Here is a 144179-nt window from a genome sequence, read left to right as displayed (position 1 = left end):
GTTCACATGCATTTCAAATGCATCCGATTAAATTTGGGGAGGGGGGGGGGCTGGGGAAATACCCGCTTCACCCAAGATAATCTATGTGGGGGTGGTTTCCAAGTTTTTCCAAAAGATTCATATTCTCCGCTGTGTGAATAACCAATGCAAATAGACAGGAGATAAACTAGTATAAAACTCTGCATGCCTTGAACATGTTTCGATTACATTTGCATCATCATCCATCTTTTTTCAAGTGCTGACATGTGTGAGCAACCAAACTCACAGAGATGCGGTTCCATAGTGTGAACAGCAAACCTGGAATGTGTGCGAATGAGATTATTTGCATAGTCATGCTAAAAACAACAACATGTGAATGATCCCTTGAAAGACTTAGTGTGGTCCATGGCTTGTAATGAAGCTCTTGTTTTTTCTGTCATCCTTGGGATTCTGGTAACTTGCAGAACTATAGGGCATCTTTGGCACTCTAGGATATTTTAGGTGTGGGATTCTTTTAATATACAGAAAAGGTCTGTTCTACAAATATAAATAAAATCTGTTGTATCTAGTGCTGTTATGACAAGCTCCAAAGTCCAAAGGATGGATTTTTTAGACATCTCCACATGTGCTTGTAAAGACAAGCTCAAAGCTTAGAAATGTTATCATCAATGCCGATACATTAATGTTAAATCTTTGAAGAAAGCCGATTTGCTAATATTAAAATGTTCACAAGAAAATAAAGTGTGGTTAAATGTTTTCAAGCCATGGATGGTGGAATTCGTGAATGAAGAAACTGTGGATATTGGGGGCAACTGTATTTAAACTAGCAATACCAAATTGGACTAACAAGAAAGATAAACCATCACTCAAAATTTTTTAAAAATCACTGGCACCAAATAATTAAAACGATGAACTGAAAAACTGTTGCTGAACTTTTTGAAAACATTAAGCAAAACAGATAAAATGTTTGGTGCATTTGTCAGACCCTTTCCATACTTTCTTTGCAGTCTGAGCAAACCATAGATGCTCATTCAATTGACTGGCTTTTTTGCACTATTATTCTCATGGTCTTGCCATCATGGTGGCTAATCTATTCTCATGTGGTTTGTGTTTTTTTAATAAAATAAATATGTATTACATATAATATATCCCAGAACAAGGAAAGAAGGGGGGGGGGAGATGCAGCACCCACACCAGTAAAAACTAGACGACATGCACCAATGTCAACCTATTAAATTCCTCTGATGGACCTGTTCCTTGATTCTGTCACCCAGCAAAAATCCTGCTGAAGTCAATTGCAGTTTTGTCTCAAACTGCAGAAATGGAATCATATCCTTTTATAATGTTTATGCCAGAAGGCTAATATAAACACCCCTTAAACAGAATGTCCTTCATGAACAGTTTTTCATGCATCTCCAACGGCAACAGGAGTAGAAGCCAGGTGCCTGGCTTCTCTACCTGAACAGGAAAAAAATGAACAAGACAAACTCCGACAGGCCAAAATCTTCATACCTGGACATTTAAGGTGAAAGTGAGGGAGCTTAATTTTACTGTAAAACCTGATAAAACAGGAGCAACATAGGTAGGAGTGGTACAAAAATAGGATTATGAGCATTATTCTTTGAGACACTCATGTGCTCATTACATTCATAAGGTCAGTTTATATGGCACAGAAAACAGAGGAAGTCAATGATTATTACTGATTCCTGGCCTGCCTAGAAATCTGGGGTTCAAAAAGTAGTGTAGTACATCAGATTGCAAAAGGAATGTGAAGTTAAAAACTTTCATGGCCGGCATCCATATATTTTGGCCACATAGCCCCAAAAAACACCCCAAAAATCTGTGAAAATAATATTACAAAAACAAACAACCAAGTACAGCTATAGTCTTGCTTCCACAAAACCTAACAAGACCACCATTAGCTGTAGCAGGACAGTAAAAATGCAGTTTGTAGCACAAAAGGAAATGAACCCATCATCATTCAAAAAGAATAGCTTGCTGGGTTTTGTATAGGCTTATACAAGTTCCATGGCCTTCTGGTCCTTTGTATCTCAATGCAAATTTTGCAGTTGGTAAGGAGATTATAGGCTCAGGTTCAGTGTTGGTTAATCTACCTGTACAGTTTTCAAGAGAACCCTTCTTGAATTCCAATCTGCACTATATGGGATCCACTTTTAGTTTTGCTTTTAACTGTATCCATCATCTGTGTTCTTTTCCACAGGCCAGCATCAGCTGATACCCCCATGTCAATGGGAACTGTAAATCTAGTCCAGCTCTATGTTTGAACTTTAAAAGAGCTTGGATCAAACACTGACAAGAACAGTGACTGCAACGAAGAAACAAGACTAGGAATGGAAAAGGCACCCATGGAAGAACTAGACAAGATCTTGAAATAAAGATATTCAGTGGAGCACTAAAGTCAGAATCTTCCAAGCCATTATAGTCCCCATTACTATGTATGGGTGTGAGAGCTGGACAGTGAAGAAAGCTAACAAAAAGAAAACCAATTCATTTGAGATGTGGTGCTGGAGAAGAGTGCTGATGATATCATGGACAGCCAGAAGGACAAACAAATGTCTCCTTCATCAGATCAAGCATGAAATCTCTCTGGAAGCCAAGATGATTAAACTGAAGCTGTCATACTTTGGCCACATCATGAGAAGGTAAGACATAATTTGCATCCATTACTTTGGGTTTTATCACACACATGTCGTGTAACGTTATGTGGTTTGAACGAGGACAGAACGGAACAGATTTCATCACAAAGCTTCGTTTACATAACATTCTTCTACTGGGCTCTTCTACTGGGCTTGTCCACATAATTAAAATACTCCTCATTCCAGTCAATTAGAATACAATCTGGGCACATGCAATTCACAAGAGTTTCAGCCTTATGTGTGTATGGAAAACCCCAGAGAAAAAGGCTTTGCAATTTTTATCAGAGTATCTGGGCATATCCACAAGGATTATAGTACATGTGGCCATCTGTCTGCTTCTCGTGAATTCAGATGACTGCACATTTTCAGCAAAGAGAGGGAGAATGGATGTGAATATGTCTAGAAAAGTGGCGGCCATCAAACATCAATGCAAAGATGTAAAAATCCACAGCAATTTCCATAATATGCTTAGATTCAGACTAGCCTTCAGTCTTCTCTTGTTCAAGCTAAGTATATCCAGCTCCCAAAATTGTTCCTCATAAAGTTTGGTTACCTGGGAATTTGTTTCTGTTGTTAACTGCCCTCGAGTTATCCCCAGTTCATGGCAACCCTGTTGAGGAAACCTCTCCAAGATCTCTCCTGCAGTGCTCTGCTTAGCTCTTCTAGATTCAGGCCTGTGTTCTCCCTGATTGAGTCCCCAACCATCTGGCATATAATCTTCCTCTCTTTCTACATTCCTTCACCTTTCCTAGCATTATTGTCTATTTAAATGAGCTGTGCCTTCTCATGATGGGACCAAAGTGCACTAGTATCAATATGACCATCATGGCCTTCAGTGAGATTTCACACTTGATCTGTTCAAGGATCCATTTGTTTGTCTTTTAGGCTATCCATGGTATCCTCAGTCCATGGTATCCTTGGTAGCCAGAGAGAGTTCAATCTTGATTTGTTCTATGGCCCACTTGTTTGCCTTCTTGTCCATCTATGAAATCCTTAGCACTCTTCTCCAGATCACATCTCAAATGACTTGATCTTCCACTTATCCACTTTGTTCACTGTCCAGCTCTTACATCTGTACATGGTGATGGGGAATATGATGGCTCGGATGATTCAAACGATTTTTACTCTTTAGGATCTTGTCTACTTGTTTCATAGCTGTCCTTCTCATACATAGATTTTGTATTTCTTGACTGTAGTCTTTGTTCTGATCAATGTTTTATCCAAGGTCTGGAAGCTCTTTAACTTTTGATTTTGATTTCCTCTTTATCTAAGTTGAATTTACGTAGATCCTCCATGGTCATTAGTTATAGGCCCAAGCAAATCCAATAGGGCTTATTTTTGAATAGAAAAAGACAGATATAGGATAGCATTGTTGATGAAATTATGAAGTAATAATGAATAATGAGGCTGATTGAGCTACTTTTACTTGTGAATTGTGGAAATGTGCAGGTGGTACTTCTTCCACTGTTTAGTAAGAAAACTTGTTACCAACTATTGAGTGCAAACTACAGGTATAACAGATAAGCACTGAGCACTTGTTTTTAAATTTCACAAAATGAATGCCAAAATTAATTTCAGAAAACTAAACTATGCCTTATTAATATCACAGCAGGGCTCTGGGTGGAGTAGCTGTTTCACAACCATTTCCTTTCACTCAACACCCAATACTTAGAATTATTCAGCCAATACTACAAAAATACATGTACTGAACTGTAAAAAGGTAAAGGTAAAGGTAGTCCCTTGACATGAATGTCTAGTCCTAACTGACTGTAGGGGGTGGTACTCACCTCCGTTACTAAGCCAAAGAGCCAGCATTGTCAGAAGACTTCTCTGGTGGTGATGTGGACAGCATGACTGCACAGAATGATGTTACCTTCCCACTGAAGTGGTACCTATCTATCTACTTGCATTTTTATGCTTTTGAACTGCTAGGTTGGCAGAAGCTGCGACTAGTGACAGGAGCTCACCCCATCATGCAGCACTTGGGCCTCGTACTGCCAATCATCCAATCTTCCGATCATAAAAACTGGCATCTTAACCACTAAGCCACCACATCCCTGAATTGTACCAGGACAGAAGAAAATACTGCATCCAGCTAGAAAAATAGATTAGAATAGAATAAAAAGGTAACTGATACCAGGAAATACATCTGAACAAAAGAAACCTTGTTTGGGTCTTCAAATTAAACATAATGCATACAGCAATGAAAGGTGCCATATCCTGACACATTTAGCTGGGCTGAGCTCACTGTTATCAGACATATCTGCCTGGGTGAGTATATTTCATAAGACAGATGCCACAACCACAAAAGCCTTCTCTCTGATCACCACCACAGGTATAAATTAAGCTTTTCTTGGACTGCCACCTTGACTACCTGCCTGTCTTTTGTTCTTACAGCTCTGCAAGTCTATTCTTGTAACATCATCATAACTCTCTACAATTACTGAAAGGCTGCCTTTGGCCTCTCAAAGCAATACCAGAGTGTCATGTGAATGCAGCTCTGTCTGCAGCTAAACAGACAGAGCTGGTTGCTAATTTTTCACTTCAGACTAAGCAGAAGGACCATGGGGTCTTAAGACTGTTCAGGTTCATTAGTCTTAGTCTAAGCTGCCTGCAAGACAAGACATTGCACCATCCAGAAGGAGCAGACACAGAAAACTACACAACCCTCCATGTGTACATTCACCTTCAAAGGAAAAAGGATGTAGTATTGTCATGAGTTGACAAACCAAATCTTGAAAAAGAATTGGTGTGTTGTCAAAACAACAGTCTCATGAAAATTAAAAAGAGAAGTATGAAATGAAGATTCTTTCTGTAATATATTGGCAAATCTAACTACTAGTAGCACATGCCTACTAAGTGTTGGGGCAGAGGGCAGAGATAAGAGATCTCCAGTACACAACCAAGTAGATGTAATTTTCTATGTCTAATTATCCTCCGGAGACCCAGTATAGAGTAAAGGTTTTAGTGTTGGACTAGACTCTGGGAAGCTAAAGTTTGAATCCCTATTCAGCCATAGAAACTCACTGGGTGACCTTGTGCAAGTCACATGCTCTCAGCCTCCGGGGAAGGCAATGGCAACCCCCCTGTGAACATATCTTGCCAAGAAAATTCCATGATAGGGTCACCTTAGGGTTGTCATAAGTTGGAAAGGGCTTGAAAACACACAACAGTAACAGTTCAATACATTTTGTAGTATTTGTGCAGTATTGGCTGGGTAATCCTAAAACCTGGGTGTGGAGTGTTATTGTTATTGTTTTTTGTATTCTGTTTTAATAAGAAAGAAAGAAAGAAAGAAAGAAAGAAAGAAAGAAAGAAATTGTAAGAAACAGATTTGCACTATTAAGCCCAGCAGACCAAGAACTGGAAGAACTAGAGACAAAAACACAGTCAAAGTGTAATACATAAAGATGATAGCTGTGGCCAAAAAGAAGGAGAAGAAGCAATGGATGACAGACGAAAAACTTCAAGCAGTTAAAGGGAGATGAGAAGGAAAAGCAAGAGGAGACAGGAACAAAATCACAACCATGAATAATTAGTGTGCAAGGATAAAGAGAATTACATCAATCAATGCAGAGAAATAGAAGACAACAACAAGAAAGGAAGAACAAGAGACCTCCGAATTCTGGGGAATTCAGAGAGAAATTTTAACCAAGTGTGGGGTGCTCTATGATCAGAAGAGGAACATAATACACAACCATGATGAAATTAAAAAAAGATGGAAACAATACACAGAAGAGCTATATAAATAATGTGAAGGGATGAATGACATATGGGGAAAAGAAGCTTACAGAGATCAACCCGAAATTTTAGAAAGTGAAGTGAAAGGCATGCTGAAAGCAATTGGGAAGAATAAATTACCAGGAACAAATGACATACCAATAGAACCACTACAGTCCAAGAGGCAGAATCAATTCAGTTCTAACCAAAATCTGCCAACAAATATGGAAAACAAATCAAGGGCCCACAGATTGGAAGCAATCGACATACATTCCTATCCACACAAAAAAGGAGAACCAAAAGGCTGCAGTAACTATATTGCACTGATTTTCCATGCAAGCAAAATCATGCTCAAAATTCTCTTTATTGATTACAGCAGAACCTTTGACTGCATAAGTCATGAAAAGCTATGGCTTGCGCTAAGAGGAATGGGAGTGCAACAACACCTGATTGTCCTGATGCGTAACCTACTGTATACTCAGGACAAGACACTGCTGTCAGAACTGAATACAGAGAAACAGAATGGCTCCCAATTGGCAAAGGGGTTAGGCAAGGCTGCATACCACCACCCTATTTATTCAGCCTGTGTGCAGAAAATATTGTACACAGAGCAGGCTTAAACTCAGAGGCAGGAGGTATGAAGATTGGAGGAAGCAACATTAACAACCTAAGATATGCAGATGACACAATATTACTAGCAGAAACCAATAAAGACATGGAGCAATAATTGAAGAGGATGAAGGAGGAAAGTGCCAAGGTAGACTTAATGTCAAACATCAAGAAAACAAAAATAATGATAATAGAAGATCAACAAGAATTCATCCTAGATAATAAAAAAAATTGAAATAGTCAAAGAGTTCTCATATTTGGGATCAAATATTGATCAGAATAGTGACTGTAGTCGAGAAATTAGAAGACTAGGATTGGGAAGGGCAGCTATGAAAGAACTGGACAAAATCCTAAAGTGTAAATATATAACTCTGAACATCAAAGTAAAGATCATCCAAGCCATCGTATTCCCCATCACCATGTACAGATGTGAGAGCTGGACAGTGAAGAAAGCAGATAGAAAGAAAATAAACTCACTTGAGAGGTGGTGCTGGAGAAGAGTGCTGAGAATACCATAGACCACCAAGAAGACAAATGGATCCTAGAACACATCAAGCCCTAATTCTGACTGGAGGCCAGGATGACTAAACTGAGGCTGTTGTACTTTGGCCACATCATGAGAAGGCATGAATCATTGGAAAAGGCAACAATGCTCGAAAAGCACTTTCAAAGCATCCTCCAGAACAATTTTGAGTATGGCAGGAATAGCACAATAAAAATCCACTCATGCAATATTATATCTCATTCATGGAGTCATTCAGATTATGGCAGATGGAGGAAGAGAAGATGACAAGGCTAAAGACTGAATGTGTGTAAGAAGCCATTTCTCTTGAAACATCACAAAATCCGTAGGCATGGAGAGACCAGACACCTGGGTCACTAACTGACAACCCTAAAAAGTGCAATAACATTTTGGAAAAGCTGAAGACTAATGAGGTGGTCATATTTTGTTGCTCCCAAGTATCAAGAGAGAAGAAGTGTGTGACAGTTTTAATTTCTTCAGTCAATCAACACTCCCCTGAAATCCAGTTGAATGGAAAGACAGATGGATGAGCCCAAAGGTTTGATCTTCACAGCACCTTAGTTCCTTTGAGTTGGCCATAGTCTATATTCTGGAGCAGGTTTTCATTTTACACCTCAAATTGCTTTTCCACCCAGTTGCTATTGGTACTGGAAAGGATTTTGTTTAATAGATCAGCTTGTGTTTGTGGAGCCATTTGCAGATGGAAATATAGGAAACTGTGTCCTTATTAATTTATTTAACTTAGGAAGCAAAAACAAACATCAAATAGTTGTGATTAATGCCTCCTTACAAGGCAGGATCCCAACATGCCTGAAGGAGGATGTGGTAAGACCTCTTCTGGAAGGATTCTACTATACTAGATAAACTATAGGCCAGTCTCCAGCCTTCCATTTTTGGACAAGATACTAGTGCATGTTGTGGCTTCTCAATCCCCAGGGCTCTTGGATGAGATAAATATACAAAGAATGATGAAATAAAGATGCAAACCTTGTCAAGAGACAATGTAATACCTTTAATGATTACATTTGTGGTCATTGAATTGCAATGATTCTTCAGCTTTGCTCATTTTCTAGGGGCATCTCTGTAGTCAAAGATTTGGCCCTTCCCCCTCCGGATGACCTAGTCTTATACTTCTGCTTGACCAATATTAACTCTATATTTCCTTCCCTTTGCAGTCCCTTCTCCTTTACTTTTTGCCATAGGTTGGGACAATTCTTTGTTCCAGTCCTCCTCTTCCTCAGCCTTCCAAGCCTATGCCTCTAATTTCTTTGGTAGGTTTCCTTCACTTGGCTGCTACTTGATATACCTCTATATAAAGATATCTGGGACATTGTGGAGCACCCATATATATCAGTGTAATGTTGCACATGGATGTTTCACAGTGGCCTAAATCCAGTTGTTAGCTCCACATGGAGCAGACTTCTTCAGCCAGATGTTCTACAAGAAAGGCCCACATGCTGAGAACTTTCCTTCTTAAATTACAAGTTTAGAGAAAGAGATGTCCACCATACCCTCCAAATGAGCCCAGGTTGGGAGGAACAGTCCCAAATAATTCTTTGTTGTCCCACTTTTTTCAATTGCTTGAAAGAGTTTCCAGATTCTTTTTCCTCCTTCCACTTTCCCTCTTTGCCTTCTGCTTATTTAACTGCTGCAGACTGAGTCCCAAGTGCAAAATGAGTTTGCACTCATTTAATTCAGGGAGGAGACAAGCAGAGGGGCAGAATCTTGCCCTTCCCAATAATCTCAAACAAAAGCAAACTGCTGCAACCTTTTCTCACTTTTACATTCTTCCAAAATATTTTTTTACCATCTTGACCACACTTAGATGTTGCTTGGCCACACATGTCCTGGTTTTCATTGTGAAATGTTGCCAGGGGAGGGGGGCATGATGTTCATGCTAGGGATGGTAACATGAGGGCACATCGGTCTATGTGCCTTCCCTACCAAAGAATTATGGGTCATCTCTGGCTGCAAGGAATCTGAGTGCCACACATGGATTCATTCAAAGAACAGCCACAAACTCCTGTTTCCTCCGCTGATGGGTTTGCACGATCACACCATGGAAAGCATAAATATACAGTTTGTTTTTAAATCCTGAGTATATTTTCTTTAGAATCTCCTAATTATTTTGACTGAAAATAACAGGTGGTGTGAAATGCCTTCTTTTGGCACCACGGAAGTCTCACCTGGCTTCTTTCACTGTCAGAGGCAGAAGTCTGGAGACCATTGTCCAAGGTTCCATCACCAATGTGGTGGCAAGATAATTTGTCCATTTCATCCTCTGTCCCAGTGAATGTTAACAACTCACAACCCACTTGGCCTCCTAAGCTATAATTCACAAGCTGTCTGGGCCTTGCCCCTCTAGAGAATGCCGCCTTTGTGTTCTTGAAGGAAGGTGGGGTTGTGTGGGTTTGTTAACTCAGCTATAGATTCCAAAATAGACAGTTGAGAAAAGCAGCCTCCTGTGGGAAGGGTGTGGGATAGGTGGGTGAGGTAAAGATTTTTAGTTGCAGAAAAATAAGCACCTGAAATTCCGGGTTCTTGTTTATTTCTTTGTTTGCATTGTGATGGTTCTGTGGGCCCTTTATGGCACTTTATTTAAAACTCCAGCAATACATGTGTGTTCGTTCTTGCACCTCCCCCCCCCCCCCCCAATCTCTTGCAGTCCCCAACATTTTGGTTTTGGATGTTGTGTACATAGGCAACTCCTTATACGCTTTCCACAAAAGTGTTGCAATATAAATCCTTCAGATCAGAGTGTTTTCTATAATTTAAAAAGTTTTGCCTGGAAAATACCTATGCATGAATCCCACTTATATTTTTCTGACTCTGTTAATGCACTGAGCACTGAGCAATTTCTGTCATCCCATGATGGTCTATTTAGCTTATATATTATCTTTGCTAGGCACATATTTAAGAAGTTACATGTATACCTGCACTTCAAGCAGTGAAGGGCAACTTGTGGACCTTTAGATATTGTTTGATTGTAGTTCCCATCAGCCACAGCCAATATGGATAATGATCAAAGATTATAGTAGTCTAACAACAGCTATAGGCCCACAAGTTGCCTGCCTCTGATGCAAGGCATGGCCATGACAAAATGTTCAAAACTGTTCACCAGCATATTTGCCCAATTTCTAATGGACTACTCTTTTCTAAATGCCTGAGAGATGGGTAGTAATATAGATTGTGTGACCACCCATGGTTTTACATTTGCATCTTAGTTTGATTGAATCATAGAAAAATTTAAAGTGGGAACCATACAAGGAATACAAAGGTACTTCTAAAGGAAGATTTCATTCGGCACTGAACTTTCCCCGCTCACACATTCTCCCAGGGTGTCTAGACAACATAATCTTGTACTTGTGACCTTCAAGAGAAAAGTCAAATGCCCACACAATGTTTTTGATTTGATGCCTAATGGATTTGGTGCCTTAGGAGATATCTGTCTAGAAATACCTTGAGTCTCTCCCACCTCACCACAACAAGCAGAGGACTAAAAGGTGAGTTCTCTCCATTCAGAGATGGAACAAATCACATTTCTTAGGCTTTCATGTTGATATACCTACTAAACAATTGAGGTGGCCAATTTTAATTGTCCAATTCTGTCCTTGTGGTAAGGAAAGAATTGGAAGAGATCTCCAGCAGGTCAAGTAGATCAACCTCAATCTTATTACACCTCTTTTATTATTTTCCTTATGAAGCTTCTTCCTGATTTCTTTTATCAGCTGCTGAAACTGTTTCTCTTTCACCCCCATTATTTTAATATGCACCAGCATTTTTTGGAGTTACCACAACAAGATTCTGCATATAAGTACAGTTGTGGATGTAACTTGCGAAATAATGGCTAGAATCCTCTTCTGGCTTTTAGCTAGTGTAACCAGGGGTTTCACTACTCATTTAAGGAGGCACTGGATACCTCTTTACCCAACCTTGAAAACTACATTTTTCCAGCACTGAGTAAGGAGATATCCAGTAATGCAATGGCTGCACAGCGGCATGAGTCCATCCTGTGATCCAAGCAGCCCTTGCATGGCTGTGGTTGTCTGCTGGGAGCTCCCATATGCTACAACCCAGCTGTCCACCTTCAATGTGAAGTTGAAGGCTTTCACAGCCAGCGTCCATAGTTTATTGTGGGTTTTTTGGGCTATGTGGCCATGTTCTAGAAGAGTTTATTCCTGACGTTTCACCAGCATCAGTGGCTGGCATCTTCAGAGAATGCTGGCATGGAAGAGAGTGGGGTATATATACTGTTGTTTGAGAGGAAGTGATTTATATGTTAATCTGTGTATTGTTCTGTTGTTGAATGGCAAGGTCTCAGGGGGTCTATTTAATGATCCATTGTCTGCTGGGAAACCTCTTCATCCCGGGTGGTTTTCATTACATTTGCTGGGTCTTGATTTTGGTATTTTTCAGAACTGGTAGCCAAAGTTTGTTTGCTTTAAGAGTTCCTTCTTTCCTATTGAAGTAGTCCAGGTTTTTCTTGTCCACCTTCATCCTCCCTCCCTGGACGTCCTCATAAATATCCTGGTGGAACTTGACTGTTAGGCAGCTTCAGATGGGATCTCAATTATTACTCCAAGTCCTAGGAGTTATGCAGACACACCAGTTGACATTATGCCCTAGCTGAACATTGAGGGATCCTGAAATTCCTATGACTGGGCTAGACTTTATGATCCTGTCTGCAGTAGTGCAGGGCAGCCCAGAGTATCCTGGCCTAAGAGCTGCCCTGACCTTCCCCTATTGCAAAAACCCACCTGGTAAGGTGGCTGAAAGCATGGGCATCTCACTCAGCTGCCCAGCACATCCACTACATATTCCAAGAAGATCCAGAGCAACTAGGAACTTTATTGAATCTATGGTAACAAGAGTATACCCTGGTTCTGGTGCTGACCAGGCCAGCATTCATCCAATCTGTGTGCAGCAGAACTGGGGTTTGGGCTGTGCATCACTCAGTACTTCTGCCAAGAGGAGAAAGAAAGGCCATTTTATTTGGCCCGTGCAGAAAGGGTCTGAGTCTTATATGTCTTTCTTTAGATTGCTGTTCAAAGGGGCTATTTTCTGCCTCTTGTACCTCATCCAAAACCTCACCACTAGACAGCTACCAAACCCTGTGAAGCTGCTGATGCTGTAGAAGTGGAGAGGCAAGGGATGGAGGCAACTGGTCATCCAGAACAGCTTTTCATTCCACTGTAGTTTACTGGCTAGAGAGAGGCACACCAATGACATTGTTCCTCTGCCTGTTTCTGTATGACACTGAAGGAGAATGGAGAAGGAATCCCAGCTGACCAGTCACCTCCCTCCATTCCCATCCACAGAAGCCCTCATGGGGCTTGGTTATTACCTGGGAAAGGGGTAGGGGAGCTACACCAGTAGTGACCCTGCCTGGGGTATAACCTGGTGCAGGGGGCAAGGCTTAAAGGGTGCCCCTCATCACACTGCCCTACCCTGCTCTACCCGTGAGTAGATTGCATGTGGCAGGGAGGTGGGGGCACTCTGCCATCTCTCTGGCTGCCCGGCTCCACTCTACTCATGAGAAGACAGTACATAGCAGGGAAGTGTGGGAGCACAGAGCCAGGTATCACCCCTCTTCGGGGGTGTCACTCAGTGCAGGCCACCCCCCTGCACCCCCCTTGTGATGCTATTGAGCTACACTTGGAGTGCAATTTTGCTCCATACATCTCATGCAAGATCTTAACCCTTGTCTTGGATGTTTTTTTTATCTTTTACAGTGGACCCTTGTTATACGCTGGGTTTGGTTCCAAGATCCCCCATGGATAACAAAATGTGTGGATGCTCAAATCTCATTAAATATAATGACATAGCAAAATGGTGTCCCTTATAAAACATGGAAATCAAGGTTTGATATATGAAATTTATATGAAACATGAATTTCATGTTTAGACTTGAATCCCATCTCCAAGATATCTCATTATTTATATGCAAATATTCCAGAATCTGAAAAAATCCAACATTCAAAACACTTGGTCTCAAGCATTTCGAATAAGAGAGACTCAACCTGTATAAGCTAACTAAAGCTAACTAATGCAGTATATTAAAATAACAAACAACTATTAAAAACATTTTGTTAGTTAATTTTTTAAAAAACATTTTAAAAATATATCTCTCACTTTATCCCAGGCATTCCCAAACATAATCTAATGAAGCTCCACCTAACAAATCACAAAGATGCTCCAGATAGACATAGGAAATGCAGCGTGGTCTTTGGTCTGCAAGCACATCCACATGCCCTTGCTTGGGTAGGTTATTTCTGCCCTTCTTTAATTGGCTAAGAGCTATATATATCTCTAGGGTCTTGTTGAGGAGTCACAGACACCCAATAGGGGCCAAAAGTCTTACCATTCCTCAAAAGAGGAGGAAATTAACAAAGTTGTCATGAGGCATGGAGGATCAATGCATTTGCATTCCATACTATCTACTCTTCTGAAGAATCTTTTGGAGCCATGTATCAGGATATAAAGTTTATAAAACCAACAAAAAAGGGGGGATCAATAAGGCAGAACAGCCTAAATCTAAGTCAGAGTTAGGGATGTTTAAACCCATACGCTTCAGTTTTTCCACAAATGAAAACTGGGTCACTTGTGTGAGCAAGCAATATCTAAATATGAACAAGATGCCAGAAGTTATTAATGAGGTAGAACATACTCGGTAGGAGAGGCTGCAAAAGTTTGCTTTTGCCTGAGCCTCCTGGGAAGGGCAGGATTCCACCCCTCCTCTTCCTTCCTCCATGCTGAGTTGAGTGCAAACTACTTTTGCATTTTAACCCAGTATGTAGCAATTGAAGTAAGCTGGTGAAAAGGTGGGGAAATGGGAGGAGAAAAAGAAAAACTGAGCCGTTTTAAAAGTAGCTGAAAAAGTGGGAAGACAGAGGGACTGTCCCTGCCAAATTGGGGCAGTTGGAGAAGATGTAAACCCACTGTAATCAATAGGTTTAATAACTCTGCATTAGATTTAGGACCCTATTAGCTTTCTAGTAATAGTAGCCTATGCATCACAATTAACAAAATGATACATCTTCCAAGCAACACCGAAACTTGTCCTTACTCTGAGTCAGTCCTGGTCACGAAACAAAGGTTTGTTGGGTTTAATAACATTAGTATTAAAATATGTGGTATACAAGATTTATTGGCTGCGGCAAATATTTGAAAAGTACTTTTAAATTGTACAGTAATTTACTATCTTTACTTCTTACAGTATTGAAAAAGTAACCTGTTGCTATTGCTTGTTCCAATGTTGAAAAGATAACTTTTTGTTACCTTTATTTATTCCTTTATTATTATTATTTTTGTTCTGCTGCTAGTTGCCTTTCTGATACATTTTTTAAAATAATAACTCTTAGGATTGACAAAGAATAGTTATAAAATTTTTCATGTGGAAATGCCTCTGAAAATGTCCTAAAACATAATTTTTCAAAAATTACAAGAAATAGTTATTTGTTACACACTTGCATGCTACATTTTTTAAATGTACAAGTGTTATTTAGAGCTTCGTAGTGCCAAGATATGGGGGTGGAGATGATTTTTAAAAATCACTGTGATAGATGAGGGTGGCTTATGAACTGAGTCACCCCAGATTAATAATGGGAAGCATCTCCCCTCTAACCTAAGTCCATCATTTTCCTACGATGATCGGGATCTTTTCCTGAGATGGAGTTAGACAGTTGGCAGTTCAAGGGAGTGAAGTATCTTGGAACAAATGGAAGTTGAAACTTGAGAGGGAAAGGATAAATCTTTGTCTAACCTGGTTTGATCATAATTTGTAAAAATGATAACCATTATTACTGTTATTTAAAGGGGAAATAAACACATCTGTTCATTGTGGATAAGATGACATCAATTCCCTCTTGAGAAGAGCAGATGGCTTGCACAAAAGCAACCAAGTTGTCTTGCTGTATTAGAGGTGATCTAGGGTGACTGAAAAATATTTCTCAGGTAATGTGAACAGGTTGGTCATACCAGGCAAGAGGCATCTCACCTCAATAGCATGCCATAAGGCATTGCAGTCCTTGCCACATTCTAGCCTTCAGCTTTGTGGCAGACCTTCTAAAACAGTAGCTAGAGCACAACCACCAATTTTCCTGGTTTGGCAAAACAGTCCCAATTAATCAATGTCCCAAGTTTCTCTCATCTTCTCCCTTTTTCCTTGGCTTACTTTCATTGCTGCGAACCGAGTTCAATGTGCAAAGGAAGTTAACTCAGCAGCAGGGAAGGGAAAGGAGAAGGCGAAATATTGCCCTTCCCAGGACGCTCAAGCAAAAGCATATGGCTATAGCCTCTCTTAGCTTGTCTGTTCTTTCTCATTAACAATGTTTGCCATTTTGATCATATTCTGATGCTGCTTGGCCACATGTGTCCCAGGTTTCCCCTGTGAAATGTTGAGACTACAGAGAGCAGCAGACAAAGAGGGCTAGTGTGGTCTCCACCATTCCACAAAACTTCCCACCTTTGCCATATAAGATTCATTTCCCCTGCAGCAGAGGCTAGAAATCTACAGCCCTAAAATCCAACTAGCATTGATATGATAATGGAAATTTTGCACGTGCAGGACATTTCTGGGATGGAGGCCCAGGACGATGAAATTTCCTCCCCTACGCAGAGATCAAGGAGCAGTGCAAAGACGGGAGGTTGGTTACCTATGTGTGGTTTCCCTCATTCATACATTTGGCTTTATTTAGCATCATGGGTTGGATTTGGGTCTCACTTGTGCCAGCATTACACTGCTGTAACTCCATTTCTTTCCTTTCACGCTGGGGTGCACACTGGTGACAGCAAAATCCTGCAGCATATATTGGTATCAAAGGCAATGCTAGCAGACAAGGAAACCCTGTGTCTGCAAGGAAATATAAATAGAAAACATTTTGCTCTGCTTTCTGCGGGGGGATGAAGCAAAGCCACGTCGAAGGTTAAATAAATGACTGGGCTGGTAACAGTGAATCTATTCATGTCTATGTGTTAATGCCATAGAGGTGTAATGTCATGAATGGAGAGTTTGGAAAGCAGGGCTTTGGGCCTAAAGAAAAAGCTACCATCAAGTTATCTATCATAAACCCAGGGATTCACATGTGCAAAACTACACTTAGTTCTGATGTGTGGCACCCCAAATCCCACCATACAGAAAGTGAAAGAGATTTTTTTTTTTTTTTTTTTTTGCTGGCGTTGTGTCTTTAAGCACACACAGTTGTGTTTTATATGTTTCTTTAGGAATGGAAATGTGGGCATACAACAACTTTGGATATATGTTTGTCAACTGGGTGAGAGGTACCAGTCCAGAAGCTAGTGGGAGAGCTATACTTCACATAGAAACACAGAATCATAGAGTCATAAATTAAAAGAGGCCACAAGAGCCATCCAGTTCAATATCCTGCCCTGAAGAAATATGCCATCAAAGCATCCCTGACAGATAGCCATCCAGCCTCTGTTTAAAAACCTTCAAAGAAGGAGATACTACCATAGTCCTGAGGCAGCATATTCCAGTGTCGAAGAACTGTTACCATCAGGAAGTTCTTCCTAATGTTTAGGTGGAATCTCTTTTCCTGTTGTTTGAATCCACTGTTCCGACCGTGTTTTAGTCCCTGGAGCAGCAGAAAACAAGGCTGCTCCATCCTTATTATGACTCCCCTTCAAATTTTTAAACATGGCTATCATATCAGCTTTTAATGTTTTCTTCCCCAGCTCCCTAAACCATCTTCACAGAGCACGGTTTCCAGACCATTCCAGATTTTGGTAGTCCTTTGGATACGCTCCAGCTTGTCATTAACCCTCTTGAATTGTGGTGCCCAGAACTGGATGCTGTATTCCAGGTGAAGTCTGGCCAAAGCAAAATAGAGTGACAAATGTTCCGGAGGTCTCTATTTTCTTTTGTCTCTCCCTGGAATCTGGTAGCTTTCCCAGGTAAATTGCTATAGCTACTTCATACCTCCTTTTGCCTTTCAAGACTTCAGTGACTTGGGAGATCTGACCCATAGTCATTTCATGCTAAAAGGAGTAAGCACATGTGTACCGTAGAGAAGTATCCTACAATCCACCTAGCAAGAATATAATTAACTTCTTGTGTACTTTTATTAGCATTTCAGTGCTAAACATTTTGCGCTTAAATAAATTGATTAATTTGTGAATATTTGACTGCATTGTGTGTTTTTGCCTCTGTGCAACTGAACTGTGAATGAATGTATGGCTACTGTAATTGGCCTAAACCAGGCAATACAGTGTCCCAAAGAGTAATCCTTAGAATGAAAACATGAGAATTTCCAACATGGAAGATATGAAATCCACAATTTCTTCCATGATGCTGGCCTACAATTGTAGGATTTGGAGCTTCCACTCCAGATGTTCAAGACTATATGCTGCTGTGACATTAACCTGGTGAACATTTTAGCCACTGCTATTCTGATTACGTTTGTATTGTTGTACAACTGGGGTTTGGTAACAGAGAGGTTTAAATGGGTTTATCCTGATAGTTATGCACATTGCCACCTAGTGACTAAATTAAGTAATGACACTATCCACATACTTGGTTCTTTGTTGTTGTGTGCCTTCAAGTTGTTTTTGGCTTATGGCAACTTTAAGATGGACTTTAGGGTTTTCATGGCAAAATTTGTTTAGAGGGGGTTTACCTTGCCTTCCTCTGAGGCTGAGAGAGTGTGACTTACTCCAAGTCACCCAGTAGTTTCCATGGCTGAACAGGGTTTCAAACTCTGGTCTTCAGAGACATAGTCCAATGCTCAAACCAATACATCACACAGACTATCTAGTTCTGAGCTGAACCAAAAAGATCAGTTTGTAGTTCTGTTGTAACTATGTGTTCTTCCTCTGAAAATTTTATATCAACAGTGCCTTCTACCTGCTGCAAGAAAACACTGAAGCACCTAGCCTGGGACTGGTCTCCTAACTTGCTCCATAAAAGAAGCTAATGGCATCACAGCCCCTAAAAGGAGGCCTAAAAATCTGTTTGCTGTCTGTCACATCCTTTGCTATCAAGGGCAAAACATATTAGTCCCTAGAGATGAAGGTAAACACACAGAATCTGTCGTTGGAAACCTGTGAAAGGATTCATCTGATTTCTTCCCCTGCTGCACAGAGAAGGACACACAGCACAAACAGAGTCTGGTGAATTACTGTTAATATTATAGGGACCATAAATAGCAAACGAAGAGAGAAAGCTACTGGTTATACCACAGAGTGGCAGGAAGCTCAAACAAAATAATATTGAGAAAAGCAGCCCCACCTCATTAATGAGGGAAGGCTTCCAGTATGCTTGGCATGCCTGCCTAGTCCAATATGTAAACCATTGGGGTGTGTGATGCTGGGAAATCAGTTCAGCTTGGCATAGGGGCAGGGCATGCAGGACTGCCAGCTTAACCCCAGTGGTCATAGAAGTGACAATTTGAAGTGAATTTGGCACTGATAGCCAATACCTAAGAGAAAAAGGAGATACTCTGGTCTTTCATGTTCCCCAGACATTGAGACACCTGGGATATATCTCTTTAACAGTGCCTACCAGTGTCCTAAACATCAATTTCCCCAGTTTTGCAGGGCTCAGGGACACATTCCAGGCAAGAGGAGCATTTCTCAGATTCTCCTGCAACTATAGGTGCATCAGAGAATGGCAGTCCATCCTCTCTAATAAACATTCAGCAGTAGTCATTTTGGCCATATAGCAAATCCGGTAACATCAAAAACCCACCAATGATACATTTATTGGGACGACCAAAATACAAAATATACATGTCACAAGCTTTCAAAGCTCCACTGGCTTCTTCATTTGGCAAGATGCTACAAATCATACAGGAGGAAAAAAATTGAAGATGTTAGTCATAAGCCTGCATTTGGCTGTTTTTGTTCTTAGTTCAGATGGTATGGAGGGGTATCTCTTGCAAGCTGGCATCTCCTCCTTCTGACCATGTGGCAACTGGGAGATTCTCAAAGTCCAGGAAATTTAACATCCATTTGCAACACAAAAAATCACTTCCTTTGCAATCCAGTATGTCTCCATCCTTTGTGAGGTTGTGGCCCTTTTGTTAGGCAAAGGACACTGAATTTCTCAAGAAGTCTTTATGCTTTTGCATAAGGAAAATGTTAGGTGGTATTGAGGTAAAACATGCCAATGCAGCCCCAATTATAAGGCAAAAATGTTTTACCTTTGTTGGACACAGAAACCTCAGACAGGAAGGCCCCAGCCCACTGGCTCTTTAGGATTCCCCTCTAATTGCATGGTTAAGAATAATGAAATCTATCAAGTCATTTTACTCTTGTTGAGGTCCAGTGTTTGTCCTTCATTCTTGTTCTGTCCCATTTAACTGACATAGAAATAGGCAATCTTTATTGGGCCAGGGATGCACTTTAGCACAGGCCATGTGCACACACACACTACTGCTGTGCCACTGAACTCTAATATTAAGGCTGGTCCTAGTTGGGCCAAGCCTTCACTATGCCTTCTTTTGTCTGTTATCCTCTTACCCTTTTCCAAGCCCCCTGGAAGGACTGGGAAAAGTAGGCACAGGAGGGCTTCCTTCTATATAGGCTCTTTTTAATTTAGGATTACTGTATCCTGTATGATGGAATATACTAAAAAAATCAGGACTGTAGGTAGCTTAATACTGTATTTACTGTGCAAATCTGTGTGGTTTGGGTTAGGTGTTTCTGTTTTTATTGCAGATGAAGGCTTTGAAGCTGTAAAGAATCCATATGCCGTAGGCTAACAGTTAAATGAATAAAATGAACACGTTGTGAACATAACTAGTAGAAACTATGAAGAAACCATAATATTGCTTGATACTGCAGTGGTCTTTTTCCTTTTTAAGATCTTAGAAATGTCAACATATTTGAAATCATGCTGAGGTATACATGTGTCTTGTATAGATCTATTTATATAAAGCATTTTGCAAATTTAAATCTTTAAAAGTAAACCTATTTTCTAACATTACTTTTACTGTAAGTTAATTATTGTTGTTGTTATGAGCCTTCAAGTTATTGCAGCTTATGGTGAGCCTAAGGCAAACCTATAATGAAGTTTTCTTGTTAAGATTTCTTCAGAGGAGGTTTGCCACTGCCTTCCTCTGAGGCTGAGAGTATGAGACTTGCCCAGAGCCACCCATTGGGTTTCTATGGCTAAGTGGGGATTCAGACCCTGGTTTTTCAGAATCTTAGTCTGCTGGTCTATGACCATAATAAAGAAGAACTGAACTGAACAGAATCTTAGTCCAACACCCAAACCACTACATCACACTGGCTCTCAATTCATAGAAGCTAGAAAAAGCTTGTACTATGAACTGATGTGGTTTGTGCTTTAAAAACCATAATGAAAATATTTAAAGCTACTACTTGTGATAAATTTTGTATGTCCTGGTATTTATCTCCCTGAAGAAAAGTTGTATAGGATTTACCTATTCATATTTAGTGGTTTCATTGCTGAACTACAACTGTGGAGAGCAGGGTTCAATTCCCAGCTCAGCCATGAACCCAAGTGGGTGACCTTAGGCAAGCTGCATGCTCTCAGCCTCAGAGAAAGGCAATGGCAAACCTCCTCTGAACAAACCATCCCTAGAAAACCCCATGATAGGTTCGCCTTAGGGTTGCCGTAAGTTGGAAATGACTTGAAGGCACACAACACACACACACACGGACTTGAAGGTACATAGCACACACATGTATATATTGTACAGTTGACACCCAAAATATATGCTCTTTTAGGACTGCTATGTTTTTTGCTTTAAAATTTAATAATACAAATATTTAAACAACAATGACGAAGAAGAAGAAAAAGAAGAAGAGAGATACTGTTTCTTTTGGTACATTTGGTAAGACCTGGTACTTGGCAATCTGAAGGATTGTCTAGATTTAAACATTTCAGTGGTGCCTGGGCTAACTGGAAAGGTTATTATATTCCCAGTGTTAGAAATATATTATTATTAGTAGTAGTAGTAGTACAGTCTGCCTGCCCATATGCAGGCTTGCCATATGCTGACTTGAGTTCACGTGGACAGCAAGCCCGGGGGACAAAATTGCTTGTGTGCCTGTAGCATATGTATGGCAGTATGCATGGTAGTGTGTCACCATTGAAATCAACAGGACTTGCAGTTCTGCAGTTTTTCCCATACGTGGGGGGTCCAGAACGGATCCCCCACATATACAAAGGGCCCACTGTAGTATCCCGCTCTTTCCCCAGAACTGGGACCCAGAGCAGCTCACAGTATTAAAAGAACAGTACAATAAAAACATAGAAAAGTGATACATTAAACTACATCTTTTGGTACATTTTGTAAGTTCTGGTACTTGGGTTTCTGGAGAAGGGTTGTCTAGAATTTAAACATTTATTTTTTTTAAAAAAATTGTACAATTACCTACAAGATAAACTCTTAATTAGTCTAACTACTATGCTAGCAAGCTAATCCCTGGCTTCAGCTTAGATTCCAAGCCCTTTGAAAGAGTGGCATTCCCAAAGGAAAGATGTTTACAGTGGAAAAGGTCCAGATAGCTGGCAGCTGGAACGGCTCCCAACCCTCTGGCTGGGATGCCCTGAATAGAGACTTCCTTGCAGGCCTAGCAAGTGACCTCACACAAAGCCTCCTTCTATCTTGACCCAGCAGGCTGAAGAATGCTGAGAAATGCAAGCTAGCCAGGGCTGCGGGAGGCAGGTCTGAGGAGCCAGCTCATGTTCACAGAGGGTCCCGTGGCTTCAACGGTGACTGGGCTGACTGGAAACAACTAAGTGAGGTTGGATGACACAACATGATTCCAGCCTGGGCAAGAAGGGAAGATGGCAGGAGGGAGAAGGGGAGCAGGATGTGTTCTTTGGCACCCAGGTAAATCTGGAATGTGCTTTACTGCCTCAGGTAGCATAAGGTCTTCTGACTCAAGCAAGACAGAGTGTGTTCAGTTGCTTTCTGTGTGTCCAAGGGAGTTAAGAGCCGGGTGGACAGCCAGGGTGATTTTCTAGGGGGCTGGTGGTTCCAAGGCTTGTACTCATGAGCCGCTTTTCAGGGGTTTCATTGATGATCGTGCAAAGCGTCTGACAGGATTCAGTGTTAGACAGAAGGAGGCCTGGCTGACTTATATCCCAAGGCAACTCATCACCTCTGTTTTGTCTGCCTTGCTTCTCTCAGGTACAGAGAGTGAATGGAAGCCTTTCACTCAATGTATTATACATACACATGCGCGCACATGTGCGTGCGCACACACACACCCTCCTGCTGCCACTAAAATTCAGTCTGAAACTGAATTTATATTCATTTTCTTTAGGGTCCCTTTTTAATATAAAAAGAGGGTAACTAAGAGAGAGGATAGTTCAGCATAAGAAGAGACAGGGAAAGGGTGGAAGAAGACTGTGAGCTACAGCTTTTTTGCTCACCCCCCCCCCCTTTAATAACATCCATGGGTCCCAGGAGCAGTTTAAACAATTAAGTACCAAGTCTCAGTAATGTTGAATACTAAGTCAGTGGTTGGGAAATTGGCTTTGGGAACTATAGCTCCCAGAATCCCCCAGCCAGCATGCCCCCTACCCTGCTGGTTAGCTGGGCAATAAGTGAAGTTGTAGGGTAAAGACATACAACTGAGGACTAAAGTTAGAACCATTTAGTATATTCCCCATCACCATATATAGATGTGAGGGAGAGGGGAAAAGTGGATAAGAAGAAAATCAACTCATTTGAGATGTGGTGCTAGAGAAGAATGTTAAGGATTTTGTGCATGGTCAAGAAGACAAACAGTTGGGTCCTAGAACAAATCAAGCAAACAGTTGGGTCCTAGAACAAATCAAGCAAACAGTTGGGTCCTAGAACAAATCAAGCTTGAATTCTCTCTGGAAACCAAGATGACCACTTTGAGGCTATCAGACTTTGGCCACACCATGAGATGGCACGGCTCACTAGGAAAGACAGTAATGCTAGGAAAAGTAGAAGGTAGTAGAAAGAGAGGAAGATCACATGCCAGATGGATAGATTCAATCCATCATGGGCCCAAATCTAAAAGACCTGAGCAGAGCAGTGGATGCCAGGAGGTCTTGGAGATGTTTCATGCACAGGGTTGCCTTGAGCTGGGGCCAACTCAAGGGCAGTTAACAACAACAACAACAACAACGGGTTCCAAAAAACTAAAATGGTGCTACCTAATGCTACCAGTCAAAAGGTTGTGTATGCAACTAGCCCTCAACAGATTGTTTTCTGTTTTTTTTATAAAACAGAAATACTAGGGAAGTATGAGTTAGAAATGGAAAATGACAACATCTGGATTCTGGGCTGCCTTGGCATTCACTCTGTGAGGCAGAGTTAATGCATGATAGAAGCACTCTAGCTTTGCACCTGAGCAAACAAATAAAACACACACTGGAGGCAGATGTGTTTGACTGTCAGGAGACACAAGCAAGGAACTGTCAGACGGTAGCCCACTGAGGTGAGCTAGAGAACGACAGGCCATAATAGACTGATTCAACCCACCCAGGCCAGCCACTGGTTTCTTGTGTGCAGAAAGGAATATAAAGGAAAGTAAAGAGGATTTCTTGATCCAGTCTCGTTCCCACCAAGAAGCAGTCCCAATTAATCCTCTGACAGTCCCACTTTTTCAACTGCTTTTATAATGTCCTGGTTTCTCTCTCTCCTCCCTTTGTCCTCAGCTTACTTAAATTGCTGCAAAGTAAGCCCAAAGTGCAAAAGTAGTTTCTATTCAGTTAACTTAGCAGGCCATCCGTTCACCTGGAAATTGAGTAGCCATGGGCCTGGTGGGAGCTCCAAAGTCAGCAGAGAAGGCAGGCAGCCTGTGGGCTACATATAAAGGCAATTCATTTACAAAACACTATGCTACTATCTTGACTTATGTTTTGCCTATTATTATGACAATGTGGGCTGTAGGCTTTACATGGATTTCCCTGGCATCTCGTCTGCTTGTAGAATCTCAGCACAGTCCAGGGAGCATTTGACTGTAATTATTCTTAATTATTTTCCTCTTGGCTTTCTCCTTATATTTCATAACCTTCTAATCTCAGCCGCAGTCTTCTTCTCAAGCAGCTGGGCACTGAAGCCCTTGCCTCTGCCAAAGGCCCAGAGCTCTGCAAAAACCGTAGGACTGCCCAGAGGGGCTTAGTGGGAACTTGTGCCAAAAAGCCCACTTCACAGACGCAATGTGGGTCGGTGCTAATTAGGTAACGCTGTAACTATGGGAATTCCTTAGGATCTGAACATTTTGAACTCCCCCTGCCTCTCCAACAAACCACTGAAGCAGGAAAGTATCCTTTCTTCTATCACAGAGAAGAACCAAGTTGGAAATTGAAATAATGAAGTTCTAGTAGCAGTACACATTCCAGGAAAGAAGCCATCTTAGGCTAATCAGTACAGGAGGCAACTAGGGCTCCAGCTTGTCTAGATATCTTGCTCTTACCATCTGCATGCTGCAGTTACTCAGCAAGAATAGCCAGCAGCATTGCACTCTGCATATGTTCAGATAGCCCTTATGGCCCCATGCTTATTAGGCTCAATCTAAAGCAGTGGCCCCCAAACTGTACTATTTAAGGGATTTTGGACTTCAGGTCCCAAAATCCCAGCAATTGGCCAACATGGCAGAGGAGTCTGGGAGCTGAAGTCCAAAATCTCTTAAAGGGCACAGTTTGCAGACCACTGATCTAAATCATGCCCTCCAACACTTCACAGATGGAAATGGGGACATGTGTGGCCAGGCAATGTTAGAATGTGAATAAGTTGGCAGAAATTATCAATGGGGAAGAAAACATAAATGAAGAGAGGCAGCAGCAGTTTGCTTTTGCCTGAGTCTACTGAGAAGAGTAAGATTCCTCCCCTTCCTCTCCTCTCCCCCCACTGAGAACTGAGTTAATAATATAAATAAATTCCTTGTAATTAACTAAAACAACACTCCTTAACATACCTACTAAATAGTTTTAAATCTTTAAATAGTTAGAGATAGAATGGTGTGTTTCTGCTTGCGTCATTCAGGTCACATTCTTTTTCTGTTAATCCACAAGATTTAATATATCCTTTAAGAGGCTGGAATAAAATATATTATTTTTCTAAAAGTTTGAAATAGATACTGTACTATTGTTTCCTAACTGTTTAATTTTCCAGGTTCCTACCTGCTGCTGATGGTGTGTGAAACCAGTGGCAATACACATTATTTTGGGATATTAGGAATCACCATTAAAACTGGAGAGGCTACTTAAAGTTATGCCTGAAATAGCAACTCATTCTTCAGCGAATCTGTGCTTAGCTAAATACCATTTTATAGGGAGCTTTTCCTGCTACATGACATATATTGCAAAACTAAGATCATTTTTAATCTTTGTTGTCTTGCATTCTCAACTTGTATCCTTACAGAGAGAGAGAGAGAGAGAGAGAGAGTCTTTGCTGTCTGAAATCCTGAACCTTTTCTCCCATATGTTAACACCTTTCTAGAGATTAAAATGGATGCAAAGTTCCATCGGTAGCAACATAACCAGTGTGGAGGAGACCAAGCTTTCCCTCATCCAGTCTTTATCTCAAAAGGAACTATAATAAAGTAACATGACCATCAATCTGTGGATTGATTTTGGTCACCCTTCAGAAAAAGTAAATTCCCAAGAACCAAAGCACCGAATGAGTTATCTGTAGAGGGAAGACAATAGAGCAAATAGAGAGGAATCCCAAAAGAACAAGCCCAAATCCTGACCCTGTAGCAGACAGTTTTAGAGCTTCCAACTGCTGCTCTATGCTGCATTCTCAAATGGCTGGCTTGGTATTACGTACTTGGAAGGCAAGACTATGCTAGGCAGATGCATGTGCAAGAAACATGGCAGACTCAGGCAGCATCTACACTCCAGAATTAATGCAGTTTCACACCACTTTAATTGTCATGGCTCCATCCTATGGAATTCTGGGATCTGTAGTTTTGTGAGACATTTTACCTTCTCTGTCAGAGAGCTCTGGTGCCACAACAAACTGCAAATCCCAGGATTGCCTGGAGGCGTAGCCATGGCAGTGAAAGCGGTGTCAAACTGCATTAATGCTGTAGTGTGGCAGGAGCCTTTGTGGCCCCTGACGCAAAGGGAATTGTACAATACTATTCATGAGTGAGGATGTGGCAAGTTATTGAGACCAAACTGATTTCCATTTTTCCTAGATGGGAGAGAGTTTAGGAAAGCTGAAGAATAAGAGGCCCTTCACAATTTATGAATGCAGCATTTTGATGGTCTGTGGGATACATTATAAAACTGCAGGAGAAGCGAAGAGGCAAGGAAGTCAGATGGTGCGTGTGTCTCTCTGCATGTGTGCTCTTTTATTGGGACATGGAGGCACTTCTTTGGAGAAAATGAAGCATTCTGTCCCAGGAGCTGAATGACCTCTTGAGCATTACAAGACCATGACTTAGTAAGGACAACTATTTCTGGGCAAGCTTGAATTCCTGGCATTCCCAGCACTACTGGACAGACAAATTCCTGTCCAAAGGGAGGGCCGAAGCAGTCAGGCCAATGTGCTTCTACCTCAGTATCACTCAACGAAGTAGGTGGCAAAGGACTGCTAAGGAACAGGCCTCCCCTTTAGACAAAGAGCCCACTGTCTTCTGTGCTCCTGAGAGCAGAGGCCCCGCAAATGAAAGCCCCAAAGATTCAGGGAGGGAGGGAGGGAGGACAAAATGGGGCTGGTTCTAAAACCTATTTATTACCTTGTCAGGCTGGGAGGACGAGGAGGGGAGCAGAGATGTCCACTAAGGATGGGGGTCAGATACAAAAGACAGCAAAACTAAGCTACCATTTGCAAGTTTGATTTAGTTTATTATCATCTCATAAACAATGAATATTCTCTGGTTCAAAGGAGAATGAAGTGAACAGTGTAAGCTGTAAGGTTCAGTTCTTAAAGCTTTTGGCACTGGGCACACCTTTTCTTTATTTTGACATATTAAAATTTGACTTCTGATACCATATTGCAGAAGGCTAGCTTAAAAGGTACAGACAGGGCAAGAAATTTATGGTTTCCAATAAAAACAAGGACAGAAAAAATCCAATTCCTTCCAGATACAAGTAAGTCCAGATCCACTTAGTTACAGGGCTATACAATGACACTGGTCATATGTATATACACTCAATGCTTCATATCCACAGCCTCTTTATCCATGGTTTCAAGCATCCACAGCTTGAAAAAAAAAATATATATATATATATATATATATATTCCAAAAAGCAAACCTTGATCTTTTCATTTTATATAAAAGACACCATTTTACTATTCCATTGTATATAATAGGATTTGAGCATCCACTGATTTTAATATCTACAGGTTTGGTGGTGGTGGTGGTGGTGGTGGTCCTGGAATCAACCCCCAGCAGATACTAAGGACCCACTGTATTATGGGCAAGGCAATTAAATTTATTCCTTTATAATCCAGATACAGGCCATCAATCACTATCCTGGGTGGACAGTGTCATTATATAGTGTAGTAACTAGATGGCACTGCACTTAGTTGCATTTGGGTGGAGTCAGGAGTTTCCTGTTGCTTCTGGGAAACAAAGTCTTGAATAGCTTCTTGGCTGGTGTGTCATTTGAGCTGTCCATGGCACAACCCTTCCAAGTGAATTACATTGCCCTAACTCAGGGATAGGCAACCTGGCAGTCCTTAGATCCGTGGTGGCAAACCTATGGCACATGTGCCAGAGATGGCACACAAAGCCATTTATCATGGCATGCTGAGGGCAGGGAAAAGGAGGAACAGGCACAGGCCTTTTACTCCTCCTTCCCGCCCATTCTGGGCCTCCAGCTGCCGCTTTGACTTTTGCGGATCTGATTATTTGCGGATTTGATTAATATGATCCCTCTAGAAATCTCTGGGTCCTCCAGCATGACTCTATGGCCAACTTTTGCCGGATGTCACACTGAAGAACCTAGAGATTCCTAGAGAGAGCACTTCTCTAGGCATCTGTAGGTCCTCCAGCACAATTCTATGGTCAAATTCTGGTGGTTGCTGACCACAGAGCTGTGCTAGAGGACCTAGACATTCCTAGAGGTGTTCTCTCAACTTTAAAAAAAAAGTTGTTTTTTATTTGCAATTTTCTCACTTTCATGGGGGGGGGGGGGCAATGACCCTAATCCCAGTGAATGTGGAGGTCCTACTGTATATCTTTTCTCCTGCGTATGCTACCTCTCCCTAGTATTAGCATTACCTGGCAGGCAATGTTGCTTTGCCCTACATGTTGAGGTAGGGCTGGACCACAATACTGCCACAGTAAAGAAGATGCGACTCTCTCCTTCCACACACCATAGACTTCAACTGGACTTCTGGCTGAATCTTAATTGAACGCTGCTGATGGGACAGTGCAGGAATATTAGTGGGTCCACACTTTGGCTTTTGCCATTGCTCCTCCAGAAGCCACTCAAGTGGATAGGAAGCTCTTCTAGTGCAGGAACCTAATTTTTGAATGGCAGGGAGCACTCCCATTCAACACAGAGCAGCTGCCAGAGAAGTAGCAGTAAAATCCAGAGTAGATTTGCCACCCTAGAACATATCCCTGACAGCAGCAGGCTAGTTTATGGGTGCACGATGATGGGACTCACACACAACTCTATCTTCCAAAGAGCTCAATGACTGACAGAACAAGAAGAATGGTGTGGGGGTCTGCCATGGCTCCCTACAGCATTTGCCACTTGATCTCCTTCTGCCTAATGGTAGGGCCATCTCTATGCTTACGTAACATGTTGTTGTTGTTGTTCTTGTGTGATTTCAAGTAATTTCCAACTTATGACAACCCTAAGGCAAACCTATCATGGAATATTCTTGACACGTTTTTTCAGAGGTTCTGAAGCCGAGAAATGTGACTTGCCCATTGAGTTTACATGGCTGAGCTAGGATTCGAACCTTGGTCTCCAGAGTCATAGTCCAGTGCTCGAACCACTACACCATGCTGGCTCTCGGCTAAGTAACACAGCATGCCAAAATAATTCAGAGAAGAAGAACAAATATCCTCTCATCTGTGCTGCCTTTTTTCTATTTATGATGCACAATTATGGAACAGAGAGTGGGTGGGTAGGTAGAGACACAGTTCATTGCCTCTCCTTTAACACCATGAATCTACAATATGAGCTTTTTAACAACCTCCACTAATTATCTAGGTAGCGCAAATAACATAAATTGGGGGCTTGGGGGCGGGAAGTGTCTGTTTTATTTGAAAAGTTTGCCTAACAATTCAAATGCCAATAATAGCACACAGTTCCCTCTGGGTTCCCAAAAGGGGCACCTATTTGGAAATGGGCATTTGCTTTCAAAATTTGTGAAAATGGGCCCAGGTCACTTTCCAGGCGGGGCTGAAATTGCATTGCTAAAGCCAAATCCTGGAACCCATTTTTAGTAGCAGGGATTGTGGCATCTAACAAAGAAAAGAGTGTCCTTGGGCATGTGTATGGGTATGTCTCACCCAAAGGGTGGCAAAGTTATTTTTTAGTCTACAACTTCCAGAATGCAGTGACTGGCTAGGCGGTTCTAGGAGTTCTAGCTATGGTGGATTTTAGACTCTATTTCTGAATAAGGTCCCATAGGGTCTCCTCGCTGTAGCAATATTGTGTGTGTATGTGCCTTCAAGTCACCGGTCAACTTATGGCGATCCTATGAATTTTTCGTAAGATTTTCTTAGGCAAGGAATATTCAGAGGTGGTTTTGTCAGTTCCTTCCTTTGAAATATAACCTACAATGGCTGGTGTTCGTTATTCTACAGGAAACTGGATACCTTTGTTGTTTAACAGACTACTTTTCTACCAAAAATAAAACAAGAAGCAGTGTGTGTGTGTGTGTGTGTGTGTGTGTGTGTGTGTGTAAAAGTAAAATACACAATTACCCAAATGCAGTGGGCCTTTGGTATCTGCTGGGGTTTGGTTCCAAGATTCTCTCCCCCACCTCTCATGGATACCAAACTCTGTAGATGCTTCAGTCCCATTAAATAGAATGGCACAGTGAAATGGTGTCACTTATATAAAATAGCATAATTAAGTTTTGGGTTTTGGAATTTATATATTTTTTTGAATATTTTCAAGCCATGGATGGTTGAATCCATGGATAAAGAATCTGTGAATACAGAGGGCCAACTGTAGTGCAGACAGCAGCTAATCACAGACTATAACTGAACTGGAAGATACAGGTTGTGAATTAGAGGCAGATGTCATTCCTCCATTCCCCCTCTGTGAATGTTTATGACAAATCTTCTCCAAATGTTCTTTAGTTATTTTGTATCAGGACTTGGGGAAATTTTTATACAAAACGAGCATCCTTTCTCTCCATAGGAATTCTTTTCTGCATAAAGGCCAAGACTGGAAGTTCAGGAATCTGTGGTCAAGATCTAATAGTAGCCCTGGGCTGCAGAGATGTTCATGGGCACTGTCTGTTTATCTTCATGAACATGATGGCATAAAAGATAGAGTCATCATCTCCTATCTCCCCAGAAAAGGGTATAACCCACTTTTTCATTCTAAGATGTTCAACAAGGACATCGGGAACTCTCAGCCCATCAGTGGTTGGGAATAGGATCTACTACCAGGATCTTCCATCTGCCCTCACATATCTGCGACAAAGACGTTGTGTACGGTTGTTAATATAATTTCTTCTGCAGTGTATTTAGAAAGTGCTTACCCAGGAATACCCAGGGGTTACACCAGCATACACAAACTAGTGGATTTCAGTGTTGGACTATGACTATGAGGACCAGAGTTTGAATCCCCACTCAGCCGTGGAAACCCACTGGGTGAGCTTGGGGCAAGTCACATGCTCTCAACCTCACAGGCAAACCCTCTCTGAACAAATCTCAGCAAGACAACTCTGTGTTAAGTTTGCCTTAAGGCAGGCCTGCTACTGAACATAAAAACAACAACAACAATAATAATAACAACATGGAGGACCTACATAAGTTTAAATTAAACAATGAAGAAATTGAAATAGTCAAAGATTTCTTGTACCTGGGATCAAACATCGCCCAGAATGGAGACTGCAGTCAAGATAAGAAGAAGCCTAGGAATGGGTGGGGCAGCTATGAAATTGCTAGAGAAGATCCTAGAGAGTAAAAATATACAACTGAGCACCAAAGTTAGAATCATCCAAGCCATAGTATTCCCAATTACTTTCTATAGATGTGAGAGCTGGACAGTGAAGAAAGCAAATTAAGAGGGAAATCACCTCCTTTGAGATGTAGTGCTGGAGAAGAGTGCTGAGGATATTGTGAACAGCCAGAAAGATAAACAAATGGGTACTTGAGCGAATCAGGAAGCCAAGATGATTAAATTGAGGCTGTTGTACTTTGGCCACATCATGAGAAGGCATGATTCATTGGAAAAAACAAGAATGCTGGGAAAGGTTGAGGGCAAAAGAAGAAAAGGTAGACTGCACACCAGATGGCTAGACTCAATTAGGGAGGACACAAGCATGCATGAGTCTGCAAGAAATGGGCAGAGCAGTGGAGGACAGGCAGACTTGGAGATATCTCACTCACAGGGTAATCATGAGTTGAAGTCGACTCAAGGGCAACTAGCAACAAACAATAACAATGTGGCTACCATATTTGAGATATCTGCAGCAGAATGACAGAGCACACACTTGGCATGCAAAGACTCCTAGAGTAGATTATTATTATTGTTACTGTTGTTGTTGTTACAACCACCAACAGCATGGCCTCAAACGGGCGGCCTAAAAGGGCTGACGTCGGGCTGACTTGGGGGTGGGGCGTGCACATGATGTATGTCCCTGGATCGCGCAGAAGCCACATGGAGGCCATGCCAGGGCTATCTAACGTGGCCCAAACCCAACCACAAAGGGAGCAATTTCTTGCTGCTCCTTTTTTGTGGCCCATTCAGAATCATGGCAGTGGTCACCTTTGTGACCTCAGTGTCTGGTTGTCATGGTCCTGTGCCGATTGGCTGCTCCTTCTGCCCCATCTGCTTCGCCCCTAGCCTGTCTAGTCAAAGGAAGTTGAACAGAACAGAGAAAGAATAGGACTTCTGCAGGAGACCATGAATCAATTAGAGTACTTGATACTAGTCTAGGCAGATCAATGGCCAGATTTGATGCGAGGTTGTTTCCTGTGTCTTTGGTCTTGCCAGAACTTTGCACAGAGCAAAAGCTGTGTTTATCTGACAAATTGTAAATAAAAGCAGAAAGTCCAGCCTTGCATCCTTCAGTTGGGCATACATTTAGGAGCTCTTCATACAGGCACCATATTCATAGAGTTGCCAGGAAAGAGACCTTGGCGGTGGCATCTGGCTACTCCTGTATTTGAGCATACCTTGTCAAGGTCAATATTGGATCCATGTGAAGACAGGTGGCAAAGCTGGACTCTGCTTTGGGAAAGTAGAAGCACCAGAAGACAGTCAGGAAGTCCCTTGCCTTCTGAAGCAGCTTTGTTCAGGAGGAGAAAATCCAGTCAGGGTTGTTTAAATTCTGTGCCAGCAACATCAATAACAGAAAAGACTTTTTTCCTGAAGCTGAATTATGTGACTCAAAGTGAATGCGAGGTTAAATCTGCTTTAACTACTTTGTTTGAATTTGACACTTTAAAAAAATATTTGATTGATTGATTGATTGATTGATTGATTTGGTTGAATTGGAATTCATTTCAGCATGGAGCTGCCCAGTATGAAGAAAAGCAGGACTAACCATTATGCTCAGTTTACTTTACTCAGAAAAACAGAACTATAATCTTTTCAAAAAGTTATTTGTTTATTGATTTTTAACAGTTTAATAGATAATCAAATAATTATAATACACATTCAGAAAATACACTGAAAGAGTACTTTCAAAAAATAGAAAAGTGAAAGAAGACAGGAAAAGAAGAAGGAAAAAAGAACATATAATTAAGAGACAATAAGGTACTGATCCCCTCCCCTAATCCTAATTGTAATGAAAAGAAAAATAAAAGAGAGAGAGAGAGAGAAAATGATATACTATTCTACTATAGAAGCTGCAATAAGAGATATTGGGAAGAATAAATCACTAGGAACAGATGATATTCCCACAGAATTGCTATAATCCACATAGACAGAATAAACTATAGTGATGACTAAAATATGCCAACAAATATGGAAAACAAAATGGTGGCCAACAAACTGGAAGTGATTAATACCCATCTCCATCCACAAAAACTGAGATAGAAAAGACTGAAGCAACGATAGGACCTTAGCATTAATTACCCATGCAAGCAAAATTATGCATTTGATAGTCCTGATGAGGAATCTTACTTAGGACAAGAAGCTACTGTTAGAACAGAATATGGAGAAACAGAATGGTTCCCAATTGGCCAAGGGGTCAGGCAATGATATGTTTATCACCCTATCTGTTCAACTTATTTACAGAAAACATACGAAGAGCAGGTTTAGACACAGAAGAGACTTGCGTGAAGATAGGTGGAAACAACATCAAACTGTCTGTTTTTCGCCTACCTTATCATACATTCTTTTACAGGTTCATCTACTGTCTCCAGTTTCAAAAGCCATTTATACACTTTTTAAAATTACATGTTCATTATCTTTACAGAGCTCTAAATAAAATTCATTGTCTCCAGACTCTATTGTTGCTTTTCTCTTTATCTTGAGCAAATCTTTCCATAAGCTGAATGTAAGCAAACCAGTTAAGATCTTTGTCTTCTTTAAAAAGCATTTCTTTTGATTTGAACTTGGTTGTAACAGAAAAACAACAACAACAACCTCACATTTCAAACCCTTTCTTTCCTTTAAAAAGCTTTCTCTGTTGAGGTGGCTAGTATTATCTTAGTGAAAAGTCTCTGCTTATACTTATTGCATACCTGTAGAAGAGCCTCTCAAAATTATGACTTTTAATAATAATAATAATAATAATAATAGGATTTATTTTAAATTTAAATTCAGCATGTGCCTTAACTTTATTGTACCAAAGATAACCATGCTACCCAAATCTTAAATCATTACCTTCCTGTACCAGTCTCTCAACTCTAACCAAGATTTATTTCTTCAACCATACGAAACAACAAACTTCATAATGCAATTTAATATAGCGACTCCTGAGCCATTCCTTTCATTAGCATCATACATTGTTTTACGTTTTATTCTGGGTTTCCTTGCTTGCCAAACAAATTTCAATTCTTATAATAGGGATCATTTGAAGAAGAAAAAAATTAGAGCCTTGGCAAAGCATTTGGTTTCATCACAGCATTTTTCCCCAGAAGAGAGATATGTTTAGCTTTCTCCATTTTTCTAAGTCTCTTTTAATACCTTTCCAGACTTTTTAATGATTGTTTTGAAACAGTAAACCATTATTCTTCATGACTGTAACTTCCAAGTATTTGATTTCCTTTTTTTTCTGCTTTAAAGTTCGAAAGAGCAGTTAATTCACTTTCCTCTTCTAAATACATATTTTAGTCAACAATTTTGTTTTATCACATTTCACATTAAACTCAGAACATGCTTCCAAAAACTTAATTTTTTTCCAGGAGACCCTTCAGTGAATCAAATGGATTTTGTGTCAATATTATAAGATCATCCGCATAAACCCATAATTTATACTGTGGTGTGTTTTTTTTTAACTCTCACTCCACAAATTTGATCATCTTGTCTGATATCTTTCAGTTTCACAAATTAAAAATAAACAACAAGGGTAAGAGGGGACAACCTTATCTAGTTCCCTTTTGTATTTCAATCAATGTTGTTGCCTTACTATTTACCAAAATCTGTGCCTTTTGAACTGAACAATTATAGTCTATATCGACTTTCTTTTCAGTACCATGAGGAAGACTATGGCAAATTGGGACTGGATTTTAAAAATAGTTGTTTCCAGTCTCCCTATTGCTGCTGATGGGTCCAAGCTACCAGTTTAAATTATAATATCAGCATGAAGGAGCATAAGAAAAATTATAGTTGAGTGGCTGCATTGCCAGTACTATAAATGATATATGTACCTTGTTTTTAATGCACATGGCTGTTATATGTGGCATTTTTATCTTGCCCTTCTCTCCCAGAAGGCCAAGGCACCCACCCATACATATTATTTTAGCTTCTCAATAGTCCTCTTGAGACAGGACAGGCTAAAAGTTAGCAACTGTCTCAAAGTCACCTAATAAGTTTTATGGTTAAGTGATTTTGGTTTTAGGACTCCCAAGTCACACTCAGATGCTCTTGTCTAAACACAGCAGCATCACACTGGCCATAGCTATAAAATATTTGTGGCCTTTTGTGGGTAGTCCTGTCCTGGCCAAGAAGCTGAATCTGGCTATATCAATGTAAATGGACTTGTTTTGTTTGCTTAGAAAGCTCAGGTTTTGGCCCACACGTTTTAGAGGTATTCAAGAGATACTTCTTTCCTCTCCTTTAATGCAGAACGAGGAATTAATCTCAGCTGAACCAAACATTTACAGAACAGTTTCTGTCCCATGGCAGATCTGCACAGAGTGATAATCAGGAAGTTTCTGAACCAAAATAAAAATGAGAATGTGGGTCATTGTCTTTAGGTGTGCAGCTGCTAAAACTAGAAATGCCTGCTCTTAAGTCATTTTATGCATATTTCCCACATATGGTAGTAAAAGCACCACTGAGCCTGTTGTGTGCTTAGGTCTGACTGTTTTTAGTTCAAATTAGGAAAGAGGGTTATTTTTAATTACATTCCACACCGCAGGCTATGTTGGCCAGAGCTGATAGAATAGCATTCGGTTGTCTAGAGGGTCATATATTCCTGACCTACCAATTCCTACAGATCCAACATGGTTTGAGTGTTGTACTAGGACTCTTTGGGAAACCAGAGTTCAAATCCCCGATCAGCCACAGAACCCCAGTGGGTGATCTTGGGCCAGGCAAACTCAGATTCAGAAGAAGGTAAAGGCAAGCCCCTTTGAACAAATCTTGAAAGAAAGCCTCCTTTTAGGTTCATCTAGAATCTTTATAAATCAGACATGACTTGAAGGCACACAGATGCAGGACACTGCTCAGCACTGGGCCCAGACCTAAGTCCCATGTGGGCTGGGCAGGCTGGCAGGTAAGGCAAAGTTTTGAGGAAGCTGTGAAGACCACTGTAGAGAGTCTGTTTGGACAGGAGAGAAATAGGTCCCATCTTCTTTGAGAAAAAAGTTTGGAGAAGCAGTAGCAAGGAATAAATGGACCATTGTCTGTTGAGCTGAAGGTACATTTACAGAAGTTGCTTGTTCATGGGTATAAGCGGAGATTAAAGATGCTAATGACTGGTTGCTTGGAAATGTTGGGTAAAGTCTTGCTCATGTCTGCACAGAGTAGGCTGCAAGGAGGAGAAAGTCAACATGACCTGAAAATACCTAGCCAGGGAGAGACTGATAATACTCACTTAAAAGAGCAAGGATAAAATAAAGGTTGAATACATCGCCCAGGATACCTCTCACTCCATCAGAGTTTCAAACCTCTTCGAAACCCACTATTATACTTTGCTGTGATGTTCTTGGTCTACCTACCATATTCTCACTCATAATAGGTCCCCAGGACAGAAAACCCAGCGAATATCTACCCTGTCTATTTTCCACAATCAGGTAACTTCCAAATCTGTTAGGATAAGAGCCCCTGTCAACATGATTAGAAATTTTGGCTGGAGATATTGATGAAGTTAGCCAATGGTCAGAGATGATGGGACTGGCATTGCAACATCATCTGGAGAATCAGAACTTGCCCACCACTGCTTTAAAAGACTAGAGAATTAAGGAGAAAAACTGTATGACAATGCTTAGCCACTCTTCCCAGTGAAACATGGATAGGAGGAGGGACCTGCTTGTATAGCTATCCCTCCACAGAACAACACAAAAACACATTGAGAAAATGCAGGCCTGTGACAAACATCATCATTTTATCTTTTTTCCCCTCTCCTGTATGATTTTTTAACACTTTTGCCTGATGAAAAAGCCAGTGGAGCTTCAAAAGCCTGCCTCATATATTTTGTGCATTTTGGTTGGTCCCATAAAGGTAACACGGTTTTGTGGATTTTGAATGTTATTGCACTTTAAAGGATTCTGTAAGACAAAATGAAGAGCTACTTGCAGAAATAGGCTTATTACTGTTTCCTCCGTCTGCTACCTTCAACGACAGCAGTCCACTACCCATTTCACAAGGTTTTAGGGCTAAGCCTATTTTTGTGACACAGGTCACAAATCCAGCCAGGCCAATTTCATCTTAAGTGATACATTCATTTTATTTGTTGGTGTATTTCTATTCTATCCTGTCTTTCAAGATTCCAGGATGTAGCCCCACCAGCTTGTGAATTCTAGTCACTACATTTCAGAAAGCATATTGTTGAGTGATGCATCTCAACCTCTCTGATGTAGCGGACTAACAATTCTTTTTTCCTAGTCTGCCAGGGACCAAATTTGTGCCCATTGGCTACAATTCTTTATTTCCTGAAAACTGACCAGGGACAGCCAATGCCTAAGGGACCAGCAGCAGTCCATGGACCACCATTTTGAGAAGTACTGTTGCAGAGCCAAAATGGAAGGTTTTTTTTAAAAAACCCCACAGCAATTCAATGGAGCAACCCTCCTGAAGGAAAGGTTCCAATACTTGGGTTTAGTTTAGAAAAAAGGTAAAGGAGGGAAATGGAGATTGAACAGTGGATGAAGGGAATAATAAAGCTATCTAAAATTACATCTGTTGTGAAGCACATGGATAGGGGGTTCAGATACTAAGATGCAAGTTCATCTAATAAAGCTAAATGATTGGCAGTTCAGAAAGACAGGGCATTACTTCTTTGGGTAATACATTGTGTGTGTTGTGTGCCTTCAAGTCATTTCTGACTTATGGCGACTTTATCCTGGGGTTTTCTTAGCAAGACTGGTTCAGAGGTTTGCCCTTGCCTTCCCCTGAAGCTATAAGCAAATGACTTACCCAAGGTCACCCAGTGCGTTTCATGGCTCAGCTGGGAATTGTGCCCTGGTCTCCATAGTCGTTGTCCAACACTCAAACCACTACACCATGCTGGATTTACACGATGAAATTCTCTGTCATAGAGATGTGGCCTTGGCATGCAGCTGGGATGGTTTAAGAGATCAGACATTCATGAAGGATACATATACTAGTCTGCTATATATTACCATCCAGTATCTGCAGGAATATCAGTTCCTTTTGTATAGTACAGTCCCATGCAATTGTGATCAAAATGGCTTGTAATGGATCAAACAGCAGCAGTAAGACCCTGCTTAATGAGGATTTGTTTACCCAGTTTCACTTATGCACTAAGAACTGCAGGTCTCTCATGTTGCCTCATGCTGTCTAGTGTTCCCATGTTAACTTGTTGACTTGATGTACACTACCCACCTGTTAATCACGTTGGCACACTGTCCCAGTCAACTTCCAGCCAAAGTATACCACAGAATTGTGCCAGAGCACCTAGAAATAACAATAACAATAACAATAATTTATAGCCCACCTTTTCACGAAGAATCAAGGCGGGTTACAACATACCTAGAGAAGTGTTCTCTCTAAGCATTTCTAGGTCATCCAGTTCAATTCTATGATATACTTCTGCTGGAAATCCAAGACGTTGTTCATTTCAGTTAAGAAAAAGTGTTCGCAATGATCTGTGGTTTTTGTTCTACATGAACAGTCCTGGAATGTATCCTGGAATGAATGGAGACTTACTGTATAACAATTCAATAACAATAGGAACAGTTATAAATACTCTTTTATGTCAATAGGCACATGTGATAAAATATGTATAGCTTCAAACAAAACAATTCAAATAAACTGAAATAAATTTAAATAAACTGAAATAAATCCAGCATCTTGAAAATAAACAGGAAGGAATAAAAGCTTAAGCCCAAAACAAAACTGAATGTAAGCCACAGTAGATCTCTATACTACACAGACAACGCTGACATGTAGGAACGCTACACCTTTCACTCATAGCAGCTTCCCTCAGAGTTCTCATCTGGGTGTTTTTGTCTGAATCACTTTCCCATCTCTCATCTGGGAAGGTAGACTGTCAGTCCATCAAGTCCTACCTACATTAATAATTATTACTCAACATTTATCTCCACAAACATTTCTAACTCTGTCTCCAAATAAGCTTTATTGGGCTCCAAGGCAGTGGGGTGGGACCAGCTGGAAATGTTTATCCCTTTCATATAAGTCATATAAAGCACCAGTGTGGTTCTCAATACCAGTTGGCAGATCATGCAGGCAAGGTGTTTTGTACCCTAGCTCCTTTGGAAACAGAATACTAGACTACTTTGTTGTTGTTGTGTGCCTGTTTCTGCCCTAGAGCAAAGGCCTTTAGTCTCAACTAGCATGGGTCCTCTTACATTCTTATGATCACTTTTGAGCATTTTTCCTGAGAAAGAGCAAGTATCTGAGAAAGAAATCAATTAGTTACTGCCCCCTACCAGCAGCAGTAGATATTATCCGTGTACCTGGAACAAGCTTGTAGCATCTCAGTAGAATTTGGCAGGCTAAAAACAGGCTATTGACAAGTTGATTATAGCTTTTTTTTTAAATGCCCTGTTGTTTTTTGTACTTTTGAATTAGAGTACAATTGCAACATGGAGCTGCCAGAGCTTCCCTTTCTGTAGCATGTGGCACAATCTGTGCACACCTTCATCTGATTCTGTTGAACATTTTCCCTATCCCACCATCCACAGCAGCAGTTCCATGGATTCGGGCAGGAAACATTGATCTGAATGAACATGCATACAAGGTAAATTGTACTGTGTGTTACAAAGCAAGGAAAGAATAGCTCTAGCTTTAGATAACAATGAAGAAAAAGGATGTGTGAGAAAACGACACAGCAGACCAGATTCAATCTGTTTACATTTTTAATAGCTGGATTTATTTAAGAATAACACGTTACAAAAAAAATACAGATTTCAGGATTTTTCAAATTATTACTTGCAGAAAAACATAGAAAAAAAGTGACCAAAAGAGACTGGTATAAAAAACACAGATAGATCCAAAAAGGTATAAACTTGTCTAGGAAGAGCATGACTTGGGAAGGGTGGGCAATGGGGCATTTGTACAAAACTACTGTTTACAAGTACGGAATATATATATATATATATAAACTGTTCCCTATTTGACAGCAAAAATACAAGAACTCTTTATAATTATTCAGCATTAAAAGAAAGGTACATTGGGGAGGTATGTGTAAGCTGTCCAACATCTTTCAGACCTGGTTTCCAAATGCATCCCACTTTTGTTGTCCAATAGTCTGTAGATATCCAATAGAGCTGCTGCACAATGCCCATTCGTATGTGCAGTTGTGGTGAGCTCCCACTGAAGTAAATTGTAGGGTTGTGGAAAAATTGTACACAATTCACTGTCAACCAGGATAGCTACAACAGGAGACATTCCACTGAGGTCTAACAGTTTAGCATCTCTCCCACAATGACTAAATGTTATGTCAATGAGGGAGACTTGAGCCTTGGACTCTGCCTTTCTGTAAACATAAGGCTGCTGCTGGCAAGGTCTCTTGCATTTGTTTCATGTACCAACTGTATAGACTCTATAGCAACATTCTCCAACATGTAGCCCTCCAGACATTTTGGGCTGCAACTCACATTGCCATCAGGTTAGGGAAGGCTATGTCTGCATCAACACACACACCTGCAAAAAAGTACAATGTGAAGGAGAAGAATTCCCATTTAGGACGTCCTTTACAGCAACATTAATGGCTATTAAGAGTAGAAACAAAAGGGAGTGGTCATGATAGAAGAAAAATGAGGTCAGGCTTCGATTTTGGAGTAAGAGTTATAACAGAACACAGAAGAACTGCAAAACTCAGCAGACATTTGTTCACTGTTACATCATTGAGGAAGGCTTATAAATATATATATATATATATATGCATGTGGTATAAAAATGGTTTACCAACAATTAAAAATGTTTTTACACGTCATATTGTACCTAAATTCTACAAATAGCTAATGATCAAAAATTGCTCCATCCTGTCAGATAAGCATCCATTAACCTATAGCTGCTCGGTATGCTTACAAATCCTATTTTGTAGGAAGTATGTGAGGCAAAATTCCCTCCTAATTTCAGGATCTCCTTAAATTCTGATAAGCCAGGAATATATATATAAAAAAAGGGGGGTCTTCAATTTTATAGGGACTGTCCCCAGTTCTCTGGGCATAAGAAACTGGGCCCTTAAGTGCCCTGCAGCTTCCTACTCTATTCCCTTTCTGCATCAGAAGCCATCCATAGAACCCACACAAAGAACAGACAATTATGGAAAATGAAACCAAAATAAACAATTTGGAGGCCTGTGTGATCAAGTGCCTTATCTTTCCAATGCAGGGCTGGAGAGCATATTCAGAAATTGTTGAACTATTAGAAGCTGCCCAACATCTGAAGGGCTACACATTCTCCATCATTTCTCCTGGGTCTGAGTTTCTAGTTAGAAGAGAGTTAATGACAGACTCACTGTGAGCAAAGTGATACCCAATGTTCAAACAAACTTTTGATTGAACATCAATGAACTAATATTGCTCATCTTCCATTTGCCATCCCCTGCTACAGGACTGAAAGGAAGGTCATAGTCATGGAGTAAAATTCAGAAGCTGCTTCTTATGTGCTGGTGACTATTAGGGCTGCCATTCTCAAGGAATTCCATTTCGCAAGGTGTTTGAAGGGCAATAATAATGTAGGGCAAATAAGTATTATGGCTGCTGCAGGAAACCTCCGGGCTATCTGCAGCAAGCTGTAGAAATAAACACATGCGTAGACACCCAAATGGCAAATGTGGTCCAGTTGGATTTCCCCATGCATGTACAAATGTTTTATTTCTATGCTCAACACATCTGTTGAGGAAGACCATCTATAGCAATTGTAATACGTAGCAGTATGTTGAGTTTTGATGTTAATTTTTGTCCAAATCATGACATACATGGCATAAGCATTTACCCCTTACTCTGCAGCTGTATCCTGGCAGATGTGAAGTTGTTCCCCCAAATCAGCATTTAAAAAAAAAATTACAGGAAGCTTACTTGAAAATAAAAAGTTGCACTCCTTAGTGCTTCTAAAAGTCACTAGTAAAAACACGGTTTCAAAATACAAAAAAGTGTGCTTTGGACACACTACTCCGTGAAATAGATTTATTGTTTTAAAAAGCCACATAATGTGACATATAAGGTCTTGTAAGCATCAGTGGGACACTTGTGCAGTCCACAATGGAGATGGCAGACAATGGCCAAGGCCTGGTTCGCAGTCTCTGAAGGGTCTGACACTTGAGATGAAATCACAGCAGTTTCCGATGAAGGATCTCCCAGACCATCCGCTTTCGGAAATAAGGCATGTGTTGCTTTAATGAAAACAGAAAGAAAAAGGTATTAATGCTCCTGCCATGCACATGTAAAGTGGCAGTTATAGTCCAGTGCCTTGGTGTTCAATCCCAAAGCCAATCAGCTGTTCCATAGGTGAATATCGAATCTACAGGAATAAGCATGAGTAAGGTTGACAGTCTTCCTTTTTAAAACCTTAAACAAAAAGATCTTGGAGAATTTACTAATCCCCTTCTGCATGAAATACTCCTCATTTGAAACTGCAGGTCAAACCATCTCGTTCTCTTCCACTCATGGTTTTACAATAATGGCAAAGCGTCATATCTTAACAAATAAAAACAAACAGGTCTTTTTAGGATGAAACATTTACTTACAGAAGTTACACAAAAACTAGTTACACAAAAACTGGACTACAACTTTGAGAGCTACTGAAAATAGTGAAAATAATCAGTTTAAGAGGTTCTGGATCCTCCATTTTGTTCACTGACATGAATAGTCGAATTACAAGATGATTAAAAGGTTCTGAAACGTAATATTCAATAGAAGGCAGGGAATATTTAAAATGAAATGATTATTGCTCTAATTAGTACTAGTTACAGCACAGTTAGGAGAAAAAGTGCATTGTGGTTATTTATAGAAGGGATTTAAAACTGATCACTTCTTTAGAGATGCACAGAATTCAGCAATACCAGGTGGTTACAGAGGATACAAAGTAGGTGTTTGCTTGCATGTGTGGTGAGAATGTGGCCAAATCTATATGTTATGGAAGGAGAGTTTTAAAGAATGTAGTGACATAACAGAAAAAGCAATACAAATGGAGCTAAGTTAGCCCTATTTAGAGTGGCCAATGTAAACAAGTTCCCCATAAAGAAATCCTGGCTTTCCTAACTGTAAGCAATCTATCCACTACTAACTGCAAATAAAGGAAACACCACTGGACTGGTGGCCATATGCAGGGAATATTATCTTTGTAAAAAAAAATCAAATAAGCAGATAACACCACTGAAAGAGTCAGACATATTCTTTGAAAACTGTTCTGGTTTTATTGGTATTTTCAATAAACACAAGACCCCAAGCAAATCACTAATATCTCAAGAAAAGCTATAGAGACATCTTTACAGTGTTATAAACATTTCACAGACTCTCAATGAATTATCACATATGAATATATACTTTCAGTCTCACTTGATTCCTCTCTTTGTTGGATGTTTATTACTTGATATATTTGTATCCTTGTTATGTACGAATGTTGTTGAATTAATATGGAAGGTCAAGATAGATACTAGACTTCATCCTCCTACATAAACCTTTGACCTTGCAATCCTAATTCTAAATTTCCCAGCAGAGAGGGTCCTGTCCTCCTGTAATCTGGGTTTAGCTCCTCCTATTTGCTCCTGTAGGCAGGGACAATAAACAAAAGACCGGCCCCTATATAGGGAGGAGCTAGCCCCCCCTGAGCCCCAGTCTTGTTCCTGCCTAAGCTCCTAGCAGGATGTTCTCTTCGAGCCAGCAAAGTTTTTCCTTTCTACGAAAGCAGTTTTGAGAGTTTTCTTGGCCTTCCCTTCTTCTCCTCTCTCCTGCCTTTCCCCCCTTCCTTGGTGGTGGCTATGGCAGAGGACCCTGAGAGCATGGGTGAAGGGCCATCCTTAACCCAGGCTTCCCTAGCTCAGGGTCTGCCAGCTCAACAGAGGGAGCTGGCTTCAGAGGGAGACCCATTGGGATGTGTTTGCTGTTGCTCTGCAGCTTCTTTACTACAGCCTTGGAAGCATGAAGAAGACTTAAAATGGCAAGGGCTCCCAGGATTGGAGAAAGGTCTTGGCTTTGCCAATGACTCTCCCTCTCCTCCAAAGCTGCCCCCTTTCATGGTGGGAGCACAGGAGATTTCTGCAAACAGCATTGCAGCACATGGGAGCCGTGGGAAGAGATGGTGAGGGGTATCCCCTCCATGTCTCTGTTTTTCCACATCACCTCTGCCCAGCCTGTTTAAGGCCAGGGATCAGTGAGGAAACTGGCCAGAAGTCATGGAAACTTCCCTGCTCAGCCCATTTGGGGCCAGAGTTCAGAGGACAGGCCAGCCAAAAGCCATGGCAAAGGATTTCTCTGCATCACCTCTGCCCAGCCTGAAATGGCCAAGGTCAGAGAGGCAAGCCAGCCAGAAGTCACAGGAGAACGGTGAGTACCAGGGGCCCTCTCTCTCTAGCCACCAAAGAACATTTGCCAGATCTAATGCCCTCGCTCAGGGCAGGCATTGCCATGAGGCCTCTGCCATGGCCATTGCAGGCACTATGCCTAGCATAAGGTTTGGGACTCTGCCAGGAGGGCAGATGGGGGCATTAACCCTTGGTCTCCCCCTTCCTTCCCATCTCTGGCCCCAATGACACCCAGGACCCTAACAGGTGTGGGGGATCCATTTGCAGACTGGGAAACACATGGTGGTGTTGCCAGGGCTCCTGCACATTCCTTTTGAATTCTTATAATGAGATGGTGTGTAAGGAGGCAGAGGATTCCTCCTCTGTGTTGCACAGACACATGGCTGTAAAGGAAGCTGGACTTGGCCCAGCAGGAGCTGAAGCTTCCAACTCTAAAATGGTCTTTTTTGGCTGACAGAGCATCCCACAAAAAAGCACAAAATGGCTTCATGTCCACCCCAGAGAGAGCATGGCCTTTGCCACCCACTTCTAAACAGAGGCTGGAGGGCCATCTATCGGGAATGCTTTGATTGAGAGTTCCTGCATGGCAGAATGGGGTTGGACTGGATGGCCCTTGGGATCTCTTCCAACCCAAGGATTCTTTGAGAGATCCTTGCCAAGTCCCCTGTTCCCATTTCATGACTCCTTAATCAGCAGTTCATTTAGCCGCGAGACCCCTCAGCCTTCATACAGGTTGATGATAGTCTGCTACATGGAGTTGGGGTGATTTTTGAAGTCTCTAGACAAGTTCATCCTCAAAAGAAATCAGACTTAATTCTGACCACATGCCCTGTTAACACAGAGTGCATCTATGCTTCTGCATGGACTCACCAATGTCTGCGAGATAAAGGTTAATCCAGTGTCTTCTTTGCCTAACCATGGGATTAGTCTTATTTTACACAGGTTCACAGATGTTCCAGTAAAGAACTGCACATTGTTTTGAAATTTTAATTGGAGGTCAGACATTAACATTCCTCTTTCAGAGTGGTAAGTCTTAATTACTACAAATGAAATCACCTTAATATCACCTTCATTGCTATAACCAGTTGACAAGGTGATCAGTGATAGGCTGGAAGCTGCCATAGGTCCAGATTAGATCAGGTTCTATTCTGATTGATCACATAATCCACTGCTTAGGCAAGTTCTCATCAACTGCTTCAGGTTTTCAGTGGCTGACCTGCTATAGTCCATCCAAGCTGACATTAAGAAGGGACTTGACCCAACATGGTTATAAGGCAGGTGTCTGCCATCACGTCGTTTCTGCTCCATACAAGAGCAGCTAGAATGGCAGCCACCCTCACATTAAGAGGCTGTTGAGGGGAGTTTCCATCAGGGCCTGCCCACCAGACATCGTTTTCCATCTTGGGATGTGAACACAGTCTTAAAGGCTCTGACGGTTGGACTGATCAAGTCCCTTTGGGAGGCCTTCCTCAAACACCTCTCCCTCTAGGTCATCTTCCTCACAGCCATTCCCTCCGCCAGATGGGTGTCAGAGCTGGGGCCCTGTCGGTACGTAAAGACTTGTATATTTTTAGGTCAGTCTCAGTGTGCCTTTGTCCAGACCCTACCTTCGTGCCTAGGGTCAACTCAGCCTTTCAGGTGTCACAGGACATTCTCCTGCCTTCATTCTGCCCCGATCCTAAGAAGGACTTGGGAAAGACCTGGCACACATTGGATGTGTGCAGAGCCCTCAAAATCTACATCAAGAGGACTTCAACCTTAAGGTCATCTGAGATGTTCTTTTCCTTTCGCCTGGGCTCTTTGGGGTGCAAGGTACCAGTCTCGATTCTGAGTAGGTGAATCAGGTCTTGTATTCAAAAGAGCTACTGAACTCTTGATCTCACTCCACCCGAGGGGTTGATGGTGCACTCAACCAGGAGTGCATCTACCTCTGTGGCCTTGACCACTAGCGCCTCCCTGTCAGATATTTGCAGGGTGGCCACAGGGAAGTCGCCTTCGACCTTCATAAGACATTACAAACTGGACGTGTCTCAGTCCGCAGAGGCGTCATTTGAAAGGAGGTTCCTCCAACAGATTGTGTCGGGGGCCACAGTCTCCTAGCAGCATCTCCCTCCCAGTTCGAGAGGGCTTTTGTAAATCCCAGATTACAGGAGGACAGGACCCTCTCTGCTGGGAAAAGGAACGTTGGGTACTTACCGTGACACGTTCATTTCCTGCAGAGAAGGGTCCTGGCATCATGCCCACCCGGGTGCTGCCTGCGGCCTCCGACCCTGCCTGCCTGTTGGTGGACCTGCCTTGTTCTTCTTCTTGTTGCTGGATTGGTTTTTCTGAGTTCTTGTTTGTTCTTGGACTAGTTTTTTCTAAGGTGTTCTAGTTAACCCTTAGCTCAGGCATCGGCAACCTACGGCCCGCTGGCCGGATCAGGCCCACTGAGGCCTTCGGACCGGCCCCAGGCCAGTCCTGCCGCCGCCATAACTGCGGCGGCGCCTTTGGCTGCTTATGTGGCCAGCCATCCACCCACCTCCTCCGCCTCCACAGCCCCCGGGAGTTCCTTGCCTGCCGAGCTTGTGTGTGTGCGCACGCACGCGCGCAGGGGGCTCACAAAGAGCAGCTCCTTCCCTTGAGGCTGGCTGGCCAATAGGAAAAGGCTGGGGACGGGGCTGTTTCCAGCCCCAGTTGACCACTGGCCAGTCCCAATGGGAAGGTATGGCTTCCCAGGAGGAGGAGGAGGAGGAGAAAGAGGAGGAGCACTGAGCTCAAGCCTCTCATGGGCGAGCGGGAGGGAAAAGGGCCATTTCCGGGTGCTGTTTGGCGCCGAAAATGAAAAGAAAAAGGAGGAGGTAGGTAGCCATTTCCAACATGTATCTTCCTCTCCTGTATTGTTCTTGGCCCCATCTCTGTGTGCCTTTTTATTTTCCTGCCCTGTGTATTGTTGTTGTGGTTGTTGAGTTGATTTTTGGCTCCATCTGTGTGTGTGCCTTTTTATTTTCCTGCCCTGTGTATTGTTGTTGTGGTTGTTGAGTGGGTTCTTGGCCCCATCTGTGTGCATTTATTTTCCCTTTTCTGTATTCTTATTAACCAAGGGCAAATTCACTTCTTGTTAAACCACCTTGACATGTTCAGTATGCATAGCCATGTTACCCCATGTTAAGTATTAAACCCAAAGGGTTTGGTTATGCAATAAGCTTCTCTGTCAGGGATGCTTTGATTGAGAGTTCCTGCATGGCAGGGGGTTGGACTGGATGGCCCTTGTGTCTCTTCCGACTCTATGATTTTATGATTCTATGAAATTTGCAAGAACCCATGGTATATAAAGCCACGTGAAATGCTCAAATGTGCTGTCATGTGTGTTTTGGAATGAAGAGGGGGGTGGTTTGGCCAGAAAGGGAAGTACATTTCTGCTATCTGTCTAGGAATAATGCCAAAATGCCCTCCATTTTGATCATGCCTAAAAATAGCAGCAACTTTTTTTCGCATGTCCTCCATTTTAAAAATATATCCTACATTTGGAAAAATGTCCTACATCTGTCCCGGTTTGGAGACAAAATTTTTGGCTTCGGCCCCCCAGTAGTCTGAGGGACAGCAACGCGGCCCCCGGCTCAAAAAGGTTGCCTACCCCTGCCTTAGCTGATGTTACTAAAGTTCAGTTCCTTGATTACCTTACTAGTCGCTTGGCTTGTTATTGACTGGGGCTCAGGGGGGCTAGCTCCTCCCTATATAGGGGCCGGTCTTTTGTTTATTGTCCCTGCCTACAGGAGCAAATAGGAGGAGCTAAACCCAGATTACAGGATGCCAGGACCCTTCTCTGCAGGAAATGAACGTGTCACGGTAAGTACCCAACGTTCCTTTCTCAATTTAGGTTGTCTCCAATGGAGGCAATGCTTAAAAACAATTTATACAGAACCACACAGAGAAAAATGCAATCAATAGCATCAGTTCTTCAGCAAAGAACTGTATTGTGGTTGGTGAAATGAAAATTAAGAAAGAAAGACACCAGACATTGGTCACTAGAAACTCTGAGTAACAGAGTTGAAGACAACTTCAATATAATACCATCTTGTGACAGACATCTATGTAATACGTCACTGGCAAAATATACAAAAGTTAACAGAGCTGAAAAGTAGCCTTGCTGTTATAAAATTAGTTGCTGGGTTTAGTATGTTGCATATCTGGAATTATATTACTCACAGAAAGCACAATTCACTCATCAGTAATGTGGCTCTACCCAAGTATCCAAGCTTAAACATTCTGTACTGAGCACCTTCTGATATTGTTGTGTGCCTTCAAGTCATTTCCAGCTTATGGTGACCCTAAGATGAACCTATTATGGGTTTTCTTGGCAACACTTGTGAAGAGGAAATTTGCAATGGCCACCCTCTGAGGCTGAGATAAGTGTGACTTGCCCAAGTTTACCCAGTGGTTTTACATGGCTGAGCTAGGATTCAAACCCTGGGCTACAGAGTCCTAGTCCAACGCTACACCATGCTGAATCTCCAAAACTTTCTATTACAGTACAATGTTCTCACATCTTTTAGGTTTTGCTCAAAGCATCCTTTGAGAACCTAAGATCTTGGAATCTGACTTGTACTACCCAAGTTATGGATGCTTATTTATGTGGAGTCTATTCTACAGAATTTGTAATCAGTTTGGCTTTTTGCACAATCCTAATTAAGCCCCAAGACACCATTATGTTCATATAGACTGACAGTAACACCAGAGTGCCTCTTACCAGAAGGCTCAACTTACCTGAGTAAAGTTAATAGGTTTGTCTTTGGAAATGCAGTCAGCATATTTACAGGCAAACATCCCACAGTCACTGCCATTCATTTGCTGAGGGATCTCCTTTAAAAGACATGTAAAACCAACCTCCTTTAATTACATAATCAAACACCTTTATCAAGCTTTGGCCTAGAAACAGCCTAGTAAGCAAAAGATTTTAAAAACAACAAGGAATGTCTAGAGGCATGCAACAAGTTCCATATATACATTGAGGCCTCTGAATATCTACAGCCACTACATTTCAACAGTAGCTATAGCGCTCTATAGTTGCTATAGATATCATGCTCCTTTCTGCTACTCTCTTGCCATCTTGGCAACGATATAATTGCTGCCACTTGCCCCCTATTTGTTATCCAGCAAAGGTCTCCATCCCATGTTTTATCAGCAACTTTCCTCCTGCTTCTTCTAATGGTAGCTTAGAGCAATGAGGACTGGAAAAGGTGACAACTAGGAATCTTTTATTTGTCTCTCACTAAGGAAATACTGTTCAGCATCACACAGAGAAACGGCAATAGCAGCTCTCTTTTTGCATAGAGTAGGACAAAGAGAATTGGCCAGGCATTCTCCGTAAGGTGGTGCCTGTAACAGCAGATTGAAAAGGCAGCTGCTTCAGGCACTGGTACACACTGAGACTCAAACGAACAGCTCTATGACACATCGAGTTTTTTCTACCTATATATAAAAATATTATCCTTATGTTTTCACATAGTAAAAAGCTGTGCATCAAAAATTTAACTAGAATTACAAACTGGGAGAAAGGAGACCTTTCTCATGTACAGACCAGCCCTTGGAACAGAGTAATGCATCTAGACCATGATTCACTGTATGTGTGTTTTAAATCCTTGTATAATGACCAGTCATACACAGACACCATACCTGGCTCCTTTTACTCAGCAGCATCCAGCCATTTGTATCAAATTCCTTCCGTTTTTTATCCAAGCTTTCCTGTTTTAGGTACTGCCTGCAGAGGACAGAAAAGGAGAAGGAAATGCTTAGTAAGCAAGCAAGCAAGCAAGCAACAAAACAATTCTGAAAATTAATCTGAATTTCAGAGTTGTAACTCATCTCATAAAACTCATTCACTTAAAGCAGCCCAGCAATTTGAACTAGTGCAAAAACTTAACTATTTTATATTAAATAGCTCACTTGCTAGCCAGTTCAACTACATTTGCAGTACACATTCAGGGCTCATTCATTCACAGTAGTGTATTTTAATTTGCAGCACATACTACCTACTGAAGTTGCTTTTTAGTAGCAGAAATCTTACATTTCACGCAGCTAAAATGTTTAAAAAGTATGCTGCAGTCAACTCCAATTTCCATGTAATTTAGCATGGGGTCAAACAAAATCAATAGGATAAACACCACAAGGTAACGGGCACCTATATTTTAAATAATAGTTTCAGAGATTTTATTTTCCACTTGCTACTCCCTTCGGTCAGTTTTGGAGTAACTCTTTCCTACCACTTCACCAAGGAATTGCACCCTTAATTGCAATTACTGAAGGACACAGGCTGTACCAAGAATGTCCTCACCTCTGCACCTCAATCCCAATAGCTTTCTTTCTGTTACCAATACACAAGGCAATTGCTTTCTTGGTAGCCTGTTCTATGTGCTATTCACATATCTACTGTAACTTATTTCCAAATTAATTTTTGTGTTGCAGATCCCCCCTTATGCTTTCTCCAGTTGGAATAAAGGCCTTTCTGAATAAAGGCCTGTCTATGGGCAAAACCCCATCCTAACTCTTCTTTCTACAAATGCATGTAATCAACCCATCTCAGTACATTTTTGACAAAAATAAGCTGAGCTGAGGTAACACAGCCTTCCAAGTCATTCTTGTAACTTACTCTCTGCAACCTCCATATATATGGAATATTTTTAAACAACTATCACAAATGAAATTTATATACATAAAATACTTTCTCTTCTCCTATTGTTCCCCCTTTCTCTCAAACCTAATATACTAGTAGTATAGTATCATATTAAGTGTTTATATCTGGTGGTGCTTCAGAACAGTCAATCAACAAATCCTGTTTGCATGAAGGGCTCTGGAGCTATATCCCTTGAGCAGCCACAGTATGCTACGTGGCAAATCACTTCTGAAAGAAAGGGAAGTGTCAAAAAAGGGTTGTGATGTGGCACAGGTGCCTTTCATTAAAAAGAAAACAATCCACTAGATTTGTAAAACCTAGCCGATGTTTCTGCTTAGTAAAAGCAAGAAGCAGCTTGATGAATGCAGTGAGAGCATTTTCAAGAAAAATGAATAAAAAAGAATGCTGGAGGAAAGAAGTATTTTTACTTGATACTGACCTAATATACTTTAACATGTCAGAGCACCATATTATTGGATCTCCAAATTCTCTAATATTGCTTTTGGCTTCAAATGGAAAAACATGTGAAAATATCATGATATATAAAGTCTATGGAAACCCTAGTCAAAGCAAGATATTATACAATATAAATAACTTGACTTCATGTGTCTCCTCCCAGATAATTAGAAGTCCTATGTAAGAACATTTGCTAATGAACACAGAGAACATGGCAGTATACATATTTTTTAAACACAGCAAGGAAGACACTAAAGCTTGCTAAAGCAACCAAGATGCTTTCTGGAAAAGCTATTCTGCATCTCAGATATATACATCTCCATTGGCAAGCTAGGAAGAACATGAAAACAGGTGGTGTGACCTAAAGGTAAAAGTTAAAGGCTTCCCCTTTGGCAAGATTATCATGTCATGTCCGGCTATAGGGGGCGGAGCTCTGTTACCAAGCCAAGGGAGCCAGCATTGTCAAAGATGACTGTGATCATGTGGCCAGCATGACTACACTGAACATTATTACCTTCCCACTGAAGTGATACCTATTTATCTACTTGCACTTTTACATGCTTTTGAACTGCTAGGTTGACAGAAGTTGGGACCAAATGACGGGAGCTGACCCTGTCACATGGCATTTGGGTCAGCATCTTAATCTCTAAGCCACTGGGTCCCGGGGCTGCCTATATTTCATCACTTCTTGTTGATATTAGAAAAAAGCTGTGATCCTCCTAATTTTGAACTTCCTAGATTGACAAAGAACAAGAGCACAATATTTCTTCTGGTTAGAGCATGTTCGCATGGAACATGAAGAAGCTATGGTTAACACCAGGAAATTCCTCTAGGGAGGTGGGAGATATTCATGAGGATGCACTCAATTTACAAAAAACTGTTTGCTGAGTTACTGCACTACATTAGCATCAGGGCCACTTAATCATTAGTAACATCCATTGAAGCATACTCTGCATTGTCTAGAAAAATTTTCTGAGCAAACATTCACCAGACATGTCCTGTCTCAGATCCTCAAATACCAGAATAAGGCACAGGAGCATGACCAGTAAGCATGGAAATCTATGAACTGGTTCACATCCAGCCCAAGAGTGGTCCCACTATCTATGCTAATAATGTCTACTCTGATTGGCAGCAGCTCTGTGTAGTTGTACACAAAGAAAGGTCTTTCTCAGCCCGGCCATCTAGAACTCTTAAAAGGATTATCATTACACCCATTCTGACTCTTCTCCCAACTTCCACTGATTACTTTATATAAACTGATTTTTAATATGTATTTTAAGAAAAAAATAAGCCAGAGCCACAGGAGATTTATGACACTTCATAAATCTCTCCCTTTTCTAAAAAGGGTCCAGAAATCATTCCAAAAACTCACCAAAAACCAGGAAGCTCTAAAGATTGAAAGCATGAAAGGGTCACTAACCATGAATAGGACCTCCGTCCCCTCTTCCCGGTGTGATCCTCCCACTGCATTCAACCAATTAAAGCCTCCTGAAAGGAAATAGAAAGGGAAAAGCAATTACAGGGAGGGCAGTAATCAGCAGGAAGCTGAGTTCCTATCCCATTATTCTACCTGTGCCACTTGTCACCTGGCCCAAACTGCAGGGATTCTACTCTACCTATTCTGCCTCTCCTAATAGTCTAGGACTGAAACTGGGACTAATTTGGTCTTCACATATAATTAGAAAATAAGAGACTATCTATATTCAGTCCCTGTGTTGATTTAGGAAATTACAGATAGAAGGCTCATCAGGTCATATTTGTTGTAACCCTTCCCTATTTAATAGGAAAAAGCACTTTTACTAGAAAGTAAGTTTGAGGGCTGCTCCAGACAAATCTCATTTGCTAAATAATATATATCTTTTGTTTTCCTATAAAGTAAATGTTTTCCCATAAACTAAATGTGGTGAATTTCCAGCAGAATAAAAGGCCACAGCTCCACTTCTAGACACATAAACACCTCTTCAAAATCTGCTTAAAATCTCTTGAGATATCAGGAAGCTAGTACTAAGGAATAAACCCATCTGAATGAACAGCTTGAGGTTTCACAAAAGGAGATACAACAAGCTATCTTCCTACTAACCGAATGATGTACCTTTCCTGGCAAAGCTCTAGCATATGAATTACATTTTAAAAAATATTCTCATTCACTTAGAAATTTCAGTTCAAATGTTATGGAGTGCAGTTGTAAGCATTGTTATTCAAAAGTAAATCCATGCATTCATTTGATTCTATGTGCATAGCATTGCTCTTTAGCAGGGCAATAAGGGTGGAAGGAGGAACCATCAGTTCATTGAGGGTGGAAAGAGGAGTCATGCCTCTCTTTCGCCTCTATATGAAGGTCTTTCCTATATGTTTCACTCTCATCAGGATACCAATAGGAGGGAGATTAAATGAACTGCATGCCTGTAATTGCTCCTAGCCCTTGTCATGAGCATAATGAAGGGCAGGTATAGGGCCCTGTCCATCTACAAGCTCACCCAACACCCTGGTCTCATCGTAGTACACTGCTGAAGTAGCAATATTCTTGGAGTTTCCCTGAACAGCAGGGAAAGAAATATACCATACCATAGCCCTTCTTGTAGGGGCCAAGAGTTTGCATTACAACAAGTCTGTCAATCCTTACTTGAAGTCAAAACTAGATACAAGCCACCTAAGTTAATACTACCTCAGAAATTGGACATTATAACTAGTATGATCAACTGAAATGGAAGTTAACATCTTACTCTTAGGTTACCAAAGCATGTTTGCTTTTTGTCCTCTCTCAAAAAAAGTCTTGGAAATTTAGCTGTTTATACAGGTTGCGAAATCTGTACTTAACCAACATTTCTTTCTATTGACTCTGAATTCTCAGTTCCCCTTCACACCTGAACTGGAAATGTGTGACTATGGGATACTCACAACAGTATGCGGCAAGCTTCGCTGTTGCTTCCACCCATTGAATCGAAGTAGGTGATGGTCTTTTTTCTGAAGTCAATAACCTAAGTAAGACAGAACTTGTAATCAAGGACTGATACAATCATTAACTTTCTATGAACTGTTATGCAAACATCCAGACATTCTATACAACAGCATTTGGAAAGTACACATTTGGCAAACTGCTATCAAAGAAGTAAGGCTTCATTTTAAACTACTGTAGATGCAAATGGTACATTGGGAACTTATCATGAAGGTCTGTTCTTGCCAAGGAGAAGGAAATAGCTAGGAATGGCATAACCTCTCCAGCCACCCAGGTGAGGCAAAGAATTATGCCATTTAAAATGAGACTTTTCCATCCCTAGTTTCAGTTCCATACACAAGTCAGAAACAGAACAAAAAATGAAAGAAATCTTGCCACTCAATGTCTCTCCTTGGCAAGAATGGATCTTCATGGTAAGTTCCCAATGCTCCATTCTCTGCTAGTAGAGAAAGAGCCATCCAGGAATGGCACCTGGGAGTGTTGGGAGTGAAGAAGGTGGCAAGGAAGAAGGAAGAAGAGTGTAATTAACATAGGGCTACCTGCTGTAGAACCCTCCTGCCAAAAGAATTCCTTAGAGACACAATTCTTGTAATGTTTGGTGAAGATGGAAGGATTTGCCCAAGTAGCAGCCCTGCAAATCTGCACCAAGGGACTGTTGGTTGAAAAGCTACAGAAGTGACAATAGATCTGGTTGGGTGTGTTGGTTGAGTGTGCTTAAGACTAACAGACTAATGTCCAACCGACAGTAAGAACTTCTTCACCCCTACCAAAGCTCTATCCAGAGACTCCCAGAGAGCCTACCTATGGAAAGCTCTATAGGAAAGCTTGCAGATCATAATAGTGGAGCTATGACAAGAAAAGAGAGTGTTAACAACCCTGTCTGAATAGCCAAACTTCTTGTAAGACTCCTGTTCAGAAACCAGGGGTCCAGGAAGCGCCACTCTGGATCTGGATGCAGGATTGGACCTTGTGACAACAGGTGAGGAAAGTAGAAACCATGGGTCCTGCAGTGCCAGAGCTAACAGCTGTGAAAACCATGGGTGTCTCAATCAGGTAAGGTAGGAAAGATGCTAGTCTAAAATTTGTCTTAAGATGTGGAAACACAGAAGCACCTTGAGATGAAAAGTTATCTTCTTTTGAAAAAAGAAAACTGGTCGACTGAAAGCCCAAGACAAATAAAGCTTAAGTCAAGAAGGAAACAAAATAATCCAGATCAAATCATTGCCCTTTTGCAGACACTTCTCACTCCTTCCCAATGGAACAGATGGCTCCACAGCACAAAGAGAAACAAAGGAGATCACCCCTCAACACTTGCACAGGCAGCTCTGGAGAGGTACTGCCCCCAGGCAGTGGGTCAGATTAAGAAGCAAACCTCTTTACAGCTCATTGGAAAGGTAGATAAGAGGGCTCCATTGCCCTTAGAAAGGTGGATGTGCTTAGGAGAGGCTTAGAACTATGGGAAATGTTAAGCTCCCCCCAAAACCTGGAAATCTTCTCCATCCTAAATAACACACCCCAAGAAAGGGGGAGAGAAATAAAATAAAATAAAATAAAATGTAGTTTAAAACTAGAAGGACAGAAAAGCTTGGGGGAAGTGATTGAAGAGAAAAGCAAAGAAAGGCTTTCAAGGGTTTTTTGTGTTTTTTTAAAGGCAGCAACCCAAGAAAAAAAGCGACAATGAAAAGAAAAGCTGAGTAGCCAAGGAAACACCAGAAGAGTTCTGATACAACCTGTCCTGGGTGAAGGAGGAACTAGAAATGCTATGAAAAAATCTCAATTGAAATGACTCCTTGTTTCACCAGGGCAGTACAAGAGATTAACCCATTCCTTGGTGGCTCTTTCACTGGCAGTGAATTATCTCATTCAGTCACACTAGGACTGGGAAAATTTGTGTAGCTGAGTAGTCCAAAACATTGCTGACTTGTTGCAGCTTTTAAACCATGTCTGCAAATCTCTTTTGTCATTAACTATGAAAGTATTTGCTTATGAACACATGTTACAGAAAAGGCCCCATTTTGAGTAATTTTTTCAGAGAAGAGACCGGTGAGGGAGAACTTGAGGACTGTAATATGCATGATGAAACTTTGTCTCTCACAACCTGTACAGACCAGCCATTAAGACCAGCCTGGGGGCGGCGCCAGGGCATGGCATTAATACGATGCACACCCTGACTCCACCCTCATGGCGGCATGATGCCACACACAGCACTACACGGCAAGCAGTGTCATGGCACTCCTCTACCGTTGTATCTAGATGATGCAGCACCAAAGGAGCGCCATAAATCCACAGTGCTGGTGGCTACAGCGCCCTTTCCATGGCGCAAAAAGAAGCCATTTTTGTGGCTCCTTTTTGCACCGTGGAAAGGCCAGATCAGGACCATGGTGTGCATTGCTACAGCCCCTATCTGGCAAAGACAGGGGCGGCTACAGGCCTCCCCTTCAGGGGCGATCTGTACAGCCCCTCAGTCATGCATACAGGTTCAGACAAGATACTCACTGCTAGGCACCAGTGGACACCAAGATGAATAGGCACCAACAGAATATCCACAGAAAATATATCAACTTTCTTAGTCCAACGTTTCACAGCTGTGTACCCAGCCGTTTTTAACTTGGTGAAGAAAAAGGTATTAAATGCATGAACAGTTGGAAATCCCTTCTGTTTACTTCTTTCCACCAGCATATTCATGTAGAAGTTAATTATCTGATAAGAAAATGAATGCATATGTTAGTGTCAAATACAAAAAGATGACGAGTAATTTTTTCTCAGGAGAAAATTCACAACAGAACATTCATTAAACAAGTGGTGCTACTCAACCTTGCTTGTACTGAGCAGCTAGTCCCCACAGCCTTGATTATAACTGCTAATAAAAAGAATGAACTGCTCAACAACTTAAATATTGCAAAAACATCACTAACTTTTCAGTGCTCTAAATGTGATGCAAGCCCCTTGTTAAGTTGTATGTAATAATCCTTACAGCTTCATTCAGAGACCTAATATATAACCAAGTACAGTCAGTCAGCCCTTCTTATACACAGATTTTTTATCCATGGATTCAAGCATCCACGGTTTGAAAATGTTCAAAAAAAGTATAAATTTCAAATACCAAACCTTGATTTTCCCATTTTTATAAGGGACACCATTTTGCTATGTCATTATATTTAATTGGACTTGAGCATCCACGGATTCTGTTATCCACGGGGGATCTTGGAACCAAACCCCAGCGTATAACAAGGATCCACTGTAGCTACAGAGGAGTACAAAAGGCATGTTAACAGTGAAGAGTGTATTACCTCATCGTTGAGCCAATTGAGATTGTTAAGGGTCTGGATATCTTTTCTAGTTATAGTTAACCGGAAGGCTTCACTCAGTACTTCATCTTGGTTGCCACTTCGTAAGACGCTCTTTATTTCCCTGTCCATCTCCTAAAGGAAATAAATGATGAATAATAAAAAGAAACATTGGCTTTTGTAATCAAACAGCTTCCTCTGAGTTTAATTATTATGTAAATTTGCCTCACAGGGAAAAAAAAGTATCTCTAAACTTAAAGCCTTTGGGTTTGTCTTCCAAAGAACAGGTAGGCCCTGCTAAAGGAGCATGGAAGACAAGTGGAAGGAGGCTGCATAAATACCAAGTGTATTTTTGGCAAAAGGTGCACAAGCTGTTATTCCCACTTCATTTGGATAAATGATTGCTATGAGGTCTCAGGTACAGGGAATGGGGGAATACAAGAAAAAGCAAAGCATCACACACTGAAGAGGTAGAGACGATGCTTGTCTGGGTGGATGAAAAAAGGGGGAAAAACAAAAGTTTACCTTGTAGGGATTTATAAAATTTGATAAACAGGCCTTAACTGTCTGTTCAGCTCAACAACTGTTCCATATTTACAATTCCTACAACAGTCCTAAGTATTCCATTGATAGGTTACCAAAAATAAATGTCGTAAGAAACAAAAATCACTCAACATAGAGATGAGAATATTGGTAAAAGACTTGGATAGAATCTCCCCCCCCCCCCCAGATCTTGTTCAGCAGGAGAAGTTTTATTACATAAGGTGAAATAGACTGCCCCTTTGTGCTGGCCTGGAGGCAGTATCAGAGCACAGTGTTGAGACACTGCATGCTCTGGCGCTGCCCCCAAGCCAGCGTCACATCACCCGCCTGACCACACAACGGGCAGCTTTGCAGCATTCCAGCAGCCCAGCATTTATACGCCGCACACAGCAGGAGTGCCACATAGCTATGGAGCTGGTAGAAAAGCTGGTTTTTACCATCTTAAAAAGGAGTGGCATTTTGACGCCTCTTTTTGGAGCAGCAAAAATCCAAATTGGGGCTGCGGCGTGCGGATGCCATGGCCTTGACCTGGCTTTCTTTGGGGCAGCTTGAAGCCCCCCTTCAGAGCTATCTGTTTTGGCCCATGGTCAGCTATTTCTGTAGACTGCTTTTGCAAAGATGTTCAGCATCAATGTAAAAAGCTTGCCTCTGTTATTTCAGGAAAATCTTCTTCAACATTTGTGGTCCTATTGTCCTCCAGAACAACTGTGACTGGAATCTCCTTCTCAAGAGGTACACGCAGATGTAAGTCTACTGAATCAGCAATGTAAAGTTCCTGCTTCTGCAATCTCTAGAAGACACAGATAACAACATCTCATATTTACAGCTTGGACTTCTCATTTTTATTAGCTAATACATAAAATGTTTCCACCCAGTAAATTTATTCTGAGTTTTAATTTTTCCATTTTTAAAAAAATCAGAAATGAAATCCTGTGATGAACTTTATTTGGATTTAAACCAGGCCTTGGTTTGCTAGCTTGCTCATCATCTCAATATTCAGTATTAAAAAATTAAAGCAAACAAAACAGATGGCAAAAGTTATTTTCTATATAGCAGTTCCATTAAACATTATTATTCTAGTATGGGGCTAGGAAAGTAGAATCACACACTGTCTCCAAGGTCATAACAGGCAGGCCTACTTTCCAGTATTTTTTTTTTTTTTGGGGGGGGGGGGAATACTGTTTTGCTCCACATACATCACTGAGAAGGCATGGGCACAATGCTTCCATGTTTTTAATAATTAATAATAATAATTATTTGTTTATATACCGCTATTCCAAAGATCATAGCGGTGAACAGCAAGTAAGCTAATTTGCCCCCAACAGTCTGGGTACTCATTTTAGCGACCTCGGAAGGATGCAAGCCTGAGTCGAGCTTGCGCCCTTTTGCTGGTCTTGAACTCACAACCTTGTGGTTTTGAGTGAATGGCTGCAGTACAGGCATTTAACCACTGCGCCACCAGGGCTTTAATTTCAAGGTCACTTTTTGCTTTCAGTAAAGGTCCCTCCAGGGCCCTGGGTCTCATGTGGGAAGAACGGTGGAATTAAATTAAAATAAAATATAAATAAATAATAAACATGCCTCTGATTTCACAAACAATAAAAATAAAAAAACTAAAATCAAATAGAAATAATAAAATAAAATAAAATAAAATGGATATGAAGCCAAACTACAGACATTCCTCCCCACATTCCTTGGGATGTGTTGGAGGATTATGGATTTCTTTTTTTGTGTTAAAAAAATCTCAGGGTGAGAGCGCCTGTGGTGTGTGAATGGCTCTCCAATGTCACCTGGGTGTGGAAATTCAGTTACCCAACCCCCACCAATTGCCCCTTTCTCCTTTAGCAAGAGCAAGATTTTCTGGAGAAATAAAGTAGGCTTCACAGTTCAGATTATTCTAGCATTAGGTTTAAAAATCTTTATGAGCTTTTACCTGCTTCTGCAGCTGCAAAGCCAAAGCTTTCTGCTCCTCTATATGTCGCCATCTCTCACGGGCTCGAGAATCATATACGCTGGTTCTAGGAAGATTTTTGCATATAGTAGGCTGAGTATTTAGTATAATAGGCTATTAAAATGTTAGGCTATATGTTAAGCTATATTACTTTTTAGGCCCATGATCAATTTTTATGGCTAGCTCCATTGAGATGTAGGAAGGGATCCCCACAACCCAACTTATTCCATCAATGTCTCTGAATCAACTGGAGAGGAGAGGACTGGAGGAGAAAAAATGTGCCTGAAATTTATATATCTCACCCTCCAAGACATTTTAGTTGTCATTTCCTTATTTGAATGCATATACTTTCCATCCATAAAGACTGCCTCTTGAATTTTAGTTATGTAATTTATTTCCTCAAGCTACACAGACTAAGTAGTAATTTATTAGTGGATATTTCAGAAACCAAAAAAAGACTACCCACTCACACTTATGAAAAGAGGCTGGAAAACACTATTTAGTCTTACTGAAAGATTCGATTCTCTCTCCTTCAAGGCATCTATGGCAATGTATTGATTACTAACATGAAGAACAGGTTGAATGCATGTGAAAACTCTTCAAGCCACTGACTGTGCTTCCTATCAAATTTTTCCCAATAGTCTCCAAACATTTTCTTGTAACAAGTCTCTTTGTCAGCCAATGTATCCTTACAATTTCTTGAAAAACAGGCATGTAGGCAAATCTTTTTGGAATAGCTCTGTCTCCTCTTCCAGTCAAGGGACAAGATCAGATTTTTTACTAATTGCAGCAAAAGAATCCCAAACCTTTACTCAGTAATAGCAGAAGGAAAAAAGCTATAAGAATAGACCCCAAATTATTGTGACAGCTAAATGAAATAAAAGGCAGGTTGCTTGCTTATAACTGCAGTCCTTTGAGTGGTCATCTGTGCCCTCACACAAATGGATCTTCTGCTCATCTGATTCATGGAATGCTCCACAGCTGAGTAGTTGTTGGCAGTAACCCCTCCCCTTTAGGTGCCAATATAAATAACACTAAGAGCTACTAAAACCGCTAAGACAGAGGCTCCAAGACATTGCTTTTTATAATAATAATAATAATAATAATAATAACAACAACAACAACAATCTTTTATTTATATCCCACCTACTCCAATTTTTGTAGCCCTAGGACCAATTCTATTTCATTTTACTCTCCCAGGGCCTTAAATATTCATTATGCAGGATCTTTCTGTCTGTCTTCCTACCTTAAAATTTTAACTGTCCCAAGACATTACATCTTGTTCACCAAGGCGAGATGCAATGTGTTTTGTCCAAACCTTCTTTCTGGAAGGTTTGCCAGGCTATCTACCTCTGCTCAATTTTGCCCTTGTGGACAGCAAGTAGTTGAAACTATGGCGGGTTACAGACGGGCAGGGGAAGACGTCTTGAAGGTGTCTTCCCCTGAATACAGAGCCTCCAGACCGCCCACCCCGGGGGCGTGGCTAAGGTGGATGGGGCTTCCACACTGGAGGTAGTGAAGACGCCTCACCTGGGGCCGTTTCTTACCCGCAGCTTCCATACCGCCGCCTCGCGGGACGCTGCAAAGAGAGAGGCAGCTTCCGCACAGGCGGTCAAAAACACGGCTTTTTTTTTTTTGCCGGCTGGCGGATGCGCAGCTGCGGCGGTCAGCACCGGCGGCAGAAAGCGTATGTGCATTTAAAGCACCCAGGCCCCTTTAAACTTTTTCCCCTGCCCTACCCAAGAACAAAGGTGGCCTCCTGCCAGCTGGTGATCAGCTGGTGTTGGCATCCTTGTCCGCTTGCACGTTGCCAGTGTCACCAGCATCATGGATGCCTCCTCTCCTTTGGTCCCCGCGCTCTTGCTGAATCTGCAATGCACAGCCACAGCTGTCGCCGCTGCCACCGCTGCCACCACTGTCCCCCTGCCATCCCCCATCACCTCCCTTGTACATATGTAAATATTTAAAGTTTTAGCGTTTTTTTATTGTTAGGTGAAAATGGCACAGGAATGTTTGTAGGGGTTCACTTTAAATTCCAAACTTTCCACAATTCTAGCAGCGCATGCGTACATGTTGCTCTAGGGTTAGGGTTACGAGCATTAAAATAGAGTGCAGCTGTGCTGCAGCTTCCACATCTGCATGGCATCTGATGCTCTAATTAGAGCCTCGGTGCAAACTGTGCATGTTCCAGGACCCCGACTCATTATGCGACGCAGCTGACTCGGAGCCTTTAAATGGGCAACTTAAATTTACGGCGTGACAATTGTGGCATACAGGTGCAGCAACTTACAGACGGAGATGCGCAGTTGCGCAGTATATAGAAAAGAAGCGGAAAAAAGCGGCACCTTTTTAATGCCGTTTCTTCCCGCTTGGGGCGTGCAGGCGGAGCGTTCATGGCGGCATTCAGGTAAGGACCGTCTAAAGGCTATACCTTCATGACGTCATGAGCACACCCCTTTTTGCCCGTCTGTAACCCGCCTATATCACATAATTTGTTCTCTTGTTTTTTATAACCAGTGCCATAGCCAGCTGATTGCCCCCTTGTTGAGATTCAAGCTGGGCCATTCTGAATTATTTTACATTAAACAATCAGGGGTAGCTGTGTTGGCCATTTAACAAATACAAAAGATACCCTCTCCAGTATACCATCTTTACTAAGGACTGAAACAACATGAAGGCATCTTACTAACATCTCTAATTGATTTTCCCCCCTTCTGCTTGGTTTGTAACATCTTGTCTAATGAAGAAGCCCATGGAGCTTCGAAAGCTTGCAACAAGTACATTGTGCATTTCAGTTGGCCAATAAAGGTATCACTGATTAATTTGTATTTGTATTTTACATTAAACTGCTATTGCCAGACAAATGCGTGAGTATTACCCTGTCAGTTGCAAAATTTTTGTCACTAGTTGTTAAAATGAGAGAACAAATCATTAAAAAGGGATTTGACTAATGGATCCATATCCTAGGTTTATAATTTCATAATCAAAACAATTTCCAATGTTGTAATCCAGTCTGACCACTTAATTTTATTCTTAAGAAGTATTTTAATGTATTATAATGTAATAATGTAATATCCCCATTTTACATTGGTTTATGCTACATGCCAGTTTTCCCTTTATGTGATGTAAGTTATTGTATGCCTTGACAAGTCTATTGGACAGAAATAAAGATTAATTGATTGATTGATTTACACCATGACCTATGTTGTAATGTTAGGTGGACCTGCAAGGAAAGAAGGGAAGGGTCAGGTTTGTGTGAGGCAAAAATGACCACTCAAAGAACTAGTTACAAGTAAGCAATCTGCCCTTCTTCTTTGTGGTCTCTGTGCCTCATGCAAATGGGTGACTAGCTTGCTTACTTATAGAAGTGGGACAAGTCAGCTGAGGATTGAGGTAAATATCACCTGGCCAAACTCCCTGTCTGCTCACACTAAGAAATCAATTTGGTAGTGCTGGATGAAGGTGAATGGTTGAACTCAGGTAGCCACTCTGCACAAGTCAGGTAAGGAGATACCCCAAGAACTATGCATAAGAAGTGAAATCAATCAAATGGGAGCTAAGTTCCAAATGTAGCGGCTTCCCAGTGAGTTAATATGCTAGGTTGACATTGTCAATCCATCTTGACAGTCTCTCTGAGAAAATGAAACCAGTTTGACGTCTCCCATAGCAGATAAACTTCCAAAACCTCTGGAGGAAAACAGTGCAATGAGTGTAATGGCCCAATGCCTGCTGGACATGTAGGCAATGCAAGGCCCTCTCTCACAGATAGTTATCTATGACAAGCAAGTAGCGCAATCTCCTGATTAAGGTTGAACAGGGAGACTTTGGAAGAAATGTTGGGTTGAGGCGCAGTGTTTTATCAGTGTGGTAAACAAGGTAGAGCTGATCGGAATGTAGGGTACTGAGCCCTCCTGCAAATTTTGTCCAGATAACAGCTCCCAAGAAGACTGTTTTGAGTGTTAGAAATCACAGGTCAGTGATCGCCATAGGTCTGAATAGTTTCCACGGGTTGAGAGACAACTACAGGGAAGGACCATGGTGGAACTAGGGATTGGATAGGCAAATAGAGATGTGAGAGGCCCCTCAGGAACCTCTTGATTGTGGGGCTTTTAACAGGGAACCCACTGGATGAGAAGTAGGTAGGTGTACCATTATGGCAGTGAACTAAATGTGCAATGAGTATAGAGAGAGGCCATCCTCTTTGAGGTGTAACAGAAAGGCCCTGGCAATCCATTCATCTATCGTTGCTATAGGGAAGACCATGGATTATGTAAAGACCCAAAATCAGTGCCATTTGAGCACATAGAAATGATGTGTCGAAGGCTTCCAGGATGTAAGAAGGATGGAGTTAATATGATCATTTAGCATCTGCAGAGACACCAGGTTGTCCAGATGGTGTCTGATGCAGCTCTCTGCCTTGGTAAGTAGGATGGGTGAGTATGGGAGCCATAGTCCTGTCAATCCAATTGGAGGAGTGTCATAAACCAGGGCTGCCACTGCCACTATGGGCTATAAGAATGCAGTCTGCTGATTCTTCTTGAACCTTCACTAACATTCGAGTGAGAAGGAATGGTAGGAATAGGTAAAGTAGGGGACTGAGAAGAAATGTATCACCCAGTGAGGGGTGTTGATGTCCCCATCTCATGCCAACTCATAAAATCATAAGAATTGGAAGAGAACACAAGGACCATCAAGTCCAACCCCCTGCCATGCAGGAACTCACAATCAAACATCCAGCTTCTATTTAAAGGCCTCCAAAGGAGGCGACTCCAGCATTCTCCAAGGGAGTGTCTTCCACTCTCGAACAGTTCTTACTGTCAGGATGTTCCTCCTAATGTTAAGGAGGAATCTCTTTTCCTGAAGCTTGCATCCACTGTTCCATGTTTTAGTCTTTGGAGCAGCAGAAAACAAACTAGCTCCATCCTCAATGTGACACCCGCTGAAATACTTAAACAGAGCTATCATACCACTTCTTAACCATCTCTTTTCCAGGCTAAACATACGCAACTCCTTAAGTCTTTCCTTAGAAGGCTTGGTTTCCAGGCCTGTCTCCAATTTGGTGGCTCTCCTTTGGACACACTCCAATTTGAAAACATTTTTGAATAGTGGTGCCCAGAACTGGACACAGCATTCCAGGTGAGGCCTGGCCAAGGCAGAATAGAGTGGCACTATTACTTCCCTTGATTTTATTCAAAGATATAGCAGTGTTAGTCTGTAGAATCAAGTATGTAGAGAGATCGTGTAACACCTTTGAGACTAACTAAAAGAAAGAAATTGGCAGCATGAACTTTCATAGACTTCAGTCTACTTCCTCAGTTGCATTTGAGGATGTAGACTGAAGTCTGCGAAAGCTCATGCTGCCAATTTCTTTCTTTCAGTTCTTCCCTTGGTTTAGGCACTATACAGTACTTCTACTGGTACAGCCTAAAGTAGCATTGGCCTTTCCAGCTGCTGCATCACACTGCTGACTCATGTTCAACTTATGGTCTACTATGACTCCTAGATCCCTTTCATACGTAATCTCCTTAAGCCAAGTATCCCCCATCCTATATTCTTCACAGAGGTGAACATATTGATAATGGGATATCTCCATCTGCACACTAAGTGCTGACAGATTCTGTCAGACAGTCCATTCGTGCACCTGTGTCATTGCTCGACTTAGGGAATCGGCTAGTGTGTTGGCTCAATCCAGAATGTATAATGGCAGCAGGGCAATCGTCCTGGGTATGCAGCATTCCCACAGTTGTAGACCCAGGGAGTTCATTGTGGGTGAACTGGTCTCTCCCTTGCTTATGTTGTGCATCATGTCGTCACACAATCATTGACAAATCCCTTAGGGCCTTAGGGCCTTGACCTTCCCAATCATCTCTGAGGTGCTAATGTGAAGGTGTTGTTGCTGACTGGACCACTTTTCCTCAACAGTCAGGCCTGCACAGTGAGCTCCCCAGCCGGAGCAAAATGTATCTGTCAAAAAAATCATGGCTTAAGAAGGCTGGCAAGGCATTCCAATGGACAGGTTGTGGGGCTGAAGCTACCAATGTAGTGTGGATCGAATCTGAGATGGAGTGGACATCTGCTTGTCAAGGGGATTTTGTCTGGGGCTGAAGTGTCAAAGAAATCACAGCTGCAGTGGGTGGAAGCATAATATCACACATGAAATTACTATCATAGTTGACACAAAGAGAAGAAGCAGTTCCATCATGAGTCTTACCAATACCAACAACAAGTGTCAAATCCAAGAGATGAGACTCCAGATGGCTTGAGTCCCAAGGGAAGAAAGGCTCATGCCTGCCTGAAATCAAGGATGAGGTTGCCAAGAACTTGCAGGTGGATTTGAACTGTGCCATTTCAACTATGATGGGAGTTTGATACAGGATGCACTGCAGGTAAGAGGTGTTATTTGGCTGCACCTTGTAGAGGCTTTCGAGGCATTTGGATGTTGAAAGCACAGAAGATAGTTTTGACCTTGATTACTCAACCATTTCCAGTAAAGTGGGAAGCAAAAAAAGCATGACAGGAGTTGCATTCTGAACTCCATTCTCTTGAAAATCATATCTAATAAGGTTCTAGTTTAAGCCTTGATCTCGAGCACAAGAGATTTGTCAATGCAAAGAATGAGGTCAGCATGGGGGTGCAGATCCTCTGAAGGTGGTATAAGTGAGGCATGATGACCCAAGTCCTCTGGAGCTGACAAGTCAAGGTGTGACGACAACTGCAGAGCCTAAATCATGCTGTGCCTCACCCTCATCCTCTGAAGAATCAAGAAAGGAACTCACGCAGACATGGGCCAAGTCTTGTAGTAAGAGTTGGGGAAACTAGGACATTGGATTGTGCCTTCTGCATCTGAACTTCAGTATCTCAGTTGGAGTGCTGAAGTATTGCACCAAGGCAGCTGATTTGTCCATAGTGAGTTCTAGTCAATGACTGGTCATTTCAGCTTGTAGATGTTGAGGCAGTAGTATTGCAGGTTGTGCCACAGATGAAGTCAAGTATTCCAGCTGACATAGAGAATAACCTCTCGAAGCAGGATGAAACATATAGCAAATGTATGTATGATCTAGGTGTGCAGGAGTGCAACTGGCAGCAATGACGTCTTGAGGATACTAAGTGGAAATGTCACAGTGAGGGGGGGTACTGACATCCCATATCTCCATAGTGCTTAGAAAATCGATATTGATAGTCTCTTCAGTAGCAGTAGTCTTCCTTGTTCAGAATCGACAGGTGTACACAGATGCGTTAGAAAGGTTCCCATTCAGGGATGAGAGTAAACAATGCGATGGCGTAGAGTCATGTGTGACCTGAAGAGACACTAGGGATACCCCATGAAGTGATGGCAGGCAAAAGAAGAGGAAGTTGTCCAGATGGTATCTGACAATGCTGGAAAACCTGTAGTGGACACCTGAGGCACTTCTTGAACCAACTGAACCTCGGTATGGACCAAGTATTAGAGCCAGGGGACTAGTTGAGTTTGACCATCTCACTAATGACAGAATCAGTAGTGATGCTGGTCATGGGACTGATGAATTGTGCCTCACCCTGTTGGCCTCTTTGGCCTTTTTCTTAGTTCTCAGAGCCATAGTCAGACATGTCCTGTTTCTGTCCCCTTCCAGCCTTAGAGTGAACCAATTGATCTTCCTGGGGCTGGAGGAGCTGGTACCACTGATTCTTGGAAATGGAGACAAAGACTACATGAAGGGAACAGTTTTTAGCAGCCCCCTCTACCGCCTTAAGAGACTGCACCCAGAAATGGGTTCACAGCCAAGAAATACGGATCTTCAGGGCCTGGTTCATGAAGCAGCAACAAATAGAGTGCGAATGTACCTAGTGCCTCTCACCAAGGCAGAACGGACACTGTGTGGCCATCTGAATGTGGTATTTTCCCTCCACACAAAGCGCATTTCTCAAACAAGGCCTTGAAAGCCATACACTACTTCTGAGGAAATAGCTAACCAGGTTGGGATAGAGGGGAAGGGGAAAGGGTGGGAGGGAATACAGGACAACCCAAAGGGTGTTTCTTCTTATCCTTGACAGCGGACAAAGAGAAGAACAAGAAGGAGCTTGAAACTAGTACAAAGCTACTCAATATCTGAAGATCTCGAAGTAAATCACACAAGAACAGATGAAAAGGAACAGAGGGGAGTAACTCTTGATTCTCTTTATGTGGGCACCCGAAGGGGAAGAGTTATCATCAAAAGCTACTAAGCTCTGGAACCATGCCTCACATGCACCTTCTGAGAATCGGATCTGTGGCACAAGATCCATTTGTGTGGAGCACATAGATCACAAAGAAGAACCACAGTTTCCCAACACCCTTCAATTATGTTTATATCCATTTCAGTAAAACAGATATATTTTTGATGTATAAGTTTTTTTAGTATCAGTATTCTACACTAGTGATGTGTGCTGACATATGCTGTATTTGTTAAAACTACAATGGTTATTGCAATATTGATGCAAATAAAATTTGATCTGATTTTGACTTCAGTTTCTTGAATTAGAATTGGAAATGTAGTGCTTAATAGCTGCATGTATAAGAAGGCTAACTCTTGAATAATAAATGCACATTGAATCAATAAACCATTGACAGAATCTGAACAGAAATGGAAAATACTCACAATTCTTTGATCCACAATTCAGCCTCAAAGAAAGGTGTACTGAAAGAAGAAAACAGGTGAAAAAAGTATAAATGTCTCTTCTGTGAGAAAAACAGATTAGTATTAGCTGAAACACCAGTGAAGAGCAATGATATCTAAGAAAGAAAAACAGAAATAAAATGTAATAACTCAAGCCAACTGCATAGCCTATAGGCAAACTGAGGTAAAATGTAGGTCAAAAACTGTGGACAGTTGAAGAGCTCACTGGGGTCAGAGAATGGGAAACAGCTATGGTGGTTGATTGGATAATAGACCCAAGGGGCTGATGCAATGCTAGACACCTCTCACTAGATGGCAGTGCAAACAGGCTCCAGAAGTAGTAGCATTGACAGAAATGAAAACCAATAGTTGTATGCAGAAAATAGAGGAAGAGATCTGACTGACATGCAAATACAGACATACTATTTCCACTCCTAAATTATTGCCTACTAGTTTATGCCCTGGAAGGAAAAGCACTTGTGGATATGAAGTTACAATCTGAAAAAGAAAGCTTATGGCGGGGGGGGGGGGGGGGGGAAATCCACATACAAAATCTACTGTTGTGGTACAAAAAAACTATCTGTCAAGATTCTGTGGCCAAATAGGACAATACATTTCTGCTCCAGCTGAGATAAGATCAGAATTGTCAGGCACCTGATCCCATCTGATCTTGGAAGCTAAGCATGATCAGGCCTGTTTTGTATTTGGATGAGGGATTTCCAAGGATATCAGCTGCTGATAGCAATGGCTAGATCACTTCTAAGTATGCCTTGCCTAACAAAACCCTATGAAATTCAATGGAGCACTGTAAGTCTACAAGTGACTTTACAGCATTTACACACACACACAGATGTCCAACTACACATTGCAATCTGAGCTAAATATCTAAACAAATTAAAACAAATGTAAATGTCAAAAAACATCCAGGTGAGACAAAACACACAGTAAGGAAAGTGGCCAAATACCAGACATATGTAGCCACACTAAAGCCCATTAAAATTATTGAGACTCTTGTCAATCTTTGATTGAGAGTGGGAATGATGATGATGACTCATAATCATGTTCCACTGATTCAAATGGAACTTAAGGACAACTAATTTTAACTGGCTCCCCCCCCCCCCCCCCCATCTTTGCATATCAGTGTACTCAGTTTTGGCTTCCATCTGTCAAGAAAAATACTTACCTTGGAGCTGGAGATTGTGTGTCTTTACCATTGAGCATTATGACAGAGTCAGACCCTAAACAAAGTAGATACACAGCAAGATTAAAATTAATCATCAAAAATAAGTTTTTCTAGAAATATGACTTACTTTTCCCACTAAGTTACACCGTAGATATCATGATAACTGGTATTTGACTGCCAAACTTTTACGACTCACACAAGAATTCAAATTCCTTTTGAAATATAAATTTGGTAATTGGACAGGTGCCATCAGCCTCAGGCTACAAATGGAAATTATTCATAAGTAAACAAATCAGGATTTGATTGCCAGTTTCATATTTTATATGTGAGAATAACAATAAGCCAATTTTGATTTATGGTTGATGTAGAACAAGGGTGGGGATTATGCAACCCTCACATTGTTGTTGGGCTGCAAGTACCAGCATTTCGTACTGGCCACACTGCCTGGAACTGCTGGAATGTAAAATCCAACAACCTTTCAGGGTCACATGATTCCCAACCTCAATCTAGCAAAAGTACCGTATTTTCCGGTGTATAAGGCAACGGGGCGTATAAGACGACCCCCCAACTATTTAAATAAAAATATAGAGTTTACCATATACTTGCCGTACAAGATCACCCGAGGCCTTGGAAGGCCAGCGCTGGGCGCGCGCCCACCACCCCATGGGGCCAGCCTCTGACACCTCAGAAGGCCGGCGCTGGGCACGCTTGCACCGCCCCATGGGGCTGGCCTCCGGCCTCAAGGCCTCGGAAGGCCGGCGCTGGGTGCACGCCCGCCACCCCATGGGGCTGTCCTCCGGCCTCCAAGGCCTCGGAAGGCCGGCGCTGGGCGGGCTCGCACCGGCCCATGGAGCCGGCCTCTGGCCTCCTCCGAGGCTTTGGAGAGCTGGCGTTGGGCGGGCGGGCGCACGTGCGCCGGCCCGTAAAGTTTCCCTCCGGCCTCCTTATACGGGGCGTATAAGATGACCCCCAACTTTTCAGAAGATTTAAAGGGGTTCAAAAGTCGTCTTATACGCCGGAAAATACGGTAAGAACTAAAGAATCTTGGGTAGGGAAGGGAAGGCAATCAATCTATTAATAAACTTATATCTAACTTTTACCTTCAGCGTGTTCATCCAATGCTGGTTGACTATTTCGCTGGGTTGGTGTACTAGCATCCTTGGGCTCAAAGTTAAGATGTGAGGGGAAATTATGAATAAAATGTTGCAGTGGTTGGTGAGAATGCTGCTCCTGAGCCCTAGGAATGGTAGATGACTGGTTGCTTGCAAGAGTGTCACAAACATCAAAAGGGCTTCTACTCTTATTTTCAGCCTCTTTTACAAAGTTTTTACTGGAACTTGTGCATCTGGGCCTGAAAACAAAAACAAAAGACTAGAACTTGCAAAGATAAACTAGACAAATTGCTAACTTGATCTGTATATTTCAAAGACTCACAAGTGGACGGACAAAGGTGAAGAGGTCTTGGAGGCTGAGAGTTTTTTCCCTGTAACCATTTGAATCAGCTGCCGGTAGATCTCTTTCTCTTCCTCTCGAACAGTCTGTGAAGAAATGACCACATACTCTCTAAAAATATTACACAGTACAACTGTTGATGTGTTCCCTCAAGCTGTTTCTGACTCCTAGCAATCCTAAAGCAAAACTGTCACAGGGTTTTCTGAAGGTGACCATGTGCAACTTGCCTAAGGTGAAACAGTGGGTTTCCATGACTGAGCGAGTAGGATTTGAACTCTGGTCTCCAGAGTCACAGTCCAACACTCAAGCCACAACACCATGTTGAATCCTACAGTATAACAGGACACCTCAATTTATCTGCTTGATAATGTAAAAGGTTTTAACAAGGGCAAAAAACAGTTTAAGCAACAATAACAACAAAATTAACTTGGGATGCAAAGACCATTTTGATCCATAAATCAACACCCTTGGTAAAATTAAAGAGTTGACCTGAATAAGATTGGGTGTGTTTTCATATGCTTTAAATGTCAACAGAAAGGGGCCCTAGTGATGAACAATATCTCTCTCCACTCTCTACCCAGGAGTTAACCATACTGTCAAATAAATGTAACATAAAATAGACCTGTATTTGTTTATTCAGTGGCCCCTTGGTATCCACTGGGGTTTGGTTCCAGGACCCCCGTGGATACCAAAATTTGTGGATGCTCAAGTCCCATTAAATACAATGGTGTAGTAAAATGGTGTCCTTTATGTAACAAGATTTGCTTTTTGCAATGTATATACTTTTTGAATAGTTTCAAGATGTGGATGCACAAATCCATGGATTCAAAAATGTGTAGTAAATATATTGGAATTAATAATTTCATTATTTTTAATAAGCTGGAGAAGGAAGGTGATAGTTTTTTCTTGGGAATGGTGTGGAAATGAGAAGGATTTCTTTTTCAGGTTGAGTTTATGTTGTATAAAAAGTCAAAGTATTAAAAATGTTTGTAATACGGGCTTATTAGACAAACAGGTTTCTATGCCACTCTTCTATGACATTAGTGCATCATGGAGCTCGTCATTATCACAAAATACCAGCCAGATTTGTGAAATAGGTTGACTGACAAAGACTTACCCAACCAAGAAAATCTCAAAGCATGAGAATCTTTCTATCTAAGTATCTTCAGTTCTCTCTACTTTTTCCTCTCACCCACCTCTTCTGCAGTATTGATGAATCTCCTCTGTGATTTCTTGGGACTTAACAAGCTCCGACGGCATGTAGCACTCCATGACGTACTGGTAACAGACTTAATTGGATAGGACTTTTCATAGGCAGAAACATGGCAATGGTGGTTTGATTTCCCTGCAAATGAATTAGATGTGCCACTGCAAAAAAAAAAGTTCAATATCAAAAGTGGGGTAATATAGTGCCATCGATGTACCTGGCACTTTAGAAATAAAACAACCAAAAACAATGGGTGCTGCCAAGGGAATACAATTTAAAATGTGTGTGTATGTGTGTGCGCACGTGTTTGTGCACGCGTGCGTGTATACACACACATGCACGCACGCACAGAGGGAAGGAAAGAATAATAAAAATACAAGACTCACACATTTCTAAAACAAATTATTCAGAAAAAATGCAATATAATATAAACCGAATAGACATTCAACACAACCAAAATACAGAAGATTAAAATAAAATTCCAAAAGCTTTAAAATAAAAACCAAGAAAGTTCTTAATTCAGATTTCAAAATAATGTGGGAAGGAATGTTCGAGGAGGCAATTCCAAGAGTATAAGCCAAAGAAGAGGAAACCCTTATTTGGGTGAGAGGCCTTGAGTTCCTAGAACACAAATCTCGAGCAGGAGGAGGAGCTAGGTTGTGTAGAGCTTTGAATGTTAAAACAAGAAGTTTGCACTGAATCCTAAAAGGAATGGGTAATAAATGAAGAGATACTGTATCAAAAGTAGGGTGACATGATCAAAACAACAGGCCAAAAATATAATCTTAGGAGCAGAATGCTGAATGCAAACCTGAGAGCTAAGGTGAGATAATGAAAGACCAGTCAAAAGAAAATTACAATCATCAAGGTGGAAAATGACCAAGATATGAACTAAGGTCTTAGCAGAAGAATCAGAAAGAAAAGATCTGATTTTTGGTAAAGGTATAAAGAAAAGGCAACATGACTTTGCTACAACCTCAATGTGAGGAACAAAAAACAAAGAGGCGTAAAAAATAAAACCAACACTATTTGTTTACAGGATAGTTATTAACAGTGATGTAAAATGTATATTGTAAAGAAGGTTTCAGAGCAGGGGTAGGCAACCTTTTTGAGCCGGGAGCCGGGTTGCTGTCCCTCAGGCGACTGGGGGGCCGAAGCCGGGGGTGGAGCTTCAACCCTCCGGGGCGGGGCCACGTGCCAGGGGTGGAGCTTCCACCCTCCGGGATGGGGCCGCATGCCGGGGGTGGAGCTTCCACCCTCCAGGGCAGGGCCGCGTGCCAGGGGGTGGAGCTTCCACCCTCCAGGGGCGGGGCTGCATGCCGGGGCGGAGCTTCCACCCTCCGGGGGCCAGGCCTCGCCATCTTTGCTGGCCCCTGATGGGGCCCCAGGCCCTGTCAGAGACCGGCAAAAAAGCTGGTGGGGGCCGCCAGCGCTGGAGGGCCTCCTGGAGGGCCCCAGCGACGGCACCGGGCCTCCCAGAGGCCCCCTGCCGCCGTCGGAGCCCTCATGGAGGGCCCCAGCGATGGCAAAGGGCCCCCCAGAGGCCCCCTGCCGCCGTCGTAGCCCTCCTGGAGGGCCCCAGAGACGGCAAAGGGCCTCCCAGAGGCCCCCTGCCGCCATCGGAGCCCTCCTGGAGGGCCCCAGCGACGGCAAAGGGCCTCCCAGAGGCCCCCTGCCGCCACCGGAGCCCTCCTGGAGGGCCCCAGCGACAGCAGCGGGCTTCCTAGAGGCCCGCCACCGCTGCGGCCGCCCATTGCAGCTTTTCGCCGCTCTAGGCGCCGCCATTTTGGGCGGCAAAATGGCGGCACCCATAGCCCCAGAGGCCGCTATGGGCGCTGCCATTTTGCCGCCCAAAATGGCGGCACCCAGAGCGGCGAAAATCTGTGATGGGTGGCGGCGGCAGCAGCAACAGCAGCCAGGGGCCGGTCGGCAGGCCTCCGCAGGCCACATCCGGCCCGCGGGCTGGAGGTTGCCGACCCCTGTTTCAGAGGAAACCTTTGTCATGCTAAATTTTAGGCAACAATGAAGCAGCCATGCCGAGACATGTTAAAATATGATGCTCTATGTCAAAAAAGACTTCTGGAGTAGAGAAATACAGCTCAGTATCATCATCATCATAAAGATGATATTGAAAACCATATGAATAAGATTATCCAAAGATAGTTTATAAAGATCTGTGGCGAGACAAGGATCAACTGGTGGATGAGCCAATATAGCAATACATTTATATACCACTTATCAGTGAACTAGGCACTCCCTTACAATGTGTGAGCTAACTGCCCCCAATAAGCTGGGTACTCATTTTAGTGAACTACGGAAGGATGCAAGGTTGAGTGATCCCTGCCTTCTTGGGCAGCAGGAGGAGTTAACACAGAATTCCAAATGCTTCTTTTGCTACAAATTCCTTGCCTCCCTCTGCAGGCAACTGAACAAGTTGACACATGCAAACTTACCTACATACACACACTTCATATCCCTGTAATTGCATTTTAAAACTGATTATTGCTGTTCTTCCCATATGTTTTCAAATGCTTCAGACATAATCTGGTGGAAGTTGCATATAAACAAACAAATAAATTACCACTGTGCTCTTTTATGCCCTGATATATAATGTTTATAGCATTAAGCATTACTTGATAAATTTCAGAATGCTTAATGTGGAAAATTTAATTATTATTGTTTTATGTATTCAGTTACTGAACATACATACTGTTTCTTTTTTTTAAAACTCTTATACCACACAGCTGAAATAAACTAAAACTGACAAATGTGTTAAACCAAACACAATATCCAATGAGAACAGACAGACCTTGGAGTTTTGCGTGTCTCAAAGTATACACTGCGATTTGGTCTAGGCTTTTGTAAAACAGAACCGAGCGTAGAACCACAACTTCTCCACTGTCCATTGGCACTTGTTCCAAATGTTCTTAGCGCTCCTGTGGTTTGAAAGGTCTCAGAGGACAGAGGTTCTGTCAGAATACAAGCATTGAACAGTGAATGAGAAGCCAGCAATCTCACATCGAGCTTAACAAAAACACTGGCATTGCCTCTATGAGAAGTTTCATGTTTGTACCACCTTGCTTTAGCCAGTATCAATGAACTGAAATAAACTACAGGTGCTTCAAATAATTCCTAAATATAGTTTCACAGGTGTTGTCACAAATTTCCTCACTTTTAAGGTGTTCTAAGAATTAATTGCTGCCTGTCTTTTAAGATGTCCCTGCATTAATTCTTACAGTGCAATTCCAACTCACATTCAGTTTGAAAAGGTACAGAAAGATCCCTTCCCAGTTTTGTATAGTCATCAGAAATAGTGACATCTCACATTTAATAATACACAGAACATTGAGAGAGTCTGACACAACACATACACAATACACGTATGCACATTTAAGTACGGGTTATCCAAGTACGTGTTCTCCAAAGAAAGGGAACTCTTATTAGCAGGTAGTTTGGCAAGGAATACAGAGAAGGCTTGCCACTGCCTTCCTCTGAAATATAGCCTACAGCACCTGGTATGCCTTGGAGTATCCCACGTAAGTGCTAACCAGGCCTGACTTCAAGGATCAGACAGGGTCTGATGCCTTCAGGGTATCTAGGATTATTAAAGCAGAGACTGCTGCTCTTTGGTTTCGTGTTCTAACTAGAAATGTCTTGTAACTTTGTAACTTGAAACGTAACTAGAAAAAGTAGCAACTCTTCCTAAAACCACAAGTGCCATTTCAAACTGTTTAAGTTTCAGTAAGAAGAAAGCATCCTGTGCTTCAGTGAAAAGCATTCCCATCGCCATAAACAGCAAGAATTATATACCACACATAAGATATAGATAATCTCCCCAGTGTTACAACCTATACATATTTTGATAGATCCCAATTAGCCCATCAACTGTATTTAAGGCAGTCTGCCTTACCTGACAAATAATTGAAGCTATAGGAGGCATTTCCAGGACAAGTTAAAGTTGTCTCTGAACTGTCAACCTTGTTTGATAAAAACTGAACAAAAAAGTAAATAAAAAACAAAGGACGTTAAAAAACCACATTCAGAACGAAAAGAAATGCTCTTTTCAATACAGATCATGAACTACAGCAGCCCAAGTGAAACAAGAGCTGTGTTTTGCAGCTTGAAACCATTCTCAGAACTGGTTACTAAAATGCAAAAAAAGTGACACATTTAGATTACAAGCAACATTCTAGACATGGAAATTATATTACAATTTAGAGTATCATTTAGAACTGGGCAAAACAGAATCACTAGGAGCACAACTTTGAATATGAGGAAGTGATTTATAAGGTGTCAGTACTGGTTTTTTTAGCAAGCAAAAGGGAAATGTGTAATTTTTTAAAAATGTAAGCCGTTCTGATAGGCTTTTGGCTGAAGAGCAGGGTATAAATACTATAAATAAATAAATAAATTCCGTAAACATCAAGGTAGTATAGCTAAAGACAACAGTTTTATTTTAAATAAAACTGTTCTTTAAATAAAACTGTTGTCTTATAAATTAAAGTGTTATTTATTTATACAAATTAAGACTCTACCCACCATTATTTTATTATTGTAGTATTGTTTTTAGATTTTTATCTGTAATTTTAATAGATGGAATTGTTTAATCCTTTTTTAAGGGGGGAATTGTATATATTGTATTTTTTAAAGGTTGTACGCTGCTTTGATTGTGAAAACAAAAAGCGGGATATAAATTAAAGTTTTATTTATTATTTAACAGATGGGCTTTATAATTAGCAGAGTAAGGATATTCTGTTACTACTGCATCATGTTCTGCTACCACAGAACCTCAGGAACCCCTAATATAGTTTTATCTGTATTTCAACAGATGAAACGGCACATATGTGTCCTCAGCTTCATTACATTTGTCTTGCATAAATCTTTAAATCAAGCAAATCTAGTAAGAGTTGTAATGCAAAGAGCACAAATGACCAATTACAGCTGTATCAGAAAGACAATACTGAGCAAAGTTATTTAATAAAAAAACGCTGAAGGATGCAGATAAGGATGCAGCAAGCAGCTAATTCCCAAACCTTGTTGCCAGACACTGGAAGCTGATCTCCTGAGGAAATATTCTGCTGTAGAGGAAGAGTCTTGAATACAGATGTGTGATTAGTTAACACAGAGTCTCCAGCATCCATCTTCATACTATCAGCAGCTTCATCTGTAAAAAAATAAAAACCCTAATAGTCAGATTTTCAGGAAGAAGAATGTATGCATGTTCTAAGAGAAATGTCTACTAGGAATTGTCTAAGGACACAAAGAGTTCTTCTGCAGACTACAAAGAACTGAAAAAATAAATTTCGAAGAAGGATCAGATTGAAAAGCCAAAGTAAAACCAGCAGCACCATTTTTAAAAAGGCAATGCATTATTTTCCCACCCACTCACAATTGAGGGAAACAGGGAAGTTTGCAAAAACATTAAGCTTTCCTTGAAAGGAAAAAAAAATACATTCTTTTCTAAAATAAGTTAAAAAGAACAGGAAAATGAATGTGTTTTTAGACTAAAATAAGCTGTTAAAGAGCAGTGAGCATAAAAGTAGTGAGGGTTGGGGAAAACAGTTTTCAAAAAACCCTTTTTGTTTAAACAAGTTTTTTTTCTCATTAATGCTTTAATGAAAAAAATTGAATCCTGCTTATTATAGTAATATCATGAAACATTATTTTATGTACAGTCTGCCCACTCCAACCACGGGCTTGCCATCCACTGATTTGAGCATCCGCAGATGGCTCTGCCCCATTCACCCCAATGGCAGTGCATGCATGCAGCCGTGCCACCATTAAAACCAACAGGACTTGAGGTCTTTAGCACCTGTGAAAAAGGGAGCCTGGAATGGAACCTCAGTGGATATAAAGGGCTGACTATATTAGAAAGCTTGATCAATCATGTTTTAATGCTCTCTATCATTAACAATGCAAAGTCATTAGGCTTTGATATGATTTACATCTTTTTATAAATTATCAAATTTTTATTGCTTACTATTCCTATTAAACCTGAATATATGTAGACTATACAGTACATGAAAATATAAAGTAGAATAATAGGTAGAGTTGGAAGAGACCACAAGGGCCATCCAGTCCAACACCCTGCCATGCGGGAACTCACAATCAAAGCATACCCGACAGATGGCCATCCAGCCTCAGTTTAAAGACCTCCAAGGAAGGAAACTCCACTACACTCCGAGAAAGGAGTGTGTTCCACTGTCGGACAGCCCTTACTGTCTGGAAGTTCTTCCTAATGTTGAGGTGAAATCTCTTTTCCTGGAGCTTGCATCCATTGCTCCGGGTCCTAGTCTCTGGAGCCAGCAGTAAACAAGCTTGCTCCCTCCTCAATGTGACATCCCTTAAAATATTTAAACAGGGCTATCATATCACCTCTTAATCCTCTCTTCTCCAGGCTAAACATACCCAGCTCTCTAAGTTGATCCTCATAGGACATTTTAGTCCTCCTTTGGACACGCTCCAGTTTCTCAACATCCTTTTTTAATTGTGGTGCCCAGAACTGGACCCAGTATTCCAGGTGGGGCCTGACCAAAGCAGAATAGAGTGGCACTATTACTTCCCTTGATCTAGATGCTATACTTTTATTGATGCAGCCTAGAATCGCATTGACCTTTTTAGCTGCCTCATCGCACTGATGACTCATGTTCAACTTGCGGTCTACTTGGACTCCTAGATCCCTTTCACACGTAGTTTCATTAAGCCAGGTGTCTGTATATCTGTGCATTTCATTTTTCCACCCTAAGTGAATCCTGAGAAGTCTCAGAGTTGTTTGGGTTGAACTTACATTAACTGAAGGATTTGCTTTTGAATAGTATTTCTTTTTCTATAAAATGAAGCTATTAAAATGACACTGGATACTGGACTAAACAATGAGTAACTTCTAATAAACTTCTATAGTTAAAATGTGTAATTTCAAACAGTCATTGCTGTTCCAGTAAGAGAGTTGGAAAATAGTAATAATAGCCAGATTTTTAAAAAATACATAAATTATCAATTAAAAAAAAACAGGATTTTTTTTTTAAAAAAAAGTCATTTGATTTAAACCAACCAACTCTGTCTCTTACTAACTTCACTAATACTGACTAAATTTAGTAGACATAGCTGCTCAGAACATAAGTCATTAAGGCTAAACTCCAGCCATGCACTTGTAAAACATAGGAAAAATGAATGGTAATCTCTTACATGATAGGAGTTTCCAGCCATTGCTACATCTGCTCACTTCCTATTGAACCAATCGGCAGATGTTTATGGTAGACTAAAAAGCACAGCAGATGTAGAGCAAATTAGTCCTTACCTCCTCTATACTCCACCCAAAACCTGACATTATTTCACTTTCACTATGGCAAGAATCCCACACCCCACCATGGCTGGCAAAGCCACTGACTGTATGATAGAAGTCAACTCCCACATCTGGAATTGAAGGCACTTGATCCTAATCTTACACACTCACAAGAGCTTTTCAGCCTCTGTTGTTAGATAGGTTGAACATATCTGAACATATCTGAAGCTGCTATGCCCTACTGAGAACTTCTTTAATTAACCTTTTATAAAAATGTGGGGGGGAACTGTAAGTGAAATGAACATACTCAGGGATAGCTATGTTGGCCATGCAGCAAAATACAATGAAATCCACAAAAGAGCGATACCTTCATTGTCCAGCCAAAATGCACAAAATATATAATGCAAGCGTTCAAAGCTTCACTGACTTCTTCATCAAGCAAAGTTGTTAAAAACCACACAGGAAAATGAAAGTGACAGTGTGAGAGTCACAGAACTACATTCTGTCTCAGATGTTATTCCTATTATCAGTTAAGAAGGTCTATCAGGATGTCAGTACTGGTAGAAGTCACTTGCCTTCTTGGCCATGTAGGGGTTGGGGACAAAAGGCAATAAAAAACATTTAATAAAATTTCAACCCTGTTAGCAACTGAAAAGTTGCTAACTTCTCTTGAGATCCAGACTGACCTGGTCCTGTGGGTCAGCTAACTGCCCTTTTCTTAGTCAGGGAACACTCAACTTCTCAGGAATTCCCTGTACTGTTACATCTGGAAAAACTTGGCAATTCTAGTTCAAATGAAAGTTTTACCTTTACTAGAGATACCTCTAAGATGTAAAGGTATTGCTCCTTTGTGGATTTTGTTTTAAATGAAGTGGTTTTGTATAACCCAAACTCACCCATTACGATGCTGCTCACATAACTAGCTCACGGAATAAAAGCTTCAAGTGCCTGTGAAGAAAGCAAAGGTATAATGGCAAATAACTCTGCACTGCATAAAAAAAGATTCAGGTCACCCCCTGCCTTTTTTGCTTAGTACAAATGCCTTATTTCCTCAGCTCAAAGAAATATTCGGATTTCTGAAGAAGACAACTATATTTCGAGAAAAAATGAGAATGGGCCATATAAGACTACCCCTTAGTCTTATGGGCCACATAAGATTACTCCTAGAAGGGATTGGGATGGGTTGGAGCACCATGCAGGAGAGGGGCTACATTGTACTAGAAGACCCAGTTGTTCATTTGCCAAGGAAACCTTCTCCCATCCATGCCAACCTGGAGCAGTATAAATAATTTTCAACCTTTGAAACTGATGGAGCAAGATTCAAAGAAATAAAGATCTATGTGGGTGTTAAAAAGAGTAATTCATCCACCCACCACACCTGCTCATGTAAGTGTAAGCCAGCAGATGTTGATCATTCTGTCAGTTTCTACCAGTTCAACATTGTTCAAGACTGTGATTAAAGCACAACTACTGAGCACTGTATGAAAAATGCAAGAACGAGAATTACTTTCACAATATAAAGGAAATAACATAGTGATCCTTCATAAATTCAAAATCAAATTTTGAATTGGGATACAAAATCAGTGGTTTGTGGACCTGATAAAATGTCTTGTGAGGTGTGTTGTCTCCCTGGGGCAAAGATCCGTCATATGGCAGAGAGGTTGACAAAACTTGTCAAGCCTACTAAGCATTACCCCTTCCTTTTGGTCTATGTGGGAACCAATGATAATGCAAGGCACTACCTTCAGAATGCCATAAGGGATTATGAGGCTCTGGGTAGGAAGCTGAAAGAGATGGGATGCACAGGTGATCATCTCAGCTCTTCTCCCAGGTGAAGGGCTTGGTTCAAGAAGGTACAGGAAAATAACAGAGGTGAACAGCTAGCTCTGCAGATGATGCAACCAAGAACAATTTGGACTCTTGGATTATGGGCTGTGGTTCCACGAGGGGGGACTTCTGGCAAGGGATGGTTCGCCCCACACGCCAGTTGGCAGAAACATTTTTGCCAATAGTCTCAAGAATTTGATCAGGAGGATTTTAAACTGAGTTATGTGGGGGAGGGAAACAGTACTTTGGAAGACAGGTGTTCATCAAGAGCTGGAGATAATAGTCAAATTGTTATAGAGGGAACAAGACAAATAGTTCAGGGACCCAACAATGGGAGGGAATTCACAGGCAACTAGTGAGGAGGATCCATAGTCTTCAATGTCTCTACACTAATGCACAGATCATGGGAAATAAGCAAGATGAATTTGAACTCCTAGCACAACAAAGCAAATACGATATCTGGATAAAAATTAAAGAGAAGAGAAACAAAAGGGTTGTTATTGTGGGAGTCTACTACAGACCTCTCAAGTCACACTGAGGAACTGGATTATGCCTTTCTAGAACAGATGACCACACACTCAAAAAGGAGAGATGTAGTAGTGATGGGTGATTTCAACTATCCTGATATTTATTGAAATCAAACTCAGCCAAAACATTAAGGTCTAGCAAATTCCTCACTAGCCCGGAAGACAACTTCATTGTCGAAAAGGTGGAAGAGGCAACAAGGGGGTCAGCTATTTTAGACCTAACCAACAAGGATGACCTGGTTAATGGGGTACAAGTGGTGGGATCCTTAGGTGGGAGTGAACATGTTCTCCTGGCATTTGTTGTACAGTGGAAAGGAGAAGCCACACAGACAGACATGCATTATAGCCGTTAGGAAAGCTGATTTCAGTAAACTCAGAGAAATACTGGGGGTAATCCTGTGGTCAGGAGCAGTAAAAGAGAAGGGAGCTATTCTTTCCATATTATTCCCGCCTCTGGTACCAAATTTTCTATTGAAGTAGTAATCCCCAGGAAGACATCTACTTTGTTAATGGTGGTATACCTGCCCATTTAAATAGTGACTACAATACTTCTGGCTATTAGCTACTGAAACATGTTCAAGTCTTTCTGGTGATATACAAAACTGTGAATACTAAGTAGTCAGGCTAGCTAGCAGACTGTCTTCCTCTATGCTCTCACAGTTGAACCCCACAATCTGCAATGGTTCTTTCCCAATCAACAGAACATCACTGGATGACACCCTGAAACTGGGCCTTTGTGGAGGTCATATTCATGCTCTGGATATTCTCTTCCTTGTAGCTGAGACAGAGATCATGTCAAGCAATAAAGGCCTATTGGGAAAATATTTGTTTCTGTAGTTCTCTCCTGAATAATTAGTATGACACTTTGATTTCTTTTATTGGCTGTTGGAATATTATTTTCCCCAAAAAATGTATACTGTATACTGAGGACTGGAGCGTGGCTTTGGCGTGGTTTCCGGACTCTTAGGACGCATGCATCATTTAAGCAGCATACCTCCAAAGTGACCCAAAGCAGCTTTATTTTGGCCTGTCTGTATGGACCCATAGATTCTATGATACAACATGATAAACAAGTGCTACAAAGAAATAAAATACTTGCGGGACAAAACATGCCTCTCTCCCTGCAAAGAAAATCTTCCCCAGAAGCATAACTTTATAGCAAGCTCTCTAAAGCTACCAACAAATAGATATACAACTTTTTTCCCTTGTCTCTGACACTTCATCCTTCAATAACACTGATGTGATGAAGAAGAGATCAGAGTTCAGTTCTGTTCCCCTTCAGATGCCATCACTTTATGTGTGGCATAAACTTTTAAGTGTTCCTGAAGGAATGTGATACAAGACAGAGCTTTCTTTCACCACAACCTAAAAGAGGCAAGTTGTTTGTTACCACCACCAGGCAAACAAAACCAAGAAACCCCAACATATTAGCCTGTATCACAAGCCTTACAACTGTAAGGCTGTCAGTCTGACCAAGTAGTCAAGGATATGCACATTTTTGTGATGTGTCAACCTGCTGCAATGTAACTTGTTTATTCTCATGTAGTCATTACAAAAGTAAAGGAGATTAATATTCACTCTGCATTCTCCTCTTCCATGTGCTCTGGTGTAATTAAAAGCTAAACTGTAGAACTAGTTTTTCAGGGTGTGATCACTCATCTAATTGTTCTGCACTAAGATGATTTCACAAAGAAATGGACTACTTTATTCTGACAGAGACAGGTTGTCAACATATAAAAATTAGTGGTATTTATTTGGGCAAGTTATTTCACCTTCCAGCCTAATTTTCCTATTCTATTATTATGAGGGTGGATGATTAAAATAGGAAATTTTTGCCATTTTCACAAATAAATATTAGAAGAATCGGTTTCAAGTCTAGCTATGCTAATCCCATACTAAAAATCACCGTCTCTGTAACTATCCTCTCTCATCACAAATTGGAAGTGTGAGGAAAAAGCCTGTGTACGCTAAGCAAAGCAGTGGATTATTGTTTTTACAGGACAGCCATACACAAAGCATGTGGTTAGCTGTCACATTATATTAAAAGGGGAACAGCAACAAGTGTTATTGAGAAAGATGGGTGAAATCACAGTGTGTGAAAGCAGTAAAACAGGCAAGAGAGGGAACCATCAAGTGAAAGAGGAAATTCAAATTAGAAAGTTGAAGAAACGGCAGGAGGAAATCATGTGGCCAATTAACATGAGTAAACACCAACAATCCCAGCCTTCTACAGCTGTATTACAAAAGATGACAGAAAGAAAACAAAGAGGTTTGTGTCCTGACAGACAAGCAGTGATCAATCACTAAAAAAAAGTGAGGGGGCAAAGAAAGTCAGGAAAGTGACCACAGAATTTAATAGCTGCACTTTCCTAATAATCAGACTTTAGTACTGTATCACTGTAATGGGAAACTCAGTGAACCAGGTTTTGAGTAATAAATAATTTTAAAATGGGTATTTCAGTGCCACTTAACATTTGCACCTACTCTACATGAAACAGGTCACAGACCCAGCCCCTGGACCTCCATTTTAAGGCAACAAATGATAGGAATGACTTTTTGTTTCCATCCCTGGAGAACCATCCTCAGACAGAGCAGACAATATAGCTCCTGAGATCACATAACACAGAGTGGGATTTGGGCCCTTTAGAGTCTGGAAGCTGCAGTGTGGCTTCTGTACTCTTAGGAAACATGTATCATTTAAACAACTTACCTCCAAAGTGACTCGAAGCAGCTTTATTTTGGCCTGTCTTTATCGGGCCATAGGTATACCAAGGATACTGGGCATAATGTAAGTATGAAGGGGTGGGGGGGGGGGGAGGAAAGTGGAATGCAATGGAAATGCAAAACATGCTGGCATGGTGTGAGGTGACAAATACAAATCTCAGTTGCTTATAAAAGAGTCGCTAAGAGAACAAAGAAAGTGAATTTTACATTCAAGCAGCATTAAGCAGAGAAGCACATGGATGGATGGCAGAAGCAAAGCTGAACTTTTAACTGACACAGAACAGTACAGTGGGCCATTGGTATCTGATGGGTTTTGGTTCTAGAACCCCGTGGATACCAAAATCCATAGATGCTCAGGTCCCATTAAACACAGTGGCTTAATAAAATGGTGTCCCTTATATAAAGTGGCAAAATCAAGGTTTGCTTTTTGGAATTTTTATATTTTTGGAATATGTTCAAATTGTGGATAGCTGAATCTATGGATAAAGAATCCGTGGATAAGGAGGGCTGACTGTACTTGCTGACTCAGGGAGAAAGACTGGTCCATGCAGAAGGTTTGAAAACGAGGAGTCTTGGCAGACAGTGAAATCTTCCCACTAAACCAAGCAGAGTATAAGCTTCTTCTCTCTTTCCTTCTGTGAGGAAGACCAAAATCTTAAGGAGGGAAGCCAGAACAAAGCAATGAGGATATAAAAAGTGTATGCTTGATAGTCTGATGTGTGATGTTAGTTGCTCCTCCGCCCCCTGGGCCCACTTTTCATACCATTTCAGAGTCTTTCTTCTGAAATTTCAAAGACCTAGCCACGTTACAGCAACTGCCAATGAAGGCCAAGGAAGAAAGTGCAGTCGGGCTTACTCCTGAACATAAAGAAAACAAAAGTAATGACCATGGAAGACTTGCATACATTCAACCTGAACAATAAGAAATATCAAAGTATTTAAAGATTCCCCTGTATCTTGGGTCAAACATTGATCAGAACGGAGACCGCAATCAAGAAATAAGAAGACTAGAAAAGGAGGGGGCAGCTATGAGAGAATTAAAAAAGGTCCTAAAGAGTAAAGAGACAAGAAGTCTAAGCACCAAAGTTAGAACTGCCCAAGCTAGGTGTCCCCTACTGCCTTGCATGGATGTGGGAGATGGACAGTGAGGAAAGTGGGTAAGAAGAAACCTATTTGAGATGCGGTCGTGGAGAGAAGCGCTTAGGGCAAACAAGTGGCTCCTTGGAAGCCAAGAGGAGCAACCTGAGGCTGATCTACCTTGGCCCCATCATGAGAAGGCAGGGCGTCCCTCCATTCGCTGGGGCTGGGGCACAGGCCCCCCTGAATGTGGAAAGACACACGGTGCTTTTACCTGAGAGGAGCCCTCTCTAGGCATCTCTAGGTCCTCCTCCAGGGCATCCTCAGAGACTGACCAAGGGACTGCCCTGGAGGCGCCACAAAGGCCGAGTGGAGCGCTCTCTCCTTCCAGGAACCCTCCTCCAGTGCCACTTTTGGTTAAAGAGGACCATAGAGTTGCATGGAGGCGGACCTAGATATTCCTAGAGAGGACACAGTACCATAACCCCTGAATAATCCAAGCCTCAAACGTGGAGGGACGAGTGTGATGCTAGGGAAGGCAGAGGGAAGCAGAGAGCGAGGGAGGAAGGCCAAATGCTAGCTGGGTGGCTCCATAGAGGAGGCCACAGGCATGGCTTGCAGGAACTGAGCAGAGCAGCCTCCTCTGAAGAACCTTGCCAAGATAGCCCCATGATGATGGGTTTGCTTTAGGGTCGCCATGCGTCGGAAACGACCATCAGCAATAAAGGAGCGCAGTGGAGGGAGAGAAGGCAGGGCTCGTTAGAAAAGACCTACCGGAAGAGAAGGCCGCGCGGAGCAAAAAACAAACGGCTCCCGCGCGCGACGACCGGCCGCCTCTCGCGCTCACTTCCCCTTTGCGCATGCGCGCCCTCCTCCTTCTGAGAAGCCTTGGGGTTCCACACCTTTCTCTTCTTTCTTGACCAAAGGCGGGATTCTCAAAGGGGCCGGAACCGGAAGTAGCTCCCCTGCTGCTGCCCTGCTTTCCCTGGCCCCGCCCCCTTCGGCCTCACTTCCCTTCTTCCGGGCCAAAAAGAAAAAAAAAGGAGGACGAGGACAAGAGAACAGAGGTTGTGAGAAAGGGGGCGTGGCCAACAGGGGAAAGGGGCGTGGCATGCGGGCCTAGATAAGGAATCCGAGGAGGAGGACCAGAGAACTGAAGTAGTGAGAAAGGAGGCGTGGCCAACAAGGGGAAAGGGGCGTGGCATGTGCCGGCCTAGGCAAGTGCCTTAGGATGAAAGGGCTGCGCATGCGCACTGTTGGGGAAAAAGGGGTTCAATGTGTGTGTTGTGTGGGTCCTTTGTGTTTCGTTCGCCTGGCTGGCTGCTCTGAGGCTGGGGGAGGAAGGAAGGGTATGTGTGTGCATGTGGAGTGGTCTCACACACCTCTGTTAACAAAGGAAACCTGCCCTGGCTGCATCCGCACTATAGAAATAACCCAGTTTGATACCGCTTTAACTGCCTCCGTCCTGAAGAATACTGGGATTTGCAGTTGGTGAGGGACCAACTCTCTTGGGGAGAGAAGGCCACAGACCTTGTAAAACAATAATAATAAAATCAATAAGGCTTTTATTTATACCCGGCTTTTCTGTTATAAAAACAATCAAAGTGGCTTACATATTTTAAAATGCAACCTATATACGATACAAAATGCATATCATATATCTTTAAAAAAAAACTCTTAAAAAGGAATAAAACAAGTCACTATTAAAATTACTCCATGAAAAAACCCCAGGATTTCCCTAGGATGGAGCCACAGCACTTAAAGCGGTGTCTAAACTGCACCATTTCTGCCAAGTAGATGCACTGGCCTTGTGTGGGGTCAGTTCAGAGTCTCTCATCATGGGGCGAGAGACTTGGAGCCAGGGCACAGATGATGATGTGGGACTACAACTCCCAGAATCCCCTATGCTGGCTGGAGGGGCAATTATAGGAGGTGTGCTCCTATAAAAGTAACTGCGCCTGCATCCGCACTGCAGAAATAATCTGGTTCGGCCCCACTTTAACCGCCATGGCTCAATGCTGTGGTGTTCTGGCAACCGTAGTTTGTGCTCTGGTGCTGCAAGAAAAAACTACGGTTCCCAGAATTCCATAGCATTTAGCCGTGGTGGTTAAAGTGGTGCCAAACTGGATTATTTCTGCAGTGCAGATGGATCCTGTTAAGAGGTTTTGCGCAGCATCTTGTTATTTGGAGGTATGACTGCTGTTGTGGATGGAGTTTCAGTTTGGTCATCAAAGGTGATGCCTATTAGGAAGTGTCCCTTCTGCTGCTTGGCTGTGGCTTTTCAGAGTTTCAGTTGTGTGTGTGTCATCGACAGCAATGCATAATTAGCTTACTTGCTAATTAGCTTACTTGCTGTTCACCGCTATGATCTTTGGAATAGCGGTATATAAAATAAAAAACAAATTATGGTTTCTGAAAGTACAGTGGGCCCTTGGTATCCGCCAGGGTTTGCTTCCAGGACACTCCATGGATATCAAAATCTGTGTATGCTCAAATCTCATTAAATACAATGGCATAGTAAAATTGGCAAAATTAAGGTTTGCTTTTGGGGATTTATATCTTTCTAAAATATTTTCAAGCCATGGATGTTTGAATCCATGGATAAGGAATCCATGCAAAGAGAGGGCTGACTGTAATGACTTAATGTTAACATGTTGTCCATTTTCAAGTTCTGGTGTCTCTGTCCTAGAATAGTTCCTTTGGTCTCCCTTGAGGTTCAGTGTCCTTTTCTATTAGCATTTTTTAAGTTGTAACAGAGACAAAGGTAACCTGTAAACTTTGTATGCATCTGGGGTTCATTACAATTAGGTGTATTGGGTTTGTATTGCCTGACTGTTCAACTAAAAAAAAAAGTCCTTTGGGCCACAGAAATAATCCAGGTTGAGACCATTTTAACTGTTATGGCTCAATGGTCTGGAATTCTGGGAACTAAGATATAGTTTGTTGTGGCACCAGAGTGCTCTGATAGAGAAGGCTAAAAGTCTCAAAAAACTACAGTTCCCAGAATACCATAGCAATAAGTCATGGTAGTTAAAGTGGTGTCAACCTGGATTATTTCTGTGGATGCAGCTGTGGACACAAGAACAGGGTACCTTTCAAAAATTCAGTTTGTGAGAAGGGGAGAAGGGGAAATGGCATTTTCGTTTGTATAAGTAATAGACCTCTACCATGTTGTATAGAATTTAGAGTGATCTTGGTTATCTCTAGTGGTCTATACTCTTCCAGTTAATTTTTTCATTAGTGTTATGTAACAGATTCCTATCTATCCATTGAGAAAGTGACAGGACATTTAAGCCTTTCTAGTTATATACATCTCTAATTAGTCGACTATGGACCAAAACACACTGCAGAAATAACCCAGTTTGAGACTGCTTTAACTGCCCTGGCTCAGTGCTAGGGAATTCTGGGAACTAGAGTTTTGTGAGACATTTAGCCCCCTCTGTCAGAGATCTGTGGTGCCACAATAAACTACAAGTCCCAGGATTCCCTAGCACTGATCCAGGGCAGTTAAAGCAGTCTCAAACAGGATTATTTCTACAGTGTGTTGTGGACCTTCCATTCCTCGCACCCAGTTCTAAAAAAGCCATTACTCATTTTGCTGCCATGATTTGGTCTATACTATATTTTTATTTTTTTTAAAAATATATTTTTATTGATTTTCTCCACATAATTACATTTATAATACGTTCTTTGTACATACATTATGTTTGCTTTCAGTACTCTATGCTATTAGAGTTGCTGAATACAAATATTATTTCGTTCTTCCCAAAATTTCCATATTCCACTACGACAGTCTCAAAAAATAAATCTTCCATTCCAGGGGTATTACTAGTGATAAAAAAGAAAAAATGCCAAACATTCCTAAATTTCTAATGAAGTAAATATCATAGGTATTATTCCCTATATTCGATCCAATATCTTATTACGGGGAGCCATTCTATTTCTCTTTTTTCCCTTTTTTCATTATTTATTAAAGCCGTCAGAATGTCCATGTCTTTATACTCTGTTATTTTATCTAACCAATCTTCTATTGTTGGCGTGTTTTCTGTCTTCCAAATTCTTGCTATTAGAGTTCTAGCTGCCGTGATTAGATAAAGAATGACTCTCCATGAAGATTTTTCCAGTTTTTCTCCCAAAAAGGAGGTCATATTTAGTAGATAAAGTTGCGGGGATAAAAATGCTTTTGTGGATTTTATACCAAAAATTTTTAATTTTTTGGCAGGACCACCACATATGATAATAAGAACCTTTTTCTGTCCGACATTTCCAACACTTCTCTTCCTTTAAATTATAACATTTAGCAATCCTAACCGGTATGTAATACCATCTGTTCGCTATTTTAATGTAGTTCTCTCTAAGATCTTGTGATGCAGTGAACTTGTAGGACTTTTTCCAAGATTGTTCCCAGTTCTCAAATGCTATATCGTGTCCCAATTCTTGTGCCCATTTAATCATATATGTGGTGACTGTCTCTTGTTCTAATTCTCTCCTCAAAAATAATTTATATAGTTTGGATATCTTTCCTTTGTCTCCCTCCCGTAATATTTTGTCAATATTTTTAAATTTTTTTTTATACGGTCCATTGGTCCTAACTTGAATTCATTGCTTTCTTTTTTACAAGGGAAAGTTACCTTTCTTTGATTTGCTTTTGTACTGAGGAGTCATTTAGTATCCTATGTAGCACTAGCGGTGTGCAAGAGATTCTCCCAGTGTAAAAGGAGTAATTTTGTAATGATAAATTTAATCTACAACATAACTTGCCATTGCAAGCCAACATGCCTGGGAGATTTTCATTGTAAAGCCATGACTTTTTATATCTACCAATAAGAGAGAGGTACAAAGGAGGCAGCTGTTACAGGCCCAACATAATATCTATAAATATCAGGCAGGAAGGCACACATTTTCTGGTTATGTGGGCTCCGCTGGACCTGTCTGTGGTAGGGTCCAGTTTCTTCATTTCAGTGTCACTTACATTTGCAGCTGTTATCTTCTTCTTTACCATCTACTCATACTCTGGAGAAAAAGAGGAGCAAGTAGGTTAGTGCAGATTTATGTTTTAGACTTCTTTAATTTTCTGATTAAAAACCTTTGGGGTATTTAGCTGCTATGGCTCAAATGCCATTTCTGTCAAGTTAAAATGGCCTCAACCTGGATTATTCTGCAAATTAATTGCCTAACTCCTCTTCTGTTATGAGAAAGGGAGGCAGTAATTTATTCTTCAGCACTTTCATATGCCTTCAAAATCCATTCTGTGGGTTTGGTGACAGTCTAGAATAGATCAGAGGTGGGAGAGCTGGAGAAAGTCCTTGGAAGTCTGCTTGTTCAATGTTGGATTTTACCCAAGGAGAACACCGTCTGGCTTTGGGCCACCAGCTGTTGTCTAGCCTGATATACTTCACAAGTCAGGAGGAGGCTGATCAGGAAAAAAAGTGTAATATCATTCAGGCTAGTTGTAATATTGTTGTTGTGTGCCTTCAAATTGTTTCTGACTTCTGGTGACCCTAAGGGGAACTTATGATGGGGTTTTCTTGGCAAGATTTGTTCAGAGGGGGGGAGGGTTGCATTTGCCTTCCTTTGAGGCTGAGAGAGTGTGACCTGCCCAGGGCCACCTAGTGGGTTTCCATGGTTGAGAGTGGATTCAAACCCTCATCTACCCAGTCATAGTCCAATGCTCAAACCACTACACTGGCTCCTGTCTTCTGCCTTCCCAGGCATTGTTGACTTTTCTATCGAGTCATGTTTTCTTAAGATGTAGCCGAAGTATGACAGCCTCCACTTAGTCAACTTGGCTTCCAGGGAGATTACAGGCTTGATTTGCTCTAGGACCCATTTACTGTAATTGCCTTTTTGGCTGCCCAGAGTATCAGAAGAGCTCTCCTCCAGCACCACATATCAAATGAACAGATTCTCTTCCAATAAGTTTTCTTAAATGTCCAGCGTTCAGAATCCTACATAGAAATTGGAAGTATGATGGCATGGATCACACCATGCTGGATCTCCAGTTGTAATGTATCCCATGGTTATCATGACTACTTCAGTGGGATTATGAGTTTTCCAAGATGAGTTTTTAAAAATACACAGTCAGCCACTACATTAATGCTTGAGAGGAGAGAGCATGCAGTGTAGTGCGACCATAGTACTACTTTATTTTAGAATGCTGCATGACATGTTTTTAGCATGGGTGGGATGTGTGGTGAAGGTAAGATTTTGTAGTGGTGCAAACCAATTTCCTTTGTAGTGACTTTATTTCCTCTGTTTTTAAAAGTCACGTGCAGATCTATCTTGTCTGGACAAATGTCATAGGAATTGTGTGAACTAATTAAAGGAGGTGTTTAATGCCAGCTCTATGGATCAAGCCAATACTTTTCAAAGAAGACAAAATGGGCAAAGAAGTAGTGGATCACTTTTTCTTAGTTAGCATAAGCTGATGAATATCACACATTTACACAGAATTCCATGTGGATTTGAAAGCTCATAGATTGTTGTTCTGTGGCCTGCAAATCCCTCTGCCATGTGGAATAATATTATCATCTATGCTTTGAGAGGCAAGCCTTAGTTCATGCCAGCCATTCTTCTGGGGAGAAGACAGAGTGCTACAGTTCAGTCTATGTGAAAGGTATTTATTGGGGCACTGAAAGGAGTCTGACTCACCATTTCAGTGGTTTCTCTCCCACAGATTCTGAGAGGGTTACAGTCAGCTCTGCTCCATTCAGATTGACCTCTTTTTTACTCAAAGGCAAGTATGATCAGATATTCTCACATAGCCTGACCTTCCTAAAATTGGAACCAGACAGATGAGTTTGGACTACACTTCTTGCCAACCCCAATTAGACAGTCTTGTTGGCTGGGGATAATGGGAGTCCTAGCACAGTTGAAAGCACAGCCTGTCCTCTTGCCTGCTGAGCCATTAAGAAAACGAGGAGGCTTCCTTGGAACTGGTCAGACAGCTTGTCCATCTAGCTCATTTTGGTGGACTCTGGCTCTAAGTGATGATGCCAGAATCTTTCAGAGGTAGAACTTTGGACACTATACTTATAAATGATTAGTTTCATCACTGAACTACAGCTTCTGCTCAACAGAAAAGAAAACCTGTGTCTGATGGCTGTACAGCAGGGGCAAAGAATCTTTAGTATTCCAGATTTTTTTTAGCCCACACTTCCTGTTTGCCCTAGCCAGTACAGTCATTAGTACAGTACAGTCATTAGTAAAGTATTGAGGGAGTTGTAGGCCAAAAATATCTGGACAGCCAAAGCTTCCACAACCCTGCTGTATAGGAAAACCTGAAGGTCCAAAGAAACTTGTCATTTCAATCAACTACACAGCTCTCTAAAGAATTAGAATATAGACAAAGGTAAGGTATAATAAAATAGAGGTGAGTGTTTGTAGTAGAATGGTCATCAGGGTGCCCTGAATAGGTTCATGCCCCCTGTCCCCAATTCTAACACTCATTGAAAGTTTCAAGTAACAGCTGGATGTCTGGTCCATAGTCTTGGCAAGTTATGAAGGGTTTATACAGCTCTAGATGAATTACATGCTACCTGTGTACCATTTTGAGGGATTCACAAGAACATGCACTACTGAATAGAAATGTCAGGTTATATTTGGCAGGAAATATAAAGGCAGCCTGACTCAGCTGTTGCACTATGCCTGTTGCTGAACTGTTCGGGAAACAGTCAACTTCCAGAGTAGCCTTCCCCAATGTAATGTCTTCCCAGTGTGTTGGATTGCAACTTCCCCCATGACTATGCTTCCTGGGAGAACATCAGACTGGGGAAAATTCCAGAATTCAGAAGGATAAGCCAAAAAGTCACTGGCTTATGCCAGGTGTGAGTATAATTCCTGGATAAAGCTGCAAGAGTGATCCTGAATAAGGAGGACAAGGGGAGAAAGCCACTAACAGTAATGATAAAGTGATGGTTGTCTCCAGTTTGGCTGTGAAAGCAGCCAAATTCTCCAGAACTGACAAATCCACCAAAAAATAAAATAATCCCCTACAGATACCTGTTTTGTTAGTTTGTAGGATATTGAAGGTTTGTGGGGAAAGGGACTTTCTCCTAGCTTATGAAAACTTTGTTCCTTGCTGAGGAGTCATTTTCCAGAAATAACCAGGTAAGTAGCAGTCCACAAGTCCACTGTTACAGTTCTAGCAATATCAGCAATCCAATGATGAAAGGTAGTACATCTTTCCTCTGTACATCTGTCCCTCACCTTTCCCTCTAGTTATTTATCACTTTTTATATAGCTTTCAATTAAAGTCTAGTGGAATAAGTGGAATAAGTTGAATTAATAGGAAGCTGCCACACTGCAGAATTAATGCAGTTTGATATCACTTTATGTGTCATCACTCCATGCTATGGAATCCTGGGATTTGTAGTCTGTTGTGTCAGCTCTCTGACAGAGAAGGTTAAATATCTCATAAAAATACAAATCCTAAATAGCCATAAAATTGAGCCATGGCAGTTAAAGCAGCGTCGAATTGTATTAATTCTGCAGTCTAGATGCAGCCTTAGATAGGGATGAGTAAGGTGTGGCTTATTGGCTGCATGTGACCCCTCCAAGACACCCCAAATGTCATCTTGAAATTGTGAAAACATGACTCCAGAAGACTGTAGGGGGGTCCCTGTTTAAGATACATTTGCTGAAAAAAGACTTTTCCCAGCTTTCAATACCAGAGGTAGCACAATGCTTTTTTTCTTTCCCTCCATTTAAAATGCTATGTCTGCAGGAATGGAGAATATATGTGGCCCTCAAAAGAATATAAAAAGGTAATGGTAGTCGTTTGACATAAATGTCTAGTAACCGACTGTAAGGGGCAGTGTTTATCTCCATTGCTAAGCTGAAGAGCCAGCATTGTCCAAGGACTGCTCTGGTGGTTATGTGGCCAGCATGACTGCCCCAAAAGCTGTTACTTTCTCACCAAAGTAGTACCTATCTATCTACAGTACTTGCATTTGCACACTTTCGAACTTTTAAGTTGGCAGAAGCTGGGACTAGTGACAGGAGCTCACCCCATCATACGGCACTCAGGCCTCAAACTGCCAACCTTCTGATCATCAAAACTGACATCTTAACCACTAAGCCAGTGCATCCCCATATACATACAAAAGGGTATAATATACCTGTATTTATCTATCAGCTTCCAGAAAAATGAGGAAATATCTTTGTGACTGTGGGGTAGCTACAGTAAAACTCACAGCAGAATAAAAAATGAGAACGAACAACCCTTTAGATCAGGGGTCGGCAACCTCCAGCACCCGGTCCCTCTCGCCGCCGAAATCGCTGCTGATTTCGGCGGCTTCAGCCACCATTTTGTCCTTCAAAATGGTGGCGAAGTCTCGCGCGACCAAAAAGGTCGCACGAGATTTCGCTGCCATTTTGAAGGACAAAATGGCGGCGCCCATTCAGAGGCCCGCTGCGGCCTCCAGAGCCCTGAAACAGGGCTCCAGCAGCCACAATGGGCCTCTGGGAGGCCCGCTGCGACCTCCGGAGCCCTGAAACGGAGCTCCAGCAGCTGCACCGGGCCTCTGGGAGGCCCGTTGCCGTCACTGGGGCCCTCCAGGAGGGCTCCAATGGCGGAAGCGGGCCCCTGGAAGGCCAGTTGCCGTCGCTGGGGCCCTCCAGGAGGGCTCCTGCGATGGCAGCGGGCCTCCCAGAGGCCCGTTGCCTTCGCTGGGGCCTCCAGGAGGGCTCCGACGGTGGCAGCGGGCCCCTGGGAGGCCTGTTGCCTTCACTGGGGCCTCCAGGAGGGCTCCGCTGGCGGCAGCGGGCCCCTGGGAGGCCTGTTGCCTTCGCTGGGGCCTCCAGGAGGGCTCCGCTGGCGGCAGCGGGCCCCTAGGAGGCCCGTTGCCTTCGCTGGGGCCTCCAGGAGGGCTCCGGCAGCAGCAGCGGGCCCTTGGGAGGCCAGTTGCCGTCGCTGGGGCCCTCCAGGAGGGCTCCAGCGGCGGCAGTGGGCCCCTGGGAGGCCAGTTGCTGTCCCTTGGGCCCTCCAGGAGGGCTCCTTCGACAGCAGTGGGCCTCCCAGAGGCCCGTTGCCTTTGCTGGGGTCCTCCAGGAGGGCTCCAGCGGCGGTAGCAGGCCCCTGGGAGGCCAGTTGCCGTCACAGGGGCCCTCCAGGAGGGCTCCAACGGTGGCAGTGGGCCCCTGGCGTCAGGGGCCAGCAAAGACAGGGAGGCGTCAGGGGCCGACAAAGAGGAGGTGGCCTGGCCCCTGGGGGTGGAATCTCCACCCCCGGCACATTTCCCTGCCCCCGGGGGGGTGGAAGCTCCACCCCCCGGCTTCAGCCCCCCAGTTGTCTGAGGGACACCAACCCGGCACCCGGCTCAAAAAGGTTGCCTACCCCTGCTTTAGATACACCAATTCGGAGAGTTTGGGAAACAAACAAGACGTGCTTGAAGTCCAAGTGCAGGAAGGAAAATGTGAGTTTATAGGCTTCCATGACTGGAGTATAACAACTGAGGGATATAAACTGGTCAAAAAGAATAGATAGAGAAGAAAAAGAGGAGGAGCATTATATGTCAAAGGCAAATTCATTTGCACAGAAATCTAAAATCCTGATCAAATTAGACTAGACTAGTAGAGAGCATATGGGTATAGATGGAAACACAATCAGATGGATCCATAATAGGTTGGAAAACCATGCTCAAAGAGTCATCAACAGTGACTGTGCTTTAAATTGGAAGGAGATCTCAAGTGGATTGTCGCAGGATCCTGTCCTGGGACCGACCAATATTTTTATCAGTGATTTAGATGATGTGGTGGAGGCAATCCTTATTAAATTTGCAGATCATATAAAACGGGGGGGGGGGGGGGTATCTAACACGTTGGAAGATAGGAGCAGAGTACAAAAGGAGCTTGATAAACTAGAAAATTGGGCTGAAATTAATAAAATGAAATCCAACATAGACAAATAGAAAATTCTGCATTTAGGTGACAAAAACCAAATGCACAGGTATAGGATGGGGGGGGGGGGACTTGGCTCAGCAGGACTACACATGAAAAGGACTTAGGGATTATTATTGATTGTAAATTGAACATGAGCCAACAGTGTAATGCAGCACCAAACAAGACAAATCCTATCTCAGTCTGCATTAATAGAAGCATAGCTTCCATGTCCAAGAAAGTAATAGTTCCTCTATATTCTGCACTGGTCAGGCCTCATCTAGACTACTGTGTTCAGTTCTGGGTGCCTCATTTTAAGAAGGATATAGACAAGTTGAGTGAGTTCAGAGAAGGGCAATGAGGATGATAAAAGGAATGGAGAATAAAACAGGAGCAGTTGAAAAAGATGTGCATGTTTAGCTTGATGAAGAGAAGATTGAGGGGTTACATGACTATATTTAAACATCTCAAGTGTTGCCACAAAGAGGAGAGTGTGGGTTTGTCTTCTGCTGCCCCAGACGTTAGCACTGGGTCTAATAGTTTTAATTTATAGGAAGATAGATTTTGATTGAAAATTAGAAGGAACTTCTAGATAGTGAGAACAGTTCGGCAATAGAACCAGTTGCCTAGATGGATTGTAAGATCTGCTTCTCTGGACGTCTTCAAAAAGAGTCTGGACCTGATGGAAATGCGGTCAGTAAAGAGCGTGTGGATGAAAAGGAGGTGGTGATACTTCTGGGATTTCCCTGCACTTGCTAGCTGTAACACTGGAAGGTTCTGCATACCATGATAGATCCTTGTTTCCTCTTTTGAAATGATGGTCCTGTGTTCATACCGGCAGCAGGAAGAGTGGAGTAGGGGAAAAAGAATATTCTAAAAGATTTTTAAATGGTCAAAATCCTGAGGAGATGAATCCTGGATGATAAGAATCTTTCTGTGCCAAAATTGTATGTGGTCGTTTTGGATAGAAAGCAGCATTTTCTGTGCAGGAAATGGCATTTTCTGCATGGAAAATAACACTTCAACTTAAAAATACTAAATTCTGCACAGAAAATTTTGTTTTCTGTACAGGAAGAAAAAGCTGTAATTGGGGATTTATTTTGCATAAAATTCACACATTGCTGATTTGCACAGAAAACAGCAATTTTTGTACAGAAAACAGCAATTTTTAGTGCAGGAATTAAGATAGCAATAGCAGCATCATACCACACTAAGCAGTCTCTTAAGCGGTTTACAACTGTAAACTAATGATTTTTCCACTGAAATATTATTTTTCCATGCCAAAATGCTGTTACCCATACAGATAATGCTTTCAGTGCACAACAACCAAATACAAATTTTGTACAGAAGAAGTCCTAAATTGCAAATAGCCTTCAAAAACTGTGTGGATCACAGACCTTCTCGCATCAGGAAGAAAATTGCTGAAATTATTTGTTGCTACCTTTGAGAAGAAAGTGACAAATTATATCCTTTGGGTGGAGCCATACTTCATCGGGCTGTTTTTGACAGAGCTGTGGGAATCTTCAGTTGTTGACCTTACTTTATTTCAGGAGTGGGAATTGCACAGCCTGCAGATATTGTTGGACTGCAGCTCCGCAGTTTTAAGTAATCGGAGTGGGGAACTACCTGGTCCCCACTCCTGCTTTAGTTGTTCAAGGTGTGGCACACTTTTGTGACTATGGCTTAGAAATCACTAAATCCTAACAAAAAAAATGCAAGTAATTTAAAAGTACCTGACAAGTCAAACAAAAGCTTGTATTTTTCACTGAATCCAGTGGGTGGCAGCAGTATTTTTCATCAGGTTAATACTTGGGCTTGTAATATTACCTATTCATACTTGGTTTTCCACAGTTATAAAAGTTCTCAAGGCCATGCAAGGCTGAGCCTGACAATCTCTGCAGTCCAATACTTCTGGAAATGGTCAGGCCAGTAAAAGCTTTTTGTGAGGGGGTTTTGCTATGGGTTAGGCGTAGGTTGGAAATGCTTGGGATATAACCAGTCATCACCAAAGAAGAGTGAGTGGAGGGAAGTTAATATGCACTTTGCCAAATTACATTAAGTTACATAATTCAAATTAAATCCATGGAATAAAAAGGCTCTGCCAAAATAGCCCCAAGGATGTGAAAATAGCTGTGATCATTCTTCAAGCCAAGTAAACTAAAAGATCCAAGTTCTACGAATGTTACTTGATCTCCCAATTCAGTTATGTTTGATTTGTTAGAAGTAAACTCTGTTGGATATCAGCAAAAAGGACATTGTTTTATTTGCAAGAATTCCCTTCATCCCTGTATCAGATATTTGCAAAATACAGTAATAGCGGTGGAGAATAGCTACTTGCACAATTGTTAGAGGCTGGGAAATTGTAACGGGGAGGGAGGGGTGAAGGCAAGACTACGGCTGCATCCACACTGCAGAAATAATCCAGTTTGGCACCACTTCAACTGACATGGCTCTATGCTGTGGAATTTTGGGAGCTGTAGCTTGTTCTCGCGCCTAGCATGCATGCAGCCATGACAGTTAAAGTGATACCAAACTGGATTATTTCTGCAGTGCGGATGCCCTATTGGATTGTGGGCAGAGAACTCTGCAGAAACAAACAAACAAAAGGATATAATTTTCATCACTTTTAATTCTACTAAAATTCTAAAATTTAATTTAATTTTTAGCCTTGGCTGCTTTTACAGGGATCATCTTCATCCTTTTGTGTTGCAACTGTGGGAGCTAGAAACTTTCTCCATTTTAAATTCAGAGCATAGAAACGGGGAATCTGGCTCTGTGTGTGTGTGTGTGTGTGTGTGTGTGTGAGGAAGGCTGCTTCTTTGAAAACTGGCTGTATGCAGTAGAAGCTAAATTCGGGGGGGGGGGGGGGATGCAACAGATCCTATCTGATAATGGAAGCAAAGCAGAGTCAGGCCTGGTTAGTACTTGGATAGGGGACCAGCAAGGAATACCAAGTGCTGTAGGCTATATTTCAGAGGAAAGCAATGGCAAACCACCCATATGTACTCCTTGCCTAAGAAAACCCTATGAAATTCATGGGGTCCCCATAAGGGGGTAGTCAGTTTGAAGGTGCACACATATATAAGTCCACTGTTATTCCAGTCATCTTTATAATGCTAAAGAATTGCCCTTCTGGGATTTCGCTGCTGTAACTTAGGGCCCATACAGACACGTCAAAATAAAACTGCTTTGGGTCACTTTGGAGGTTTGCTGTTTAAATGACACATGCATCTTAAGAGGCCAGAAGCTGCACCAAAGCTGTGGTCCAGTCCTTAGGACTGGAGCATGGCTTTGGCATGGCTTCTGGCCTCTTAAGATGCATGCATCATTTAAATAGCATACCTCCAAAGTGACCTGAAGCAGCTTCATTTTGGCCTGTCAGTATGGGCTCTGAGGTATCCACAGGTCTTGGTGGACATAGATAGGGGAGTCTCCCAGCCATGCAGGGTATGAAACCATCAGCAGGGATTCATCATCATCAGTCTTGTGGTTGTGACCTGGAAAGTAAGCATTGGATACCTTGGTTTCCTAGCAATGTCACAGTGAACATTCCATGCCAGGTGCCCTTCCCATCCTCTCCCGCCTCACCCCCCATTAGAGAAGTGGCAAAAGTACTTATTGCAGTCATGAAGGCTTTCTCTGAGACTGACTTACTTTATTTGAGAGAGGCTACATCAGAGCTATGGGAAGCACGATGGAGTGCGCTAGGTAAAAGACTGAGCAGGGGTGTATGTAGAAAGATATGTCAATGGCACGGATCAGGAACATGAGGCCTTACTGAAGCCCCATCCACATGGTATAGCCAGTGGAGAGGGATGATGGGAGTTGAAATCCAACAGCCTGCGAAGGGTGGCATATTCCCAGCCCATAAGTTGTATCTATCTTTTGTCCCACTCCAAAAAAACTTCCTCATCTTTAGCAGCTCAGATAGTCTCCAGATAAATTGTCCCACTCTGCATGAACTTTTGTCTAGGAGAATAAATATCTATGCAGGCATTTGAAAGAGGTAGAATCTCTCCCATGCTTGGTTGTGAAAGAAAACTATCAGCAAAGGTTAAAATAGCATTTCTGGCACAAGGAGATCCACTGCTGTAAACAGACTTCCATTCAGTCTGGTACTTCTTTGCATATGGAAAGAGAAATTTCAAAGCCCCTGAGAAGTACTGTGTCACCAGCAGTCATATGGCTTCCAATCTTTGAATATGCAGAAGAAAACATTTCCAGGAAATTAAAATATCTACAAAATATGTAAGTTGTTAATATATTTTTTAAAAATCATTACTGTATAAACTCCCTGATCTGGGGGTAACTGTGTTAATAATGTGGAGGCAGATTGGGCGTACATACTTTCAAATGCTTATTTTCGGTAAGCAAGCGTAGTTTTAAATAAGTACAAGCCACGTATTTACATCTGCTATATAAACAGACTTACTATTTTCAAAAGGAAACAAGTAATCTTCATTAATAATTTTATGAACAACAGTTCTGCAGTCTTACATACATTTAGGAGCATGTTTCTCTGAAATCAGTAGGGCTTATATCGAAATACACATCTAGAGGGTTGCCCTGTTAACTTTGCAATATGGACTGAAATAAATAGCATTTTACTTATTTAGGTTACTTGCTCTGTGTTTGTGTCAGTTTAAGCAAAGGATGAAAACACCACCAATGTTATTCTATCTTTCAACATTTAATAAGTTCAGGGAGCCCTTGAGTCAAAGGTAGTGCAAAATTTAAAAACAACACCCAGGGAAAGAGGGAGAAGAATAGATTACTAAATCATTCTGCAACACTGAGCAATTTAGGACCCGAATATCTAAAGGAGCATCTCTCCGTGTGTTAGCCTGTTGTGGTTTCAGGTTCTCTAGCGAAGGCTGGAGTTTGCCTTATGCTGAGTAGGCCATTTTTCCTTAATAGATCCCTGGCAATTGGAGTCTTCTGGCAGTACAAAAGCACTTTTGTGTTAACTCTGGGTTTCCCATTTGGTCTCTTCCAGCCACTACTTCCTGGAGCTTATACAGTAGTTTGGTCAAAGGCACCAGAGGAGCTATCTAGCTGAGGATTCTAGAGATCCCCTCCCTAAAATACCAATAACGTTGAGAGACAGCATGGTGTAGTGGTTTGAGTGTTGAACTATGACTCTGAAGACCAGAATTCGATTCCCTGCTTGGCCATGAAACTCAATAGGTGACCTTGGGCAAGTAACATGCATTGACAAACCTCTGAACAAATCTTGCCAAGAAAACCCCATAATATGATCACCTTAGAGTCTCCATAAGTCAGAAATGACTTAAAGGCACACAACAACAAATGGGCTTCAGGATTTACATCTCTGCTCAGCCATCGAAACCCAGTGGGTGGCATTGGGCCTGTCACATACTCTCGGCTTCTGAGGAAAGCAATGCCAACCTCCTCTGAATAAATCTTCCCAAGAAAACCCCATGATAATATTGCCATGAATCAGAGTCATTCTGAAAGCATGTAATAACAACAGGTACTGTAACTCATAATAGAAGGATATTGAAATAGGTCTTCCCTTGCAGCAAGAAACAGTAACTTTTGTTTCATTTCCTTCAATGCCTCAGAAGAAGCACCAGTATTGGTAGTTTAGTAACTAAATTAGGATGTTGAAGACAATTAACTAATGAATACAATTCATGGTTGATAGGCTTCATGAAATCATAATCCCCATGAGGTAGACTCAAGTTTATGAAAGTTCATGCTACCAATTTTTCTCTTTCAGTTAGGAGGTTATTGTACCCATTTTTCTCCCGAGCTGGGCACGGGCTGGGTTTGGGCATAAACCGCTTAAAAACAGATGTTATTGCACACCTCCATGCCCAGTTTGGAGGAATCGCGTACCCAATCTGGACTTCACAAAGAACGGGACTTTTTTTGTGAAATCTGTAAGAAGTCTGGATTGGGTACGTGATGCCTCCAAGCTGGGCACAGAGGTGTGTGATAACATCCATTTTTAAGTGGTTTATGACCATACCCAGGAGAAAAATGTGTGCGATAATCTCCTTCGTCTCAAAGGTGCTACAAGATCCCTTTGCATACTGATTTTCCAGATTAGCACAGCTCTGTCTTTGAATAGTTTATTGGCTTATTGGCTTCAGAACTGAATTTTGAATCTCTTAATCGTAAAACTTTTGCTGGAATCTGTGCAAGGATTTGTAAACTGAAGAGTATGAGAATTTAAAATAAGATTATAAAGCCGAAAGAAAGGGAATACAAGCAAATGGTTTTTGGTAAGGCAGATGAAAAATGGGGATTTAAAAATGTATACATCGGTTTTCTTCTCTAGCTCAAAATAATGATGAGGTGATTAAAATAATGTCTGGCATTTATTTATTTAAATATTTCCATCCTGCCCTATTTCAAAAGATCTTAGAGCAGTATACAGGTACAATCACTGAAAACATGTTAAGACAATTTAAAAAACAAAAGCATTTTTGTTTTTTAAAAGCAATGAATAGATTGAAATATATTAAATATTAGATACAATGAACAAGCTAAAAACAGGTTAAAAAGATTAAAACCATTTTAAAACCAGGTGCATTAGTATTCTGAAATAAATCAATGTAGCCCAAATTATGCTTTAATAAATAGCCATGTTCTTTACTTGGCACATAAATGAAACCAGCATTGATTTCAGCTTAAGTCTGTTAATAGTAATTATTAAAATGACAATTTAACCAATGTAATTAATTTTTCCCATCAAGATTAAATGTTGTTATTTGTTGTTTTTGCTGTTATTGTTTATTTCCCACGATTCTCTCAATAATGAGACTCTGATACAGATAATGCAAATACAGTTGAATTAGCCCTTCTCTAGTAACTTTTCTTTCTCTGTTTGGGGCTAGCAATTGAGCTTAGGCTACTGTATTCAGACACATGTCCCATTGAGTTCAGTGGGTCTGGATGAGCATAAGATTTCAGCCTTAACTTCCTAGATTTTCCCTAGATTTTCCCCAGATTGGGGAACTGGCAAGCAGACACAAGCCGTCAGTGTAGTGTATAGCAACAGAAGACTAAACAAAAAGGCACTTTTTAATGGCATGAGGGAATGACTTGGCTGCTAGTGACCTGAAATCCCTACTGTTCATTGCTACTCATGATAGCTGGCCATGTGCCCCTTGTAGGATTAGGTGTATGGCTGACGCTGCACCAGAGATCACTTACAGGGTGACATTTCCAGGCTTATCCTTTATGGGAGAGTAGGCAGGGTGCTAACTTTGAAAGGCAACAAGAGACGGCTACAAGGAACACTTCAGATCTCACCGTGGTGTAGCCTGTGTGAAGGGGGACCAGGAGGCACACCTAAGACAAGCAGCAGTTTCTCCATCAAGTTCATTTTGGACATTTTGTTTGTCTCTTGATTTTTCCAGCCCAGAGAATGTCGCAAACTCCGGTAAAACATGAACATGCTGACACTATGGGGATTGGCAAGGCCATCGCCGTGTTGACGTCTGGAGGAGACGCCCAGGGTAAGTAGACAAAGGCCTTTCTAAAGATTTTCATGGCTTTGGGGTAAATACTTTGGTGTATCTATCTACCTGAAATTCTGATGCAGAAAGCAATAGAGACCTGTTGTATGGGACCACCATGAAAAGGACTTTGGTTATCCAGATGCCAGAATATGTCAAGATGCATTAAGATGGTTTAAAAGGAACTGGTCTCATTTGCAAGCTAAGCTGGTAGCAATACTATGCATCTGAGATATTTAACATTCCTAAGTGAAGATCTATTTTTTTAAAAAAAAGACACAGATCCAGTTCCTTCTATTCCTTTCATTGTTTCTCCATTACCAGAATCATTACCCCTCGCCTTCCCAAAGCTCCTGTATTTTCTCAACAGAAGATATCTAGCCTTGTGAATTTCTAAGAAGTATCCAGCTGTTAGAGACTGAATGCTACGTTAATCCAGTATCGATCATGTTCTGATCACAAAACAGAACATATGGCATGAGAAATTAACTGTAATCCAGGACTGGAATACAACCCTGTTGGTCATGGTGTCTGAAAATGGTATGTAGGCTGTAGGAGGGCAGGAGGTTGGATTGGAAGGACTTTTAGACTGGTTCACCAGGACAGTTTATATAGTGGACCTGTGGTATTCACTGGGGTTTGGTTCCAGGACCATCCGTGGATACCAAAATCCATGGTTGCTCACGTCCCATTAAATACAGTGCCAAAAAGACAAACAAATAAGTCCTTGAACAGATCATGCCTGCACTCTCCCTGGAAGCCAAGATGATTAATTGAAGCTATTGTATTTTGGTCACAACATGAGAAGGCATGAATCATTGGAAAAGACAATGCTTCTAGTAAAGGTAGAAGGCAGTGGAAATAGAGGAAGACCACACGCCAGATGGCTAGACTCAATCAGGGAGGTCATGGGCCTGAATCTACAAGGCCTAAGTAGACTAGTGGAGGATAGTGGGGCTTGTAGTCTCATCCACAGGGTCCCCGTGAGTTGAGGTTAACTAACAACAGCAACAGCAACAAACATGGTGCTTGGCTTCAGGAGGTGGTAAACTGAAATTATTTGATTGTAGGCTAAACAGCCATCTATCGTGGATGCTGTAATTTCAGGACTTCTCTACTGAATAGAAGGGACTGACAAGAAGTCTTAATATTATATAATTACTACACAGGAAAAAATAAAAATAAAAATTGTCACCTCAGACAAGTGGTTTTGGCTTTTCTGATGTGATAATTTAATCCCTTCTCATGGAGCTCTCTGCACAAATATTCTGTCACAGTCAGGGATATCACTGTGACTGTATAAAGCAGAGTGAGGAATGTATGGCCTTCCAGATGTTGCTAGACTTCACCTTCCACCAGCCCTGGCCACAGCTTAACCAATGATGATGGGAATTGCAGATCAGCAACACCTAGAGGATGACAAGTTGCTGTTTCATATACACACTGCCTGAAACCAACCTTTAAGCATGTTTGGCTCTGGACTGGACTGCAGAATTAGAGAAGAAATGTTAGCTCATGTCTTGGCAGAAATCTGTGCTGTGGACATTTCTGTACTGCAGCTTTTCAAGCTGAAAATTCTTGATAAATATGGTGTCTAGTAAGGGGAAATATACTCTGCATAGATGTAGGAGAATGGTTGACCAACTATCCAAGAATTGTGTGGTGGTTAGATTGTCAGATGAAGACTGTGGATGTTTGAGTTCAAATCCCACACTTGATCTTGAAAGTCACTGGATGACATGGGCCATCCACTTCTCTCAACCTAACCTACCCCTCAGGGCTGTTGGAGGGTAAATGTGGGGCAGAGTGCTGTGCACACTGCCATGAGAAAAGGTAGAATATAAATGTAACCCTTAACAGATTGAGAGATGCACCACCTTTTAATAAAGAAAGAGAAGGACACATTTGCAACAGAGTGATGGGTGGCAAAACCGCTGTTTTGGAACTGTCTCACTTGTACTTTTGATGGAATGGATGGTAACCCTGAAAGTAGACTGAGAGCTGTAGATTCTCATGGTAGTAAAAATGGGTAAACCAATTATTTATAGATCAAACTCTACTGAGTGGCATGACATGAGGGGGTCTATGTCTCACCATTATATTGTTCGACTTTAACTCCCATCAACTTCAGCCTGTACAGCCAAAGGTCAGGGATGGCGGGCATTGCAGTGCACCAAGATCTGCAGGGTTACAGGTTCCTCATACCTGCCTTAAGATATATATTGGAGCTTCTTAAAGACTGGGAGAATTGGCTCTGCAGGAGGGAGACTGTAGGTTATAAGGTGGTCCAAAGGTGGGTGTTACAGAAGGCAGCTGCTTCTTCTGGCTCACTACAATCTGACTTCCATCAATAGCCTGAACACTTGACAAGGTAATGTGTCACTTCCTTCCCCAACAACCTTCTCACCCCCCCCCCCCCCGATGGTTTGGACTACAACTTCCATCATCTCCAGCACTGGGCATGGTGGCTTGTTCTGCTGGCAGTTTTCATACCGGATTTCTGGAGAACACCAGGCCGGAGGAAGTTGTCACATATCTTACATATTTCTCTCTGTACAATGTCTCCCTGGTAGGTCCAATTTGCATGGTGATTTTTCAGTCCCTATTGGAATTTACAGCTGACATACTGACCATTTGAGTGCTCCATCTTAAACCCAGACTGAGTTGGTCTGAGCTCTACAAACTTTCCCAAAATTATTCTGAGCAGATGTTATAGCTGACCACATTTTAGAGTGGGAGCGAGCAAATGTGGCCCTCCAGATGATGTTGGATTGCAACTGCCAGCAGGCCTAGCCAGCATAGCTACAGGCAAGGAATGCTGGGGAGTTCCAGGACAACAAGATCTAGAGGACTACAGTTGCTCTGTTCTGTTTTATTGTCCTGGTGCACCACTTTCTATAGTCCAGTTCATGAGGCAAATAACAATCCCAGGTCATGAACCAAAGTAGCCAGAAACACATCTGACAGCAGTCATGTAGGTCAGTACCCTGTTTCCACATAGCACTCTGGCAGGAGACCCAGCCAGTGGGGCCAGTGTTGGAGATGGTAGAAGATGCAGGCCAAACCACACTCATTTATTGGAAATGATGCTAGGCTGGAGCAGAGTTGAAACTAGGGCTGCATCTTCCATGCAGAAATAATGCAGTTTGACACCGCATTAACTGCCATGGCTCAATGCTATAGAGCAGTGGTTCCCAACCTTCCTAATGCCATGACCCTTTAATACAGTTCCTCATGTTGTGGTGACCCAAACCCATGAAATTATTTTCATTGCTACTTCATAACTGTAATTAAATAGGTGTTTTCCAATGGTCTTAGGTGACCCCCTTGAAAGGGTCGTTCGACTCCCAAAGGGGTCCCGACCCACAGGTTGGGAACCACTGCTATAGAGTCCCAGGATTTATAGTTTGTCATGGCAGTAGACGTCTCTGACAGGGAAGGCTAGCTATCATAAAACTACAAATCCTAGAATTCCATAGCATTGAGCTATGGGAGTTAAAGTGGTGTCAAACTGCATTATTTCTACAGTGCAGATTCATCCTGAGAATGTGGTTTACTGTGAAGAGGTGGTTAACCTTGGGAATTTTTTACTGGGAAACTCATCTTCTGTATAGGCCCAAGAAATCTGTTGCTATGCTGTGGTCATAACATCAGATAAGAAATCATTCCATCACCTCCATTTGGGGAAGATCTGATAGTTTGTCCCTGAAGGAGCTGAAGTAGGCCATATCACTGTACACCAGAGCTTGGAAATGTGTATCCCTCCAGATGTTATATAAGACTGACATTCCCATGCTAGCTAGCATACTTGAATTTTGTGAATTCTGGAGTATTTTGATTTTTTAAAAAAAAATGGAACTGAACTGAAATCCCTCACCACCAGTGAAACTGTAGCTGAAAGAAATAATGGACTGTGACTCTTGATAATGAGGGAGCAGATGTAGGAGTCAAAGCAAATAAAGCAGTAGAAATGGGAAGTCTTCCTGTAAGCCAGGAATCACACAGCTTTTCAGACGTTGTTGAACTTGAATTCACAGAATTCCTCACCATTGATTATGGCACTTAGAGCTGCAGAGAGTTGTATTTGAACAGTATGTGTGGGACTGTGCCATTCCCACTTCTGTTCAAGTAATCATGTCAGACCTCTGGCAAAGAGGGAAGAAATGTGGGGGGGGAAGGAGATGAAGAAGCAAATATGCACAGAATGATGGAAAGGGGGCCCTGCTGAAAACACTTAGAGAAGACTTACGGAAGAATACTACAATATATGACAACTGCGGCTAGAATAATCTATGCACAAAGATGAAGAGTCAACAATCCCTTTGCAAGAACCGTGTTTAAAATTGTATGATTTAGTGGAAATGGACAAGCTGACCATGTTAATACATGAGAAAACCTGGAAGAATTTTAAGAAAGAGTGAGAATGCTGATTGAACACATGAAAAATAAGGGAGGTTCTATTATCGTTTTAGGTTTTTAAAAGTGATATATAAAGCAGAGGTCTTGTTTATAAAGTGTTTTATACTTTTATTAAATCCTTTGTAGGGGCTATTATTTGTAGTATGATAGTATGACTTAGAGATTGTTTTAATTATCATATTAACTTTGGAATAAACCAAGGGGAGTTAGATATGTATCACAAAAGAGCCATAGTCAGATATACTGGAAGCCATTGTTTCGTGTGTATGTATTTTCATTTTTGTTGTTGTTTGTTGTTTTTGTTAGCTGTGTTTTTTCTTGTATTTTGAAAATACATAGAGTTAAGTATGTATTTATTTTCTTCATAAAAATATTTTTAAGACGGGAGGAGAAGGAGTGTCTGGATGGACAGATGGATGGACAAATCTGCCTACCATTAATTCTGGCCCTTGATGAACTACAATGAGGCCCTAGCAGAAACAAGATTTCCCACCCCTATTGTTGTTGTGTGCCTTCAAGTCATTTTAGACTTATGGTGACCCTATGGTGAAAGTATTATAGAGTTTTCTTGGCATGATTTGTTCAGATGGGGGTTGGTCTTTGCCTTCCTCGGAGGTGGGGAGTGACCTGTCCAAGATCACCCAGTGGGTTTCCATGGCCGAGCAAGGATGTGAAACCTGTTTTCTAAAGTCTTAGTCTGGTGCTCAAACCACACCATGCTAGCTGTCATCCGTGTCCTACTTCATTTATTTGTTGTCTGCCTTTCTATCCTGTCTTTTCTCCAGTGAGCTCAGAGTGACATATATGACTTCCTCTCCACACATACTTTAATCTATGACAACAAACCAATGAGGTCCATTAGACTGAGAGTGGCTCATGCAAGGGAAAGGAATCTGAGGCCACCAATCCTTAACATTTTCATTTAGGAGAAATAGGAAATATCTTTCTCTGTTCTGAGACACTGGAGAGCTGATGCTAGTCAAAGTAGATGGTACAAGCTCAGATGTCTGGATAGATATTCATTTGTTAGGTGTAGTGGTTTGAACATTGCAGTATGACTCTGGAGACAAGGGTTGGATTCCCTGCCTGAAAATCCACTGGGTGACCTAGGGTGAGTCACACACCCTCAACTCCCCCAAAACCATATGATACATTCACCCTAGGGTCACTGTAAGTTGGAAACAACTTGAAGGCACAAAACAATAAAATTATGTTTGCATCCTGCCTTTCCTCCGATAAACTCAAGGTGTCGTAAATGGTGTCTCTTCCACTTTATCCTCAAAACTTCTGTTTCAAGCTGAGAGAGTGTGACTGGGCCTAAGTGGGAAGCGGAACTGGGATTGTCCAAGTGCCAGTCCAGCACTCGAACCACTGCACCGCACTAGATCTCAAAAGGGGAATTGCTGTCCTTTTTATTGCCTATGTATTTTGAGTTGGGCTTCTAGCTTCTTTGCCAGGAATTATAAGGCACAATGTCTTTTTTTGCCCCTTCACATGTTAAAAGGTGAGGGAACATGATTCCTGTGAGACATGCTTGACTTTGTGAGACTGAAAGGGACTTCTGCAAAACTATTTTTTAAAAAAAACCCACAGAGGTCAGAAAAAATATTTTTTTGAAGAATAGCTCCTGGGACTGTGGTCATGCTGGTCAGAAAGGTAACTCTTGCAAGATCTTTTTGTAATGCAAATTGTATATTTCTCCTCCTCCACTTTCCCCTAATCCTTGTTTTCCAATATAGCAGAAGCAGCTACCACGACCACCATTATCTCCTTGTAGCAGTCTTATGATTCAGGAGATTTTTCAAGGGAAGGGAGTGGTGTTCCATTACATCCCTGCTTCCAGTGCAGTATATTTTAGAGCCAGTCAGTCCAGCAGCCTAGCAAAGGGTACCACAGGCATTTATTTTAAATGTCATCCTTTCAAAAATAAAATGTGTGAATCATCTGAGGGTGGGATCAGATACATTGGGAGACTTGTGTGCATCTGGGTGCATTCCAGTTTGGAGCAATAAGACATTACTGGCTTTCAAATGGGCTTGTCAAGAAAATTGACTGAGTAAAACCAAGGAAAGGGGTCATCCTTATCCCTATTGTCCCCAGCAGTCCTGTGGCAAGACAGCTTGGTTTACTCTGAGCAACAATAACACAAGCCTACAAGAAAAAAAACTTTTTGCAATATTGTAGCTGTTTTTTTTTTAAACTATTTGTAATGTTGTTTTTTTGGAGGGTGGGGTGTGTGCTGAATTGAAAAAACAAAATAAAATCATCATACCACATACAGTTCTTTCAAAAATTTGGTATTTTTTAAATCAATTCAGTTATTACTCTCTTTTATTAAGTGCAGATGCTGATGTTCCGGTTCAATTTCTTGTAGTGTTTTTGAATGGATTTTTGTTTTTCATATCAAGGAATTAAAGTGTTTTGAAAGTCTACAAGAAGACGTTAGTCCCTTTCTTAGTCTTCTCAGGATAATTCTTTGCAGGTTCATTTCATTCAGTCACATATTACAATACAGAAACGTCAAAGCAAGTTGTGAAAAAACTGTACGTGATGAAGCAAATCCAAGGCCATATTTAAAGAAATGTTTTGATGACTGTTAAAGTGGTGTCAAACTGCACTATTTCTGCAGTACTGATGCAAGCTTGGTGAGCTTTGAGGTCCTTTCCAACTGTATAGCTCTGTGATTTCATGGAAGAAAGCCTCTTCCTTAACCAAAAACAGAAACCAAACAGAATGGTGGGTCCAGATGGATGGATTGGTTTGTTTCTGCTTCACTAAACTTTGTGTTGTGTGCCTTCAAGTCTTCTTGGGACTACAAGCCTGATCATTGTTGATGGTTCCAAACAGAGGGCTTTTTGTACTAACAATCAAAAGACCTTGTGTAACTATTCCATTATTCCTTGCTAAATATGTTTTCTTTGCTAAGGAAAAAAGAAGATGGAAGAAGCAGTAAGAAAACACAGGAGGGTTTTTTTAAATTAAAATTTATTAATTACATTCTAAAACAAAACATAACAACAAACAATACACCAAAACAACAATAAATAAAGACAATAACCCAGATAAGGGCCTAAAAATTATAGATAAAAGGTGTGTTCAGGGACCCTGAAAGACATCTTTCCATAAAATTTAGCTAAAATTGGGGCATGTCTAGAGACTAAATCTTGTTGGATGTATTCAATAAATGGTTGCCAAATCTTATGAAAGGTCAATTCAGAGTGTAAGTTTCTCACTCTGTTGTTGTTATCTGCCATTTTCTCCAAGATGCTGTCTGGAGTAAAAGGTTCTGAGTTTGAGGCAGGGCAAATGGAAAATGAAAACGTTGTCTAGATGTACCTCATGCCTCCATCAAAGTACAGCAAAGGAAACCCAATAGAGATTCCTTGGATTACCTTTCAGAAAGGTAGTTCCATGTCCATCCTCCAGTTTTCTCAGGTGCTGAGTCTTTCAGCTTGCCTGCCAGTTAGCAGCTTTGCTAACATGTTACATTATTATACCAATACTGGATGATGGAATATATATTCATAAATTAATTGCTAAGACTATTGTTCACATTCCTGTGGTGGTTAATAAACAGATGGGACACAAAAGAGAGGTTGTGCTTTTCTCAGTCATATAGGAATGGATGGTACAGGATTATAAGGAGAGGCAAACCTAGGAAAGAGGGAAAACAAGACTGTATGGGCAAATGGGGTGTCAGCCCACTCAAAATTTGAATTACTGTATGTTTAATTACACTGTATCAACACTAGCTTTTCAATCTTAACAATGTACATGTGCTAGAAATATCTTTGGTTTCTGAATAAAGTTTTTCTGGTTTACTACTGAAGCTAGAATTTCTAAACTGAAGTACTGTAATCCTGTACATGACAAGTTTTGATTGTAGGCATCTCTTCTTCTTTGGTTTTGAACAGGCATGAATGCTGCAGTCCGGGCAGTGGTCCGAGTAGGCATATACACGGGTGCCAAAGTGTTCTTCGTTCATGAAGTAGGTATATGTGATTGTTCCCTTCCTTGAGTGCTTCTCTTCGTTCAATTGGGAATGGCATCTCAGGCAAGGGTAGAGAACCTTAGTAGAACCTTAGTAGAACTCCCTAAATCTCTTGCCATTCACTATGCTGACTGAGAAAGTTGTGGGAGGGATTTGAATTCCAAAAAATCTGGAGTACCAAATGTTCTCTAAACCCAGTCAATGACGCTTTACAGAGCACCCACAAAGGGCGCTCTGCCGGCGCCCGTGTTTGCTGCGCGAGGGAGCCGCAGTGGACAAACCGCACGGCTCCCCTGCACAGCAAAAAGAAGCCGCAAAAGCGGCTTCTTTTTCCAGTGCCGTTGTGACACCTCAAAGCGCCAATGGCGCCCTTGCGGCATCACAACGGCGCTGAGACGTGCGGACGCTAGGCATCTGTCATGTCAAAATGGCGACGCCCATCTGTATAGGGCGCCGCCATTTTGACGCTCCCAGTTCTCGGCCTGCGTCCTTGGCCAACCCCTAGTACGTACTGGGGGCCGAGCAAAGGCCCATCTAGATTGGGTCTAAGATCTGCTTTTCACATGCTGCAAAATTTGGTGGTAGTATCATGAAGTAGGAGAGTGAACTGTATCACTTTAAGTTGTGGGTTCTTAATGTTGGGCATGGTGTGCCATTTTCACTTTTTTCCTCCGTGTGTGGAACTGCTTGAATGTTTTTAAAAATTGTGCGCACACGCGCACACACACACACACACACACAGACAAGTTCCAACCCAGACTTTTCCTTCCTGAACTGAGGTTATGCTAAAAAGTGGATTCTTTGGATGTTGGAGACAATTAACAAGTTGCAACTTGAGTGTTTTCTGTTTGAAAATGCCTGATTCTTATTTATTTCCACCTCCACCTAGTGTATATATAAACCTATCTTTACAAATAATAATCGGGGCTACTAGCATTCTGTACTAGAAAAATACTTCCTTCCTTCTATATCTGTTTAGTACCAGAGAAGAGCTACTTGTATATGGTGCTAACTCTGCTCAGTATTATTATTATTTTTTGTTACACCATGGTCTGTTACAGACTGCCAAAATAAAGCTGCTTCGGGTCTCTTTGGAGGTATGCTATTTAAATGATGCATGGGTCCTAAGAGTCTGGAGTTCGCACCAAAGCCACACTCCAGTCCTAAGCACTGGAGTGCAGCTTTGGTGCAGCTTCCGGATTCTTAGGGTGCATGCATCATTTAAATAGCATACCTCCAAAGAGACCCTAAGCAGCTTTATTTTGGCAGTCTGTAACAGGCCCATTTGAGTGCTTTGAGCATTTGCAGATTGGCTGGATAGGCTTGGAAAAGAGAGCAACAAAGCCTAGGTTAAGTCACTTGGGTTTGCTAAACTGCAGCCCAGTGGATTACACTGTTGGTCAATGGCAGAGTACATGCTTTGAATGCAGTAGGTGCCCAGTTTCATCCTTCGTGTCTCTGACATCTCTAGGGCAGTTTTCATTTTCCTTAGCCTCAATTTCTGCATTTGGTTTGGCAACGGGATCCCAAAGCAGCTTGTAGAATTACCATCTGGAAATTGCCCATATGTTTTTTGTCCCCCAGCATCAAATTGTCCTCACTCAGGCAATGGTTGCTGCTAGACCAAACAGAACACATCAGCATGAATAGCATAGTGATGGCAATGTCAAAGCAGTTCCCTTGATGCCAAGACTCCATACTAAGTGTGTCCTTTGTTGAGGTATTTCCCATTCAGTGTCCTGGGTTGTGAAAGGAACTGAAAGTATTCTGAGAATTCCTCATCCAAGCCAAATATTATGTAACCCCAACCTGCCTCTGTCCTCTCCTGTATTTGGATAGAATCTTATTTTGAACATGGTTCCATACAGTAAGCGACTGTATGTTGAGCAACAGCTATAATTATATGTATCTCATGTTCAATAGCTTTTGAGCAGATGGCTTTAAAAAGCTTCTCTTTAAACAATTTCTTCTGTATTTCCTTCCCAGGGCTACCAAGGTCTTGTAGACGGTGGTGACAATATTAGGGAAGCAACATGGGAAAGTGTTTCTATGATGCTGCAACTGGTAAGTCAATCACCGGAATTTCATTCCTTACAACTCCCACAGGTTGTGAGAGGCTTAAGAGTTGTCCTCCACAAGCTAAGTTTCTCAGAAGGCCTTGACAGTCCAGAGTGCCTATAGAAAAAGGATGAGTGAATATGGCCTTTAGGCTCTGGTTTTGTTCCTCATGAACTTTAACCATGCACACCACTAGTACGTGACCCTTGGAGGAATGTGCCCTTGATGGAAAAAAAGATTGTCCATCCCACCTATAGAATTCATATCTGCTTGTTTCTGTAGTATTGCACTTCATAATTTTGTTTGGTTTTAAATTATTTCTTGGTGCTTCCAATCATCCTTTAACTGTTCATGGGAAAAGCAGGGCAGGGCAAGCGGCACAGTGAGAAGTAAATACATTTGTTCAGGCTACAAGCAAATTTACATTCTGGTAGATGCTACTTGAAATAGTCACAAGAATAGTGACTGGTAGGCAGAAACACAAGTTTACTGTTTAAAATGGCAGTACTTCTTTCTAAGCTATCTGGGTAACTACAAAGAATGTTATACAAAAGATGACAGCTGTTATGTGCAACTATTATTGCTGGGACTGAGTCGCCCATCTAGGAGAACATCTTGACTGTTATTCTTTGTCCCTTCAGAAACCTGTCTTGTGAAACACAGTGAACACAGATGCATATAAGTTGTCTCAAGTGCGTGGAGAATCTTATAAGCTATTTTCAGCTTTCCTGTAAAGTATGGACTCATCAGGAAAGCCAGGTAGTGCTCTTGTGTTCAGACAAAAACCAGGAGCATTATCTTTCTTCATGGTGTTTTGTTTTACTTACTGCCTAAGAAATTGGCCTGAGAATAAGCTTCCTTCTTAAAATATACAACTATAGAATCATAGATCACGAGAACAGATAGGATGCTACAAAATTAGTTTTCTGAGCAGCCTCTGGAACACCACATTAACTATTTCAAGAATGGAACTGTAACATTTGTTATAATTACCCTTGAGTGTTTACCATGAATTTCGGTAACTAATAACATCATGCAGTAAACCCATTAACTTACTTGTAGTTTATGTTCATTTTTAATGGGTTATGGGATCTTCTCCAGTCCTGTGCAGTTCATAACTGAGATCAAATAGACACAATAGTCCATTTCACAAACAGCAAATGAAACAAAGTTGGAGTTATGTGTGATGATGACTTAACTACCAAGAGCAAGAAACATGGGTTCCTTCAAGGACTTTACAGTGAGACAAACGAACCTAATGTTAGAAAGAACATCCCAAGAAAGAGGTCTTCAGAATTCATTTTCATTTCCTTACTTTTTTAGAAGTTTTCAGGAGGGAAATAGGTAAGGATCTGTTGGGATATTTTAAATTTGTCTAACCTACCTACCATTCTCCAGTGTATTTAATTACAACTGCTGTAAGTCCTAGCCAGAAGTTGCCCAGAGATTATGGAAGCAGTGGTCTAACAACCCACAAGGACACAAGGGTGCATCTACCCTATAGAAATAATGCAGATTGACACCACTTAAGTGTTACAGTTCCATCCTATGGAATCATGGGATTTGTGATTTTAACAAAGTCTTTAGTCCTCTATACCAAAGAGTGCTGGTGCCTCACAAAACTACAAATATCAAGATTCAGCAGGATGGAGCCATGGCAGTTAAAATGGTGTCAAATTGCATTGTTTCTGCAGTGTAGATGCACCCTGAGTTGGGAAAAGCTGTTTTAGGTACATAGATAGATAGCTCTTGAGCAAGATGTTAAGAACATAAGAATAGAATTGCAACAAGGGTTCCTCAAGTCCAGTGTTCTGTTTTTAACACTGACCAGCCAGATGCCTCCAGGAAACTCCACCAGGAAGACATGGAGATATTGGCCTTCTGGTTGTTTTGTCCCCAAAATCTGATGCTGGTATTGTATTCAGAAATATATTGCCTCTAAACATGGAGGTTTCAATTACAGGTTTATTTGTTAATGTATCTCTAACTTTTCTATCTTGACTTTCCTCCAGTGAATTCAAGGGCATGAACATGACTTTCCTTCTCCCTATTTTATCTTCACAAGCTCCCTGTAAAGTGGCCAGGCTAAGAGAAAGTGATCTAAAATCAGCCAACGAGTCTCTTGGTTCAGTAGGGATTACAGCATGGATCTTTTAAATCCCAGTCCAATACTCAAAGCACAACACCCTAGTAGCTTTACACATTCTTACACTAACTTTCATAAATTGAGTGTGACTTTAGGGACCATCTCCATGACACTTCATATCTGTCTAAATAACCTGCTTACTAATGCTTAAAGTTATCTTTTGGTAGTATTTGCATAATTTTGCTCTTAATCCCATCTATGAGATGAAGCAATACTTATAAAAATGACTGGCTGAATGAGATTTTATTAAATATATTAATCTATAATGTCAATATATTTTACTGAATAATATAAAATTAATATGTTATTTTTAATATAATATTAGTATTCCATGCAGGAAAATACCATACAATCTCTGAGAGATGTAGTAAAAACTATGAAAATTCCACATATGTCAGTTTGGTTTTTAAAATTATTATTCCTTGACGCTTGAAAATTGTTTTTCTCTTTATAACATTTGTTGAGGTCATTGGTTCTCTGAGGGAGGGGTTCCAGTCCAAGAGGAAAATTATTGTAACATCTTGACCTTTTCATCAGTTGGGGTCACTGCCAAGGTTATATGTCTTAAGTGTAATGATACCACTCCTGCTAGGGTCACAATGAATGCCTTGAGACCCAAAATAAACTTGAAATTGGAGATGACCTTTTCCTGCAGCCATACTTGCATTGAAGAGTTGAGTGGAAGCTGTTTGGATGTCATAAGCAAGAATGGCAGAGGGTCCTGGTACAGTCTCCAGTGAGCTCAAGGACATGTATATGGTTTTCCTTCTCCCCATTTTATCCACATAAACTCTTTGTGAAGTTGGCCAGGCTAGGAGAAAGTGACCTAAAATCAACCAGTGAAACTCATGGTTCAATGTGGATTGCAACCTGGATCTCTTAAGTCCCAGTCCATTATTCAAACCACAGCACCCTAGTAGCTTTACAGACAACCTAGCTACTTTTCATAAACAGGATGTATTTGACTTTGGAGAGATTTTATTCCTATGAATACAGTCAGCCTTCCACATTTGCTTGGGGCAAAGGACCTCCACAAACATGGAAAAAATGTGAATAACTCTAGGTCCCCAAAACAATATTTAAAACACACAAAAGGTATGTTCTGTAGATTCATCCCACCATAGATGCCTTCAAGGCAGCAGGGTTCCTTCGCAAGTCAAAAGTGGGCAGCTGGTGGAACTTGCTGCCATCTCCACTGCTGCTCTATGTCATTTTTAATAAGCATTTACAAGCCTCACTGCATGTTCTCAGTCTTGCAAGCCTTGTAATCCCTATTACAAATGGAATAGGGAGATGGCAGTAATTGATCCGTGAATAATCAAATCCACCTAAATTAAACCCCCAAATGTGGATGGCTAATCGCATATGCATATATGTTAACAATATAGTCAGCCCTCCATATCCATGTGTGGGTGTATTTAATGATATATGTTTTAATTTGGTTTTTATTTTTATTTTTAATTGTTTAATCTTGGTTTAACTTTTGTACCTTATGGATTTTTAACCATTTTTAACAATGTCTTTTTTAATTGTTGTAAGCTGCTTTGAGTTCCAATCTGGGGAAAAAGAGGGATATAACCACCAACAACAACATGAACATAGCACTAATGTCAGATCAGTTTTGAAAATTACAGTTGCCAGACTTCAGATCCGTGACCCTTGCTTATTCGTGAGGAGCATGTGGAGGGGATTAAAATGGGCCCATTCAAACCTATGATGCTTGAATATCTGCCAGTTTCCGTATTCGGGGAGGGGGGGGTCAGAAACAGAGGGCTGCCCGTTTTCACTTCAGTTTTAAAAGCTTATTCTTTCCCCTGGTTTGTTCCGACCCAGGGCGGCACAGTGATTGGGAGTGCCCGGTGCCAGGATTTCCGCACACGTGAAGGACGCCTGAAAGCTGCACGCAACCTGGTAAAAAGAGGAATAACAAACTTGTGTGTGATTGGGGGTGACGGTAGCTTGACCGGAGCTGACACCTTCCGAGCAGAATGGACCAGTTTGCTGCAGGATCTGATTAAAACAGGTATTGTGGTGTTGTGCCCATCAAAGTCTAGGAAGCGGAACTAAAAGCAGAACAACCACAGGATGGGAAGACACGTTTTTCCCTCCTTCCACCAGCCAGTAATGAAAACATATAGACCTACACTGAAGAGGGACTGATAGACTCGCCAGTTCATAGCTTTGCAAAATTACACCCAGAGACTACATTCTCTGTGTCCCCTTCATCATTCAGCATCTGCCCTGTGTTTTTTGCTTCTAGCTTGTCATGGCTCTAAGTTCTAGCACTGAGGGATTTATCTAAAATGCTGCTGCTCTAAGGGGAAGTGGGCAGAGAAGAGAGACCTAGAGCTATTGATAGATCTCTGGGTGATTTGCGAGAGGCTCAAGAGAGTTTCTGGCTGCCATTTGACCTAACAACTGCAGTAGTTTAGAAGCTTTGCCCTCTTCACCAATTGCTTTGCTTTTAAAATAACACTTTAGAGTAGAGTTTTGGAAAGTGTAGCTTATGAGCCACAAGTGGCCTATTGACCTTCACACATGTGGCCCACTGACAGTCCCCTGAAGTCACCTTATTCATGGGGGGGGGGGGGTGCTGTTTGTCTGAAGACAGCATCAAAAGACTGCAAAAGTGTGCCAAAAATATGCAAAAGCACCCTCCCATTCCCTGCACATGATTCCTTATTTTTCAGGCTTATATCACTTTCAGACATCATTTTGACTGATACATAGCTGAAGAAAGAGGTAACCTCAGGCAGGTCACACTCCCTGAGCCTCAAAGCAAGGCACTGGCAAAACTGCCATGAGTAAATTCTACAAAGAAAGTTCAATGATGGGATTGCCATAAATCATTGACTTCAAGGTGCTCTTGGGTCTGGGAAGGAATTGGCCACCAGCCCAACCACAGCAAAATGCTAACTGAGGTGGTAAGGCTTACATTAAAACAGGAGACAATCTTTTCCCTTCTAAATGTTTTAGGCATCAGTCCCCAGTAGCTCCAGTGCAATTCTAATACAAAACAACACAGAACCAGCAACCCTATGCTTCCAAAGCCCAAAATACAAAATAAAATACTAATTTCTGTCCTTCCCCATCCATCAGTTTCGGTCTAAGAATGCTCTTGCAACAGTGATATCTATTTTGACATCTGTTGATATTCCATTTTTATTGTTATTTTGCTTGATTCCCTTTCAGGTGGTATTACAATAGAAGAAGCCAATAGATCCAGTTTCCTGAACATTGTTGGAATGGTTGGTTCTATTGATAATGACTTTTGTGGTACCGACATGACCATTGGTACAGACTCTGCCCTCCATAGAATAATGGAGATAGTGGATGCTATCACCACCACTGCCCAAAGGTAAATCTCATGCAAGGTCAAGAGTGTTTTTTGGGTTGCTCCCAGAATCCCCATGCTGGTATTGAATGCTGGGAACTGTAGTCCAAAAAAAGTCAATTTTCCAATGTGCAGACAGTCTTGTAGGCCTGTCTTCTGCAGTTATTTGATGTCTTTTCATGAACATAGAAATTTGATGTTTGATCCCAGAATTCTGCAAAATCTTTAGCTTTTCATTAATAATATACTTTTTTTAAGTCTCAAAAATAAGTTTCCAGCACTCAAGATAAGATTTGAAAATACACAATGGCTAAGAAAATCTTGGATGCTCTTTTGTCCTTCCTCATGAAAAGAACAAACTAAATGAAGCAAACACATGCAAACAGTGGCTTAATTTGGATTATTTATGGAAGTTACAGAATTTGATCTTGCTCGGTTCACAAAACCTAGAATGACACTGGGCAATTTGTTGAGCCACTTAATTTTTAGATCTTTTGTCACTAAGAAAGGTAGATCCTTACCCTTTGACTTTTTTTTCTCCCACCAGAGCCCATTAAAAGAAATCTCCCTGTTAGGCAGAGCTTTCAGGTGTTTTGGCACCATGGATGAGAACTAAAATGCTATTTATCAGCCTATACATGCTCACTTGTACAAGCTTGTTGGGTCTTTTAAAGTACTGTGTGCTTTATTACAGAGAACATGTTGGGGAAATTAATAGTGTGTGTGTGTGATCATGTGTGTACAAATATATTTTCTATGGACTTTATCACATGGGGGGAAATTAGAGGAAAATCGGGGGTTTAAAGAGTCAATATCCCAGGAAAATCGGGGGTTTAAAGAGTCAATATCCCAGGAAAATTGGGTGATAAAGTCCTATGAGTAGTTGTGCCTGAATGAATGTAAAGCAGGGTTTGCCAGTTGGGACATATCAGAATTAATTAGAAGGAATATGTAAACATGAAACTAATGATATGGGGGAAAAAGGAAACAGATAAACAAAACAGTCAATATAGATGGAGCAGTGTTACAGGCTGAGCACTGATTTGGAAGATACTTTGTAAAATTTAAGGCTCTCAAGCTTGAATAGTAAAGAAATAAGTGTGTATTTAAAAAATATAAAGCAAGACTGTTCACATCATGTATCTGCCTGTTCACATTATGTCTATACTGTTGGTCTTAACTTGGGAGCCCAGTTGACTAGATGGTGTTGAGAGAGACCACCAAATAGATACAGATTATGTAACAAATGGCAGTTTATTAGTCTAAAGAGCTAGGGATATGAACAATCTTTAAGCCAAGGCTATGGAATAATGTGTCAGTTATGCAAGGAGAAGCCAGTCTCCCCCTGCTATATAAAAATCAGTTGGTGCCAATCTACTTGCTCTGAGAAATGTCATCAAAAAGCAGTATACCAGTGTTGTAAATAAATAACCTTAGTGGTTCCCATTTTCACTGCCAGTGTTTTGTTTTTTTTAAGATTTGGTTTTGTCTTTACAGCCATCAGAGGACCTTTGTGCTGGAAGTGATGGGTCGTCACTGCGGGTAAGAAATAATACTGTTTTCCTAAATAGAATATTGGCTGTATTTGGATGTAACACTACCTCATGGTTTTGCATAATGTGTCTCTTCCCAGGGTCAAACTCTTAGTCCTCCCCACTTTTTCTTCAGCATGACTATGAGGAAATCAGAATCTTCTGCTTTCATTTTAGATTAACCACAGTTTGATGCATTGTCCAAACCCAAAACGTAACATATCTTAACTATGTAGTTATTTGAAAGAAGTCAGCTTCATAAACAATGCTTAGTTGTTGGCTTGTTTCCACTAACCATAGTTATGGTTAACTGAGAGTGTGGAGAGGGGGATTTAAAAGGCCAAAGAGGTGTTCTGACTTGTTCTCAGAATGGATCTGAAACAGCTCAGTATGTAAGCACACACTTTGTGTTCACCCATTACAACAAGCAATCGTGTGGTTTGTTGAGATAAACCTACCTCTGCTCACAAGGCATGAAATTGTTAACCAGCCATATGGCACACACAGCCCATTGTGGTTTGTGCTTTCTTTCCAGATTCTGCCTTGTTTTAAACCATGGTTTGTCTTGACATCCAAACCTGCCATTGTGGTTTGATTCTGGTTTGTTGGGAAAGAAAAAGATATGAAATAGGGAAGACAAGTCACTGTTTGGTTATTTGCTGTGCAGTGAATGCAATTAGTGTGACTTAAGCAACAAACCATGATTTATTGTAATGTATGAACATCTTTGTTCATTTGTTAACATTATACAGAGGGACCTTCGTATTCATTTGGGTTTGGTTCCAGGACCCCCTGCTAATGCCAAAATCTGTGCATGTTCAAGTCCCATTTAATACAGTGGTGTAGTAAAATGGTGTCCCTTATAGAAAATGGTAAAATCAAAGTTTGCTTTTTGGAATTTATATTTTTTGAATATTTTCAAGCCATGGATACTTGAATTCATGGATTAAAAAAAAATCCATGGATACAGAGGGCCGACTGTATATTCTACAAACCAGCCAACTTTCCATGTGCCAGTGGCATAAAGCACTGTTTGTGTGTTCATAAACAGGTGAACATCCCCAGAATGTCTTATTCTATTAATATTCAAGAAGTACAACCTTTATGGTTAGATATTTGTAAACTTTTTCTAGGCTTTAAAAACCTTGGGACTTCCACTAACAGACTAAGAAGGATATTTTCTTATTTCTACCATATTTAGAAGACTGGGGACATTGTCTGCTTTGTCATTATTGTAATCCATTTTATGTGCCTTTATTCCAGATATATAATTCATCTGCTGAGATAAGAAAGCTCTTCTCAGCTCTGGGAAACCATGTCTGAATGCAGACCACTTACAATTTTTTACCACATGGAATGATGTGGAGTATTATTTTTATATTTTTAGAAATTGGCAAGCCACATTCCTTACAGTCTAGTTAAACTTAACCCTGGATAACTTTTGATATAGCATTTACCTCGCATGGATTTTCAAAGTCTTCTTTCAGGTCTATTTGGGCTCAAATCGGTGATCTCCTTCACCTTTTCTCTCTTCTTGTAGTTACCTAGCTCTTGTAACAGCCTTGGCAAGTGGAGCAGACTGGGTTTTCATTCCAGAATCTCCACCAGAAGATGGCTGGGAGGATCATTTGTGCAGGAGGCTAACAGAGGTAAACAAATCAAAAGAGTCCATATCTGAGGGCTTAATGCTTAGTCGAATGGGGCATGAGTGGCCTTCCAGCTGCTGCATAGCAGTCTGTCAGCCCCAGTATGCATGTCAGTTCTACACAATGTAGTTGTGATACTCTGGAAACTTTGTCTTCTAGGATGATGTAGGCAATTCTTCTTCCAAAACAAGATCTCAAGGCCAGTTTAGAATGGATCTTCTTCACTTCTCTTCTCTTACAGACAAGAACTCGAGGCTCAAGGCTGAACATCATTATTGTGGCTGAAGGAGCCATTGACAAGCACGGCAAGGCCATTACATCGGAAGACATTAAGACTGTGAGTGACAACAATCCTGTTTCTGTTTGGATCTCTTGGGTTAATGCCTTTGGCCTGGAATTGAGATGAAATGAAGCTTATAGCTAAGAGGAAGAAATACCCTCTTGGCAACCCAGTACAATTAAGGGGGCCAAGGTGTATATAGTCAGAAGAAATTATGAATAAATGATCCAGGTTTTATACCCCAAATTTAGAAAAGTTACTTTTTTGAACTACAACTTCCAGAAAACACTCCATACAAGCTAGAAAGGCAGCTGGGTTAGAATATCCCCAGGTACATTAGTAAACCCATTCAAAGGAAAAAATTATGGGGGAAAGCATTCATATTCACATGCCTCACACCCCTCCAAGTATAGCATGTACTTGATATGAACTGGAATACACACAACTTGGGAACATTACTTCTTAGACAACAACTTCCAGAACAGTTTTGCAGTGGAATAGACTGTTCGGAAGATAGTGGACTTTTTTTCTTTGGAGGACTCTAAACAGTGGTTGGATGAGCATTTCTCAGGACTGCTTTGATTGTGTATTTGTGCATGGCATGGGGTTGGGCAACATGGTCTATATGGTCCTTTTCAAATCTGTTATTCTAAATTTGGAAGTGCTAGGATAATTTTCCCCCTCATTCTTCTACAGCTGGTTGTGAAACGCCTGGGCTATGACACGAGAGTCACGATCCTTGGACATGTACAACGTGGTGGGACCCCCTCTGCTTTTGACCGTATCCTGGTAAAAACAACAACAACTACACAGTTCTGTTCCAAATACCTTTTCTTTATACAATGTGCTTGTATCTGTGATGGATGTTGTATGGGGAAGCAGGAGAGCAAGCTTCTCAAGGTGTAGCCCCTCTGCCTGTAGCAGTGGTAGGTTGCAACCTGCTCTGGAATTAATCAGAGCTCAGAAGAATCTCTTTTTAGATGGAGATGGGGTGACAACAGTTCCCAAGATCTTCCACACAGTACAGCCATTGGCCATCTTGCCTTGGAGATTCCAACAGCTATAGTCAAAAAAGTAATTTTGCCAAGCTTTGGAATTAATTGCTTGGGATATGAAAAAGTGACTTTTCTCAATATTAACAAAAAGTCTAGTGGCATCTCATGTGCTGGGCAGAAGTTTGAATAGCTTGCCAGTCCACTCCCCATGCACACAGTATGTAGCAGAGAAAGAAATCAAACTTAGGCCTGTTACAGACAACCAAAATAAAGCTGCTTCGAGTCACAGTGGAGGTATGGTGTTTCAATGATGCATGCGTCCTAAGAGCCCAGAAGTCGCACCAAAGTCATGCTCCAGCCCTAAGGACTGGAGCGTGGCTTTGGTGTGGCTTCTGGACTCATAGGACGCATGCATCATTGAAACACCATACCTCCACTGTGACTCGAAGCAGCTTTATTTTGGCTGTCTGTAACAGGCCTTAGTATTCTTTTATTAGTTATATAAAAGCAGTTTTTTGCACAGATTCCTGTGCCTAATCAGCACAGGTTCATCTTTTTGAGGCAGGTAAGAAAAGTAAGAGCCCTACATGGTATCAAGAGAGTTGGAACATCTTCCCAGAGTGAGCTCTTCTCACACATGCTTCATGAAAGACAGGCAAAGAGAGAGTGAAAGGTGTGCAAGTGTATGAGACCCCTGAGAACAAAGAAAGGCTTTGTGATGCAGAAAGAGAGTGGGTGTAAGGAAACAAACATGAAGTTACCATAAACATGCTGTGCCTAAACTCCTGCAGTCTAAACTACCAGTGAGTATAGGCATGCAAATGTTGCCAACTCCAACACTCACCATTGGCTGTACTGGCTAGGGCTGCAGGAAGCTGTAGTCCAACAACATATGGAAAGCTGCAGGATTTTTATCCCTGCATTAAGGATATTACACCCATTCTCGCTCAAGTGACTTTAGTTAACAAAACCAGAAACATATCGGCTTGAGAGCAGCCATTATCGCACTTCTCTGCAATAGTGTGACTGAGGCTGTTTCTTCCATTACGCTGCCTTCCACATTCCCCTTTAATCCCATCTCCCTGCCCTATGCCCAGTGTGCCTTTCATTTTTATTTTTATTTATAACATGATTTGGGAATTATGCTAATGCAATTTAAGTAAGAAAAAAAAGAAAAACAATAAGAAAAAATACAGGCAATTAACCTGCTTGGGAATAGTGAGGGGGAGTGGGAAAGGAGGAGACACTGACACCACGTGACTGCCAATATCACAACTACCCTGGCAGTTGTGAGCCTATTGATTGACAGGTTTCCCCCATAAGTGAAAAGGGGGAAATCATGCTTTGGAGACATAGCAGCTATGAGACAAAGGTGACATGTGATAAGTGTCACCAAAGGTACTATTTTCTGACTGTAATTGCAGTTTAAAAGCCACGTGTAGTAATCCCCTAAGAAACAAAACAGTACACCCCATTCTTTCAGTGTGGACAAAGCACTCATAGTGCCTCCAGTTGGATTAAAAACAATGGCAATATATGTAAAACCGTATATAATACTAATATGGCAGAAAGAGAAGTTGGGCACAGCAGATAAGAATATAAGATCATGACTTTAAAAAACTTTAGCAGGTGATTTGCTTGCTTGAAGAACCAAACAGCGGAAAGGCAGAAGAGTGGGAGGAGGGAGGGTGAGTGGGTGAACCAGATCTCTTAAAAGGAGTTACTCCATATGGATCTGGCCACAGAGCATTGTGGGGTCACCTGGAATGGAAACCCCCTCAGCCTCCCAAAAATTCTAGCAATGACAGCAACATCCTTCCTTTCTGTTCTTCATCTTGTAGGGAAGCAGGATGGGTGTGGAAGCTGTCATGGCCTTACTGGAGGGAACTCCGGATACACCAGCATGTGTTGTCAGCCTCTCTGGTAACCAAGCCATCCGTCTTCCTCTTATGGAGTGTGTCCAAGTGGTGAGTTTTTCTGTACCCTCTCATCCCTGCCACATTCATCCAGGGCTGAACTGAAATATTTTGGTGCCTGAGATGGTGCAGTAGATGATGCCCTGTCCTCCCTCCCCCCAGAAATACATGAAGCATGTAGTATCTTTTCACGGCCAAAGGCAGAAATTTCACATGTGTCTCTCCCCATACCTGGTGTCCTTTCACATTACATACTCATAGTGTTTTGATTCCACTTTTACTTGCTGTAGTTGCATCCTGTGGAATCCTGGGCTTTGTAATTTGGTCAGAGGAAACTGGGGTCAAGTCCTCCCTGTAAGAACTTGTAACTTTTTCTTTCAACAGACAAAAGATGTCACAACTGCAATGAATGAAGGACGGTTTGATGAAGCTCTTAAACTTAGAGGAAGGTGAGGGAAGAAACGCCATGAATGCAAACCTATTTGGCCATTGTACAATGTAAGGGGTTTTTCCCCCAGAGCTGGAGAAAGTTATGTTTTTGGATTACAACATCCCAAATTCCCCAGGCACCATGGGAATTTTGTCCAAAAAAGTAATTTTTCTAAGCTGTACTCCCCCACCCCCCTTACACAAAATGTAAACTTTAATAATCTGATTGATAGGTCAAAGAGGCTGAGGGCAAAGGACATTGTGTGCAGGACAATGTACAAAACTGGCTGACCAATCACACTCTCTCAGCCTCAGAGGAAGACAAAAACAAACCCCTCTGAACAAATCTTGCCAGGAGAACGCTGTGATAGGTTCACTTTAGGTTGTCATAAGTCAGAAATGACTTGAAGGCATACAAGAACAACAGTACATTCATTACCTAACAAATCGCAACAGCTAACATTTTCTGCTTTGGGTGCCTTTATTACTCTGCCTCATGCTCGGGGTGGCCCTATAAGAAGTATACACATTTGAAGCACTTCCTTATGTGAACAGGGATTTTCTCAAAGCTTAATTCCTGGTACAGCCCTTTGTTCCAGAAGGTCTCCTGTGGTTCAGAAGGTTCCCTGGTCTTTAGGAACAGCTCTGGAAAGAAGAGCAGGGATGCAAGGGGTTTGGGATGGAGATGCCTGAAAATAGTAATTAGCATTTGCCAGTGTCCACAGTGCTTCACATAATTATCATGTTACAACAAGTGTGCAAGTTAAGTGAATATAAACAGGGATGAGGTTGAGAGAGACTGTCTGCTTTTTGAGTGGGGGTGAGATTTGAACTAGTGATTTTTTGATTCATGGCTGCGTCTCTCAGATATTTCACAGCATCAGTTGACCTAGTTCCATCAGTGAGTTTGAGGGAACAGACTGTGGGCCCATTTTAGATGATGCTAATCTCTGGCTTTTATTATTTTTACAGGAGTTTCCAGAATAATTGGAATGTTTACAAGATCTTGGCTCATGTCCGTCCACCCACTGCAAAGGTAAGAGTTAGGGAAGGGGTGATATGTATACTGGGGAGGAATCATAGCTCAATGCAGTGGTTGGAAAAGTTACTTTTCTGGATTACATATTGGCTGGGGGATTCCCCACATTGTAGTCTAAAAAATTAACTTTTTCAAGCTCTGGTTCAATACACAGTATCTGCTTTGCCAGCAGAAGAGTCCCTAAGCATCTGCTGCCAAAAGAATAAGATAGCAGATAAGAATAAAATAGTTGGGGTGTGGAGAAGTATCCTGTAGAGACACTGCCAATGCTAGTCATGGATTAGATGAAGAAATGGCAAAACAACTGATATAAAGCAACTGTCTTTAACTTGAATTTGTTGCTTGGGGCAGGGCTGATTTACATGCCTGATGTGAAGCAGCAAATGACATACATACATACATACAAATGTGTGTATTATGCAAAGAACATAATACCAAAAGCCAGCCAAATTACTCTGGTACATGAGCCAGAAAATCCCATAACTGCCTCCCAAATACAAATGCAAATACAGATATAGCAATAACAATTCAGTAGCTACATCAAGAAAAGGTATGATTCATTAGAAAAAATAATAGTGCCTGGAAAGATAGAAAATAGTAGGAAGAGAAGAAGACTACATTTCAGATGGGTAGACTCAATCAAAAAGGACAAAGCCCTCAGTCTGCAGGAACTGAGCAGGGCCCTTGAGGAAAAGGTGTCTTGGAGATGCCTTATTTATAGGATTGCCAAGGGTGGAGGGCAACTTGAGGGCAGTTAACAACAGCGCAAAGCTAACAATTTGCTCCCTTTTCAATTTTTGTTGCTGTGTGCCTTCAGATCATTTATGGCCACCCTAAGACAATGCTGTCACAGCATTTTCTTGGCAAGATTTGTTCAGGAAGAGTTTGCCATTGCCATTCGCTGAGGTGTGCGACCCACCCAGTGTCTTTCCAGGGCTGAGCAGGGATCTGAACTCTGATCTCTTGGAGTCCTACTCCAACACACAAACCACCATACTACATGAAACCTGTGATAAGAGGCAGCTGCCTCACCCTGCTTAAAAGCTGGGCTGGCTGTATAAATACATGATTCCCCAAAAAGAGTCCCTTAAAAATGAAGCACTGCATATTAGAAACCCTCTTTCTGTCTTTCAGAGTGGTTACAATTTGGCAGTGATGAATGTGGGAGCACCAGCAGCTGGCATGAATGCAGCTGTGAGGTCCACCGTCAGAATTGGGTTGATCCACGGCCACAGGATGCTGGCAGTGCATGATGGGTTTGAGGGCCTTGCTGAAGGAAAGGTAATTTAACCCCTTCATTTGTTCATTCAGTTTCCTTCTTTCAGAATGGTTGTGCTGTTGTTGGCTGAGATATGTTTTTTTGCATTGCCATTCTCAAAGAACTGCTTGTTTACAGTTCCATGCAAACACATACTGATGCCCCAGTCATTTGTACAGATCCAAATGAATCTAGAAGAGCAGGTAGCCATAGTAGTCTGTTGAACCAAAAATAGCAGAGAGTCTTGTAAGCTTTTATTTGGCACAAGCTTAGTTTGGCATAAATTTTCCTGAGCTTCAGATACCTGGAATGTTGCCTCACTTGGAAGAACTTTGGAAACATTGCCGTGTAAGTCTGGAATATCAGCATTCAAAGGGGAACCTGTAGACTAACTGTGTGAAAGGAGTTGTAGTCTGAGCTTTTGTACACTTAGTCTGAGGAAGACATCTGAGGAAGTAGACTGAAACTGTGAAAGCTCATGCTCAACTTCTTTCACACAGTTATTCTCAAAATTGCTGCAATATCCCTTTGCACTGGAAGAACTTGTGTCTGTAGATGAACATGGAACTCTGGCGAAAACTTCACATCTCTAAGAAAGTGGTCCACAGTACATTAAATGTTATGCCAATGGAGAGGGGGAACAAATCCCATTGCCTATACCCCTAATTCAGTCTACTAGATTCCTTCATCCACCTCACAGAGTTTCCCAGGTTATCTCTTTCCCACCTGAAGCCCCACATCCTCTGAAAGGAGGAGCTGGGGATTTCTGCAGTTGTTTTTGCTTTCCCCTTGCCTTTCTCAGGCTGGGAAGGCCAAGGAGAAGCCAAGCACACAAAGGTCATGGTTTGTGAACTGGCTAAATCCTGGGGTCAAGGCTGAATTCTTGTTTAGCACTGGTGAAGAGTAAAACTACACCAGTGACTTAACAAGGCAGAGACTGGGGAGGTCTGGCTCGTAGCCTCCTAGCTGTTCCAGCACATGTTGCTATTTTGAGGTGGAGTGGAGCTATGTCCACATGCTGTAGGAAAATGGGAATTGCTTGCATACAGGGATACTGGATACTTTCATACACATTTGTCCCAAAAGTACAACCATTAGTGTAAGCAGGGCCTTCACTGGGGTAATACCCCAAGAGGATTGCAGCCCAGCATTCCCAAAGAATTGATAGTCAAGGAACAAATCCTACTCAGCCACCTCTTAAGTGCCAACTTCCCTAGATGGAAAAAATAAGGGGAATTCAGTTACATCAGGGGTCATGGCGTGCCCTTGACATTGGAGGTATGGTTAGGCCCCTACATCTTCTTGCCAAAATAGGGATTGGGGGAGAACCAGCATACCATCCCAGTCTGGTTTTACAATCCCATGTTATGCCATAGTAATGTGTTTGTTTTTAAGGTGTCTTAGGACTTTTTGTTGGTTTTGCTTTAACAGACTCACCAGAGCTTCCTCTTAGGAAACTGAGCCTTTCCCTAATCTCCCTCCTCCTGTCTCCAAACCTCTCTCTTTCCAGGTTGAAGAAATTGGATGGGGAGGAGTTGGTGGCTGGACTGGAAGAGGTGGATCAAGCCTTGGAACAAAAAGGTATTGAGATGGAGGACAGATATATGTCTGAGGCCATGCTTAATTCTGTGTTGATACTGTTTTAAAGCAAATAAATGAAAACTAAAAAGTAGCCAAAATGCATTATTTGCTAACATTGAAGGCTTGCCAGTTACACTTACAAAGTTTGACCTTTTTTGAAGAATGAAAATCCTCACTGCCAGTGGATGCAGTTCGCTCTGTTTCCACAAAATTCACTGTTCTGTATGTGTCCCCTGCTTGAAAGGAGATGAACCCAGATCAGTGACTCTTGCAGAACAGCATCAGGTAGCTTTCTCTAACAGTGGATTCTTTTGTGCCTGTATAGCTGATGGCTGAAGGGCCCAGTCATACCTTGTTCTAAGGCACCGCAAAATTACCCATCCACAGTGGAACCTGATTGGAAAGAACCAATCTAGATCAGTGCCCGTTGAAGAGAAGCACCAGGCAGTCTCCTTTGAAGAAGTGTTACTGGGTTTCTTCACTAAGAGTCCTGGACTATTGCTATCAAATCATGACTTGAATGAAGCACATGAAAACTTCCCAGCCCACAGCACAGATTGCCTGGAAGCAGTTTAGGAATCTCTGGGTTAATGGTGGGAGTGGGTCAGAATTAGTGCTTTCTGTAAGGTATTAAATGAAGAAGGGAATGCCTTTCTCTGATGCTTCTTATTCACGCAGGACACTGCCCAAGAAATACTTTGAGGAAATCAGCAACACAATTGCCAATTTTAACATTCATGGCCTGATCATCATTGGTGGCTTTGAGGTAGGTCTCAGGCAATCTTTTGAGGTAGGTCTTGGACTGTTATGGGCAAAGCAAGGGAGGCAATGCAGTGGCTGGAGCAAGGGTAAACTGGCCACAGACAATGGGAGGGGCAGCACAGGACGTTATCTCTATTGAGAGAAAAGTATACCCTGCCAGCTCTTGGGTTACCCACCTTTCTGTGGTGATGGGAAAGCTTTTTCTGCTCTCTCCTTGTCCCCACAACCAGTGCATCACTCCTAAAAATGCCGTACACTGGCATAGTGGTGTTATGATGACATAGGTCACTAAGAGGATTATAGTCTTTTGTAAAGAAATAGAAGTGACAGCACACCTCCCCCTGCCCCCGTTACTTTTCTTTTTGTAGGCTTTCACTGGTAGCTTGGAATTGATTGATGGCCGAGCCAAGTTTGAGGAGCTCTGTATCCCACTCTGTGTGATCCCTGCCACTGTCTCCAACAATGTTCCTGGCTCTGACTTCAGCATTGGGGCAGACACAGCCCTCAACACCATCACGGCGGTAAGAGGTTGATTGGCATCCCATTCCAGTCATCAACTTTCAATATGTGCAGAGCCAGCCTTGACAGCTATGTAAAGTCACCTTTTTTTTGCAGCAGATGGCATACCTGCAACATGAGCAAACACTTCCCCCTACAGTGGAGAAGTACCAATTGATAAAGGAACAACTCTCCTCATAGTGTGCCAGCGCATAGTGTGCCAGGGACAATGGAAGTTATGGTCTAATACATTTGCAGAATGGCAGGTTGAGAAAGGCTGGTCTATTCACACATACAAGGCTGTGTGTATCCTGTACCACAGAATTGTGTTGATTTTGTTTTTACATTTCTAGCCTGTGAAGCTACTAAGTTCTTTAAATTTGAAGTTTCTAGTCCTTCAAGCCTTGAAAGCTTTAAGTGATGCCCTGATGTCAAAGTGGAGGAAAATAGTGATGCAGGGAGAGAGTAAGAAGGATACTGGGGGCAGGGCTTCAATGCATTATACAACCTCTTGCTATTTCTTACAACAACTAGGACTTAGAGATCCAGAATCTCATCAGTAGGGGTAGTTCCTCTACTGTTGTAAATTCCATTTCACACAGATGTTGTGGTCAGAGCCTCTGTCGCTGTTACCTAACAGCCAATCTTCTGATAATGAGTCAGTTATATATAAGGCTGGTCGTTCAGCATCAGACATGCTGTCTGCAGACCATGGACATGTTCCAAGTTTATTTCCTGCTGAGGGAATCCTAGAGGAATGTTCTCCAATCAGTCATTTTAAAAAAATAGTCTTCATTCAAAGGGGTAGCCACCTTTTCTGTGACACATTATTTGCCCATTTAATTCCTAGACTTGTGATCGCATCAAGCAGTCTGCAGCTGGTACCAAGAGACGGGTGTTCATCATTGAGACCATGGGAGGCTACTGTGGCTACCTGGCTACTATGGCAGGTTTGGCTGCTGGAGCAGATGCAGCCTACATTTATGAAGATCCTTTCACCATCCATGACTTGGAGGTGAGAACCTTTTGCAGATGCTCAAGAGTCTTTTATCTTTTAAAAGTATTATCTGCTTCTTGAAGGATAGGATGAAAGCATCTTACCAGGAACAGGGGAAGAAGAGAAGGAGAGAGAGCAGACAAGGCATACAGTAGAGAAGATTCAACAGTGGGCTTGGAAAAATCCCTTGGTGGCAAGGGATCATAGGAATCCAGCAGTGCCTTGAAAGAGTTGATACATTCCTTCTCCTTCCCACAGAGCTAGATGAACGAATGCTGTTCAGAAAATATGAGGCTGCTTCCTATATTCTTTATGTCCTTCAATAGCAGCCTGACTGAAGATTGTAGAACAATAGTTCTCAAATTATCCATTGAGGCAATTCTAATATGTTGTTAGGGAACTCATGTGTCATGAAAAATAAATGACCCCAAAAGCTGTATCTCTGCATGACTTACTGTTCTGGTCATTCACCCAACCAAACTGCACTGGAAGTAGATAACCTGGTCTGGTCTTTTCTGTTTTACGGCAACCCTAAGGTGAACCTATTATGGGCTGAGAGTGAGTGACTCACTCAAGGTCACCCAGTGGGTTTCCATGGTTGAGCAGGGAATTGAACTCTATTCTCCAAAGTCATAGTCCAATACTCAAATCACTGCACCATGCTGGCTCCTAATTAAATTGTTAATTGCTTCTAAAAGGCAGGCAAGACAGAATTTGCTGTTTCTGGAAACAGTTTACTTTAATGCAGAGGGACACAGCCGATTTCCCTGCCTGAAGAAGAGACTACCTATTGTCTCTCTGCATGAGTCATTTCTCTGGACTTGCCTCTTTGAACAGAAGGACTGCCTTATAGCAGTGACTTATCCAGAAACTCAGGAGCTGAGCTTTTTAAAGAGCAATTCCTATTCTGGCATGTTTCAAAAAGTCATATTTTTCATCTGTGAAAGCATGTATTCCCAGTTTTAATTTGGAAGAAAAGTGGCCATCTACAGGTTTGGGGCCAAAGGTTCTATTGGAGTACTTTACAATATTAGCATTTTGATGTCTGTCTTTGCGGATATGACAGCTGATGCAAGTAGATTTGGTCAGGCAGATAATTTGAGTATTACTAAAGAGTATTACTAGGAGTATTACATTTAGTCCTTCCTTATTCACAGTTTCAAACATGGTTTTATAGGTTTCAAGCCCTCTTTCTCCCCCCCTCCCCCTGATAATCATGGCATGAAGAGAGTCTTTTCAAGGGTGCTCCCATACAGACACACTTTGGCTATCTAGGAAGCATCAAGAGCTTCATTGTTTTGTAGCAAAAACTATGTCACATTAGGGATGTGTTCATATGTAGTTTTAAAGAGAAACATCTTCTTCACTTCCTTGCATATGAATCCTAAGAAACCATGACATTGTTCCTTGGGTTTTGACAGATGAACGTGGAGCATCTGACTGAGAAAATGAAGACCACAGTGAAGAGAGGCCTAATATTGAGGTACCTGGCTATATTTGTCAGTCATAAACAGAAGGGGATTTGGATGCTTACAAAATACATCTGTTCTCATATAAGGATGAAGAGACTATTGTATGGGTGTTTTCTATCATTCGTTAACCATGTTCATACATGACTCCATAGAATTCAAGAGCACTTAACAGGTTTCTATAGTAACAGAACTTCAGAATGAGAAGTGATTTGGAACCTCTTAATCCCATGATCTTTCATTAAAATGAGATTGTCCATTTCTAGGATTTTTCCATCATACTTGTTTCCCTCACATCCATGAAAGCATTTGTGGTAAATGGGGGTTGTTAAATGTTAGCTTCACAATACCCCTTTGAAGTGGGAAACTGATGTTTATCCAAGCTCATTAATGGTCAAAATAAAAATATAGCTGGGTCAGGACCAGGTATAATAGTAAACCATGAAAAAAGAACACTAAACTCTACATCCAAAGTTTACATCCAAAAAAACAATGTGCAATTCCTTCCCAGCTTCAAATACGGCATCCAGTTAGAAAAACAGCAAAAGTTTTCTTAGCACAATATTATATCAAACCTCCATTTTTCTTTCTTGCTTACCTAATTTTCCACAGTGCTTTAAGGCCAGTTCTTGGTCACTGTAGGGTTGTCACTCTATCTTCTTTAATGTATTTATTGCTTTCTTTCTCCAGGAATGAGAAATGTAATGAAAATTATACCACTGAGTTCATATACAATTTGTATTCTGAGGAAGGAAAAGGCATTTTTGACACGAGGAAGAATGTTTTGGGACACATGCAACAGGTATATATGCTGCTCGATAATCTGAGTGCATTGCTAGTATCCAAGTAGCAATAATGTTATTAGTTTCATGAATGAGGAGAAGGAGCTGGACTGCGATATGTGACAAGTGAGCAGGTTGGATTCACATTAGCCCTCATTGTTTGGTGTGTCTTGGTGTAACAAGAAGCTGATTTACTGCTATGTGAACAATGTCTGGGCTTACTAGACATTGAAACTATGGTGTGTTTAAACTATGGTCCATGAGAAAAATACAGGACCAAGCTATAATTGTGGATTTTGGCTTCTTTTCACCTCTGCCATATTAGGCAAGCCATCATTTTTCAGCCCAATTTCTAACAATTTCTCAGGACAGATTGGGCAGGGTCCAGTAGGAAGGAGAAGGTAATCAGAAGAACCTTCCCCTCTGTTTCTTTCCGCAGGAACATAACATTCATAGACATCTCCTCCCCACAGTTCTGAATCGAACCCAATGTATTTAACAGAGCAGTTGCTTTGTAGAATAAAATTTCATGTAGGATGAAATTACTACTATTAATTCTCAGCAAAATCTAGAAGCATTTAAAAAACAATTCAGGGAAAATGAACTCCATGCATCTGTTTAGTCTGGATCCCAGTTAGCCTTGCAGAGTCCTATGTGTTGTTGTCCATACTTGTCAAATCCACCTGTTTAACAGCGTCTTTATGAGCTTATCCACAAATGATATTCTTCCAGCAACGATTCTAGAAGGAAACTCTTTTCTCCCTGTACTTCTCAAAGGGTGGATCACCAACTCCATTCGACAGGAACTTTGGAACAAAAATGGGTGCCAAAGCAGTGGCGTGGATGTCCAGCAAGATAAAAGAATGCTCCAGACATGGTATGGGAGAGCTTTCCATTGGAGGGTTTGCCCTGTTGGAGGGTTTACCCCAGGTGCTGCAGCAATGATGCATGGAATTAAGGGGGAAAGGGGGGGGACATAAATTAACTGCATAGAAGGTAGTACAGCAAGGGGTAGTTATTGCATTTGTTGCATGATAAAAATTTTCAGCACTGTTTACTGTCCTGGTCACCACCATCTCAAAGGAGTTCACTTTTCTCAGAGCTCAGGCACTAAAACATCCAGAACAATCATGTGGCTGGAGAAATTTCCCTTACAAAAGGGGTGGGGAATCATTGCAGGTAGGGCAAATCCCCGAACAGATATGATGTCAGGGAATGTGGCCAACCCTCCGACACCATTGCATCCTAAGCCAAGTGCTGGGTGGAACTTTTCCATCCTGCAGTTCAGTCAGGGGATCAGGCTTCTCCTCTTGCATCAGACAGAAGGAGCAAGGTGTTTCTAGCAGGTACCTCTGGGTGCACGAGTGACATCTATTCTGTGAGCTGAGCCAGTGTTCACAAATGCTAGTCCAGAGCAGATGTTCTTCCTTCACCACCTTTCTTATTGGGGGAAGAAGAAATGAACCACTCTCAGAATGTAGTTCCAGAAGCCTGCAGAATCCCAGCTTCATTGTGGCTCACTCCTGCAAGTGCCATCTGAACACGAGAAAGAGAATCCATTCTATCACTGATCCCCACATCTGTTCATTCTCAAATCATATCCAGACTGGATAAGTGAAATGCATTGTATTTCAGTAAGGATATCTTTGAAACATTATTGGGAACTATAGATGGTCTAGAATATAGCTGTCAGACTGGCAGCTGGGAATAGTTGATTCCTCCTCCCAGACGAGAAACATTTTTATTTAATATTTATTTAGGCCAGGATTCAGTGTGCAGGATAGCAGCATGCATCATTTTTTCTAGTCAGTCTTTGCTATAGCATCTTCTATGTCAGCGGGGCAATGGGTTTGCACCAGATTTTAGGTTGAACTTTAAAGGATCTATCCAACGTGCCAGACCCTATCCCTAAAATAAGTTGTTAATTAGAGATCTGGCTTAAAACCCCACATAGATTCCCTGCTCCACTGACACATGAGAACCACCAGTTGCTGCTGCCCTTTTCCCACTGCAGCCTTGTTGCTCTTGCCATTCCTAGGTCATTTTCACAGCAATGTGGCTTAAGGGGCTACAACCAGCAAGGACCAGCACTGCCTGTGTTTTAAAATGGTACATGGGACACTTCAGATGCAAACCTTAACAAACGTATGGGTTATCTTTTAGTCTAAGCCAGACTCCAAATATTTGCAAGACATAATAAAAACAACTAGAATAGCAATAATGTCACATTAAAGATCAGCAGCAAATAACTCCAAATGTCTATTAAAACATGTCTCCTTTAACCATGCTGGCAGCAGTGAACATGCCTGGAGATGAAGAGTCTAAAAGGCAGAAGCACCACTCTGAAAACAACCCTTCTGCCTTCTATACACCAGCCAGGCTCTTAACAGTGCAATAAAGTGGCACAGCTCCTATGATGCCCTAGGTGGGTAGGGGTGGGGGACAGGTGATGGGCAAGAACCACACTCATGGAATCAATGGCAATGGTTTATTTTATTCAGGTATACTCTTCCTCTCAAAATCTTTACTGAGATGCTAATAGTAAAAGCATTTTTTTTTAAAAAAAATGTCAGAATTCTAGTATTTCAGTCACAGGACTTGGTGAGCAATTTTGTACTGGTCTTTTTTTCAGGTCGTATTTTTGCCAACACTGCTGATTCAGCTTGCCTCCTGGGTATGCGCAGACGAGCACTTGTATTCCAGCCTCTCAATGAACTTAAACAAGAGACAGATTTTGAGTAAGTGCCTCTCCTGGCTTCTCTGTGGGTGCAATCATTGAGCAAATTAGTCCTTAACACTCAGGATATGGTAACTCATCTGTTAGAAGCCTAAGAATCCCACTTTTTTTTTAAAAAAAATTCTAGTCCCTATGGTTTCAGAAAAAGATGGGACAAATGAAAAATGTTAGGTTATAACTCATATAGCTGATGCCCATGACACAGCACATAAAACAAGTTGTGTTCATCGCTATAGTGAATACAGGCATGTCTGAAGATACCAGTGAGAAGTGAGTTTCATAAACAACTGTGCAAGCTTCTCACCAGTAGGGTCCAATGGCTTTTAAGGAAATAGGGATAAGGATCTGTAGAAGTAAGGATTTGTGGGCAGCCACGTTGGATGAAAAAGTTGTGTGTTAAACCATCTACAGGGGCCAAGTCATCCCTAGAAGGACATTCTAGAAGCCAAAGGATATTTAAAATATATCCCCCTCCCCCCCCCCCCCCCGCTTGATGCCAAATCCAAACGCCTAAGCTTTCTCTGTGAGTCAGCAGAAAGGTCCACCTCCAGTGTGTTTGTGATTACAAAGGGATCTCGTAGCACCTTTGAGAACTATGGAAAGCTTAAAGATGGTTTATTCCTTTCACTATTCCACACCTTATTTCCATGAGAACCAAGTACTATTTGACATCACAGAAATCTTTTCCAGTTCCATGACTTGCATCACTAGTAGTGTTGCTAATTGATGAAACTTGTTGCAGACTTAACCAATTAGCCTTTTAGATAAGTAACTACCTTTTTTCCTGAGAACAACCACAACATTTTGACCAAATGCAGGGCTATGACTAACATCGTTTTTAAAAATCCCTTTTTCCTGTATCATTTTTAACACATTTGCCTGAAGAAGCCAGTGGAGCTTCAAAAAGTTGCATGCAACATGTATAATGTGCATTTTGTTTGGCCCACTGTTTTGTGGGTTTTGGTTTATGATACTGTCCTTTACTATATGGCCAACGCTGCTACCCCTGGATATGTTTTCTAGTTTTTCAGTTACTTTATCTTCAGAACTGATGAGCAGCCACAGCAGCCAAAATGCAAGGCTAGAGGGTAACTTTCATGGAGCTCTTCACTTTGTCTTTTCCCCGGACAGGCACCGCATCCCCAGGACCCAGTGGTGGCTGAAGCTTCGTCCCATCTTGAAGATTCTTGCCAAGTACAAGATTGACTTGGATACCTCAGAGACAGCCCACTTAGAGCATATAACCCGCAAGAGAGTATCAGGTGAAGGTGCTCTGTGAACAGCTAATGAGACCGATACAGTTCTCTCTTAAATTATCATGCTTAAAATAAATTCTATATTGTCAGTTCCTTCCTCTGTTTAGCATGCAGCTGTCCATCTAGTGTCTTTCTGTGAATTGTTGGGACTACATGCATGCCTGCTACAGTTGAAGGAAGCAAGTGACAGTACATCATGATAAGAGTGCTATACCTCAGTATATAAATTTATGGGCTGAGAAGTAATATCCATTCTTTATTATGTCTTGCCCCTCTCTTATAAAGCTCTGGGAAGTTTCCATGGGTTCCTAGTAGTAGGAGCCCTGGTGGCACAGTGGTTAAATGCCTGTACTGCAGCCATTTACTCAAAACCACAAAGTTGCGAGTTCAAGACCAGCAAAAGGGCTCAAGCTTGACTCAGGCTTGCATCCTTCCGAGGTCGCTAAAATGAGCACCCAGATTGTTGGGGGCAAACTAGCTTATAGTTGTAAACCGCTTAGACACTGCTTAGGCAGTATGAAGCAGTATATAAATGAAGCTTGTTTGTTTGTTTTGTTTAGTGGTCCTCCATCCAGGCAGTGGCCGTTTCACTGGTCCTTTTGCTTTAAGATTAGCTGTTCCTAGTCCATTCACAAAGGCCCTGCACAGTTGTAAGGCATGGAACTCAAAAGGATTTTAACTGCATTGTATTGATGTTTGAACTGGACTGAATTTACTATTAGGATACCTCTTCCATTTGAATTTAAAATTGGCTACTATCCCAGAATGCATTTGTGGGGTTAATTTACAGTTGTGCTTTCGTAATTCAGTATTTTATGTGCTTAAAATAAAACAAACTGTTTGAGTAGAGGTTGCAGTGTGGATCCCCTGTCTTAACAACACCATCTGGTCGATGTTTCTTGATGGACTGCATGTATGGTGAACTAAATAGATCAAGCAGCCAATGCCCATTTTAAACAAGCAGACATAGATTCTTCCATTCATTACATGGAGCTCCAGCCCTGCTTTTCTTTAAGAAACCCCACAAATTATTGGGAGGCAATTAATACTCCAAGAGCATAATTTGTCCCCTCCTTCCCAGAATGATTTTTTCACTGAAAGATTTCCTGCCCCACTTTTACAACTTCAGTTACTATTTCCAAAACCACCTTACAACAAAGCTTTTCTAAACCACCTCACTTACTGTGATCAACAATAAAGGCTCTACTGAGGAGGAAGAGGAGAAAAATATGTCTTGTGTAAGAGTGAATCAATAGGCAGAGTCAATTTAACTATTCAACTCAATAGTCTGATTCCAAGTAGGTCAAGGTGCTTCAGTAACTTGAGAGGATATCAAATGAAAGCCCACAACATCACAGATAAACAACCAAACCTAAGGGGAACTGTCCATCTGGAAGATTGCCATAGGCCCACACACACTATTTGGAGGGACTGTAAATAGATACAGGTTGAGTCTCCCTTATCCCAAATTCCAAAATACTCCAAAAACCAAAATATTTTTCATGGAAGGCTGACATAGTGATGCCTTTGTTTTAGGATTGTTCTATGTACACAAACTTTGTTTCATGCATAAAATGAGTAATACTGTATCAAATCAGTCTATGTGTATAAAGTGTATATGAAACAAATGAATTTGGCGTTTAGACTTGGGTCTATCTCCAAGGTATCTCATTATGTACATATAGACAAATACAGATATTCAAAAGCCAAAGCACTTCTGGTCCCAGTCACTTTGGACTAGAGAGTCTCAACCTGTAAAGGTTTAGTTATCAATACTCCAGATGTCTAGGGGGATCCTTATGTATCTTTTCTCCTCAGCTGTTCTTCCTCACTGGAAAAAAAACCATTTCATTTCTGATGCTCTTCCTCCAGCAAGATGCATATCATTCACACAAATTGTGTACGTGTGTAGTATACTAGAGATATTTTACGAGGAAAAAGGAGGAGATCATTAACCATGGAGAAGCCATTATTACAGATTCTGAAAACACAATGAAAAGACATATAGCAATATAAATCCTGTCCAGTACACAACACATTTAATCAACAAACCACATAATTAATTTGCTCATTTAATAACCTTCCTCACAGCAACCAAATACTTGGGAAAAGGTACTCAAAAGCTTACAACATGATTTGTTCCTCGCAAAGGACCTGCTAGGACAGACACAGTCTCAAATCTATAGGACAGAAGAGATTGCATGAGAGAATGAGTGCATTGAACATCAGTCCTTCTAGGACTCACATAGATTTTGGGATTCTGAAGTTTGAGGCAATGGTATGGAAGTTGCCTGTGCACAGGAGTAAGTATCTTCATAAAAGGCTATGGTTCTCTTTACATTTATAAACCTCAGAACACCAGAGCCATAGGTTAGAAGAGATTTCCCCATCCTGGTATCCTTCAGATGTGTTAGATCACCTCAGCTAGAAAAGCTAAAAGCCAAGTTGGCTGAAGGTGATAGGAGTCATCATTTTGTCACATCTGGAGGGTGCTGGAACTGGGGAAGGCTGGTTGGGAACATGGGTCACTTCAGTGATTGAGGGGGATAATTATGCCCACATTGCCATAACTTTCCAGGCAACGTTAGTGGATGCATCTCTTGTTCAGGGTTTCCTCTTACAGCACTGAATCCAACCTTTCTATCCCATCCTGCTCCCAGCATCACTCTGCTAGTACTGAAGCAGTACTCTGCCAGTACTTGAGGGAGAGGAAGATACCCCAGAAATTTCCCCAACAACCGTTAAGCTACAAGAGTTGATAATTTGGGGAGGGGGGATGGACTGAATCAGCTACCTAGAATTTAAGAACCACTGGATTAGGAATTTGTCAAACTATTCAGGTCTAAGACCGATTTGGACAGAGACCTGAAGCAACAGTTAGGGACTCTGAAGACAGCAGTATCTGTTAGAAGCCTAGCAGTAAATGCAGGATACAATTATAGTTGTGGGTGGATGGGTGAGGGGAACAGTTGTTGCTTCATACTAAAGAACCTGTGCCTGATTCTAAAGGTGGTGGTGGCGGCAATGCACACTGCAACTTTTTTGATGGTATATAAGTATGGAAATACCACCACCCCTACATACATGTACATGATTGTTGAAACATTTTGTAAAAATCAGCATAATATCAGGAAATTGAAATAGAGTGAAGGCAGATCAGGAAACAGTTGAATAGGCTAAGCTTGAAGAAAAGAGCCCAGTACTACTCTGACCCCACACAAGTTAAAGAATGTGTTTCTTTAGCTTTAAAGCCATCAAACACACTGTGTAAACAGGAGTACACTTCTGTATCACTATATAGTATATGGAGTCAATACACACACAGGGAGCTGTCTCAATAGTGACTTTTTAACAAGGAGATTAAGGTCAGCAGGAAGAAACTTTGTAACCTACTTTGTTTCCAAATAGTAACTTTGACTAATTTACAAGAGATCAGCTGAAACAACTGTGTCCTCACCAATAAAGGTTTGGATCTAAACATGCAGCAAAATAAGGTGGGAATATGGTGTACAACTTTAGACTGCCAGTTCTCTCATACATATATTGAGTACTTTTTTTTATTACACAAAGAGAAACTAGAGCAGCTTAAGAACTTGTGTTTCTTCCCCCCGCCCAGCTCACAAAACAACCTTCAATAGACTGAAGCAATGTAAAAACCACCATCACCTTAGAACCCCACTCCTTTATGCTGCAGCACATGCAGAACAGAGTGAAGTAACACCAAAACCTGATCTAGGACTCGAGAAAATTCTTCCTGCCCTGCTTAGTTTGGAACTTCTGAGTGAGTAGAGAAGGGAGAGAAGAAGATGGTGCAATACAGAAGGGTCGTCTCATCTGGACAGGTGCTGATCAGCTTTGCCAGATTCCTTTGTTTAAATCCATCAAGCCACTACAACCCCTGGAAAGGCTTATCCCTGGTAGCAAACAGGATGGCAAGGCAGGCCTGCTAATGTAAAAGAGTGTGAAGCTAGAAGTAGGGTGATCAGATAATTAAAATGCTTTGCTGTAACAAAATTCAGCTGTAGTTCTCCATCACATCCCAATTCATTAGGCAGCTCTGGGAGAACTCTACCTTTCTTTCCAT

General features: G+C 41.6%; 3 protein-coding genes across 8 annotated transcripts in view; 1 reads left to right on the top strand and 2 right to left on the bottom strand.

Annotated features, from left to right (window-relative positions):
• Positions 1–40214: 40214 nt before the first annotated feature.
• SENP1 (SUMO specific peptidase 1) lies at positions 40215–87526 on the bottom strand. Of its 5 annotated transcripts, none has more exons than XM_089481913.1 (18): positions 87377–87526; positions 81344–81395; positions 78199–78329; positions 77076–77157; positions 75975–76134; positions 73155–73326; positions 71941–72044; positions 71607–71857; positions 70507–70561; positions 69306–69344; positions 60673–60757; positions 59386–59529; positions 58200–58331; positions 57406–57609; positions 54852–54931; positions 50501–50585; positions 49592–49687; positions 40215–42715 (listed from the first exon to the last, which is right to left on the bottom strand). In XM_089481913.1, exons 2-18 carry the CDS (start codon positions 81345–81347, stop codon positions 42653–42655), a joined length of 1887 nt encoding a protein of 628 aa, XP_089338039.1. In that variant the 5' UTR covers positions 81348–81395; positions 87377–87526; the 3' UTR covers positions 40215–42652. The 5 variants fall into 5 exon arrangements, 4 of the variants coding, with proteins under 4 accessions (XP_089338039.1, XP_089338048.1, XP_089338058.1 ...); XM_089481922.1 differs by lacking the exon at positions 87377–87526 and adding an exon at positions 85512–85577; XM_089481932.1 differs by lacking the exon at positions 87377–87526 and adding an exon at positions 81826–81844.
• Positions 87527–87745: 219 nt separating this feature from the next.
• LOC149322714 (ATP-dependent 6-phosphofructokinase, muscle type-like) lies at positions 87746–140944 on the top strand. 2 transcript variants are annotated; one of them, XM_089481887.1, is made up of 23 exons: positions 87746–87819; positions 104872–104970; positions 113304–113377; positions 115367–115444; positions 119418–119607; positions 120777–120942; positions 122416–122460; positions 123991–124099; positions 124338–124433; positions 125073–125165; positions 127213–127338; positions 127672–127736; positions 128689–128752; positions 129890–130036; positions 131524–131594; positions 132273–132360; positions 132725–132877; positions 133705–133869; positions 135273–135334; positions 136011–136122; positions 136880–136979; positions 138735–138840; positions 139971–140944. In XM_089481887.1, the coding sequence occupies exons 2-23, from the start codon at positions 104880–104882 to the stop codon at positions 140116–140118; spliced, it is 2349 nt and encodes a 782-aa protein (XP_089338013.1). In that variant the 5' UTR covers positions 87746–87819; positions 104872–104879; the 3' UTR covers positions 140119–140944. The 2 variants fall into 2 exon arrangements, with proteins under 2 accessions (XP_089338013.1, XP_089338006.1); XM_089481880.1 differs by lacking the exon at positions 87746–87819 and adding an exon at positions 91513–91639.
• A 1173-nt stretch (positions 140945–142117) lies between these two features.
• The window catches only part of ASB8 (ankyrin repeat and SOCS box containing 8), a 9682-nt gene continuing 7620 nt past the window's right edge, over positions 142118–144179 (bottom strand). The window contains exon 4 of the mRNA XM_089481901.1: positions 142118–144179. This exon is cut by the window's right edge and continues 981 nt beyond it. The gene's annotated coding sequence lies outside the window, so the exon portion shown is untranslated.

Source organism: Sceloporus occidentalis, unplaced genomic scaffold (assembly GCF_023333645.1).
Source record: "Sceloporus occidentalis isolate IW3139 unplaced genomic scaffold, rSceOcc1.0.p SCAF_1, whole genome shotgun sequence".
Classification (NCBI taxonomy): domain Eukaryota; kingdom Metazoa; phylum Chordata; class Lepidosauria; order Squamata; family Phrynosomatidae; genus Sceloporus; species Sceloporus occidentalis.
Note: the sequence above shows the minus strand (reverse complement) of the source record. Positions and strands in the feature narration are given on the sequence as shown.

Coding starts and splice junctions, on each gene's coding strand:
- LOC149322714 (XM_089481880.1), top strand. CDS start 91,513: ATGTGGGCTCCGCTGGACCTGTCTGTGGTAGGGTCCAGTTTCTTCATT. Junction 127,339..127,671: donor TTATGGAGTGTGTCCAAGTG/GTGAGTTTTTCT, acceptor TTCTTTCAACAG/ACAAAAGATGTCACAACTGC. Junction 132,878..133,704: donor CCCTCAACACCATCACGGCG/GTAAGAGGTTGA, acceptor TTTAATTCCTAG/ACTTGTGATCGCATCAAGCA.
- SENP1 (XM_089481913.1), bottom strand. Junction 70,562..71,606: donor ATTGGATGAACACGCTGAAG/GTAAAAGTTAGA, acceptor TACTTTGTTTAG/GGTCTGACTCTGTCATAATG. Junction 49,688..50,500: donor TGCTGAGTAAAAGGAGCCAG/GTATGGTGTCTG, acceptor TGTCTTTTAAAG/GAGATCCCTCAGCAAATGAA.